The sequence below is a fragment of the Microtus pennsylvanicus genome, chromosome 5, assembly GCF_037038515.1.
Source record: "Microtus pennsylvanicus isolate mMicPen1 chromosome 5, mMicPen1.hap1, whole genome shotgun sequence".
In the NCBI taxonomy this organism is placed as follows: Eukaryota; Metazoa; Chordata; class Mammalia; order Rodentia; family Cricetidae; genus Microtus; species Microtus pennsylvanicus.
Window position 1 is genome coordinate 93,917,036 of NC_134583.1, and position 143,785 is coordinate 94,060,820.

Here is a 143,785-nt window from a genome sequence, read left to right on the forward strand (position 1 = left end):
GACAGGCTCCAAAGCTATAGAGAAACCCTGTCTCGAAAAAAACAAACAAAAAAAAGTACATTTTATGAACATCTAAATTCCTAAATTCAGACTTCCGGGTATGGTGGCACACACCTCTGAATCCTAGCCGTTGGACATGGAGGGAGGAGGATAGCTCCAGTACATTCTTAACAACATGAGAGCCCGGCAAATAAGTAAATAATGAAGCACACAACTTGTCCTCACTCTTCCTTACCCACTGGAACCGTCTGGAGCCTTGTGTGGTTTCCGGTGCACCTATCATAGCCGGAGTCCACTACCCTTTCAAACTGCTCTGGTTCCTTGTTCCTTCAGGAAAGGAGCTGAGTGGCCAAACGGGGGGCCTTTAAAGCAGAAAACCTAAAGAGCTCGAGGGCTATGGGTGTCGTTCTAGAGTGCCACTGAGTATATCAAGGCTGTGGGTGTCTGTCGTTCTAGAGTGCCACTGAGTATATCAAGGCTGTGGGTGTCTGTCGTTCTAGAGTGCCACTGAGTATATCAAGGCTGTGGGTGTCTGTCGTTCTAGAGTGCCACTGAGTATATCAAAACCTGGGGTTTGATCCCCGCACCATGGTCAATTACTCAGATTCTTCCGTAGATAACCCGGAGAAGCCTCTGAGCTTGACCAGGTGATTTTCAAGGTTACTAAAAAACAAGTTCATTTTAGGAGATGGCTAGGAATGTTCTCAGCCATTCATTCACTCACCCTCATTCTCGGTACGTTTACCCCAGTCTGTTATCTAACCGATTGGGAATACAAATAGCAAAAAAGAGATTAGGTAAACAGCCAATTGCAATCAAGTTTGGCCAGTGGTACGAGGCACTGTAGCCTGTAGGGAGTTGGGAGAAAGTGAATTGAGGCCTGTCAGAGAAGGCTTCTAGAACCAGAAGAACTTGAGCCGTGAGTTGCAAAGTTAAGTAGGCATTAGGGAAAGGGTTGTGTAAATGTGTTGCATAGACAAAGAGGAAGAGCAAGAGCAAGGTCCAAACAAGCACGCTGGCATTGGCTATATGCATTGTTAGTTTACGGTCAAGAAATTTACTAGCCTTGGGGGCTCTTTGCTCAGTTCACTAGCTTCCATTCCTGAGAATTTTTTTTTCTAATAAGCTGTCTCTATTTCTTTACTTTGTCTAGCTTTTGTTTTGCTTTTATTTGTTTTTTCCAAAGTTTCTTTGTTTAACAGCACTAGCTGTACCAGAACTCCACTTGGTAGACCCGACTGGCCTCAAACTCGCTGTGATCTACCTGCCTCTGCCTTCTGAGTGCTGGAATTAAAGACCGTGCTATCACCTCCTGTTTGTTTGCTTTTTGAGAAAGGGTTTCCTTGTGTAGCCCTGACTACCCTGACCTCAAACTCACAGACGTCCTTCTGCTTCTGCTTCCTGAGTGCTGGGGCTAAAGGCATGTGCCACCACACCCTGCCTTCCAGGCCTAACTTTTTCCGTTTCCTCTCCTGGTATTCTCACCTAAATTGTACTGTTTTTCTCTTAAGCTCTAGTGAAATTGTCCTCAAGTTTAAAAAAAGAAAAAAAAAAAAAGAAAAAAGAATACTAAACAAGGCGCTGGAGGTTATGCCCTCCTAGCCCAAAATGCTTCATGCCCTGTTAGAAGAAGCCTTGGCTTTTTTTTTTTTTTTTTTTTTTTTTTGGTTTTTGTTCCAGGCAGGGTTTCTCTGTAGACCAGGCTGGTCTCGAACTCACAGAGATCCTCCTGCCTCCCGAGTGCTGGGATTGAAGGCATGCACCACCCGGCAATTTTGTTTGTTAACTAATGAAAAGCAGGATATTGAGTTTCAGGTAGAAACCCATTTATGACTAAGACCAGTTAAGAGGCTGGAGAGGAATTCTAAGTGGGTGCACAGCCTGTGGAATGGCGGGTGACTAGAGAGCCAAGGGGGAAAGGGTTTGCAGTTCCCTGACCTGGGAAAGTTAGATGAAAGATCAGGTGTCCTGGCTAGTCAACTTGACCTAAACTAGGGACATCTGAAAGGAGGGAACCTCAGTTGAGAAAATGCCTCCATTTGGTCCTGTTGTAAGGCATTTTCTTAATTAGTGATTGATAGGGTAGGGCCAAGCCCATGGTGGGTGGTGCCATCCTGGGCTGGTGGTCCTGGGTTCTATAAGAAAGCAGTTTGACCAAGTCATGAGGAGCAAGCCAGTAAGCAGTACTCCTTCATTGGCTCATGCCTCCAAGTTCCTTCCCTGTTTGAGTTCCTGTCCAGCTTCCTTCAGTGGTGGAGTACAGTGTTGAAGTATAAGCCAGATAAACCTTTTCCTCCTCAACTTGCTTTAGTCATGATGTCTCATCCCAAAGAGAGAAACCCCAGCTGAGACAGATGCTAATATGAATTTCAGGACTAGAGAAATGGCTCCGTGCTTATGAGTCTGCACTGCTCTTGCAGAGGACTTGAATTCTATCCCTAGCTCATCCCTGCCTAGACTCCAGTTCAGTGAATATGATGCTCTCTGACCTCTAGAGGCACCTGTCCCAGCATAGACACACCCACACTGCGCTATAAACATGTATACATAAAAAAAATAATAATTTGTGTCATTGCAACTCACACCTTTAGTCTTAGCACTAGGAAGGCAAACATAGGAAGATCAGAAATTCAAGGTCATTCTTGACTACGGGTGAGTTTAAAGCCAGCCGGGTCTATATGGAATGAGTTCCAGGCCAGTTTGAACTCCAAAATAAAATAAAAGAAAGAAAGTGGGACTGAAGAGGTGGCTTAGCAGTTAAGAACACTTGCAGCTCTTCCAGGGAACCGGGGTTCTGTTCCCAACACCTACATGACAGCTCATGGCTGCCTGAAACTCCAGTTCCGGCGGATCTGGCACCTCCATACAGACATACATAGAGGCAAAGCACCAATACACAGAAGAGAAAAATTTGAAAAAAAGGAAAGGACTTTGAAAGAGAAACAACTCATTTGGGGGTATGCTTTGTTGGAGGTACCTGTGGAGATATCAAAAAACATTTTTTTTTTTGAGATAAGGTCTACTGTGGCCTAGACTAGCCTCCAATTTTCTACATAGCCCTGGTTACCTTCACCACATAGTTAAGGATAACCTTGAGTTCCTGATCTTTCCTCCTCCACCTTCCAAATGCTAGGATTACAGACAGGCATGTACCCTGGTGACCTGGTTGGAGAAATGATTTTAAATATGGTTCTTCTATGTAATCTAAGAACTGAGAAAGGGAGACTAAAAAAAAAACCCACAGATTAAATCATTTGGCCAATTCTAAAAACAAACATATAGATTTACAGCACACGATATTCTGCAGAGATTTGGATTCACCTGAGAAATTGGGTTAGGCTAATATAGATGTAATGATTGTATGATATAATTAGTGTCATTATATCTAAAATATGACTACGAAGAAATTGGTTTACTCTGAATGCCAGATAATCACTTGGCCAGTGATTTAAGTCACTTTTGGTCTTGCATACGTCAAGTCTATACGGCCGGCAGAGGGTGGCTCTCCATTGCCGCACACCTAATTACCATAAGCCAGGCCTGTTTAAGAACGCAGTCCTGGAGGTGAGGAATCACACCATAGAGCTGGATTCTTTTTTTTTTTTTTTTTTTTTTTGGTTTTTTTCGAGACAGAATTTCTCTGTGGCTTTGGAGCCTGTCCTGGAACTAGCTCTGTAGACCAGGCTGGTCTCGAACTCACAGAGATCCGCCTGCCTCTGCCTCCCGAGTGCTGGGATTAAAGGCGAGCGCCACCACCACCCGGCTAGAGCTGGATTCTTTGTTTAGGGTCTCATGAGATGGAAAGAAGCCGTGTTGAGCTCTTCTCTGGAGGCGTGTCACGGAAGATCCTTCCAGACTGGCATCCTTGCTAGCATCCTTGAGTTTCTTGTTGTAGCAAAGAACCATCCTCCTTGTTGACTGTCAGCTAGGAGCCAGTCTCATCCCAGGGCCTATCTGCATTCCTTACCAGGTGGACTCCAGCTTCAAGCCAGGGAACTTTACACGCTTCTTGCTTGTTTTACTTGAGTCTCTTCCATGTGTGGCTGAACGACCCTGTTGGGCAGACTCCCTGTTGCTATGGCAGATACCCTGTTGCTACGACAAACACCAGAGAGAACCAGTAAGGCAGAGAAGGGTTTCTTTTACTCCATGATTTCAGTCCATGGGTCACTGGTTCCTTGGCTTTGGGCCAGATGCAAGCCAGACCATCATTGCTAAAGGAATACAATGGAACTAGGTAACCAGGAAAACAGGAAGGACCAGGGCTAAGAAATGCCCCTAATCCCCTACCCCAAGAGATCCATTTCTTCCACCTAGGCACAACTTCCATAACTTCCACTACCTAACGACCCGTTTCAATATTGAATCTTTCAATTGCTTAAACCAGTGGTTAGGTCAAAGTCCCCACAATCTCATCCCTTCTAGAAACAACCTCATGGACTTCCTCAGAAGGGTGCTTACTAACCCTGTAGGCATCTTTCAATGGAAGCAATCTGACCATCAAGATAAGCATCCCAGAGCCCTCTATGACTAATAGGCAATTGCATATTTTACAGTCAGATGTGCTGTGTAGGCTAACGTAACCATAACAGGCAAACCCTATCGTATTAACGGTCCCATTGGTTATATAGTTTGTTTTGCTGGTGGTGTGGTATTTGGAGGGTTGGTTAGGTGGGCATTATTTCAGGATTTTCCCATCACAACTACCTAGAAAAATCAAAATAGAGATGTTTAAACAAGACTGCTGGGTCTGTAAAAACCTTGACAACATCTAGTTGAGGCGTGGCAGCCCCAGAACTCAGATGTGCTCTTCTCTCCCCCTTTTTTCTCTCACAAGGGAGGCAAACTTCTTTTTAGTGTATATATAGAAGGTTGTTTTTTGTTTTGTTTTGTTTTTTTTAATTGATATTTATTGAGCTCTACAGTTTTCTCTGCTCCCCTCCCTGCCTTTCCCCTGCAACCTTCAACCCTCCCCCAAGGTCCCCATGCTCCCAATTGACTCAGGAGATCTTGTCTTTTTCTACTTCCCATGTAGATTAGATCTGTGTCAGTCTCTCTTAGTGTCCGCATTGCTGTCTAAGTTCTCTGGGATTGTGGTTTGTAGGCTGGCTTTCTTTGCTTTATGTTTAAAAACCATCTATGAGTGAGTACATGTGATAATTGTTTTCTAGCTCCATCCATTTTCCTGCAAAATTCAAGCTGTTGTTATTTTTTTCTGCTATGTAGTACTCCATTGTGTAAATGTACCACATTTTCCTTATCCATTGTTCGATCGAGGGGCATTTAGGTTGTTTCCAGGTTCTGGCTATGACAAACAAAGCTGCTATGAACATAGTTGAGCACATGTCCTTGTGGCATAATTGAGTATCCTTTGGATATATGCACAAAAGTGGTATTACTGGGTCTTGAGGAAGGTTGTTTCCTAATTTGCTGAGAAATCACCACACTGACATCCAAAGGGATTGTACCTGCTTGCATTCCCACCAGCAATGCAGGTGTGGTCCCTTTTCCCCACAATCTTTCTAGCATAAGTTGCCATCAGTGTTTTTGATCTTGGTCATTCTTACAAGTGTAAGATGGAATCTCAGAGTTGTTTTGATTTACATTTCTCTGATGACTAAGGATGTTGAACATTTCCTTAAGTGTCTTTCAGTCATTTTAAATTCCTCTGTTGAGAGTTCTCTGTTTAGGTCTGTACTCCATTTTTTTTTTTTGGATTATGTGATCTTTTGGTGTCCAATTTCTTGAGTTCTTGGTATATTTTGAAGATCAAACCTCTGTCTGATGTGAGGTTTGTAGGCTGGCTTTCTTTGCTTTATGTTTAAAAACCACCTATAAGTGAGTACATGTGATAATTGTTTTTCTGTGTCTGGGTTACCTCACTCAAAATAATGTTTTCTAGCTCCATCCATTTTCCTGAAAAATTCAATATGTCTTGTTGACCATGTTCTTTGCTTTACAGAAGCTTTTCAGTTTCGGGAGGTCCCATTTATTAATTGTTTCTCTGTGTCTGTGCTGCTGTGGTTCTATTTAGGAAGTTGTTCCCTGTGCCAATGCGTTCAAGTGTACTTCCCACTTTCTCTTCTATAAGCTTCAGTGTGGTTGGCTTTATGTTGAGGTCTTTGATCCATTTGGATTTGAGTTTTGTGCATGGTGATAGATATGGGTCTATTTTCATTCTTATACATGTTGATATCCAGTTATGCCAGCACCATTTGTTAAATATGCTTTCTTTTTTCCATTTGATATTTTTTGCTTCTTTATCAAAGATCAGGTGTTAGAAGATTATATGGATTGATATCCGGGTCTTCTATTCGGTTCCATTGGTCCTCCTGTCTGTTCTTATGTCAATACCAGGCTGTTTTCAGTACTGTAGCTCTGTAGTAGAGTTTGAAGTCAGGGATTGTGATGCCTCCAGAAGTTCTTTTGTTGTACAGGATTGTTTTGGCTATCCCGAGTTTTCCATATGAAGTTTAGTACCGTTCTTTCGAGGTCTTTGAAGAATTTTGCTGGGATTTTGATGGGCATTGTGTCGAATCTGTTTCTCTCACTCTCTTGAAAAAGGCAATCTAGGTAGGTGGTGGTGGCAAATGTCCTTAATCCCAGCACTCGGGAGGCAGAGGCAGGCAGATCTCTGTGAGTTCAAAGCCATCCTGGTCTACAGAGAAAGTTTCAGGACAGGTTCCAAAGATACACAGAGAAACCCTATCTTGGAAAAAAGAAAAAAGGCAATCTGGAATCCCTCTCTAATTTGTCTTTGCAAACCCTAAACCAAGGTAATCTTTTCTTTTGAAGTTACAATAAACCCATGTTCCCTTTCTTATGATGAATTTATTATGAAACCCTGGATTATCTAACTAGCCTTATGGTACTTTTAAATTAAAAGCATACTAGGAAAGTACAGCTATGAAATGTGTGTCAGGTGGGATAGAACCAGCCTATCAGGGATATATTTAATCCATAGCTGATTCTTAGAGTTTGAAAGGGGTCAGAGCCAAGTCAATTTCTCAAGTATCTATAACTGCTATTGAGGTAACAGGCAAAGTCTATATCATGTGAAGAGTTTGCAAATGTTGAGGGTGTGTGTGTGTGATCACTAGGAATCACACTCAGGGCAGCTCACATTCTCGGCCTTGCCTTCTTTTCCCAGTATTTTGTAACTATTTCTGACATTCAAATTGATGGCATCTATAAAAACAAAGCAAAAACTCTACAAGAGAAATTGTTAATCACCCTGATCGAGAATAAGACCACTACTACAATTTATTTTTTTATTTTTTTATTTATTTAGTATACAATGTTCTGTCTGTATGCCTACAGGCCAGAAGAGGGCGCCAGACCTCATTACAGATGGTTGTGAGCCACCATGTGGTTGTTGGGAATTGAACTCAGGACCTTTGGAAGAGCAGGCAATGCTCTTAACCACTGAGCCATCTCTCCAGCCCCCCCCCCCTTTTTTTTTTTAAATATTTATTTATTTATTATGCTTACAATATTCTGTCTGTGTGTATGTCTGCAGGCCAGAAGAGGGCACCAGACCTCATTGCAGATGGTTGTGAGCCACCATGTGGTTGCTGGGAATTGAACTCAGGACCTCTGGAAGAGCAGGCAATGCTCTTAACCACTGAGCCATCTCTCCAGCCCCCACTACTACAATTTAAAGCCAAATTTGAAGCAAGTTTTATTTAAATACTGGCCAAGTGAGTGGACTCTGGTCAGGTTCATACACAGGTTCCTGGGAAATGGCTCAGAATCACAGTTGACAGCGGTTTAAGAAGGAAAACCCATAATTCACCGTATTTTTCATCAGGGGTAAGCATACATTCTGATGTACCTGTAGGCTACATCCAATCAATGGCAAGCGTACCTCTGCTGTGTAATCTGCCTGAGAACTTCCTGCCCACGTGTGTTCAAGCACATCTGATGCAGATGGCTCCCACAACCTTGTTAAGGGGAGTGAAAACACGTGGTTTGCTATCTCCCCTACACAACAGCCTCCAGCATTTCAGGAACTCTCTGTCCTCGGGTAAGGGGCTTGCAGACCAGAGGCATTTTTGTTTCATGGCTCTCTTAGGCATCGTAATTAAAACTTAAAATAAACTAAATTAAAATAAAATAAGGTCACATCTTGACCTTTGCTTCCTTCAAAATACCAGTATATGTGTATATAATCATTGCAATGTTGTTCTACATCATCACATCTGGGGCAGGGGTGATCTACTGAGCTGGTGTCGTGCCCATCCGGTCAATGCTGTGCCTTAATAAAGCACACAATTGTAACTACCATGAATTTCAAACTCAAAAATTCATGAGCTGAATTGGGGCTGTAGCTCAGTGTTAGAGCACCACCTAGCATGCATGAAGCTCTAGTTCAATCCTCATTAAAGCATTCTTTGTATTTAACTAAAAAAAAAAAAAAAATCATTCAGCAGGCGGATCTCTGAGTTCGAGGTGAGCCTGGTACCAAGAGTGAGCTTGAGGACAGCCAGGGCTCCACAGAGAAATCCTGTCTCAAAACAAGAACAATCACTAGTAGTTTTAATACAGAGAAGCAAATTGCAGGATAATTTAAAAAAAAAAAAAAAAACTCACTTGAGCTGTAATCCTTCCCAGGTAGTCCTTGCGTCATCGCCTTTGTGAGGCTTGTGAATACCCAGCCTTTAGCTGAACTTACCTGCTTTATGACTATGAAGAAGTATTTTCTCATAATTATACAAGTTAAAAGGTCCTCTCAGCTGTGGCCGAAATAGCTCAGTTGGGAGAGCGTTAGACTGAAGATCTAAAGGTCCCTGGTTCGATCCCGGGTTTCGGCAGTGATTTTATACGGCTTCACCTAGACTACGACTCACGTTTAGCAGATCTTTGTATGTAGTTAACTGAGCTGTCTCTTACTCTAATATGTGTTCCTGTGTTCGTTTTTGTATAGTGTAGAGTTAGTGTGCCCTGACTTGTACTCAGCTAAGTCTCCTCCATGAAGAGTGTAGCACACGGCGTTTGTCCAGCTGGGATAACAATAACCAAAACCCGCAAGCAGATGGTGGATCGAGTACGGGGGAATGAAGGGATCCTTTTCCGGTTCAGGTCACACTAGCGTTTTCAGGCCAAATACAGCACACGTAAATAAATGTGAATTTCAGAGACATAACCCTTTAGAATAATCGTTGTCCCAAATTTTGCACAGAAAATACAAATGTCGTCGTTTCCGTGGAATTCCTGTGTAACTGAATGCAATATATTTTCTTCTGCTACATTGAAAACCTCTATTATACAGCTTCCTGTCCTCCGACTTCACCTTGTACCCAGACCTCAAGCACTCAAGATGAACTGAGTTTAAGAGGGAGAACCAGCTGAGCCTCACTGCGTCACAGCTTTTACAAGTATATCTGCATCTTTGACCTGATTGGGTCACAAAGCCACCCCCACCTCCGCTTCATTTCCCTCTCCACAGACTCCATTCCTGCCCAGGCCTCTAGAGGCTGGCACAGTTCTGAACTGCGGTGGGAAACAAGAGTTTCTGAAGGCTTTGGAATGGATTTTAATACCAAACCAATGAGTCAGCCGCTGGAGAAGGCAACGGAGCAAAGCTCAGAGGAGTCAATAGAGCTTTCTATGTGGACAGGTGCCAGGCTGAGCCAGGCGCGGACACCACTGAGATCCAAGCCTCACATTCTAAGGAGATACACTATGGTAAAACCACCACCACCAACAACAACAGCAAAACCAGCAACTTTCTGCACACCGACTCTTGCTCTTTTGTTAATTGCCAAGAGGCTAGATGATGTGGGGCTTCATCCAGCACGTCAGTAGATTCTTGAGAGGAAGGGTGTGCTTTGGTCAGAGACTTGAAACTCCAGGAATGACCAACCAAACACTAGAACAAACCAAAATGATCATCTAATAAACTGCACAGTTCAAGCTTGGAAGGATGGGTGTCACGTGGGCTATGAGTAGTTTTAGGTGCCGAATTGGAAAACAGTGCTGGGTTATTGGTTTATTTGGTTAAACACCAATCTAGATGACGTTATTGTGGTGTGAGTGCGTGTGTGCGTGTGTGCGTGCATGCGTGTGCAGGTAAAGGTGCTTGTGTACATGTGTATGAGTGTGCAGGTAAAGGTGCTTGTGTGTGCGTGCATGCGTGTGCAGGTAAAGGTGCTTGTGTGCGTGTGTGTGCGTGTGCAGGTAAAGGTGCTTGTGGTCAAACCTCAGGATCTGAATTCATTCCCCAGGATCCCCTTGATGGGAGGACAAAACTGATCCCTGAAAATAGTTCTCTGGCTTTCCCACAAGCACTGTGGGATGTGGGTTTGCCCACCCCCCATACATAAATAAATGTAATTTAAAAAAGATGCTGTAAGTAATATGCAAATCAGACGACTTTGAGCAAGGCCAACTAGTCTCCATATTGTAGTTTGCTCCGTGCAGTCATTTGAAACCCTTAAGAGCAAAAGTGAACTTCTAATGAGAAAGATCCCTGCCTGCCTGAATCTCTGGCTGGCTGCCCATTGTGTTCATTTGGAATCGAGACTGCTTCGTCACATCAAAGCTCTCACAGATACTAAGTCTGTCACCCTGCCCTATAGATTTTCTTTTTCTTTTTCATTTTTTGGTTTTTCGAGTCAGGGTTTCCTCTGTAGCTTTGGAACCTGCCCTGGAAGTAGCACTTGTAGACCAGGCTGGCCTCGAACTCACAGAGATCCGCCTGCCTCTGCCTCCCAAGTGCGCCACCACTGCCTAGCATTTTTTTTTTAATTTTTGGGAATAGAGTATATACATGCAATGAAATATAATCGTATCTATCCCCGCTTATTCCTTCCAACTCCATTCATAGCCCTCCAGCGTACCCATCTCAACTTCTCACTTCTTTCTTTTTTTCTTTGTGTCTTTTTCTTTTCCCCTTAGTCTGGTGGGTTACGTGGATGGGTGTGGGAAACCTCCCAGTGGTCACATTCTCAGTGAAGTTCGATTCTCTCTCCTCCAGCAACTATCCACCGCCAATAACTCCAGTACGGTGTGGGGCCTGGAAATCATCTATCTATCTGTGAAGGGATTTGGGCTGGCTTGATTTTGTGCAGGCCTTGAGTAGGTAGCCACAGCTGTAGCACATTCCTGAATCTGATAGCCAGGTCAGGTTTAAAGACAGCCACACCCCGCCTCCTCGTCCTGTGGCGCTAACATTCTTTCTGACTCCTGTTTTGCAAGGTTCCCTAAGCGTTTGTGATGGTGGGGCTGATGTAGACGTCCTGTTTAGCTGAGCAGTCGCAGTCTCTTATTCCCAGCTCTGTGACCAGTTGCACATCTCGCCATCGACCGCTGTCCACTGCAAAAGACGCCTCCCTGCCCAAGGTTGAGCAGAGCCCAGGTCTGTCAGCACCAGGAGTTAGGGCGACTGAAGAAGTTTGGGCCCCGACAGGTTTTGAACCTGTACTTGTATTACGTTCTAAAAAATATCTGTCTCTTTTATTTTCATCTCTGTCTCTAACTGTAGCCATTCAGTTTTGTTTCTCCGGAGCAACCTGACAGCTTGCTTCAGCATCTTTTATACACAGGTAAGAGGGAGGCTGGGCTCTTTAGTAAAAATGGGAATCATACACTTTTGCCCTGTCCAAGTTTCAGTCGTGCCTCCCCTGCCCCCGCGGGAGGGAGGACACCTGTGAGAAGCACCTGGGACCCAAGCAAGAAGGGTAGAGAGGACAGCTGAGTCACCTCACTCAACTCGCAAGGCATAGTTCAGATGCCTTTATCCACCCACTCTACCGGATGATGCTTTGCCAGCTGGGTACAGGGGGCACCCCAGAGAAGATGGCACTCCAGGGTGTGCTAGGGAGGAGACCACACCATGCCCAAGCTTGCCACTTTGGCGCAAAGTCTGAGTCCTAGAAAGTTAAGAAGACAATACAACGGAAAACTTTCTACCTTTTCTTTAATCGCATGTTAGCAGGACACCCGTGCACAAATGGTTTTCCCCCTCCCCTCTATCTTGAAGGACAAAGATTAGTCAACTAAAGACGATTTTAAATTCTTACCAGCTTGCAGATGGCACCAGAGGAATCTACACAACAGACTTTCTTAACTACCTTTATCTACTGTTAATTTCCTATGTATTTGCTTTCTCACAATGTGTTGCTCTGGAGACATAAGGTCCTTTTCCTTTATCTTGTCACTCATCCGAAAATATTTCATTATTATTTTTTCTTGTTGAAGGTGCTATACAAACTGGAACTTTGAGCCACTTGAAGAATCACCCATCCCGAGTCTGTATATCTCTCGTGTCTCTGAAATGCACGTGTTTATACACTTGCTTATTTTTTTCTTGCTTTTTCCTTTTGTTCAAAGAACGTCATCTGAGAACGCACAAAACAGGGATAATTCTTCCTCCTTTCCAGGTGCTTGGGGATAAGGAAAGAACCGAAAGGGAGGTGCAAGGGAAGAGCACCTACCAGCAAAGGCCTAGAGGGCCGAAGGGTTGTGGCAGGGTCTGCTGTAAAAATAAAATATTGTGGTATCAGAGAAGATGGGGGTGGGCGCAGAGTACCGAGGGTTGGAGTTGCGCGTGCGCAAGGCTGGCCCTGGGCGGGGGCGGGGGTTAGATTGGGAGGGTTTACTCCGACTCGTGGCGCGGCTTTTTTCGGCTATTGTGTTTTGTGGTTGTATTTTTTGAGTTGGGGCACTCGGGATGGGGAATTGAAAGTCGTGTGTTGGATGAAAGGGCAGTCTGACAGCAGTAACCATTGGTTTCAGCCTGTTTTTTTCTGGGTTTAGGGGAACAAACACGTAGTGTGGCAATTGTTAGCGGGCGGCTTTTGTTCCCGCCACATACTTTTGCAGAACTCGGGGTTCACGGCTAAAGGAACAAGGCTCTAAATGAAAGGGGGCATGTTTAAGAAATCTGTATTCAGATGGTAAGCAACTGCATCATTACATTTTATAATCCATTTTGCTTCCCTCTCACTCTCACGTGATCTGTGCCCGACTATTGTGTTAAACACACAAAAAAGTCAATTTTATGTAAGAGTACGTTCCAGAGAAGTGGTAAGAGTCTTCAAATACTGAACCAGGATGACATCTCGTGGGCCCGGATAGCTCAGTCGGTGGAGCATCAGACTTTTAATCTGAGGGTCCAGGGTTCAAGTCCCTGTTCGGGCGCTACTGCTTTCTTTTAGAAAATCACTAGGCTTACTCATTTTAGGGTATCAGACATCATGTCATTAAAAAAAAAAAAAATGCAAAAATCCTGGCGAGCACACCACGAGCCTCGTGGCTACTTGGGAAGGAACAAGAAAGTTTCGGAGACACAGACACTGTCCCTCGGCCCCACGGGTGGCTGTCTCGGGTTTGCCTACATCGTCCCAGCCTGCTTTTAGGAAAAGAAGCATCTCTGGAAACTGAAACCCCACCTAGAACAACTTTCCTCTTCACACCAGCTCAAACGTCCCCTGCCCCGAAGTGTGCCCATGCTTACCGCGAGATGTTGAAATCGAGGTAGAGTTGTTTGTTAGTGGAAGGAAGAAAGGGGTCATCGTAATGGAGAGTGCATTTCTGGGCTGGGACAGATCCGAAAAGCCAGCGCACACCTACGATAAATTCATACACTCTCATTCACATTCTTGCAGGATTTTTAAGAAATTGACTGGTAAACACAAAAAGTTTGGGTGCAAGTTCCCCAAGGTGAAGCAATTTTCCCTGGGAGGAGAAACCATCCTTTGCTTAACAAATATTGAGTCTCCCTTGGTTCAGGTGGTACACGGAATGAAGTCGACCTCCTCCTCTCTGGATGGGAGTTAAGTAAGCCTCCCCCGAAAAGCCTAGAATGTCCCGGTGAGCTAGGAAGTGCAAAGATGGAGGTGGAAATGCACCACATTTTTATTCATTCTTCTGTCGAGGGGCTTTAAGGTTGTTTCCAGGTTCTGGCTATGACAAACAAAGCTGCTATGAACATAGTTGAGCACATGTCCTTGTGGCACGATTGGGCATCCTTTGGATATATACCCAAAAGGGGTATTACTGGGTCTTGAGGAAGGTTGTTTTCTAATTTGCTGAGAAATCGCCACACTGACATCCAAAAGGGCTGTACCAGCTCACATTCCCACCAGCAAAGAAGGCGTGGTCCCTTTTCCCTACAACCTCTCCAGCATAAGTTGTCATCAGTGTTTTTGATCTTGGTCATTCTTACAGGTGTAAAATGAAATCTCAGAGTTGTTTTGATTTGCATTTCTCTGATGACTAAGGAAGTTGAGCATTTCCTTAAGTGTCTTTCAGCCATTTTAGAATCCTCTGTTACACAATGGAGTATTACACAGCAGAAAAAACGACAGCTTGAATTTTGCAGGAAAATGGATGGAGCTAGAAAACATTATTTTGAGTGAGGTAACCCAGACACAGAAAGACAATTATCACATGTACTCACTCCTAGGTGGTTTTTAAACATAAAGCAAAGAAAACCAGCCTACAAATCACAATCCCAGAGAACTTAGACAATAATGAGGACCCTAAGAGAGATTTATATAGATCTAATCTACATGGGAAGTAGAAAAAGACAAGATCTCCTGAGTATTGGGCCATGGGGATTTTGGGGAAGGGTTGAAGGGGAGAGAGGAGAGGCAGGGAGGGGAGCAGAGAAAAATGTAGAGCTCAATAAAAAAAATAATAATTAAAAAAAAGATGGAGGTGGAGCTCAAGTGAGAGGCAAGGTCTTCACCCTCACAGGGATGCTTCCCGCAGGGTCCACACCGACCTCACAACGACCTCCTCTTCCTCACTAAAAGAAGCCTTCTCAGAAGTAAAGGAGTAATTAGCCCGGCTTCCATCTCATAAGCCCGTGATCAAACGAGATCGGAATGCACTCAAGGCTTAGAGTCTAAAGGCAAGCAGGTGTATGTGGTAATTACTAAGAGCTTTTAATCTAGTGATGAAATAATAATAATAATAATAATAATAACATATGTTGAAACGGGTAAGGGATAGTTTCAAAGAAACATGTACACAGTATACCTAAAATCATAGGCCCATAGCAGCGAGGTTATGTGTTAAATGAACAGCAGTGGCCACTCATTCAAAGAAGAGGGGCCAGCAGGGTGGATTCTGGGGAAGGGAAGGGCATTCATGGTCTTCAGTTGTGTATCCACCCAGGCGCCCACTAAACTATGAAGGATTCTTAAACATCACACAGATGGCCTTGGTTAAAGTCAGTAGGTCTCAAAAACCGAAACCCAACCAAAACACACACAACAGACATGAATGTGGGCACGAGCCTAATTAATAGGAGGGCTGCCAGGGAGGCTAGACAGGCTAAGGGGTTACAGTAATCAGAACGCAGTTCATATATGTATGAAGTTGTGTAACTTGCACATACGTATAAGTTGCAATATCCAACAAAAACTATACAAAGTCATCATCGCCGAACGTGGATCTCGTGGCTGAGAAGGCACCCAGAGAAACAGCAGGTGCCTGCAGCAAATACCCAGATTCCTTTGCCTCAGGGACACCCTTGGAAAGTGCAAACTAGTCCACGCTGGGCAACTGGAACTCTTCGTTCTTCGTTCCCATTATTTTCAGGCTGGGCTGGTGCAGGGCACCGCTTCCTTCTTACCCCTTCTGCTGTCCGCTTTCAGCTATGGTTTGCATGCGCCCTTCTCCAAAAGGCGACACACTAAACACTGAAGTTGTCTCGACCCTGACCTTTCAGAACTCGGGCTGATCTGGATGATTGAGGACAAATTGGTTACTCCGTTAAGAGTTATGATCGCGTAGACTTGCCGGAAGACGTGAGAGTTGAATGGGAACTTCAGGCCTTGCCATACACACCAGGTACTCCCTATCTTTTTGGGACCCTGACTAGGACTAGAGAAACCTTGTGAACTAAATGAGACGGTAACCGGGGACGCGGCAGAACAAGCCTTGGTAGGAATTAATTTTCTCGTTGTTCGCAAAACGAAAGACTAGAAACCATACGCCTCTAAAAGTGAAGGTAAAGATTCAAAACTTAGAGGTAAAGTCAACCTAAATTTTTTGTTTTTTTCCTTTAAATTTCCCTTGGACTGGGTGAAAAGCCCTTATACCTCCGCTGAAATAGCTCAGTTGGGAGAGCGTTAGACTGAAGATCTAAAGGTCCCTGGTTCGATCCCGGGTTTCAGCAAGAGTGTCTTTTTGTCTCTGGAGTCTGGCGTTTCTTCCCAATTCCAGTTCAAACAGTCAGTGTTAGTGTTGTGAAGACAAAGATCATCTCTGGGAATGTGAGACACAAACAAGCAAAGAGACTGTGGTTTCTTTTTAGTCGTTAGAAGATGTGGTTCTGGCAGTAATAGACTGCTCAAGACCTTTTACGGTGGAAGTCAATGGACGGTTTGCCCTGGGGAAGCGGCCTTGTCAAAGTCTACTTCCCCTTCTCAGGTTCCAATGACAAACCAAAAATTGATTACATCATAGTTCATCCCGGGAAACCCATGAGCTTATTAGGGTTATTTACAGATCACGGAGAGGGGTTATGGGCAGGAGCGTGGGTGACCCCAAAGAAGCCACCAGTTTGAATCCCACCTGGATGATGGCTTCCCTATGGCTGGGTATGTGGAGTCCCCTTCACCAATCCCCTCCAGCTGTATATTCTAGTTCCTCTCTGAGGCTACGCTTAAAATTGCACATGACCAGTGGGGAAGAGCGACTGGGAACTCAGGTGTAGATGCCACGACCCCTCCCCGGGCCCCTCTTCTAGCAGAACAGCTGTGATAGTCTTTCGCAAGTGGGTAAAGCTGAATTCACGGAGATGGCGGTTTGGCTCCGAAAATAGCTTGAACATGTGTCTGCCGTACCAACTGTTGTTCGTCTTGGTCTGTCCCCAAACCGCCACCCCATATTGTCTCTTTGCTAAGCTTGCAGGTTTCAGTGACAGACTTGACAGTCTTGAAAGCATTTGCCTCCACAGCCAAGTGTCCTAAGTCAGGGCCCATCAGAGAGCACTGGGAATCTGGCTAAGAAAGTGTTCTATACATTATGTTTCTCTATCAGAAATGCAGTTTTAGTACTTCGCTTTCCAAGCTTCGCCTTTCATAAGAGGTATCAGAACTCATTCTTCGTGATGGTAGGGTAGATGTGAGATGTTTCTGGTTATATACTTATGGATATCTTGAACACAAAAATTGTCCACAATGTCATCTAACAGTCACTTTTAAAGCAAGAGGCAAGCAAATGAGGTCTGATCTCAATTTTTTAAACCATTCTTCAGAGTTGTAGGTAGGTAGTAGTAGCAGGTAGGTCCTTGCCTTGAAGGACTCTTGTTTAGCTATACTGGAACATGAGTATCTAAAACAAGTTCCGCCCGAACAGGGACTTGAACCCTGGACCCTCAGATTAAAAGTCTGATGCTCTACCGACTGAGCTATCCGGGCTCTTGGCAAGAATATTCTTTCTAGAATATCCACAGTCAAAATTAGGCCAAGAGTCCAAATTCTTTGCAAATAGTTGAAAATCCTTAGTCTTTTGCGGCGAGCAAGCTTGTGATGAAATCAAGTCTTTCTTCCTTTCTCTCATCACATGTACAGTTTGAAGACTAAAATTACTAAGAAACCCTCGTGCGCGCGCCTCCGAAAAACACTTCCCGGGAGTTTTGGACCCTCTGGTCTGGTCTCCGGAGCTGGTGGAGACATTTCTAATTCCAGTCTTGTTTTCTGAGGCGTCCTAAAGTGCCTTGTGGGAGCAGCAGGGATGCATGATTTGAGGTTCGGTTTGTATTTGATATTTATTGAGCATATGCTGAGTTCCAGTATCTCTGCTAATTCGGGTCTGCTAAGACCCAGGCTCGGTCGGTGCATTGTGGGGTTGGACTGACCGCAACTCGAAGCCCCCAGACCCGCTTTGAGGGACTTTTGCTCGTATTGGATAAATCACAATAGAATTTGGTAGTTCTCTCATACAAACGTATGGGATCCTAAGATCAGTTGAGAAGGCTAACACCTTGCACCCTGTGGGGGGGGGGAGACGCTGCATGGTTGGGGGTCAGCCTCCCCGGAATTACGAGGCTCGGACACGTTGCCGTCTAACCTCTGGACCGACCTCCATGTCTGGCTGGGAGAGCTTGCTTCACGAAGGCGGGAGTAAAGCAGAGTGAACCAGAGCGGGACTCTCTTGGTGACATCAAGGGTTACTGTGTAGCACAGACTTGCTACAGTAACCCGAACTGCAACCTACCAAACTCTCCCACCAACTCTCGAATCTCCTGCGGTTTGCGAAAGTCTGGCTGAGCTAGCAGACATCCCCCAGGGCTGGTTGGTTAGCTCCGGAAGGGCTAGGGGAGACCCTGCCGCTGTGCCCACCGCAGCCTTCCCGGGTCTGGCTTCCGTTCCAGCTAGGTTCTGTTCTGAGGACCTGAGGACGGAAACTACCCGAATGACTAACTGCCGAGCTGTCCTTGAGTGAATGGAGCGAGGGAAGACTTCAGTGGGGAAGCGGCGGAATTGGCCTCGGAAACTCAACGTACAAGAAATTCTATTTCTCTTACAGTGCTCACCACACACCAAACCCTCCTGTTTATTTTTCTGCTGTTTCCCTCTTCTGTCAGACCTTGCTTTTTATTTTTTCCTTTTAAAATATTTTACTTATAAGTTTTATTTTTAAACTCTCTCGATCCCTGCATCTAGCCATTAGAAAAGAATCCGGTGTGTAGCTGGGTCTGGAGAGTTGGCTGTTGAATAAAGTGACTGTTTTTCTGGGACAATTTGTACTTTCGTTCTACGTCTCAGTTCCAACGTCGTAGTTGTTGGCAAAAAAAAGGAAAATCACATCTACCAGAAGTGGGGTTCGAACCCACGCGGATATAAATCCATTGGATCTTAAGTCCAACGCCTTAACCACTCGGCCATTCTGGTATCTGAACGCCTGGAGTTTCCTTTGGAAGCAACTGGGACAATATTGCGAGCCTTAAACATTTCTAAAAAGCCCCAAAGTTATTTTTTTACATTGAAAAAAAGTCCCCAGGGAGGGAGATTGGTGACTGTGATTACACCTCGCTCATTTCTTTATCTCCTCAGACTCAGGGAGTGTGATGAGCGAGGTGAAATGAACGAGGTGTAATACGAGAGAACGCTTTGGTAGCAGCAGCAGCAAGATTCCTGACGATCCCCAGTGAGTGGACACAGGAAACGACTGCGCTAAATTCCTTTTTTTATTTTGATGGGTGCGGCCGCCAGGCAGGACATTTTAAAGATCAAGGATACTGTTTCATTTTGTTCTTCCTTACTAAAATAAAAGCGACTCTGGTGGGACTCGAACCCACAACCTTTGAATGCCTCCATTTAGTCTAGAAGTCCAATGCGCTATCCATTGCGCCACAGAGCCAGGTGTGTCTACGCCTCGGTACTGCCTACATCAGAGTCGGATCGGCGGCTCGGAGCGGCACTCTCTCCTCCAACAGTAGGGTGCGCGGCGGGGAGAGAGCAGAGCTTCGGCGCTAGAAAATCCGCCGCCCTGAAGCTTCTCCGCTGGGGATACACAAACATTGTGATTCATAGTTCCGTTTCCAGTATCTCTTTGTCTAGTTAGTCTATCTGGCTCTCTGCTCCGTCACGCGGTTCCATAGTGTAGTGGTTATCACGTCTGCTTTACACGCAGAAGGTCCTGGGTTCGAGCCCCAGTGGAACCATGTGGTTTGTCCTGTGAGATATTTTTTTCCGCAGGAACGATTTTTTTTTCAGTCAGCTTGGCTTGTTGAATTTTGCTTGTGACGCATCTGAACGGTGTTTGTGGGGCTCCTGCTTAACGCTTCCCCTTTTTCTACACGTGCTGAAAACTCTGAGTTCCGTTTGAAACTTTTCTCTTCAAGAGTTGTTTCAATTTTTTAGTTTTTAACCACGCTGATTTAAAGTACAATGTTTTCATTATCCAATCTCTGAACGGCTTTGCCAGCACGTGGTTCCATAGTGTAGCGGTTATCACGTCTGCTTTACACGCAGAAGGTCCTGGGTTCGAGCCCCAGTGGAACCAGTGTCCTTTCTTTTTTTTTTTTTTATGTTTTCTTATTAATGTTGGGGTTTTAATCTCATTCTCTTCCGTGAATACTGCTCCCAGTAGGTTTCCTCCACCACCCGGAGCCTGTGACACTGTCCCCTCGTGTTCTCTTTTGGGAACTGCAAGTGCTGGATAGCTTCTCCAGTGCCACTGCGCCTGAGCGCCCTCGGCCCCCCCCACCCCTCCTACCCCCACCCTTCCAATAGTGGGTTCTGCGTGTCTGACTCTCCTTGGGCCACTCCAAAATGTTGCTTCTAGCGCAATACGCCCAGCCGCTTGGCGTGTTGAGGCGATGTTCCTGCAGTCCTCTCGCCGGCCGACTCACTGTGTCACACTACAGCTTCCACGACGAGATTTTTCTTTTTTTTTTTCCTCTTAAAACTATTTTTTTTTTTTTCGGAGGTGGTGTTGATGGTTGCCAAGGCAGAGGGCAGATACAAGGAAACGGGGAAACGAATGGGCTCGAGATGCATAATGTGAAAACCACAAAGAATAAATAAAAAGAAAGTTTAAAAAAAGTTGCTTTCATTGCGTGGTGGAGCACGCCTACAATCCGTGCTCTAAAGACGTTAAAAAGTTGCTACCATAAGTGCCGACTAACTGCAGGTCCGCTGGCTTCAAACTGAACGTCCTGATATAAAAGTTCTTATTGAGAAGTCAACATCAGGCACAAGGGAAACAATTCAAAATTCTCCCTCTCATTTTTAATTGTTTGAAGTTTCTTTTGTTATCTCCTAGAAGTATCCAATTGCAGTTCTGCACAAGTGCGTCTGGTGCACCTGGTAGCAGACATTACCTTTAAAATTAAAAGCCTTTAAACGACGACTTTGACGTTGTAAAACCCTTTCATGTCTGTATCGGCAGAGACTATCAGAAGTATAGTGCAAAGGCAAATGGCAATTCTGGGAAATGTGTTCCCAAAATTTGTCCTAGCCTGGGACTGGGGTTGGCGTGGGGAGGGTCGTCGTGGTACAGCGCAGGCAGGGTGTCGCCAGCCTCTAACGCTGTCACGTTATTGGGCTGAAGGCAGCCCAATTCTTGGGTTCTTCCTGCTCCCTCTTCTGAGCTGTTCCCTGAACCTGGGGGTTGCGGGGCGAGGTTTGTGATCCATCAAGAAGGCTCAGAGTCACTTACCTCAGTCCTTGGCTGGTCAACGTCCCTTGGACTAGGGCCTTGGGCAGAGCTCATAACAGTGTCTCTGCCTACCTGTTGTGTGCCTGTTTGCCGACAAAACAAGAGGATTTGGTTAAGCGACAGTCTCCACATAGTCAGCACGGGGTTTAAAGTGTTGTATTTTGGCAGGCACACTTGGCACAGTTTGAGGACAGTACTGGGTCTTTCCCTCATAGACATTTTTGGGAGCTGCTAACTGCTGAACATCTTGGCTTGGTGGGCTGATTTCTTTGACCTCTCTTTTCTCTGGGTCCTTACCCTGTCTTTCTTTCCTTTTTTGTGGAAATTTAGTTAAAATATAACATCACTTCCCCTTCTGTTTTCTTCCTCCACCCTCTCCCATGTCTTTGCCCTCTTATTCTCTCTGGAATTGATGGCTTCTTTTTCTGCAACTGTTATTGTTAACACACACACACACAGATAAATTTACCACGTAAATATATAGATACAACCTGCTGAGTGTGTTTAGTGTTGCTTAAATGTATATCATTTCAGGGGTGACCACTTGGTATTGAATAAACAAATGGGGGCGATTATTTCTCCCTTTCTCGCCGGTTTTTAGTTGCCTGTAGTTTTTTGTCTAGGGATGGGTGGGACCTCGTAGTTGTTTGAATGTAATTGGCCCCCATAATCTCATAGAGAGTGGTACATTAATGACGTTGTTGGAGTAGATATGGCCTTGTTGGTGGAAGTGTGTCACTGTGGGGACAGGTTTTGAGATGTTACATATGCTCAAGCATATGTTCACTGTCTCAGACTACTTCCTGTTATCTGTGTATCAAGATGTATCTCTTTCTCCACTCTCAGCTCCTTCTTTAGCACCACGTCTACCTGTATGCCACCGTGTTCCACCACGATGATAACAAACTAAGCCTCTGAAGCTGTAAGTCACCCAACTGAATGGTTTTCTTTATAAGAGTTGCCATGGTTGTGGTATCTCTTCACAGCAGTAGAGACCCTGACTCAGAACAGACCCCAAGAGATTCCTGCTACCTGGGGCTAGCTAGCTCATGAATCTCAGAGGAGAGTCCACTGCTATCACTTTACCAGACCCAACTGCACATGTCCTAAGCCACACTCATCCTTACAGCCACAGATACTCTCAGTTCCTAACCCTCATCCAAGATGCTTGGCTCTAAAGCAAACCAAGACCTTCACAGAAAACCACAACTGGTCAAAATGCAGTGATTAATGGGGGGAGTCCAGTCACAGTGGCTTTATCTACAACACAACTCCTGCACCTGAAGGTCAAAGAACTTCAAAAAAAAAGAAGACAGAAAACTGGTAAGAGCAATAGAGACAGTTTAAGTCTGCTGTAAGATTGCGTTTCCTAGAAATGGTAGGAAAGTTGTGGTATCTCAACATATGGCGGCCTACCCAATAACTCAACAATGGCAATGTCAGTCAACACTATATCTTAAGTGTGTCTTGGTACCTCTGTTACCTTTTTTTTTTTTATAAGGGTCCCAATTATAATCAATCAAAGTCCATTCTAGTGGCCACATTGTAACTTGGACACCTTTCTAAAGACCCTCTTTTCTAACAAATTCATAATTTGGGGACCAGGGGCTGAGATTTCAATGTAAGATTTTGGGGTGGACATACTTCTAATCATAGCATAAACTGTCCAAAATGAGCCACTGTTGCTTTTACCTTCTTGAAAAATTCTATAGCTTGGATACAAAAAAACTGATCCCTTTCTCTTCATTCCCATCACCCAGACCATGGCCAGAGCTGGAAACTCTTCTGTAAGCAGCAGATTCATTGCATTTACATCTCTATCCTTGAAGACTTCTGATGCCTTGTCCTGGGACTCCAGCAGGGCCCCCATCACTGGTCTTGCCCTACTTGATGAACAACCAGAGCAACTTCTCAAAATGTAGACATCACACAGCCCTTCATCTCCCAACCCCGGAAAGCACTCGGACACTTGGTCCCTACGGCCACCAGGTTCCTTGCTTTGTTTCCTCTTTTTCCTGGCTGGAGTTTGAATATGGCCCTAAAGTCTGTGTATTGAAAAATTGGTTGCCAAGGTAAAAGCCCTGGGACTATGGAGCTTACTGAGGATGTTTAAGCCATGAGCAACTGACCTGTATGGATGGAGTAAAGTTGATTAGGAAGCGGTTTGAAGCAGAAGTTCAATGTCTTGCTCCGACTGAGCATATCAATGCTGTCAGCCCTGGTACCAGATGGGTGGGACTCCTGGATCTTGGACATCACAGCCTGCACAGTCATAAGCCCAATGCATTTCTGTTCACTATAAATTACCCAAGGCTGAGGTATTCCATCACAATAGCATAGAATGGACTGTGATGATTGATGCAGCTTGTTGGGATTTAGAATCACCATGGAAACAGTTGTACAAGGGAATTTCTAGAGGAGGATAATTCAGGGAAAGGACACACCCAAAATGTGGGAGGCATCATTCCATGGCTGGGGTCTTGAACTGAATGAAAGGAGAAAGTGAGCTAAGTACCCATGATTCTCGGCACCCTCACTGAAGATGCCATGTGGCCGCTTTCCCCAAACTCCTGCCACCAAACCTTCCTGCCACATGGACTATCCTCTTGAACTGTGAGCCAAAAGAAACTGTTCCTTCCTTAAGTTGTGTTTGTCAAGTATTTTGTCCCAGCAAAAAGTAGTGAATACCTAGGCTAAGGTCCCTGGTGCTATAATTATCAGTAAGTTAGTTGGTCCTCCTCCTCTTTTTTTTTTTTTAAAAGATCTTTTCCAACTTCATTTTTAAAAAAGATTTATTTTCATTTTAAGTTTTTCGTGTGTGTGTGTGTGTTGTGCATGCACATGTGTGTGCACGTTCCCACAAGGTCAGAAGAGAGTGTATGATCTATTAGAGTTGGAGTTATGGCTGCTATAATCTGAATTCCAGTCCTTATAATAGAGCATAAGTATTTTTTTTAACTGCTGAGCCATCTCTACACCCCCACTGTCATTATTAAAAAAAATAATTTATTGCACCAGGCACGGTGGGCATACACCTTTAATCCCAGCACTTAGGTGCCAGAGATAGAAGGATCATTTTGAGTTCAAGGCCAGCCTGGACCCAAAGCAAGTTCCAGGACTACCAGGATCATTACACAGAGAAGCCCTGTCTTGAGAAACCAAAGCCAAAACCAAAAAAAATTAATTTATGCTTATTTCATGTGTATGAATGTTTGACGACATCTGTCTATGATATGTATGTGTATCGCATGCATTCCTGGTGCCTGTGGAGGTCAGCAGAGGTCACTGGATCATCTGAAACTGGAATTCCGGATGGTTGCGGGCCACCATGTGGGTTCTGGGAACTGTCTTTGGCAGTGGCTCACCACTGATCCATCTCTTTAGTGCTTCCTCCACCCCCATTGTCACTCTTTTTTAAAATGCATAATTTATTTTTATTTTACGTTTGTTGTTGGTAACTGTGCCATGTTGAGCTGCCGTATGTTGGGGATCATCCTCTACCAGGGTAAGGGCACGGGGATTCAGACATATGACTAAAGAATATGAAGATGTGCATGAAAATAATCAAACAGAAACCATATAAGAGTGCAGGGAGTGGGAGGTTCCAGTGAATACTGAAAACGCCCTTGTTTATTTTTCCATGTGCTTTTATACCCAATTCAAAAGGGGGAAGAAGGTAACAAAAGATTTCTTTAACTTGATACAAAGGACAACTCAGTTAATCGCTTTAACACTTGGAGACATCAAGTCATTAGAATTCTGTTGTTTACGCAGTGAAGCCAGCCTAGACCAAGTATCCTGGAGGCAGCCCCTCCCCAGGTAACCTCATATTACAAAAGAAGGAGCAGACCATCTGTCAGAGTGGAGTGGATCTTCCCTTATGTGCCATCTTAATGTCAAAAGAACCAAGCAACCACATCCTGAGTGGATGGATGTACAACAACCCTTGTCAACCATTTTGAGCAACCTCCAAACTCTCTGACCATCAGGCAAGGTGGCAATAGGCTCACATTTTTGGGCCTCCACAGTTTGTTGGTATTTGGCCTACATGTGTATCTGTGTGAGGGTGTTAGAAGCCCTGGCACTGGAGTTACAGACAGGTGTGAGCAGCCATGTGGGCACTGAGAATTAATTGAACCTAGTTTCTCTGGGAGAGCAGCCAGTGAGAGTCTTTAACTGGTGGAGCTCTCTCTCCAGCCCCCAATGTTATTCTTAAAGGTCATCACCCACTCAAGACAGGGTGGCTTTGACTTCTCCTGAATGTTTTCCTGACTTCCATCCCCGGGTCACTAAGCTGGGTCACACCTTCCTTCCAGCTCTCATTCTGTTTTGTGTTGTCAGGGCTCGAGGTCCATGGGAGCAGTGGCTTAGACAAACCTGACTGAAGTTCAGACAAAGAGACAGCCTAACAGTTTCCGGGCCCCAGTCAGTAAGAGGCCCACCACTCACATACTTCAATCAAATGTGTTCTTAGGCAAATACTTCTAAGTAGTGTTATTTTAAAAGTTTGATATTCTTATGAAGTAACTTTAATTCAAGTTCCTTTGTAATTCAATTGTATTCATCAAACAAAGAAAGAGTCTTTTTGAATCTCGTCTTTGAAGGTTTTCCAACAAAGCACAAATTTATTCATGTGAGAATTCCTTACCAGAGACTTCTATGTTTAAACTTCAAGAAAGCAAGAGAGAAAGATGAAAATGTTGGGTCCAGGGGGGTTGTGCAAAGATGGGGACAGACCACCAAATTCTAATAAACCAGAAGCAAACTTTATTTCAGAAACCGGAATCCAGAAAAAAAATACATAAAAAATCTCCATGAGGCATGAAAAGCTTATCAGCTAGCTGAGACCACAGCCAAAGATGGATTTGTAAGGCTGTGTCCAAGGCCGGTTTCTGAACCCACCTTTTTATAGTAGGGGCACCAAAGATTAGGTCTGAACAAAGGAATTTTTATAATCTTGAGGTAAAACTCAGACACAGATTGCCTTACTTTGCAATCTCCATTAACAGAGTTTTTCAGTTAAACTAGTGTTTGTATTTAATCTATTGTCTTCCTTGGTACTTCCAGGTGGTGTTTACTAAGCCCTGTGCTCTCCCCTTTGATGCTGCCAGTTTCACATAGCAGGGATAATGCATAACCCAGAGGTCATGTATCTATTTCCTAAAAGTTGACTCAGCTCATATCTGTAGGCTAGCCTCAGTTTGCAGAGAGATGCTCTGGCCTTGTAAATAGAGCTATGGGTTGTAAAGCGAAATAACCCACTGTTAATAGTTAATCCTCAAGCTGCTAATAAAGCTGCTGACAGTCTGTTCTCATTCTCCTAGGCTTACAACTTTATTTCTTTATTTCTACATTCCTATTTCTGGAATCTACATTTTTATTTTCTTATTCTTCGACCCTTCAGTAAAACTGGAAGCTACCAGGCATTAGGAAAATCTTGGATATTGGTCTGGCAAAAAGTTGTTAAATAGTACACAAAAATATGATCTATATATTAAAAAAAACTTTACTTTGTGTACATGAAAAATGTTAAGTCTCTTGTCCCTTTGAGGACTCCATGAAAAGAGAAGAAAGGGAAGGAAAACAAAGATTCAACAACAACCTAAGGGGTAGCCAGGGCCCTCAGAGACTGAAGAGTCTGAAAAGACCCTCTTGTCCCTTAGACCCTTCAGGGTGAGCATAAAGTGGTAGTTTGAATGAGAATGGGCTGTTGGTGGAGCTTTCTTTGAGCTACCATCTCACAAACAATGGCATGAAGACTTTTATTATTAGTTATAAAAGCTTGTCCTGCAGCTTCAGCTTGTCCTACTAGCTCTATAACTTAAATTAACCAATTTATATTAATCTAATTTTGCTTTGTGCTTTTTACCTCTTTTCTATCTTGCACCTCCTATTTCCTCTCTATGTCCTCTGACATCTTTCCTGAGCCTAGATTTTGAAGGACTGTCCTATGTTGTCTTGGCAAAGTTCAGCAGTTGTCTTCTTTTGTGTCCTGCTTGTCCAGTTCAGACAGCATTCTGCCAGTAGTTGAGAGAAGGGCAGTTTCTAGGTCCAGTGGCTAACCTTGTCACAAATGAAATCAAACTCCATATGGAAGTTCTTTGATGCCCATCATCCTTTTATGAAGCAGAGTGGTGCTGCCAGGAGCAGATGTATCTCATTGTCATAAAAAAGTCTTTTGTTATTAAAACATTTTAAACACCATATTCTGTAGGTTTCTGAAGTGTTTGAAGACAACCTATCTAAAATATATCTCTGTTTGACTTTGAAAAGATACCTAATGTGACTGTAACTTTGATTTTTATAGATGACTATTAACCTGTATTTCTTTATTATCCTAAATGGCTTTCAAGGATTAAAACTTTTTTTGTAACTTTCTTCTGTTTTTATTTATTTGTTTCTTAAAACATTTTTTTCCCTCATTTTACATACCAATCCCAGTTCCCTCTCCCTCCCTTCCTCTGACTCTCCCCATCTTCTTCTCACCCAACCCTATCCACTTCTAAGAGAGGGAAAGGCTTCCCATAGAGAGTCAGCAAAGTCTGACACATCACTTTGAGGCAGTACCTAGGCCCTTCCCACTATATCTAGGCTGAGCAAGGTGTCCCTCCAAAAGGAATGGGCTCCAAAAAGCCAGTTCAAGCACTAGGGATAAAGCCTGATTCCACTCCAGTGGTCCCACAGACTGTACCAGCCATACATACAACTGTCCCCTACATTCAGAGAGTCTGGTTTGGTTCTATGCAGGTTCTCCCTCTATCAGTCTGGAGTCAGTGAGCTCCCACTAGCTCAGGTCAGGTGTTTCTGTGGGTGTCCCCATCATGGTCTTGACCTCTTTGCTCATATTATCACTCATCCCTCTGTTTGACTGGACTCTTGGAGCTTGGCCCAGTGCTTAGCTGAGGATCTATGTATCTGCTGAATGAAATTTCTATGATGACAATTAAAGTCATCAATCTGATTACAGCAGAAGGCAAGTTCAGGCACCTTCTCCACTATTGTTTAGAGCCTTAGCTGGGGTCATCTTTGTGGATTTCTGGAAATTTCTCTAGTGCCATATTTTTATTAGCCCCACAATGGTTTCCTCAATCGAGATATCTCTTTCCTTGCTCTCCTTCTCAAGGATTAAAACTTGACATCACATTTTAAATGAGCTGTGATAGGCACAGTACCTTAAACAAGAATGGAAACATATATAGTATAACAAAAAATAACCTTAAATTTGTATCAGTATACAAAAATCCATACCAATGTAAAATTTTTGACACTAGTGCTTGTTCAAAAACAAACTCAGCAATCCGCTCTTTTCCCCATCATTTCTATGCATTATCCCCCTTTTTCCTTCAGAAAGAGACCCTTGAATCTAATCTCCCTTGTTTAGCTTTCTCCATGACCATGATCAGTAACAATTTGTAACCAATCCCCTAAATGATGACAAACATTAATAACCCACCAATAGACCACAATCACCCATCTCTCCTCTTGGAAATGTGGGCACTGTGTTCTCTGGACTTCTTCCTTTTGCCTGTGGGTGACAGCATCTTTATGGAACCTGAGAACACTGAGATAATGGTCAAGTCATGGGAAAACTAGCCATAACATTTGTTGCCCACATTTTATATCTGAGCATCCTGGCCTGCCGTCAGCAACACTCCTATAAAGTCACTTCATTAGTTACTTGTTTTGTTGCTGTAGCAAACACCTGACGAAAGTAGTTTATGGAAGGAAAAGTTTGTCTTGGTTCACAGTTCAAGGGTCCGTCATGGTAGGGGCATCAGGGTGGCAGGAGTGCCAAGCTGTTGGCTCCATTTCCAATGAATGTTGGTGCTTAGCACTCTTTCTCCATTTATTCGTTCTGGGATCCCAGTTCACAGAATGCTGACGTCCACAGTTAGGGTGATTCTTTCCATGCATCTAGAAACTCCTTCACAGACATCCCAGAGGTTTGCCCACTAGGTGACTCCAGACTACGCAACGCTGACAATTTTTACTCCTCTCAGTCATCTCAGTCAGAATGCCCTGACCTTGAATGTCCCCTCCCAGTAACTGTGCCCATGAATATTCTCCCTCAATTCTGCTCCTTGGCCACAGTCTCCTATCTGTGTTTACTTGGTTCAGAGTTTCCCTGTCTGCTCCGCTGCAGCAATGATCACATTAGTCTTCATAGTTGTTAGTAAAGTTTTCCAGCATCTGGTCTGTGTGTGAGGAGGGTGGTGAGGGAGAAAGTGTTCACTGCAAAGATGGCACGGGGAAAGTTGTTGAAGTGATGGGACCAGTCTATGTTTTGATGATATAATCTTTTAGAATTTATTGAGTTCTATACATATCAAAGGGTAAATTTTATTGTATATAAATTGTACCTCTGTAGACACTGACATCAAAGGCATCATTTACCCCTGCTAAAAAAACTGTAACCTTGAGCATTATCTATTTTTACATTTTTTTTTGACACAGGGTTTCTCTGTGTAGCTTTGGAGCTTGTCCTGGAACTCACTCTGTAGACCAAGCTGGCTCAAACTCACAGAGATCTGCCTGCTTCTGCCTCCCCAGTGCTGGGTTTAAAGGCAAGCACCACTGCCCAGCATAATTTTGTATTCCTTTTGATATACAATTTATCAAGAGAAGTCATACCTGAGCCAAAAGCTCAGAGGTAGGGTGGTGAGCAGGACAAGCATCAAAACTGTTTCAGTGAATGAAGTCATAATTGTCGATGGCTCACTTCACATGTGGCGTCTTCTTTCTCCTCTCTACCCCTTCCACGTCCCATTTTGAGTGGGTATATTAACTGCTTTCTGCCACAAGACACCATGGCCAAAGCAATGTATAAAAGAAAGGCTTGAATTTGAGTCTATGGTGGTGGAGCAAGGGCATGATGGCAGGAACAGTTGAGAACTCACATCTTGATCCTCAAGCAGGAGGGAGGGAGGGAGGGAGAAAGAGAGAGAGAGAGAGAGAGAGAGAGAGAGAGAGAGAGAGAGAGAGAGAGAGAGAGAGAGAGAACACTGAAAAAGGAGCACATTTTTTGAAACCTCAAATTCCACCCCCAGTACCACAGCTCCTCCAGGGCCACATCTCCTAATCCTTCCCAAAGAATTCCACTAACTGGGAATCAAGTATTGAAACATATAAACCTATAGGGACCATTCTCATTTAAACCATAGCAATAGGGGAGGGGCTTGAGAGACCCCCACCCCTCCCTGAGAACCCTTTGGCAGTTAATAGCTACCTAGAGAGGGCGTGTAATTTTCTTCAGGGGTGTAGCCAATGGTTATTTACCCATGCACCAGTATATAAATAACCCCCTACCCATGTTCATGCAAACAACACTAATTGAATTGAGGGGGAGAGAGAAGAAGAGAGAGGGAGGGGAGGAGATATCCAAGTAAGAAGAGAATGTTCTGTGAAGAAGTGGTTAGTGGGATGGGGTAAGAGATAATAATGGGTGCATCTATGATAAAGATATGTTATATTCATGTATGAAATTGCCAAAGAATAGTAATTGTGGTGGTTTGAATGAGATGTCTTCCCAAATTCTTGGGCCTTTAGCTGCCTGGTCCCCAGGGGTGACAGTGTTTGGGGAGGTTTAGGAGGCATGGCCTTGCTGGAGAAATACATCAGTAGAAGTAAACTTTGGAGTCTCACCATCCTCAGTTTGCTCTGCCTGATTCCTGGTTGTGGCCTGAGATGTGAGCTCTTGGCTGTTCCAGCCAAGATGCCTGGTGGCTGCCTCGCTTCTCAACTCTAATTCCTCAGGGACCATAAGACTAAAATAAACTCTTTCTTCTTTAAATTGTCTTGGCTGTGGTATTTTTGTCACAGTGGTTGAAAAGCAACTAATTTAATAATTAAAAAATAACGCAAAACTCATGTTCTTAAATGTCTCTCAAAAGGACTTGGAGGGGTTGGGGAGATGGCTCAGTGATTAAGTACACATTTTTTTCCCCCTGAGACAGGGTCTCTCTCTGAATAGCCCTGGCTGTCCTGGAACTAGCTCTGTAGACCTTGAACTCACAGAGATCTGCCTCCCTCTCTGTCTCTTGATTGCTGAGAGCAAAGGCTACCATGCCTGCTGCACTTACTGCTCTTGTAGAGTCTGAGTTCAACTCCCAGTACCCACAGGGTGACTCATAGCTATAGAACGAATAATAAAAACCCAGAGACAGGTATTGGGGTTCAAGCTGAAGATCAGAAAAGCAAAGCAGACAAGTCACTAAAGAGCTCTTACCTCTATGGAATCTACAGACTGAAAGAGAGCAAGTTCCTGTTTCATCCCACCTTATATTCCTCTCTCCTACTAACTTACTGGTTTTAAAGGTGTGCACCACCACTGCCTGGCCTCTATAGCTAACTAGTGTGACTGCTGGGTTTAAAGGTGTGTGCCACCACTGCCAGTCCTGCATGGCTTATTAGTGTGGCTAGTCTTGCACTCTGATCTTCAACTTGAATTCTAGTATCTGTCTCTGGGATTTTATTATTTGTGCTACACATAACTATCTCCAGTTCCAGGGGATCTGATGCCCTGACCTCCAAAGGCAACAAACACAGCAACATGCTACACATATACATGTGGTCAGAATACTCATATAAATAAAATTAATCCATCTAAAAACAAAACCAATTAGCTACATAGCTGACAGATAATGTTGCTTGAATTGTTTTTGTGTGTGTGTTTTGAAACAAGGTATCACTATGTAGTCTTGGTGAGCCTCAAATTCACTATGTAGACTAGGCTGGCCTGGAATTCATTAGAGATCCAGTTGCTTCTGCCCTTTGAGTGCTTGCTGAGATTGAAGGCAAGAACCAGCATGCCTGGCATTAGAATTAAAGCTTGTTCTCTCTCTCTTTACATGAAGGAGAAGGAGCTAAAGACACAGCGAGCAACACAGACAATAGGCTGCTCTGGCGATGTGGACAGTGGATCAAGAGTCAGCAAGGGTTCTGTGCTGCTGTGTAGGGGTTGGGAATTGAACCCAGGCCCTACGGCAGAGCAGCAGGGCCTCCAGAGAGGAGGGTTTTAAAGCTGGTCTTCTCTCTTGTGCACAGGTACCTCAGGCACACTCAGGAGATGTGGGCAGGGTGGGATTCTTTTCTTCCTGGAAGACTGGTCAGAATTGAATGGCTGTAAAGTGATGAACCTTATGGGCACCAGACACCTCACAGTGTGCGCTCTCTGGTCAGGTGAGGGCAACTGAGTGCCTTTCGTGGATGGCACCGCAACAGAGAAGAGTTCTTTTTCTTCTTTCCTTCTCTTTCCTTTTTCTCTTCAGTTCTCTTACCCAGCCTCCCCCCTCCCCCTTTTATGAGTTTATTTTAGATTCCACACCTGTGTCTGAGGTAGCAGGGATAATAAAATCTGTACCATCTCTGAGTCAGTTATCTCAGTTCTAGCTATGCCTCTGATGAAATCTGAATTCTTATTTGTCTTTTGAAGAGGAAGTTTGGAAGCTTTCTTAGGAAAATGGAGAGGAATCTTCCAAAGGAAAACTAGTTCCACATGAGAAGTGGTTGCATTTTATTAACTTTACTCCGGGACCATGAGAGGTCATTTTTACTCATTGTTGCCTGGACAATACATTGTGTAACCACAATTCAGAGTCAAGAGATGGGCTGCAGATAACCTCTGTGGCAGAGTACTTGTCTAGTATGTGTGAGGTCATGGGTCTGCTGGAAAAGAGTATTCTTGATCACACACACACACACACACACACGCACGCACGCACGCACGCACGCACGCACACGCACGCACGCATGCGCACGCACGCACGCACGCGCGCGCGCACACACACACACACACACGCACACACGCACGCACGCACGCACGCACACACGAAGTGACAGTAACCCAGCAAGGCGATTTCTTTTTTGTAAAATGCATGCACCATAACCCTTAGCTGCAGTGAGCCACTTCTCCAGCCCTTAGTTTGCCATAAGCAAACAGAGCAAGCAGTCACACTGGGGTGGGGAATTCAGTTGGTCTTTATGCTAATGATGGTGGCTGTGTCTCATCTCATTGGTGGAAATGTGACTTCGTAATCTGATGTGATTGGCTAATTCATGATCAGCTTAAGGGGAAGGATGTGATAGGAAAGTCTCAGGGATGGTGTGAGAACAGACAGATACACAGGGGTTTCTCAGATGGGGAGGTTTACAGAATATTGGCCCTTGGTGGGTTAGCCACTTCTGATATGGAAGAAAAAATCTCACAAGTTCAATCCTTAGCATTACAAAAAAAAAAATCAATCAATCAAAAAACAGTAACCCTGAAACAACTCCCCAGCCCCCAATAAGACCTAACTTTCTCTTGGATTCCACCTTCTTAACAGTAAAATGAGGTGTCTGAGTCTTATAAGCATTTGAGTTCCTAAGAGTTGACATCTAATTTTATTGTTAATATGTGCATGTGTATGTCTGGTTCTGTCAGAATCGGAATTGTGAGTGTTGTGAGCTACCTGATATGAGTACCAGGACTTGAACTCAGATCCTCTGCAGGAACAGCAAGGCTTTCAACTGCTGAGCCAGCTCTCCAGCTCAAGAATGGACAAGAATTATGTCTAAGGCTCTATGTTGTCATCAATCTCACCTAGAGAGACAACTGTCTCTATCTAGCTTTTGAGGATTCCACTGTAATCGGAGGCCACTTGTTTGTTCCTGGCTGCTCAGCCCTGAAATAACCACACAGAAACTATATTATTTGCAATACTGTTTGGCCAATAGCTTAAGCGTATTTCTGGCTAACTCTTATATCTTAACCCATTTCTATTATTTTATATTTTACCAGAGGTTTGTGGCCTACCAGCAAGGTTCTGCCTGGCTGCTAGCCTCTTTCTCCTCTGGTGGCTCCATGACTTCTCCGACTCCACCTACTCTCTGTCTCTACATCTTTTCTAGCCTGGCTATATTCCGTTAAGCCATTGGCTGAAAGCAGCTTTTTTTTTCCTCATTAACCAATAAAAGCAGCACATATACAGGAGGCCTTCCCACACCACTCCACTGTACAATAAAGATAAACACTAGTCTCACCATGGTCTATTGATTGGGGTCTTCTGTCTTTGAGTTCTGATTTTTCTAATTGGAGACTTACAGCATCTATTCCTTTTCAGAACGTCGGAGCCTTTTCCTGAGTCTTCTCATGGCTGACTTCATTTCCTGGTTCCTCAGGGTGTAGATCATTGGGTTTAGGACAGGGATGATGACAGTGAAGGTGATGGACACAGCTCTGTCCATGGGGAGGGCAGTGAATGGCCGGGCATAGACGTAGATGCAGGGCACAAAGTGCAGGGTGACCACAGTGATGTGGGAGGTGCAGGTGGAGATGGCTTTCCTCCTGCCCTCTCCTGTATGTGACCTCAGCATTGTCAAGATGACCGTGTAGGACACCAGCAGAAAGACAAACCAGAGGGTAGAGATCAAACCATTGTTAGAAATCATTAAGACCTCAAGGGTGAAGGTGTTGGTGCAGGCGAGCTTGAGAACCTGGGGGACATCACAGTAGAAACCATCAACAACATTGGGTCCACAGAAGGGGAGTGGGAGCAAGAGAGAAATCTGCACAATGGAGTGGACAAAGCCCCCCACCCAAGAGGCCACGATGAGAGCTGTGCACCGCCCCTTACTCATGATGGTCACATAGTGCAGGGGCTTGGAGATGGCCATGTAACGATCAAATGCCATCACAGAGAGAGAGAAAATGTCTGCCCCACCAAGCAGGTGGAAGAAAAACATCTGAGTGAAGCAGCCATTGAAGGAGATGGTCTTCCTTCTTGAGAGAAGGTCCACTAGGACCTTTGGAGCAGTGATGGAGGAGAAACAGATGTCTAAGACGGAGAGGTTGCGGAGCAGGAAGTACATAGGGGTGTGGAGGCGGGACTCCCAGGTCACAGAGACCATGATGAGGAGGTTGCCCAGCACAGTTGCTGTGTACACCAAGAACAAGAAAAGAAACAAGACCAAACTCAGATCTTGGGACTGGGTCAGTCCTTCAAAAACAAATTCTTTCACCCTGCTGTAATTCCTCTGTTCCATTGGCTCATGTTTCCTCTACTTCTGTTACCTGGGGAGGAAATAATTTTGTTACAGAGAAGCACATCATCAGAAAACAAAAGGAATGTGGACTGTGCTTTGAGTGTTATTTTGTTATAAAAATTTATTACATTTACTGGGTGTGTGTATGTGTGTGTCATGGCACACCACAGACCACTCCTGGAGGTCAGAGGACCTCCTATGTAAGTCAATTCTCTTCTTCCACTGTGTAGGTCCTGGGTATTACATTATCAAGTTTAGTAGTAAGTGCTATACTTACTGAGCCACCTTGCCGGCCCTGGGTTTGGTTCTCTTCATTGTTCATGTGCTTTTATACTCCCTCTACTTCATCCTTCCCGAGGCTGCTCTCTGACCCCGCTCTAACCACGGAACACTCTGGATTTTACTGGACTGCTTCCCATCAGCACTGAGCTATTTTGCTAGTTTTCCTGCTTTCGTCTCCTTTAAGGCTGAGGCCATGCAAATCTCACTCCCTAGTTTCACCCCTAATTATTTGCTAATCTATCAACAACTCAGAAAATCTCATTGCTTGCAGACATTTTTAGTTTATAAAATGGTCAGGTATTTTCTTCAGCATAAATGCTTTACAAGACCTATTGACACTGGACTACACGCACCATTTAGATAGTGCATAAGAAGGTCTTTTTTTTTTTCCATGTAAGTTTAAACTGTGATCGAGAATAAACAGCTTGGGACACACGAGCTTTGATGTGCACCTCGAGGACTGAAGGAGTAACGTGGAGCAATGGCCCAATGTTTAAAGGCACAGGGACTCTGGAGTCTTAGTGTCTCATCAGTGGAATTTGTGCACTAGTGACCACAGGGAGGTAAGGTGTTTATAGCCCATAAGCAACATTAAAAGAACTTGGCCTTGGGGCTTTACTATTGAATTGTTTTCAATGTGTTGTCCTCAGTTTCCCAGGGAGAAGGCAAGGCAGTATTCTGCCCAAGACTTACCAGCACTTAGCCTTTAATTGGTCATAAACTCAACCCGCCAGGGTTTGTTCCTGACAGTGAACTTGAGGCTGATTGGTATTAGTTAAAAAAAAAAAAACCCAAACCCGCTGAGATCAAGAATTTCATTACAGTTCATGAATGAAACGTATGAAACGGTGTGCTGATTTCTAGCTGTTTAATCATTTCTCAGTCATGCAGTGTTTCTAGATTTCTCTATCTGAAAACAGAGGAAATAAAAATAAAGGTTAAGTGCAGCCAAGTGTGATGATTCATTATATTGAATGTTTTTTGGTGGCTGCTGTAGGCTGAATTCAGGCATAAAGACATCCTACCGCTGAGCCCATCTCTTCAGTACCGTCTAGATATATCAATAGGACAATTATCATGAAACATTGCAAATATCACAGAAATGTTGGTATGAGGAGAGGCAACCGACATGCATGACTAAATAAACAAAGAGAATGGTTTAATCCAGATGGGCCAGGTGAAGAGACCATGAAAATGTGTCTCTAGTCAAGGGGTCCTTGTTCTGGAATCACACTTTTACTTCAGGTCTTTGTACATGGTCAGGGGCTGTTAGCATTGAAATAAGAGTCTTCTTTCTGACTGGCCTTGACTGGGTCTCAGCAGCAACCATATTCACTGAGGAGAATTTCTGAGACTCTGAAATCCCTCCTGGGAATATTCCTCAGGCCCAGAGGTTTCTGGCCCACTGATTTCTTCTCATAAGAATTAACTTCCTGCTTCTGGCCTTAAGTATTCCAATTCTTGGTGCCCAGAGACAGACATTGAGAACAAGTAAAAAAATTTAAAACACAAGGGTGTTTTTCTCACTCTCATCTATGATATGATAACTGTGATAGAAAATATCTAGCTATGGGGTACCGCTTAAACATCCTTGGAAAAGTCTATTCAACCAGGTATCACGAGGCTGTTGAAAAGATCCAGGCTGCTCTACAAATGAGGGTAGAGGAAGGCTTCATGACACACTAGTTGAAAGAAACAGGTTGCATAAAACTAAATATAATAGAATTTATTTATAGGATGAGTTAGTTGTTTATAAAAATCCTCAAGGCTGAGGGGTCTCTGGGGGCCCTCTTGTGCGGGCCCCAGTCTGTCCTCTTGGACCTCACTCCCTTCCTTCTGCTTTCCATCACTAACCAAGCCTCTGGGGCCGGGCCTTCCAGGGGAGAGAGAGCCTCCATCCCTCTGGGGCACTCTCCCAGCCACAGGCCCTCCTTGAGATGTAGAGGGCAGAGTGGGCCCTGGGGCCCCTACATCACTGTCTTTCGTTGTAAGTGAATGGGATTTTAATGATGCCCATACCACACCATTACTGTGTGATGGTGTCAGAGACCAGCTTTGACATAAATACCACTTACCAGGGTGGAGGATGGGGATTTGAAGAGTAGTAAAGGCACAAAGATGCAAGTGAAAATAATAAAACAGAAAACAGGATAGCACTGGGAGGGAGTTCCAGTGAGTTCTAAAATTGTTTGGTTTAATTTCTATTTGCTTAAAATACTCCTGATCCCAAAAGGTAGGAGTAAGATAAAAAAGTGCATTAACATGATACAAGGAAATGAGCATACCAATTGAAGGTTGCAGGCTACATTTCTAGGTAAACATTTTGTTGTTAGAACAAGAAAAGTAGCATTTACACAATAGATCAAAACATTCTGTAGGCAAACCACTCTCTGGGTGGAATCCATCCTTATCTCCCTAAGAGAGTAGGAACTTTGTTGAATCCTTAGACTTTTGTTTGAGGTAGAAACAGATTTACTTCTCTATTCCTGAAATACAAGATGCTGTGTTGTGGCAATAAGCAATTTAATTGAAGAAAAAAAAATCCTCAAAACTGATGACAAATGAATCTTTGCTAAATTAGTACTGAAGGCGGTTTCCATATTGTGTATCCATGGACATATCCCCTTTGCTCGATTATCTAACAATTACCTATGCAACAGTATTGTTTGAATATATACGCATAGATACATAAACACTACCAGAAAAAGAAGTGAAAGAAAAACTAAAAGAATATTTTCTACTGTCCTTTCAAGAAAAAGCTACTGGTTAAGGATTAAGTCTGACACAATCACGTGTGTTTATTCGGGGCCGGAGAGATGGCTCAGGGGTGAAGAGGGCACACGGTGGCTCACAACCATCTGTAGTGAGCTCTGGTGCCCTCTTCAGGCCTGCAGGCGTACAGTGACATTGTCTACATAATAAATAAATAAATCTTTAAAACGTGTGTTTATCAAGAGACTCTAGTATTACAGAGTGATCTCAGGGCTTCAGCATGCTAGGCAAGAACTCTACCGCTGAGCTAAGCTCCCAGGGCCTCTCTAGCTCTCTCCCTATATTTATTCTTATGCAGTATCTAAAGCATCACAGAGTTATACATAAAAATAATAACAGCAAAACAAAACCAACAAAACAAAACCCCAGCTATGTCTGATGCACCTGTTACCATTCAAGGCAGTGCAGACACCTGAGTTCTCTGGGGATGTTGGTGTCTCAGGGCTATAATGACTGCCTCTGGGGCAGTGGTGACATCCAGACCCAGATGTTGCCGAGGACTATGTTGTTGGGGTTCGTGCCCCTACCATGGCTGGGTCCTAAGTTGTCACTAAAGGTCACATAGAGGCCTAGTGTTAGGGTTACAACCTGAGGCCCTTGGTGGTGTCTAGTGAACCATTTCCACCTGAGTAGGCATTTATTTTATCGGGAGTCAGGATGTTCTCCGGGCCCAAGCTGCTGCCGATGGCCATGTCTGTGTGAATGTCTGTGGCCTGTGTCACCTCAGGAGGCCTTCGGAACCATGCGAGATGAAATCGGAGGGCCATGCTGAGCTGGCCCCACCCTTCGCTGGTCCTGGGAAAGCTGACCTTGCCTCTTGTTGACCCCCACCCCTTATCACAGGCTAGGGGGAACAGACCCTAGGGACCTGACTCCACCACTTCTCCTGAGGTGGGTGGCCCCAGGGCTCTGGACTGACCAGCTTGGCTGCCATCCTGGCCCACAGCTGGGCCTTGGGTTGACCCATCCTAGCATCTACCCCATCTAGGACCTACTAGAGCTGTTGAAGAGACTGGTCCTGTAGACTGATACCTGAAAGATTCCAAGACACATGGCAGTCCCAGGATATCCCAGAGGAGTTCTGGTGAGGACCCAGTGATGGCGGTGTGCCAGAAACCAGAGACTTGAGCCAGACCAGTGACTCATTGCAATGAACTGATGGGACAAAGTGAAGCCCCCCAATGCCACCAGGACGAATGAAGAGATGGTGGAGAGGCAGGAAAGAAGGAGAAGCAAAGAGATTTTTCTGTTTTTTTTTTTTTTGGCTTTTGTTTGCTTGCATGATTGCTTACTTTGATTTATTTCCTTTTGTGTGTGTGTGTGGTGCTGTGCGGCAGGATGGGGGGAGGATTTCTGGGGATCAGAAGGTGAGTAGAATTGGGGTGCATGTTGAGAAACTCTCAAAGAGTCAATAAAGAAGTTAAATATTTAAAAAAAACTAGCTTATTTTTATGATTTCTATTATATCTCTTATTCTTCACTTGGTCAGACTTATAAGCTGGTACTGAAGAGATCAATACAGAAATAGTATGACAGAAATATAAGGTCTTATGAAAGACAATTCTGAGACTAGAATCAAAGTCACAGTGAGAGCATCTTACAGGGTGGAGGGACCTGTGAGTTCCCATTGACAGCCAGAGCCACCCAAAGGCAAGAGAGGGAGCGCTGACCAAGCCCGAATCTTCTTGCAGATGAGGAACTGGTGGTTAGGAGTGGGGGGGATGTGCTTGGTTCCTTCTCCCCACCACAAAGTTAACCATCTTGTGAATTTCCATTATTTGGAATTCCATTAAAGTTTGATGGGAAGTCTTCAGACTGGAACCCTCCCTGTGACCTCTGTGCTGGGTGTTTGGGGGCAGTTCAGGTGGCTGAATTGGAACAGGGAAGGATTGCAAATAAGAGACCTTAGCTGCGCCTTGGGCTCCGTCTGCGGAAGGTCAGTGGTTTGGGAAGCAGACAAAACGTGGACGGTGGGGCTCGTGTAGTTGTGCGCGTGAAAGAGAACTAGAGGAGAAATGTAAAAAAATGCTCTCTTGCCGGGCAGTGGTGGTACACGCCTTCAATCCCAGCACTTGGGAGACAGAGGCAGGTGGATCTCTGAATTTGAGGCCTGCCTGGTCTATGGAGCTAGTTCCAGGACAGCCAGGGCTATGCAGAGAAACCCTGTCTAGAAACTGCACCCCCCCCAACCAAACCTCTCTCTTTGCTTTGTTTTCTGTCTTCAAAAATGTAACAGGACCAACAGCTGGATGTTCTGTAAAGAAACCAGCCTTGAAAGTGATCAAATCACCAGCCCACTGACAAGTACCAAGCTGATAGCCTTCCATGTTCAATGACAGGAACAAGAAGTGGAGACCAGTAGAGTCAACCAGAACTTCCGGAGATGTATGTACCACATTGGAGCAGAATAAACAAACTGGGTAGAAGAAGTTTTCCTTTTTTTTTTTTTGGCAAGATAAACTTGAAATCCCAAGTACTTTGTTACCAATACACCTGAGAAAATGCACTCTAATGAAGTAGGCTTTTGAGTGTTACGGTTCCTAACTTGAGGAAAACCCCCAACTCCATCATCCACATCTTCTAACACGTTGAGCTTTCCTGTGTCCAAGCGAACAATAGATTATTCCTCTCTGCACTGTCCTGGAGTTTAGAATTAACAACTACCACCCCACACCTTCTGACATGCATCACCGACATGCAAACCCTTTCTAGATAATCCACAGCAATATTTTAAAGTTGGTTGTGTACAGACGCATGTCCCCAGATACATGATCAGACACACAAACATACTCTTTAAGGTCTTGACTTCATATTGACACCCCATTAAAGACCCTCAAACTCTGATTCCCACCTGAGAAGTAGAGGTGGCTGTATAAACTGACCTTAGACCTTGGTAATTTGTCTTGGATTTCTTCTCCTTAAGGAAGACATGCACCTGAGGGTTAGTATCTTCTCTCTTTAAAGCGCCAAGAATCTCTTCTGCATGACTCTACCATGCTTCTCTGTAGCATGCCTGTCCTGCATGCCACTCCCTCTGCCCCAGGACCGATAGAAGAATCACCAAAGACAGTATTGTTGGGCACGATTATTGAAGTTCAGCGGCCAGACTTTTTCTTTGGGGAGAAAATTCTGTTGGGAGTTATTATAAAGAGCTACTTCAGAAGATGTGTACAAACAAGTAGTTTGGCTTGGAGACTCGCCTCATGTAGGCAGGGGAGGGCACGAATCCTCATAGATCCTGTACCCAGAGCCCAGGTTATCTTTGCTTAATAGGCTCAGAGGGAGTCGAACTTAGAAAAAATGAACACAATTTCTTATTTGGATATTTCATCATGTCTATTTTTTCTTCTTGATCTATTACATATTCAGAGATCCCATAGAGACTGGAAAACACATTTCCCTTTGTTCTTAGTTTCCATGTTAACTATTATTTATTTATATTTTTCCTGTGTGTGTCTGAGAGAAAGGCATGTGTTATGTTCCAACCTATATGCATGTGTGTTTTGGTGCATGTGCCCATGCTAATGGGTATGGAGGCCGGAGGTTGCAACTGGGTGCCTTCTCTTCCCTTGATTGCTCTCCACCTTACTTTTTGAGACCGTGTCCCTTACTTGATAGATTGCTCATGTCCAAGTTGAGACTCCCGAGGCTGACACGATCTTCAAGTCCAGGAACTAAACACTTCCCTGTGTGATGCAGACACTCTCCATCACCTCCACTCCTTTTCCTTTGTAAATATTCCTGATTAAAATGCTTTCAGAGTGCTTTCTTATTTTGCAAGGATTTATCATATTTTCTTTTAGAACTTGTGAGCTCTTTGGTATCAGGAGTGAAGATCAAAGAATACATAACCAAATAAGCCAAAGGACAACTGAATAGAGGTGGGCTAGGAGACCAGTTCATTAAAGTACGTCTCTAGTTGAGGGTTCTTTTGAGGAAGCCAGAAGAAACCTGAAGAGTATCTGGGCGACCGTCATTTTAGGAGAGGGTTTTCTCCCTGACACACTAATGAGGAAGTGTGACGGAAAGCAGATGTCATAAACAGACTGTGGCACAGGAAGTTCATGGGGATGTGAGAGCTTCATGGTGATGGTTCTGAGTTTTCCTGTGATAGTTGTCTCCTACACCAGAAGCAAGACCGATAAGATCTAGCTCAGCTCTTGGGGTTGAGTAATTTCCAGGAAGTTAAATTCTTTCACTGTGATGTAATTTCCCAGATCCATTGGACCACATATTCCTTTCCAAGTGCATCTCTAAAAGACAAATAGTACAATGACTATATACCATTGTCTAAATTCTATTTCCTTTCAGTGGCATGTTGGCTTGGAATTATGGAGGGAAAATGATTCTTCTTCTCCTCTGCCTTCTCCTTCTCAGGGTTTCTTTTCTCTGTGTAGCCCTGGCTATCCTCAAATGTGCTGGCCTTGAATTTAGAGATCTGCCTTGCCTCTGTCTACCAAGCTCTGGGGTTAAAGGTGTGCACCACTATACCTGGCAAACATTCTTTTTGAAATGTGTGCTCTGTGATTGCATGCATTTTGGATGCAGCTTTTACCTGAAAGATTACCAGAATTTTGACTCAGTCATTAATCAGGTAGATTCTGTTACTAATGCAATACAACGTAAGAGACATGAACTCTTTACAAGAGGGGGTATCCAAATACCAGTTCAACTTCATATTAGCTTGGAGTCATAGATTAAAATTACAACAGAGGATCATTACACACACACACACACACACCCCAGAAAGATTAGAATGAAAAAGAGGAAAGGAAATGATGAAAAAAATTTTAATAGTAAAGCAAATGAAAAATATCAAGAGAAGGTAGAGGTTTGGGATTGCTGGAATCCTTATACAGTGTAAGTGGCGTGTGAGATTGGTATAGCCACTTTACTGCTTGATTATTTTATTTTTCTGTGGTGTATCTTTCATCAGCTTCAGGGTATGTCTTTTAAAAGATATATTTATTTTACTTTTCGTGTGTACATAAAGATAGAAATGTATATTTAATTCACTTTTCATTTGTTTACATATATGCATATGTATCACATGCATGTTCGGTGCCCATGGAGGTCAGAAGAAGACATCAAATCCCTTGGGACTAGAATTGCTAATGCTTGTGAACCACCATGTGATTGCTGGGAACTGAACTTGGGTCATTGGCAAGAGCAACGAGAATAGCTAATCACTCAGCTATCTCTGCAGCCCATTAGGATGTCTCTTTGAACTTCATAAATGGCAAGAAAGCCTATTGCCGTGTTTTAATAATAGAGATCTGGGAATTTTCAGATGATACAGATTTTTGAATTCAGTATAATTTCCAACTCTTTCTATTCTGTGTTTTTCTTCAGTAAGGTGGAAGAATAATAAAGGAGAGCGACAGGTCAGTGTGTATGTGTGTGTCGGGGGGAAAGCTTGTTAGGTAGATAAATAGAGATGTTATAATGGTGACATTTGCTTATTACTAAGGATTAATCATGTGGCAACCATTATGCTTCATACATACAATCTCATTTGAACCTTCAGACTCTATGAGATGGGTATTATAATTTCTTTCATGTAGATATGCAGTGAATGGCCTTTGGAGAGAAGACATAGCTTGCTCAAGATCTCAGAACTGGCAGGTGGCAGATAAATGACTGGTGTCTATGGCAACGCTTCCAGCTGCCCGACTTTAGTACATTCTCAGACAGCAACACCAACCAGTCTATATGGCCTTTCCTTAAATACCAACAGATTCGAAACCAGACAGGCATGGGTTTTATCTTCTCTTTCTCTCTCCCTCCTGACCTCCTTCTCTCTCCTATCTTTATTCCTTTCCACCCAGCAAGTAGCAGAGAATATGAGTAGAGACATCAACCCGAGATTGACCTTGTGAGTCCACAACTGTAGAGTCACTTGGATGCTGGGGATGGGTTGGTCCCTGTATGGAGTTCTCAAGGGGCTGGTCCTGTTTTAACTTAACACAGGAATGTCAGCCTGGAGAGTCTTATTCTGTATTAAAATAAACACCTTTAGGTCACGATGAAAACTCTTGTAAAGCTTCGTTCATGACAGGAATCCAGGAGGGTCATCATTGGGATCTGGGATGTCCTCATAAGTCCACGTCCACAAAGACTTTAACTAACCAGAAGCAAATTTCTCAACCTGTGTTAAGTCAGCCACACCCATAGATGTGAACCTCAGAGGCACTAAGCATGAGACCCTTCTAGAACAGGAATACGCTTTGTATAGCATACCCAACAATATAAGAACTTATAATCATGTGAGCAAAACAATGAGTTGGCTCTCAAAGGTATTTCTGTGCCTAGCTTGATTAAAGACCTTGAAAAAATAACTTTTTGTCTCTGGATTGTCTCCACCTTTTTCTTTTTATTGCTTAATGTTTTGAGATATGTTCACATAGAGCTCAGGTTGACTTCAAACCTGGTCTTGAGTTCTTGCTCCTCTGCCTCCACCTTCCAAGTCCTGGAGTTACAGGCAAAGCTAACTCCTTGTCTTTTGCAAAAAGAGTTGAGCTTAATGTCATAATTGTGTTGGTTGATAGAATGTAACCTTGGTCTGTGATTAAAAGCATATTCATCAGGGGATGGAGAGATGGCTCAGTGCTGAAGAACACTTGCTTGTTCTTGCAGGGAACCCTGGTTTGGTTTTTCATACTCACATAGCAGCTCATAACAATCTGTAAGTCTAGTTCTAGGGGATCCGATACCCTCTTCTAGCCTCCACAGGCATCATGCATGAACACAGTGCACATATATACATCCTGACAAACCTTCATATAAATAATAATAAAACAAATAATTCTTAAAAAAAAGAAGAAAATTGGCCAAGCCTGGTGTCTTATACCTTTAATCCCAGCACTTGGGAAGCAGAAACATGTTCAAGGTCAGCCAGAGGTACAGGGACTCTTGTCTCAAAACCAACCAGCTAAACAACAGACAAATTAATCAACCCAATTCTGTAAAAGTATTTACAGAATTTATTTTGTGCCATATAGAAATTTGGGTCATAAGTTACTATTAGTATAAGCAGAAAATCAAATGGGTTCCTAGAAAGTATAGTTGGTTAATTGACAGTTATTTGAGCATATAAAAATAATAAAAAGAGCTCTAGGTGACAAGAGTTTAGGTTTCTTTTTCTATTACTTTTCAAGAGGTATGAGCTTTCTCTTTAGTCTCCTCATGGCCGACTTCATCTCCTGGTTCCTCAGAGTGTAGATCAAGGGGTTGAGCAGAGGGGAGATGACCGTGAAGGTGACAGAGATGGCTTTGTCTGTGGGGAGGGCAGTGAATGGCCGGGCATAGACATAGATGCAGGGCACAAAGTGCAGGGTGACCACAGTGATGTGGGAGGTGCAGGTGGAGATGGCTTTCCTCCTGTCTTCCCCTGCCTGAGACCTCAACATTGTCAGAATGACCATGTAGGACACCAGCAGGAAGATAAACCACAGGGTAGTGACCAGGCCATTGTTGGAGATCATCAGGAGCTCAAGGACAAAAGTGTCAGTGCAGGCGAGTTTGAGAACCTGTGGGACATCGCAGTAGAAAGTATCAAGAACATTGGGTCCACAGAAGGGGAGTGGGAGCAAGAGAGAAATCTGCACAATGGAGTGGACAAAGCCCCCCACCCAGGAAGCCGTGATGAGAGCTGTGCAGCGCCTACTGCTCATGATGGTCACATAGTGCAGGGGCTTGGAGATGGCCATGTAACGATCAAATGCCATCACAGACAGAGAGAAAATGTCTGCCCCACCAAGCAGGTGGAAGAAAAACATCTGTGTCATGCACTTTGCATAGGAAATGGTCTTTCTCTTTGAGAGAAGGTCCACCAAGACCTTAGGAGCTGTGATGGAGGAGAAGCAGATGTCCAGGACGGCAAGGTTACGGAGCAGGAAGTACATGGGCGTGTGGAGATGGGGCTCAAAGGTCACAGTGATCATGATGAGGAGGTTCCCCAGCAGCGTTGTCATGTACACAAAACACAAAACAAGGAATAAGACCAGGCTCAGGTGTGGGGACTGAGTAAGACCCAGAAATATAAATTCCTTTACTCTGGTGTCATTTCTCAACTCCATTGAATCACGATTTTCCTTTTTTGTACATCTTGGAAGAAATGAGAATATTATTTTAGCAAGTGTTACCTTTTCCCTACTAAATTAGATTCTTAGAGGCAAATATCAGAATCAAATGATCACAAGGTGTTGTCCCATGAATTGCCACTTCAGGGTTATTGTAATTTTCACTTTACTATGTCTTGAATGAATGATATTTTATTACCCAAGCATGCATTTAATTATTTTCATCTGTAAATCACAAATGATCTTAGAATGTGTATGAAAACAAGGTTCTCATTAAATAAGCGGTAAGTATTCAAGGCAAATAGAGGTGGATGATGAGCAATCAGATATAGATTATTGGTAGTATAAGTGATACAGAGTAAATTTGTGTGTGTGTAATAAAGCGGTGACTGTTTTGTACAATTAGAACATCTTACATTTCGTAAGGATTTTTCTAGATTTGATACTACAATTAAATAAAAGCTCTAAAGACCTCTATTTGCCAAACAATACCCCTTGAGTTGAATTAGTCACAAATTTTATTCTATAACAAATTAGAGAAACATTAAGGTCATCATTCTCTTCTATTGCCTCTTCCTTAGAAACAACTCATTTACATCCTTACTTTCAATTAGCTTAGATGGCAGAGTAGCTCCTCAACTATTATGGAATGACAACGTTATTCTGAGTTCTCTTATTCATTATTTTAGCTTCTTCCTTATAATCAGTTCTTTTCTTGATCTGTCATTGCTGCACAGTGTTGCGTGTATTTGAGATGTATCTCTTGTTAAGCTTTGATCTACGTGTATTGCTATGTCATGATCACAAGAGTTAAGACAGTGAACATACCTAGCATGCCAAAAGAGATTTTGGTGATCTTCCTATAGTTAGTCACTGTCTCGTATGTTGTATAGCCAAGCACTGGGCTCTGTTGTTATACAATAGTTTGTATTGTCTAGAATTTTCTGTAAATTGAATATAATATTTGTTCCCAATTTCTTCTGACTTCTTTCACTCATGAAACTCACTCATAATTTGTATATGCTGCTGGGTTTTTTTTTTCATTTTTACCATGCAGAGACAACACAGTGTATTTAAGGATTTACTTGATGAACATTTCTGGCTAGTTTTTATTGACTGTTATACATCAGCTGCTATGGGCTGTGTAGCCTTAGGCAAATATACTTCCAGTTGTCTTAGGGAAGTAACTAGAAATAGAATGGCTGTAATTCTTAAAGTCCATGAGTAGGAAATCAACCAACCCGATTTAAAAAGTAGGACAAATGTGGAGAGAGTGGCGGTGCACGCCTTTAATCCTAGCACTTGGAAAAAGTGGCAGAGGCAGGCGTATCCCAGTGAGTTTGAGACATAGGATGTTACAAGCTTCTTGGGGCTACACAGTCAGAACCTGTTTTAAGAAAGAGTGAGTTAAAACTACAGTGGGAATGAAGTCATGGTGCAAATAAAAACAGCTCACATCCATGAGAGTAGCTAAGGTAGAGACAGACAGCTCACATCCATGAGAGTAGCTAAGGTAGAGACAGACAGCTCACATCCATGAGAGCAGCTAAGGTGGAGAAGGCAGACATCACACATCCGTGACAGCAGCTAAGGTGGAGACAGCTCACATCCGTGAGAGCAGCTAAGGTGGAGACAGACAGCTCACATCCGCGAGAGCAGCTAAGGTGGAGACAGACATCACACATCCGTGAGAGCAGCTAAGATGGAGAGACATCACACATCCGTGAGAGCAGCTAAGGTGGACAGACAGCTCACATCCGCGAGAGCAGCTAAGGTAGAGACAGACAGCTCACATCCGTGAGAGCAGCTAAGGTGGACAGACAGCTCACATCCGCGAGAGCAGCTAAGATGGAGAGACATCACACATCCGTGAGAGCAGCTAAGGTGGACAGACAGCTCACATCCGCGAGAGCAGCTAAGGTAGAGACAGACAGCTCACATCCGTGAGAGCAGCTAAGGTGGACAGACAGCTCACATCCGTGAGAGTAGCTAAGGTAGAGACAGACAGCTCACATCCATGAGAGTAGCTAAGGTGGAGACAGACAGCTCACATCCATGAGAGTAGCTAAGGTAGAGACAGACAGCTCACATCCACGAGAGTAGCTAAGGTGGAGACAGACAGCTCACATCCATGAGAGTAGCTAAGGTAGAGACAGACAGCTCACATCTGTGAGAGCAGCTAAGGTGGAGACAGACAGCTCACATCCGCGAGAGCAGCTAAGGTGGAGAGACATCACACATCCGTGAGAGCAGCTAAGGTGGAGACAGACATCACACATCCGTGAGAGCAGCTAAGATGGAGAAGACCGACATCACACATCCGTGAGAGCAGCTAAGGTGGAGACAGACAGCTCACATCCACGAGAGCAGCTAAGGTGGAGATAGACAGCTCACATCCGCGAGAGCAGCTAAGGTGGAGACAGCTCACATCCACGAGAGCAGCTAAGGTGGAGACAGCTCACATCCGCGAGAGCAGCTAAGGTGGAGACAGACAGCTCACATCCGTGAGAGCAGCTAAGGTGGAGACAGCTCACATCCATGAGAGCAGCTAAGGTGGAGACAGACAGCTCACATCCGTGAGAGCAGCTAAGGTGGAGACAGCTCACATCCGTGAGAGCAGCTAAGGTGGAGAGACTGACATGTTAAGAGGGACTGTAACAGTGGTGGGGATGTGAAGTGGTCAAACTTCTTTTGAAAACAGTTGGGTAGTTTCTTGAAATATAAAATATATGCTCACCTTATAGCTGTGTTGTTTTTTTTTTAAAGTTCCTTCCGTTTTCATTTGAAGAAATCTTGAAATGGTCCTTAATTTCTTTCTTCTGAACTTACCTCCATTTTCTTTAGCAGAGCTCACATAAACCTTGGAGACTGTTTGGCTCAGAACGCCGGGAAGGCCACTGAGTTCAGTAGCCTCTCCTTTTATTGATGTGACAAAGAGCAGACTCCAAGAATGACATTTTCTTGGCTCTTCCTCACTAATTTACTGTGTTCCATCGTATTTGCTGACTTCTAAATCCCAGAACAGAAGTGAGGGTTATCAGAGGGATTATAGTGGATGTGACCTTGGAAAACTTCTGCTGATGGTGAGGTTGTTTCAGTGGGAGCAATTAAGATGCTACTCTGCAATGGATGCTTTGGCGTCTAAAAGTGTGAGTTCCCTGTCCTAACTCAGATAGAAAAGGGGTTTAATTAGGTACACAAAGTTTGGGAGAAGGCCTTTTAAACTTCATATTTCAGCAGCTTTTATTCACAAGGTATCCATGTTGGGAAGAGGTTGAAGCAGGCTGAAGTAGTATGGGTACTTGTAGCAAGCTTTCTTGTTGGATTACCTTTGGACCATCAACCCACAAATAATGACCCAGAGACTTATCATTAATTATGAAAGCTTGACCTTTAGTGCTGTGGAACAAATCTTTTGTATACTGAAGATTGGCCATTGTGATTTGTTTAATGAATGTAATTGGAGACTGCTTATTTGTGTCCTGGTTGCCCAGATCTGAATAATCACACAGAAACTATATTAATTACAACACTGCTTGGCCAATAGCTTAGGTGTATTCCTACCTAGCTCTTATATCTTAAATTAACCCATTTCTATTAATCTGTGTATCACCATGAGGCTATGGTTTACTGGAAAGGTTCTGGCAATGATGTCTGTCTCCTTCAGCAGCTACATAGCATCTCTTTGACTCTGCCTACTCTCTCTTTATTTCTGATCTGATTTCCTGCTTGACTTTACTCTGCTAATCCATTGGCTGATACAGCTTCTTTATTAATCAATGGTAATAAAACATATTCACAGCATACAGAGGGAAATCCCATATCAAATAAAGAAGTTGATTGGCCAATAGCTGAACAGGATAAGGTTAGGTGGGAGAGCTAAACTGAGAATGATGGGAAAAAGAAGGGTGTAGTCAGAGGAGGCTTGAGTAGATGCAGGGAGAAGCGAGATGAGCATGTTGTACTAAGAAAAGGTAACAAGTCACGTGGAAGAGCGTAGATAAGAAATATGGGTTAACTTAAGTTGTAAGAGAACTAGTTAGTAATAGGCCTGAGCTATTGGTTGAGCATTTATAATTAATACTGAACCTCTGTGTGTTTATTTTAGAACCAGTAGTCCTGACAAAAACTCTGCCTGTACTGTAGCTTAAGCTTGTCTCGATAACTTAATATCTTAAATTAACCCGCATTTTTAATTCTATGTTCTGCCATGTGGCATTACCTCTCTTCTATCTTGCACCTCCTGTCTCCTCTCAATGTCTGGCTAGTGACTCTGCCTTTCTTCTTCCCAGAGTCTTCTCTGTTTCCAGAAGACCCACCTAACTTCTTCCTGTCTAGCTATTGGCCATACAGCTCTTTATTAAACCAATCAGAAGGTGCCTTGATGAAGATACATCTTCACAGTATAAACAAATATTCCACAACAGGGACTACTTAGACTAAGAAAAATTAATAAAGCCTGGTAACAAATGTGAGTTCATTTGATAGCTATCTTGACTGTTTGGTCACCTAAATTTTTTAGACAGTGGCTCTGCATCTGGTCTGGAACTCACAGAGTTCTGCCTGCCTCTTTCTTCTGAGTGATGGGATTAAAGGTGTGCACCACTATGCTTGGCAGGATCTGTATTTCTAAGGCCCTTTACCGTAATTACTGGCAATAATTGCTTTCCTTGCAGGTCAAGCTCAGAGCTGCGGTGGCTTCTCCTTCCTTTGACTCCAGCTAGCCTCGAGGCAGCATGGCTCAGTTTCCTTCTTTGGCTGGAGATCTTCCCGAGTTTGGCTCAGCTTCCAAAACCAGCTGTTGCTTCTCAGTTGCAACCAGAATTGAATCCAGTGATGCAGCAGTGTTTCAGGTCCCCAGATGGAGTCCTTACCTTCGCGGGAATAGTTGTTGAAAAAGGGTTTAGGTTCAGGACTAACACAGTCACAAGAACACAGGGATTTACTTTACACCTGCATGGCTTATTAAAGGTATCTCTTTCAAGATGACAAATCTTTCAATCCAATTTAAATTGAATAAACAAATACAAGAGGTTCCTACTAATGGTAGTTGGGCAAGACATTGATTTTCAGTATTGTGCAAGTCTCCAGCATCACCTTCTTCCCATTGTTGAAAGCCTTAGGGATAGAAATGAAATGCTTTGAGAAACATCGCCATGCAAAAATAAGTCCTGTATTCATTGAGCTTTCCAGTGTGCCAGGTACTTTGAAAAGAAAGACTTAAATTTTGAGTACATTTACTGCAGAGTTGCAAGAAAATTCTTGTATATTTCACCATTAATGTCACCATGATTTTTTCATCAGGACCCATGGATAACATACTGAAAAATTACTATTAAGTAAGGTCCATCCATTATTTAGGTTTCTTTAGTTTTTTTTTTTCCTCAGGATTACATTCAGGATACCGGATTACATTTAGTGTCCATGTCTTTTTTAGCTCTATGGGGCTCCGACAATTTCGCAGACTTCTTTTGGTAAACAGCATCAAAGAGTGCTAGTCAGGGATTCTGTAGAATGTCTCTAAGTCTGAGTTAGTGCTGTGATTATTTTCTCATAGTTAGACGGAAGTGATGAGTCTTGGGAGAAGGAATATAGGGTCACTCTTATCCAATCATATCAAAGGGCACACCCTGTGACCGTAGACTGCCGATGATGCTTTAAACTCCAGATCAAGGTAATGTTTTTCAGACTTCTCCAGGTCTTTTCTTTCAGTGAATATCTTTTTTTAATTAAAAATTTTTTTCCAGCAGACTATTTTTTTATTACTTTATAAATAATACCAATCAAAATTTCCACTTTCTCCCCTCCTCCCACTTCCCTCTTGCTTCCCCATTCATCCTCCCCCACCCCTCCAGGCCTAAGAGAGGGCAGGGTATCCTGCCCTGTGGGAAGTCCAAGGCCCTCCCCCCTCACTCCAGGCTTAGGAAGGTATGCATCAAAATAGAATAGGATCCCAAAAGGGCAGTACATGTAGTAGAGACAAATCCCAGTGCCATTATCATTGACTTCTCAGTCAGCCCCCATTGTCAGCCACATTCAGAGGGTCCAGTTTGATCCCATGCTCATTCAGTCCCAGTCCAGCTGGATTTGGTGAGCTCTCATTAGATCAGGCACACTGTCTCAGTGGATGGACCAACCCCACGCGGTCCTGACTTCCTTGCTCATATTCTTCCTCCTTCTGCTCTTCAACTGGACCTTGGGAGCTCAGTCCAGTGCTCCGATGTTGGTCTCTGTCTCTATCTTCATCCATCACTGGACAAAGATTCTATGGTGATGTTTAAGATAGTCATCACTCTGACTATGGGACAAGGCCAGTTCAGGCACTCTCTCCTCTACTGACCAGGGTCCTAGATGGGGACATCCTGTGGACACCTGGGAACCCCTCTAGAGCCAAGTCTCTTGGCAACCCCAAAATGGCTCCCTCAATTAAGATATCTTCTTCCCTGCTCCCATATCTGTCCTTCCTCCATCTCAACCATCCCACTTCCCCAAGCTCTCCCCAACCCTCCCCTTCTTCCTTCTCTCTCCCCATCCCACCCCCACCCCCATGCTCCTAACTTTTGCCTGGTGATCTTGTCTGCTTCCAATTTCCAGGAGGATCTATATATGTTTTTCTTTGGGTTCACCTTATTACTTAGCTTCTCTAGAATCGCAAAATATAGGCTCAATGTCCTTTGTTTATGGCTAGAATCCACTAATGAGTGAGTACATATGATATTCATATTTTTGGGTCTGGGTTATCTCACTCAGGATAGTGTTTTCTACTTCAGTGCATATCTTTTTGTCTACAATATCCTTTTGTCTACATCAGGAGGAGATTATCCCTATCAACTCTCACCTCTGGAATTGGGAGTTAGACCATACATCTTTGAGGGTGGAGAATCTTTGCAAACTATTTAAAATTCTGCACATGAGCACCCTGAATTTGCTTATATATTCAAATGTCTATATCTGCATGAACTCAAGTATATTTTTTTTCTGCTTTGAGTAATAATTTAGCAGTGTCATATATATTTTGTTTCTTGGGTTGTTTCTACTTTGGCCATTGGGAACCCTTTAAAGAGGCCACTTGGTCCCTTAGACATACCTCAGTTTTTTTAAAAAAATGTTTATTTATTTATTTATTATGTATACAATATTCTGTGTGCTGTGTGTATGCCTGCAGGCCAGAAGAGGGTGCCAGACCCCATTACAGATGGCTGTGAGGCACCATGTGGTTGCTGGGAATTGAACTCAGGACCTTTGGAAGAGCAGGCAATGCTTTTAACCTCTGAGCCATCTCTCCAGCCCCCCATACCTCAGGTTTTGTTTGTGAGCACTTCCTTGAATTTTGGCAAGATGCTCCAGATATATATTTTATGTATCTGCTTTAGTATTACTGTTAGTTATTCTTCAAGGAAAATTTCTTCCTTCCTTCGTTTCTGCCTTCATTCCTTCCTTCGTTTCTTCATTCATTTGTTCGTTCATTTGTTCCTTCCTTTTCTTCCTCTTCCTCCCCTCACTGCAATGGTGCCGTAGGGAACAGAGAGAGTCAATGGGCCATTTATGTTCTGGTGATATGATGCTGATATCAATATCAATATCTGTTAGGGGTCAAGATGGCTAACACTGGATATTGGGAGCTATGAGTTAGCACAAATGGCTGACACCAGATGGCTGGGAAACCCCAAAACGAAACAGTGATGTCTATAAGTATTTCTGGCAGAATGCCACTTTTGTGTGGATTTTATATAAAGATGCTCTTAAAGCCAAAGGCGAATTCATCCACCTTGGGCTTTGTAAGCCTGCCTATGTGTTTGTGGGTCTGTTTGCCTATCTCTTCTGGGCCTATGAACAGCTCTTTAAAATCCCAAGTGTCCTGGAATGTGCCTTCTGGAGGTTGCCTGTCAGCTCCCCTGTGTGCTGGCCTTGCCTGTATTGAATAAATCGTGACTCCTTGAATTCTCTTCAACCTCCCGGCTTCCTGTGATCTGCCTCCTTTATTTGCATTGGAATGTGGCCTCACATGTGCTTTTTTGGCAATTCAGAAATATAAATAACAGTAGTGGCAACATATCCATAGCGAAATCATAACAGAAAACAACAACACTGTATGATTGTGGCTTCTAGGCATACCGCTTGATAATAAATGTAAAATTTAAATTTTATTATTGTATCTTTTCCCCCCATATGAACCTAGGAAGCTCCAGGAAGCTCAAGGGATGGTAATGTCCAATTCCTGTAGGGAAATGCCTTTCTAATGCCCTAAGGCAATTTCATCTACTCAGGGGACTCCTGCTGGGTGATGCGAGCACTGCAAGCAACTGTCAGATCTGAAGGAAACATGTAGGGGAAATGCAGAAGCTCTTGGTGGGCTGATGAGTGGATAACTATGTTCATAGGGTTCACCCATACTGGGTGCATCAACAAACCCAACTAACCTGACCTTCAATTGTTTTTCAAATATCTTGCCTTGTCCACCATTACTATCTTACATTGGATCTTCATTATTTATTTCATGGGTTGATTGAAGAAGCATTTTAGTTGATCTCTTTGTTTTTTTCCCTCTTCAATCTGTTCATAGAGAGGTAGCGCCTTTTTTTTTGTTTTGTTTTATTATTACTTAAAAAATACTAATCCTCATGAGGTAGTGCCTTCTATTCTTTCAAAATATGCACCATTATTTTGGTTTTTGAAACTTTTCAAATACTTTCCATTTTATTCAACGTGAATGTCAAGAGCTTTTCAGTGGTCTATCCTGTAGGTTGTAAGCACTTGGTCACACTCTCCCATTATCTTTCTGACCTCAACTAGCACATCTCCTCTTGTTCCTCTAAGCCGGATCAGCGGCCTCTTTGCCATTCCTGTATCCTCTCGAGGCCTGTCATCACACCAGAGTCGTGGCTTGACTGATGTGTGTACTGCAATTTGTACCTTGAACTTTCCTAGACCCAACAATTTTAAAAACTAGTATCTATCTTCAGAAAAATGAAAAGATTCACAGCATACTAAATATATAATATGTAAATACCATAAGTAAATAAAACTAAGATTGGTACATTGAATACAGCTGTCCACTTTCCCTTATATTTCTTAACCCATAAAGAAAGTCTGAAATACTTTCATAGATATCTGCTAATTTTTGGAAGTTATGCAGTCAGAAAATAAAATAAAAGTAAATAGTTTATATTTATTTTTAAAGTCAGTATCTCATGTGGCCCAAGTTGGACTTGGATTCTTTAAATAGCCAAGGCTGGTTTTGGACTTCTGGTCTTCTTCTCTGGAGGGTTGGGTCAGAGTCTCTCTCTGTAGCCTTGTCTGGCCTGGGACTCTCTATGAGGACAAGGCTGGCCTCAAACTCAAAGATCTATTTGCCTTTGCCTCCCAAGTGTTGGTACTAACGCTTGTGCCTTAAAAGTTCAGTGGGGAAGCAAGTGGAAGGCACAAGCAGTAGTAGCAGCCTTATTGTAGTTTTGATGATGTTGTTTCAATGGGATTCATTAAAGTGTTATCAAAACAGTCATGTGCGCACATTGATATATTTTTTCTTGTGTTTGGAATTCTTTAGAGGCAATAGAAGAATCTATTTGACTTGTACCTTCTACACACTGGACCCCTATGTGATATTCTGGTCCCTTAGTCCCAGCTCTATAATGAGAGTTCGGCAGAGGATCACTGTTGAGCAAGAAAGTGGAAATCAACTGGCTACTTCCCCTGGTGGTAATGGAGTTTCAGTGGGAATTATTAAATTGTTGCTAAAATATACATCTACATGTAAACACACAGAAAATTTATAATTATTAATTGTTTCTCTCAATGTCCTTGCTAGTGGGGTTATATTTAGGAAGTGGTCTCCTGTGCCAATGCGTTCAAGTGGACTCCCCACTTTCTCTTCTATAAGGTTTAGTGTGGCTGGCTTTATGTTGAGGTCTTTGATCCATTTGGACTTGAGTTTTGTGCCTGGTGATGGATATGGATCTATTTTCATTATTCTACATTTGATATCTGGTTATGCCAGCACCATTTGTTAAATATGCTTTCTTTTTTCCATTTGGTATTTTTTGTTTCTCCTTCAAAAATCAGGTGTTCAAAGGTGTGTGGATTAATATCAGGGTCTTCTGTTCAGTTTCATTGGTACTCCTGTCTATTTTTATACCAATACCAGGCTGTTTTCAGTACTTTAGCTCTGTAGAAGAGTTTGAAGTTAGGGATTGTGATGCCTCCAGAAGTTCTTTTATTGTACAGGATTGTTTTGACTATCCTGGATTTTTTGCTTTTCCATATGAAGTTGAGTACTGTTCTTTTGAGGTCTGTGAAGAATTTTGCTGGGATTTTGATATAACCCATGATTCTTATCTATGTTTAGCCAAGTGATTGGTACCTTTTCTCAGTAAGGCATTTTCATCTTTCTTCCTCTGCATCTGCCTGGTGACTGCATCTCGGCCTTTCCTCTTTCCAGAATTTTCCTAGGCTGATTGCCCTACCTATACCTCCTGCCTGGCTACTGGCTAAAAAGTGTTGTATTAAACCAATAGGAATGACAAATCTTTGCAGTGTACAAGAGCGTTATCCCACAGCAAGAATTGGATAAATTACTAAGCTTTGCATTTCTAAACCTTTACACTGCCCAACATAAACCTACTGGGTACTAGGTGTGAAGTCATAGTTGTTATGGTTTTTATAATCTGTAATATACATTGGGATCATTGTATTATATGAAGGATAGTAAGTTTTTCTTCTGAATGCTTTTCTTCCCACAGAGAAGAAAATGTCAACAGTGCCAGTTCAGCAGCCTTCAGTATGGTCACTTCATTGATGGCCTCTGGTGGTTACAATTTAGCACATTGTATCTAGTACACAATGTTTTAATACACTGGCCCTTAGCTGTATTTGCAATTTGTAGGGTTTGTAAACATCTTCTCCGCTTCTAACCCCAAGTTAAGAAATGTGCAGAAATCAGCAACAAGCAATATAGTCATTGCTATGGTAATGAAGGAAGTCAAGTGATTACCACTTGTTTACAAGTGAAATTTATGCACAATTAACACGAAACAGAATGGAGACTCCTAGCCAGGTTACCAACTGCTACACTGCCATTACTACTTCTTCTTTCCAAAAGGGCCTTACATATTCTTCTAATTCTGCCTCATCTTTGGTTCACAAACTTCCCCAACAAAATCTCCACCCCTTGGATCAAAATGTTCTTTGTGATTGGTTAGCAAACTGATGACAGAATTCTTGTAACACTTTGTGGAGTTTATAGACATCTCATCTACCTTTCAAGGTAGAGAAAGTACGTGTTGTATATCTCTTTAAAATTATATTTAGGAGCTTGTCATAGTGGTGCAAACCTTTAATCCCATCACTTGGAGGTAGAGGAAGATTGATCTCTGTGAATTCAAGGCCAACCTACCTGGTCAACATGGTGAGTTAGTTATAGGAGAGCAGAGCTACATAGAGAGACCCTGTGTCAAACAAACAAACATACTTAGGGGTGGAGGAAATGGCTCAGCATTTAAGAGCATTTACTATTCTTCTAGTGGAGCCACATTTGGTTCCCAGTACCCACATCAGGTGGTTTTCAATGGCCTGGAACTCTAGTCCAATGCCTCTGGCCTTCAGGCACCCATTGTCACATACATACAATTAAAAATGAATATGAAAATTATATTTACTTCCTGTATTTGTATATGTATGCATGCGCATATGTTGGGAGCAGTGAGACCCCCAGATCCTGAATTTCTTGTAATCCCCTGATCTGAGTGCCTACAACTGCTCTGAGACCTTCAGGAGTTCCTGATGGCAGGAGAGTGATTTCTGGTGGGTTTGGCTGGGGCGTGGCTATCGCTATATAATCTGCCCCTGAACACAATAAAGGGGGCATTCTTGGGGAATTCAAGGATGACCTGTGTCGCTGTCTCTGTGTGTGTCTGTATTTTAACCTCCAGCCCCCTTGCCGGAAGCTCGCGAACTGCGCATAGAGCGCAGACAAGGGGGCGCCGTGAGCGGCAATTGGAGGTCCCCACGGAGATATCGGCACGCATTTGCATATATGTGTGTATATGGACATGCAAGTGTCTTGTCATCTGTGTGGACGTCAGAACAACTCACAGACGTGTGTGCACCTCTTCTTCATGGGAGTCCCAGCAATGAAGCACAGGTTGTCAGGATAGGTGGTAAGTGCCTTTTCTTGCTGAGATGTCTTACCAGTCCCTTGCATATCTTTTAAAAAACAAACTTTAGCTTTATGATAATTTGTCTTGTGTGTATTTTTATTCCTTACGGATATATAATCTTTTTCAATAGAAAAACCGTATCTTATTCTCTTTGTCTTGACTGGCATGATGATTAAAGAAGCGTTTTTCAAATAAATGAATAAGCCCTTTTAATCATCAGGCAAGGATTTAACTTAGGAAACGGTACTTAAGAGTTCATGTGAAGAAGTATTTATTTTATAAGTGTAGTGCAGCTTAGCATCTTTGTGTTTAGAGTACATCACCGATCCATGTTTACTGACCCATTAATGCTTACAAATTTCACTTTGGACTGTGGAAATAGCTTTGCAATCAAATGTTTGCCCAACATGAGCAAAATTCTGGGGTCATCCTCAGCTCAATATTCACATAAATGAAAGAAAATTTAAGATTTTACTCATTTTTATTTTATATGTATTGGTGTTTTGACTGCATGTATGTCACTGCACCACATGTATGCAGTGCCCAAATGAGATAGATTCTCCTGAAACTGGAACTACAGATGGTCGTGATCTGCTCTTTGGGTGCTGGAATCAAACTGGGTCTTCTGCAAGGGCAGCAAGTGCTCTTGAGACAGCTTCCCAGGCCCTGGATGAGTGTTGGTATTTAATTTTCTTCTCAGTTTTCCATATAGTCTACATATTAGCACACCATATGAAGTATGCCTTGAACTCAGAGAGATCCACATGCCTCTGCCCCGTAAGTGTTGAGTTTAAAGGCGTGAACTTCTAATTCCAGCTCTGTAGTATAATTTTTGAGGTCAGACATTGTTATATTCTTCCAGCATTGTTCTTCCTGGTTATTATTGTATTAGCTCTTCAGAGTCCTTTGTGCATTCATATGAAGAATAGTTAATAGGGAATAAACTTTCAGACAAAGGAAAATAGTCTTAAAACATGGACACCAAACCAGAAAGGAAGCAGTAATTTTGAATGTTTACATCAGGTTAAAAGATTTGTCATGAGACTCATGTCAAAACACAATAATTATCTACTTTTCTGATCTGTTAACATGAGTCTTATATGAAACAATGATATTTAGGGATACATATACAAGCTTGAGATATTAATCTTCACATTAAAGTTTGTAGGATTTAGACATATTTGTGACTAAAGAGAGTTGAATTTGTTTTAAATTAACTTTAATAAGAAGAATTCAACTAATAACTGGAGACAAGAAATGCATTCGTGTAAATAAAGGATAACAGTTTTCAAATATTGATGTAATGGCTCAAAAGATATTATTTTGAATACAGGAATAATATCTTTGATCTTTTTTTGAACACATTTTCTGTCCAATTATTTCTAATATGAAAAGCTTTTTATATTTTGGTAAGAATGATTGATTTAAGATTCATCCACTCATCAGATTTGTAGGAGCACACTACAACTACAGGAAGAATTTTGCTGAGATTTCTTGAACTTACTTGCACACCTGAAGCCTTTATGCCTGTTGCATTGATTTTCATTGTTTTTCCTCTGCTGTGATAAAATCCATGGCCAAGAGGGTTTGTTTTGGTTGGTGGTTCCAGAGAGATAAGAACCCATCATGGTGGGGAGGCACAGCAGCAAGCAGCAAGCCAGAGAGATGATATTTTCAACGGAGACAGGATGCAGAGAAAGTGAACTGGAAGTGGGATGAGGCTAGCAACTCTCAAACCTTATGCCCAGCGGTGTATTTCCTCCACTAAAGTCTTACCACCTCTCCAACTACCACCACCAACTGGGGATCGGGTGCTCAGACACATAAGCCTATGGGGGACATTTCTCCCTTAATCACCACACCTATTAATTAGCAGTTTCTCAACTTATGTTTCCACCTTGTCTTGGTATCCACGCTTCTAACTTTTATTTGTATGAGTTTAAATCTCATATAAATAGAATTATGAAGCAGTTGTCATGTTGTGATTGGCTCATTTTGTGAGTGCATCACCCTCACAATGAAATCATATTGCTGCCCATTTTTTCCTTTTACAGAATAAGTGCTATTTCATTATATGTGTTTTCCACATTTTTGTCATGTAGTCATTTTGATGGGCATCTGAGTTGTTTCCTCGTCTCAGCTACTGTCATGAGTGCTGTCAAGAAGCCTGGGTACCAATGTCTCTTCCTGAACATGATGTCAAAGATTCCTTTTCGTTTGTTTTTTTGAGACAGGGGTTCTCTGTGTAACAGCCCTAGCTGTCCTGCAGCTTGCTTGGTAGACTAGGCTGGTGTCAAACCCACCGAGACTCACCTGCGTCTGTCTCCCAAGGGCTGGAATTAAAGGTATGTGTCAACACACGTGGTTAATTCCAATTATTTATAATAAATACTATTAAGTGGGGTATCTATGTCATATGGCAACATTGGGAACAGGCAAAAGCATTTTGTCCTAAGTGCTGACATTTGACTTCAGACTCCATTTTACCTGCAGGGTGAAACAAAGTTCAGGTTCCCAAGCCCTAGGGGACCTGGCAACCGTCCAGCAGGCGACACATCCCTCCCTAAACCATGGAAATAGTTGTTTTACACCTGTAGTTCTCGAGAAACATCATGACTGTTTCTAATAACAGAAGGATCAGAAGAATCTGATTGGTTGGAATGAAAGGCTTGCATTGTATGTTGGTTGACAATGATGGAACACTTAAGGAAAAGCCCCATTTTTTAAAATTCTGATGGGTGAAAATTGTAACTGTAACTTGGCAACAAATGTTTGTGATTTTTGTGCTTAAATACTTGCTTAAACTGGCTTTCAGTTTGAAGTTCAGCTCCCGAGTCTGTTCAGTTTTCTCCCCTTGTCTCCTTCTTTTGTGCCGTCTGTATTAAATCTTGCTTTGTGGTAACCTCTTGTGTTTCCTTAGGTTGATTTGGAGCCTTTGGACCACAACAGTAACTTTATTTTTAGTTTTTTGAATAGATTTTTATACTTTACTTTTCTTCTTTGAGACAAGTTTTCTCTGTGTAATAGCTCTGGCTGTCCTGGTACTCACTTAGTAGTTCAGGTTGGCCCCAAACTCACAGAGATCTGCCTACCTATGTCTCTGCCTCCCGAGTGCTGGGATTAAAGGTGTGCACCACCACTTCCTGGGTATATACTCTGTTTCAACAGTGGCTGCATCATTTTACTTTTTCTAACATTGTGTTAGGTGTTTATACCTCTTTGCATCTTTGACAAGAGTATTGTCTTTAGTTTTTTAAAATATAAATGCATTTATTTATTTTATATACTTGGTATTTTGTCTTCATGTATTTATATATGTGTACCATGTATGTGCTATGCCTGAAGCAGTCAGAAGAGAGTGTTGGATCCCCTGGAACTGAAGTTAACAAAAGGTTGAATCACCAAGTGGATGCTAGGAACTGAACCAGGGTCCTCTGAAGAGCAGCCAATGTTTTTAACTGCCAAGTCATCTCTCCAGTACTGTCTTTTGTTTTGTTTATTTATTTATTATTATTTTTGTATCTTTGTTTTTGATAGTAGCTATCTTAACATGGTTGAGGTCCTGTATTGTGGTTTTGATTTACAAAATCCTTAAAGATTTATGGCACTGAGCATCTTCTTATATACCTGTTGGCTATTTGTATGTCTTCTGAGAGAAATTTTCATTCATGTTCTTAGGTCATTTTTAGATTAAATATTTAGTTTTTAAGATGTTCAGTATTGAGTTGTGTGAATTCTATGCATGTTTTAGAGATTAACCTTTTTTCTGATGTATAATTTTCAAACATAGTATCTTATTTTGTGCCATTTTTCACTCTGTTGTTTCATTTGCTATACATAAGCCTTTTGGCTTGATGCTGCCTTTTAACCTATTTTTGCTTTGTGGCTCATGTATTTGGTGTCATCCCTTAATTCAATTTACTAGAGCAAGATCCAGAATATTTCCTTTTATGTTTCTTGTAGGTATTTTATAATTTGGATCTAATGTTTAAGTCTTAAATCAATTTTAAGGATTTTTTAAAAAATTATTTTACCTATGTGCGTGTATGTGTGTGTGGACATGTATGTCTGTATACATATATGTAGAGGTACCCACAGATGCCAGAAGAAAACCTTAGATCCCTTTCAACCAGAGCTAAAGGCTGTTGTAAGTCACTGAACATGGGTGCTGGGAACTGAACTGTGGTCCTCTTGAAGAACTAGTGCTCTTAACCTTTGAGGCATCTTTCCAGCCCTCAGTCTTTAATCCATTTTGAATTAAATCCCCCCCCCCCACAAAGTATGTGTATGTGCACAGGCTTATGAACATGTGTATGCATGGAGAGGCCAGAAGTCAACTATTATTCCTCTGGATCTTTCATCTCGATTTTTGAGATTAAAGTCTCTTATTGGGATCTGAGATGAACAATTAGCTAGGCTGGTTTGCTATGACCCTTGGGATCCTCCTGGCTTTATTGTCCAAGTGATGGGATCCCAAAGGCATAACACTCTGCCAGGTATTGGTACTGGTAATCTAATTCAGGTTCTACATTTTACTAATTGAAATATATCGCCAGCTCCAAGCTGCTCATTTATAAATTAGTATCCACTGTAAACAGTACTAGATGTCATAAAGACATTTTCATATAAGTATATAATATACTTTGACCATGGTCCTCTCTCATACTTCGTACCCTCCTCTTCCTCGTGTTAATTTTCTTTTTCACTCTTTTCTGGGGGTGTTGAGACAGCGTTTGACCCAGGTAAGTTTTGAACTCTCTTTGTAACAGAGGATGAGCTTGCTCTCCTGATTCTCCTGTCTCCACCTCTCAAGAACTAGGATTATAGGCATGAACCATATAGTTGTGTAGTTCTAGGGATCAAGCTTCCTATTTCTCAGACAGGGATTCTTCCAACTAAGTTACATTCCTAAATCATGAGTTTCTTTTGTGTTATGGTGTAAAATAAAATACAAAATCTGTCACAATATGTTTGAAGAACTGTCAGATAGAAGTGAACTCTAGAGAGGAGAAACAAAAGGACCAGGAGAAGGATGTGAGTCATAGATAGACTTTAGCCTGAGATGCAGTTTAACAACTTGAGTTGTCTTGTAAGGGATGGTCCATCTTACAAGGTAGTGATGACTCTTACTGAGAGTCAGAGCAGATCCTGATGACTGTCCAGAAGGAGAAATGCTTTTTGATTTATACTATGTGTATGAGTGTTTTGCCTGTATGCATGTATGTGTACCACATGTGTTCAGTGCCTGAGGAGGTCAGAAGAGGGCATCATCTTTCTTAGAACCATAGTTAGGGATGGCAATGAACAACTATGTGGGTGCTGGGAACTGATCACAGGTCCTCTGCAAGAACAAGAGGTGTTCTTATCCACTGAGCCATCTCTTCATCTCCAGGAAGAAGGAGAAGGAGAAGGAAGAGGAGCAGGAGGAGGAGTAAGAGGAGGAGGAGGAGACGACGGCGACGATAACGACAGAATTTTTCTCAAAAATTGTAAGATTCAGTAATGTTCACCTTCATCATTCCCATTATTTTCACTTATTATATTAAGCAACTTTCCCCTTTTCTCACTTTTTCACTGTTGAAAATCTCTTTAAAAGTCCTGAGCCCTGTTGTGAGTTTTCATTTTCATTAACAACAACAAAATACTAAAGAAAAGTTCTCCTACATGTTCCTACTATTATTATTAATTATTATTGCTTTCATTCAGTAGCTGGTTGTAGAATAAGCAAACAGGAGCCCACAGAGATTGGGAGACTTATCTGCATTTACATATGGTCCTTTTGGCAAAGCAAGCCCGAATTATACAAACATCATTCATAGAGAGTTTAGCCTTTAGATTTGTAGATACTGTGTTCTCATCTTAGATATAACATTTTTAGCTACTTATATTTTTTCCCTCTGAAAAATTAGCATGGTATACATGAGTTAATCCATACAAAGTGCCTGGTATGTAATAGCTGCCCTATGAATGTTGCTTTGCCTTTCTCCATTCATGTCCAGGGCATAATATTGCTTTATGTGATATAGCTTTGTTTTCAGAAAGACAGAAGCATAAATTTTCTCTGGAAGTCAAATCAGACCATGTGTCTCCAAGTGATGAGGACATTTCTGAATTATGCGTGTCATTCCACCATCATTCTATTATTATAATCAGTTGTTTTATTTGTCTTGAGGCAGGATTTTCCCATGTAGCTTCGTCGGCTTCCAACTTGCAATCCTTCTGCTCTTGCCTCTTGAGTAGCAGAATCACAGATTGCACCATGTATTATGTCTGGAACCTTTATAATTAGTAATAGAATTCCATTTCATTTTCAGAAGTGCCTTGATTGAAATAAGTCACAAGATCACCCCCCCCTTCCTAGAACTTTCTCAAGGCCTTCTTTAGAGCGTCTTTCAGTTCCTTGTTCCTCATACTGTAGATCAAAGGGTTTAAAATGGGTGTGATAAAAGTGTAGACCACAGACACCATTCGGCCCATCTCAGGAGAGTAGCTGGAACTGGGAGACAAATATATAAAACTGGTGCAGCCATACTGCAGGAGGACCACTATGATGTGGGAAGAGCAGGTAGAGAAGGCTCGATGTCGCCCTTCAGCAGACCGGATCTGTAAAATGGTTGTGATGATGAAGACATAGGAGATGGAGACCAGAGACAGGGGGATGCTCAGGACGATGAAGCTGATGATATACAGGGCGGTCCTGTGAACGTGTGTGTCTGCACAAGCCAGGCGCATGACTGCAGGCATGTCACAGTAGAAGTGATAGATCTCGTTGTTGTGGCAGAATGGAAGATTGAAGATTAAAATAGTTAGTGTCAGTGACAGAAGGGATCCCAGGACCAGCGACCCCACCACCATCTCCACACACAAGGGCCAGCTCATGATAAGTGTGTATCTCAGGGGGTAGCATATTGCGACAAACCGGTCGTACGCCATGACTGCAAGCAGGACATTGTCAGCTCCACCCAAGAAGACAAAGAAAAACATCTGGGTGCCACAACCAGTAATGGAAACAGGAGTTTTGCCCATTGAGAGAAGGTTTGCCAAGGCCAGAGGTGCAATGGCTGATGTGTAGAAGATTTCCAGAACTGCCAAGTTAGCCAGGAAAAAATACATGGGGGTGTGGAGCGAGTGGTTAGTATGGACAACCACAGCGATTGTGGCGTTTCCACTGAGGCTGGTCAGGTACATCACTAAAAAGGCCACAAAAATGACCATCTGCACCCCAGGGTCAGGTGAGAATGGACGGAAGAAGAATTGGATATTAGCAGTTTTATTTATTGTTTCCATGGGGAAGTGTACAAGGCCTACCTCAAAAAAAATGGCGGGAGTCTCAAGGTGTTCCTCACTGTGTATGATGCCCTGCTTCAACCTCCATTCACTGCTAGAGTTCCTTCCAAGGCACCTCAGCAACATACATAGTTTATTCCACAGAAGTCCATGGAACCGATGACCTAAACATTTGCCATCTCCTCGTCTCTCTTTTCTTCCTCTCCAGTAACAAAGACTGAGAAATCCTCAGTCCTGGGAGCTTTGATGACATCTGAGTGCAGTGTGAACCACAGTTCCTGTTGTAGAGGAGTTTCCCAAAGTATGCACTGAGCAAATCAATGAATAAGACCAATTTAAACTTCAAAGCTGCAAAAACGGAGAAACAGAATATAGATTCTATGAAACTTAGAATAAAAATTGTTATGGCTGTAAAGGCAAATATGTGTCATCATTTAGAGAGAATTATATACTACTGGTATTTTATGATACTGTATCATAAACTCTTGTGTATTTCAAAACCTAGAGTCTTTATTGTTTCATTTTATTTTTGTTTTTGAGAAAGGGTGTTCCATAGCCCAGGCTGACATCAAACCCACTGTGGAGCTAAATCTGATCTGGACTTCTGTCCTTCTGCCTCCACCTTCTGAATGCTGGAATGCTGGTGTGGGCCACCATGCCTCGTTTTATGGGATCTTGGTGTTTTGTACCTGCTAGGCAAGAACAAAGTTGAATCCCAGCCCTGAGTCTGCCTTGTTTTTCTTAACATGATGTTCGCTAGTTCCGTGAAATGTTCTGCAAATGTGACTGCCTTTTTAATGCTTACATTCCAACCTTCACATACATCTGACAATCATTAAAGTCTTTCTTGGACCTCACTCTTCTAGTCCAATTCCACGGTGACACTGAAATAGCCTTGTTTATACCACGTGGTTTACTCTAATCTGGGTCTTGGACTCAACTTCATACACTTCCATTTTCAATATTCTCTCTTCTTAGTCTAAAGCTCATCCACTTTTCAAATTCTAGGATCTGTTCTTCCATGAAATTACCATAGGGTATTGTAGTTCAAAATTCCCCTTCTAAATTATTGATGACATTATGGTTGAAGTGGCATCATACTGCCTTTTCTTGTATCATTATGTCCTGTACCATACACACACACTCACAAACACACACACACACACACACATTATATATATACATAATTAGATACAGGACATATAATACATAGAATAATAATTATGTATTATATTTTCTATATATGTATATTGATTTTTCATGACAGGGTTTCTCTGTGTAGTACTGGTTGTCCTAGAATTCACTCTGTAGACCAGGGTGGCCTTGAACTCAGAGATTTTCCTGCCTTGACCTCTTTAATGTTAGGGTTATAGACTTGGGCCACTGCCACCCAGCTCCTAATTATATCTTTTGGTTTTCCCAAATCAGGGCTGGTGTTCTGAGGTTAGTAGCTCATAACGGAACATGCTTTATTATGAATTTGTTTACTAACCCATATCACTATTTCAGTAGGCATGCATAGTCAGCACCAAGCCCATCTAACAGGTGAAGACACACAGGGGAAGCCAGTGACGCAGGAAAGCATGACCTCACTTTTCTTCATTCTGTCTGTTTCCTATGCTTGCTTTTCCTGACACTCTGGGTTTCCTTACTCTTTCTCTTGACTTCCCAGTCCCCTTTGTCCTGCTGGTGCTCATCTGCCAGGTGGCTGACCTTCATTGCTCAACTTAACTCTAAATTAAAAAAAAGAAAGTCAGGGACAGATGAAGGTGGGAGAGGCAGGCAGTAAATAAGGTGGAAATGAAGTGAGGCATGGCCCAGCACTTGAGCACGTGTGGTCCCTCATTTCACTGGCTCACTCCCTTCTCAAGAACACATTTCTCTGTCAATAAACTGTCCTTATGTCTATTTCCAGATAAATAAGTAGGAATAAAAAATAAAAGGTGTCAGACATTCCAGAACAATAACATGGGAAGACCATGGTTTAATCAATTTGGTTATGCAGCATTTCTTAGGTTGTATTGTACGGCCTCACTCTTCACCTGCTAAGTCTCTTTGCTGAGTGGTTGAGTACAGTTCAGCCTTAGGAAGAACTCTAGGTGGTCACTGTGGGAAAATACAGCTAAGATAGAGCTAAGGACTAAACATTAGGTTACAGTGCCTTCAGACTCAAGATACTGCTATAATCTAGACTGCAGCTCATCCAGTAAGGGCTGCGCACAACGCAGCAGAAAGAACCTTTGTTCTTCATCTCTAATGATCAGGAGGAAATTATTTGTCTAGAGGCTATGTTGTTTTGGGGTATAGGGATATGGGGTGTGGTTTAATTTGTCTTTCATGAGCGACAGAATGGGAATGAAGAAAACCCTCCTCTGTGAGCTAGGACCTGATTGCTTGTGCAGTGCTCCAAGGATTTTCATTAGGTACCTAGGGTTTGAAACACCTGCCTCCTGTTGCCAAGATTCTAGTTCAAAGATCAGAACGATATCTTGAAATTAAAGCAAATCTATACACAATGAACTACTCAGTTCATTGGGACTCTAGTGATGAGAGGTCTCAGTGGTGCCCTCTGTCACGTTCTCTCAGGCCTTCTTAGGCCCAGGAAGTCCCATTTTAGACATAAATGTTCCTAATTTTAAGGCACTTAATTTCAGTGACTACATATCTTCCATTTCTTCATAAAGCGTAGAGAAAAGGAGAAAAAATCATTGAAAAATGCTGCATAACCCAGGGCACTTCCCTAAACCAAACAGAACCCCAAGCATCATAATGGTGGCACGGCACCCATGTTATTTTTATGTAAATGCTTCACGTTCATCATTTCCCCGCCTGCCTGGTAATGTGGAAAACAGATATGGAAGCAGAATTAATATATATCAAGAGCTTTTGTCATTGCAACAAAGAGGCTAACTAGATGCAGCCTTTGTAACATGATCCAGAATGTTCTGACACGGCTTTCTAACCGTATGATGGCAAATTATTGAGCCAAAGCTTGGGCCTCGTGAAAGCATATAGCTCTAAACAGTGCTGACTGCATCTTCACATCAGCCTTGGGGTGACACTGACCACACATCTTTCCTGACTTGGAATGTTCTAGGATCTAAATGGGACAAAGCTGTGTTCCTGGAAAACTGAAGTTTCAGGACATTTTAAAAATAGTTTTTAATTTGAAAAATTGGGGGCAATAATTTTTATATCAAAACAAACATTGGTTTGTTTGTGTGAGTTTGAGAGAATAAAAACCATAAGATTTCAAGTAAATGATTTTTTTCCCTTTGTGGCTGATCTCTAAGTTCTCAGGAGTGTAAACTGTCTTGTTGCTGATTAGGGGACAGGAATGCAAAGGTATTTGATGTGTTGATTTAGAGCATTGATTAACTATCACCTAGTGCAGGACACAATTCCCCAAAGTTTCCAAGTCTGGAATCTACACGTGTATAGCTCCCCTCTTACCATTTTTTTTTTTTAAAGAAAACAACTAATGTAGCAGGTAATATTTTCTGAGACAGGTACAACTCAGAAAAACTCTCAAAAAGCCTCTCCTTTATAAAAAGAAGATAGTTTATTTTTACTTCTTGAGATTGTTCACAGCATGAACCAAGAAGAATAGCTTACAAGTTCTTTGCCTTTGGCTGTTTTACCCTGTACATTGGCGAGTGGCTTTAGAAACTTAGATGCCTATAGAGGGAGAATTCTGTAGGCTACCTAGTCTCTTTCTTTGAGGGAGAGAGTGTTTGATTTGTTCATGATTGATAATGGATCAGTTTAAAAATTAGTCAAAGGAGGGGAGCAGAGAAAAACGTAGAGCTCAATAAAAATCAATAAAAAGAAGAAAGTGAAAAAAAAATTAGTCACAAGATACTAAAGGGTCTCAAAGATGATGGAATGCCATCTCTTCTATAGGACAACACCATTTACTAATACCTTTGCATAATCCCACCTTGTTAGTTTCCATCACTTTGACATGTAGACAGTATTTAATCATAGGGAGGAAAGGGTATATTGAAAGAAACTTTATTTTGCTAAAATCTTCAAAGAAAATCTTTGTGGCTTTAGGTAAAAGAAAATTGCCTTCTTGATTATATAATGCAATTCCAGTTATATGTGTGTAATACATATGTATGCTCCTATACATTATATAAATTTGGCAGTGTCTGAAGCAGGCTTTGATGGAATTGTATGGGATGTGTTAGAATCCCATCTTTCTCACTTAACTAGTTTTGTATCTTGTAAGTCAGTTTACCTGATTTCCTCAGACTAGCATCTCACTCCTTCACTAGAAGGTTATTGTTAGGAGCAAATTAAACAACATCTATGAGAAAAATAATCTAAAATGTCTATTAGATGCTCCAAAAAAGTGGGTAGATTCATGGATTCATTCACTGTCTGTCCTGGGGATGAAAATATTTCTGAATGGAGCCTGCTTGGGCGCTGGGACCTAACCCGAAGCAGAGGGCAAAGGGGAGCTCGGTAGTTCCTTTGTCTCCATAGCCTGCCTGCAGCAAGCAGGGTGGGCCCTTTGTTTGCGAGCTAACCAAGCAGCACGGAGTTTCGATCTGGGCACCCGGTGAAACATCATTGTGGTGAGTGAGTGCTACGGCACCCTGGAACAGCCCGCCTACACTTCCTGGTCATCCTACAGGGGCTAGACTGCCCAATACCCCCTCTCTCTTCCTATCCCATCCAGCTTACATCCACATCCCCCCACCCCCTGTCTCCCTCCCTCCCTCCCTTCTTTGGCGGCATAGCACCTCCCTGCTCAGCCTGCTTGGGCGCTGGGACCTAACCCTAAGTGGAGGGCAAAGGGGAAGGCGGTAGCTCCTTTGTCTCCATAGCCTGCCTGCAGCAAGCAGGGTGGGCCCTTTGTTTGCGAACTAACCAAGCAGCAAGGAGATCCGATCTGGACACCAGGAGAAACATCACTGGGGAGTGACATCACTGGGAAGGTACATCAGTGGGCAAGAAGACCTGATCCTGTAAAAGAAGATCCATAGGAGAATATTGGGAGGAAGAGATGGGGAGACGCCAATGCAAGAATTCACCCAACAATCTGAAAAACAACATGAAACCACCAGAAGCCAGCGACCTCACAACAGGAGGACATGAACACCTTAATCAAGAAGAAGTAGAAAAAACTGACTTCATGAAAGTGATTGGCACCCTTAAACAGCATATAAAAAACGCCCTTATAGAAATGGATGAGAAGTATAACAGAAAGTTTGAGGAATTGAGTAAATCAGTGAATGATACCCTAGGAAACCAAGGAAAAACAATCAAGCAGATAATGGAAACAGTTCATGACTTGAAAACTGAAATGGAGGCAAAGAAGAAAACACAAACAGAGGGCCGGCTGGACATGGAAAATCTAGGTAAACGAATAGAGACTACAGAAACAAGCATAACCAGCAGAATACAAGAGATAGAAGAAAGAATCTCAGATTCTGAGGATAACATAGAGAAAATAAACGCACTGATCAAAGAAAACAGCATGTCCAACAAACTCTCATCACAAAACATTCAGGAAATATGGGACACAATAAAAAGACCAAACCTAAGAATAATTGGAGTAGAAGAAGGAGAAGAAGTGCAGCTCAACGGTCCAGAAAATATACTGAATAAAATTATAGAAGAAAACTTTCCCAACTTGAAGAAGGATGTACCTATGAAGGTTCAAGAAGCATACAGAACACCAAATAGGCTGGATCAAAAAAAAAAAAAACATCCCCTCGCCATATAATAATCAAAACACAAAATATACAGAATAAAGAAAGAATATTAAGAGCCGCAAAGGAAAAAGGCCAAGTTACTTACAAAGGTAAACCTATCAGACTTACACCTGACTTCTCTATGGAAACCATGAAAGCCAGAAGGTCCTGATAGATGTACTGCAAAAACTAAGAGACCATGGATGCAAGCCCAGACTACTATACCCAGCCAAGCTTTCATTCACTATAAATGGAGAAAACAAAATTTTCCAGGATAAAAACAAATTTAAGCAATACGTAGCCACAAATCCAGCCTTACAGAAAATAATAGAAGGAAAATCACTAACCAAGGAGTCCAACAATGACCACAATAACTCAGACATCTAGAGACCCTTCACCAGCGCAAATCAAAGAAGGGAAACACACAAACCCTACTACTAAAAAAGTGACTGGAGTTAACAACCACTGGTCATTAATATCACTTAATGTCAATGGGCTCAACTCACCTATAAAAAGGCACAGGCTAAGAGATTGGATACGAAAACAGGATCCAACATTCTGCTGTCTACAAGAAACACACCTCAACCACAAAGACAGGCACCTACTCAGAGTAAAGGGTTGGGAAAAGGCTTATCAAGCAAATGGACCTAAGAAACAAGCAGGTGTGGCCATACTAATTTCTAACAAAGTTGACTTCAAACTTAAATCAATCAGAAGAGATGGAGAGGGACATTTTATACTCATAACAGGAACAATTCATCAGGAAGAAGCCTCAATCCTGAGTATCTATGCCCCTAATATAAAAGCACCCACGTACGTAAAAGAAACATTGCTAAAATTCAAGGCAGCCATCAAACCACACACACTAATAGTAGGAGACTTCAACACTCCTCTCTCACCAATGGACAGGTCAATCAGACAGAAACCTAACAGAGAAATTAGGGAATTAATAGAGGTAATGAAGCAAATGGACTTAACAGACATCTATAGATTATTCCACCCAATGAGGAAAGAATATACCTTCTTCTCTGCAGCTCATGGAACCTTCTCGAAAATTGACCACATACTCGGTAACAAAGCTAACTTACACAGTTACAAAAAAATATTACTAACCACCTGTGTTTTATCAGATCACCATGGATTAAAGTTAGAATTCAACAACAATCCTACCCCCAGAAAGCCTACAAACTCATGGAAACTGAACAGTCAACTACTGAACCATACCTGGATTAAGGAAGAAATAAAGAAAGAAATTAAAGTCTTCCTTGAATTCAATGAAAATAAAGAAACAACATACTCGAGCTTATGGGACACTATGAAAGCAGTCCTAAGAGGAAAGTTCATAGCACTAAGTGCCCACTTAAAGAAAACAGAGAAAGCACATATAGGAGACTTAACAGCCCACCTGAAAGCTCTAGAAAAAAAAGAAGCAGACTCACCTAGGAGGAGTAGAAGACTGGAAATAATCAAACTGAGGGCTGAAATCAACAAAATAGAAACACAGAAAACAATCCAAAGAATCAATGAATCAAAAAGCTGGTTCCTGGAGAAAATCAACAAGATTGACAAATCCCTATCCAAACTAGTCAAACGGCAGAGAGAAAATTTGCAAATTAATAAGATCAGAAATGAAAAGGGGGACATAACCACAAACACAGAGGAAATTCAGAGAGTCATTAGATCTTACTACAAAAGCCTGTATGCCACAAAACTGGAAAATGTAAAAGAAATGGACACTTTTTTAGATAAATACCATTTACCAAAATTAAACCAGGACCAGGTGAACAATCTAAACAGACCAGTCAGTCGCGAAGAATTAGAAGCTGTTATCAAAAAACTCCCTACCAAAAAAAGCCCAGGGCCAGATGGTTTCAATGCGGAATTCTACCAGAACTTCCAAGAAGACCTAATACCTATACTCCTCAATGTATTCCACAATATAGAAACAGAAGGGTCATTACTAAATTCCTTTTATGAAGCTACAGTTACTCTGATACCAAAACCACACAAAGACTCAACCAGGAAAGAGAATTACAGGCCAATCTCACTCATGAATATCGACGCAAAAATCCTCAACAAAATACTGGCAAACTGAATCCAAGAACACATCCGAAAAATTATCCATTATGATCAAGTAGGCTTCATTCCTGAGATGCAGGGCTGGTTCAACATACGCAAATCTATCAATGTAATCCAGCATATAAATAAACTGAAAGAAAAAAACCATATGATCATTTCATTAGATGCTGAAAAAGCATTTGACAAAATTCAACATCCATTTATGTTAAAAGTCTTGGAGAGATTAGGGATACAAGGGTCATACCTAAATATAATAAAAGCTATATACAGCAAGCTGACAGCTAACATCAAATTAAACAGAGAGAAACTCAAAGCCATCCCGCTTAACTCAGGAACACGACAAGGCTGTCCATTTTCGCCATACCTCTTCAATATAGTGCTGGAAGTTCTAGCAATAGCAATAAGACAACATAATGGGATCAAGGGGATTCGAATTGGAAAGGAAGAAGTTAAACTTTCGTTATTTGCAGATGATATGATAGTGTACATAAGCGACCCCCGAAACTTTACCAAAGAACTTTTACAGCTGATAAACAGCTTTAGTAATGTGGCAGGATACAAGATCAACTCCAAAAAATCAGTCGCCCTCTTATACACAAAGGATATGGAAGCAGAGAGGGAAATCAGAGAAGCTTCTCCATTCACGATAGCCACAAACAGCATAAAATATCTTGGGGTAAATCTAACCAAGGAAGTGAAAGATCTATTTGACAAGAACTTTAAGGCATTGAAGAAAGAAATTGAAGAGGATACCAAAAAATGGATGGACATCCCTTGCTCTTGGATTGGGAAGATCAACATAGTAAAAATGGCAATTCTACCAAAGGCAATTTATAGATTCAATGCAATCCCCATCAAGATCCCATCAAAATTCTTCACAGATCTTGAGAGGACATTAATCAACTTTATATGGAAAAACAAAAAACCCAGGATAGCCAAAACAATCCTATACAATAAAGGATCTTCTGGAGGCATTACCATCCCTGACTTCAAACTCTATTACAGAGCTACAGTAATGAAAACAGGGTGTACTGGCATAAAAACAGAGACGTCGACCAATGGAATCATATAGAAGACCCGGATTTTATCCCACAAACCTATGAATACCTCATTTTCGATAAAGGAGCTAAAAGTATACAATGGAAGAAAGAAAGCATCTTCAACAAATGGTGCTGGCACAACTGGATGTCAACCTGTAGAAGAATGAAAATAGACCCATATCTATCACCGTGCACAAAACTCAAGTCCAAATGGATTAAAGACCTCAATATCAGCCCGAAAACACTGAACCTGATAGAAGAGAAAGTGGGAAATACCCTACAACAGATGGGCACAGGTGATCGCTTCTTAGGTATAACCCCAGAAGCACAGACATTAAGGGCAACATTGAATAAATGGGACCTACTTAAACTGAGAAGCTTCTGTAAAGCAAAGGACACTGTCACTAAGACACAAAGGCAACCTACTGACTGGGAGAAGATCTTCACCAACCCCGCAACAGACAAAGGTCTGATCTCCAAAATATATAGAGAACTCAAGAAACTAGACTTTAAAATGCTAATTAACCCAATTAAAAAATGGGGCACTGAACTGAACAGAGAATTCTCAACAGAAGAAGTTCAAATGGCCAAAAGACACTTAAGGTCGTGCTCAATTTCCTTAGCAATCAGGGAAATGCAAATCAAAACAACTTTGAGATATCATCTTACACCTGTCGGAATGGCTAAACTCAAAAACACCAAGGATAGCCTTTGCTGGAGAGGCTGTGGAGGAAGGGGTACCCTCATCCATTGCTGGTGGGAATGCAATCTTGTGCAACCACTGTGGAAGTCAGTGTTTCGGTTTCTCAGGAAATTCGGGATCAACCTACCCCTGGACCCAGCAATACCACTCTTGGGAATATACCCAAGAGATGCTCTATCATATGACAAAAGCATTTGTTCAACTATGTTCATAGCAGTATTATTTGTAATAGCCAGAACCTGGAAACAACCTAGATTCCCTTCAATGGAAGAATGGATGAAGAAAGTATGGAATATATACACACTAGAGTACTACGCTGCGGTAAAAAACAACAACTTCTCGAATTTTGCATGCAAATGGATGGAAATAGAAAACACTATCCTGAGTGAGGTATCCCAGACCCCAAAAGATGAACATGGGATGTACTCACTCATAATTGGTTTCTAGCCATAAATAGGGGTCACGGAGTCTACAATAGGTGAACCTAAAGAAGCTAAGTAAGAAGGTGAACCCAAGGAAAAACATATAGTTATCCTCTTGGCTAAGGGAAGTAGACAAAATTGCCGGGGAGAAAATTGGAATTTGGGGGTGGGGTGGGATGGGGGTAAGGGGAGATGGGGAGAGAAAAGGTAGAAGGGAAGGAGGGGGGGACTTGGGGAAACAGGAGGATCGGGATAAAGGAATGTTGGATAGGAGAGCACGGAACCACAATTCTTAGTTAAGGGAGCCACTTTAGGGTGGGCAAGAGACTTGACCCTAGAGGGGCTCCCAGGTGCCCAAGCTGAGGTCCCCAGTTAGTTCCTTGGGCAGCTGAGGATAGGGAACCTGAAATGACCCTATCCTAGAGCAATGCTGACGAATATCTTGCATATCATCATAGAACCTTCATCTGGTGATGGATGGAGATAGAGACAGAGACCCACACTGGAGCACTGGACTGAGCTCCCAAGGTCCCAATGAGGAGCAGAAGGAGGGAGAACAAGAGCAAAGAAGTCGGGACCACGAGGGGTGCACCCACCCACTGAGACAGTGGAGCTGATCTACTGGGAGCTCACCAAGGCCAGCTGGACTGTTACCGAAAAAGCATGGGATAAAACTGGACTCTCTGAACATGGCGAACAATGAAGGCTGATGAGACGCCAAGGACAATGGCACTGGGTTTTGATCCTACTTAATGTGCTGGCTTGGTGGGAGCCTAGCCAGTTTGGATGTTCACCTTCCTAGATATGGACGGAGGGGGGAGGACCTAGGACTTACCACAGGGCAGGGAACCCTGACTGCTCTTTGGACTGGAGAGGGAGGGGTGAGGAGTGGGGGGAAGGGGAGAGGGGTGGGAGGAGGGGGAGAAGAGTGGGAGTGGGAGGAGGGGGAGGGAAATGGGAGGCTGGGAGGAGGTGGAAATTTGTTTTTTTTTTATTCTCCTTTTATCAATAAAAAAAAAAGAAAAAATTTCTGAATGGATAGAATATGTGGCAACCTATCTTAGATTTTCTGGAAGAGGTTTTATGGCTCACTTGGTTTCATTTCCAGTTTTGTACATCACCTTTTACTGTTAAAAAGACACTAGCTTATGTAAAAGTGTGTGGGGGGGTAATGGTGCTGTATGGGCACATCTGTGCACTCTGCCTCATTCCCATGAGACAGAGTTTCCCACCAGACCTGGAGCCCACTACTTGAGTTCTGCTAAAACTCGGTAAGTACCAGTCATCTTGTTTCTGTTCCACCATGGTGTGGTCACATCCAGTTGTTCACATGGATGCTAAGGATTTTACCTCAGATCTTAATGCCTTTTCCCCAGCACCATCTTAAAATATTTTGACTTTAAGCTCACCTGCATGACTGGACTGACCTAAATTTAGAGATTAGCATAATTCTGGATTTACCCAAGGATGGGAATAAAGCATAAGTTTAGGGATTCTGACGGTGAGAAGAGCAGAGATGGAGGAACAGCATCATAACCATCACAGCCAGGGCAAAAGCTCTGATGCACTACAGCACGTGGTAGCTTCTGGATTCACTGGCAGCTGCTGTCAGGGAAGAGCTGTTGGTGTCTAGTTCATAGCACGAGAGGACAGGAGGTTGGGAAAATGGAGATAGAAGAGAATTGGACTTCTCTGCTATTCATTAGTTTCTTCAATTGTTCTTTTGTTTTATAATGGATGATCTTGTTGGCAAAGGATCAAAGCAACTTTGATTCAGTGAAAATCCCTCTATCTCGCTGGCCTTAGTTTTTGTTAAACAAAAATACTGGATCCCTCTCAAATAATAGCAGCAACAGCAGCAGCAGCAGCAGCAGCAGCAGTAACATTACAGGTTTCAATGTTAGTTGCATTCAAACAAAAACTATTATATCCTTATAAGAAATATTTTTTTGATACTAAATCTAGTTATGATGCCTTGACTGGCCTGAAATTGTAGAGTAAGCTGAAATGCTGGTATTAGAGTTGTGGGTCACTGCCACCAGGCTTCATCTGTGACATTCTTAAATAACAGTTATGCATGATTTGCTTGTTTATTTCTTGTTAGTAGCATCTAGAATGGAAGGAGAGCCAAAGCTGGACCTTTTACTGATCGCATATTTCTGAAGTTCAACAATGGCAATACCCAGGCAATTTGATGTGGTTGACATATGTCTACAAGTGAACTATGAAGTCATCCCATAAAACATGTGACTTTATTGTTCATGTATGTTTAACTTTTAAATTATTATTATTTTATGTGTATGAGTGTTTTGCCTGCATGTACACATGTGAACCATGTGAGTGCCCATATGAGGGCAAAAGATGAAATCAGATCCCCTGGAACTGGGTTACAGATGTGAGAACAATGTGGGTTGGGTGCTGGGAACTGAACCTGGGTCCTCTGGAAAGCAGCCAATGCTCTTAATTGCGGAGCCATCTCTTCAGCCCCTCATAGTTTTTGAATGAATAAACTGAGGTTTAAAAGTTTAACTAACTTGTCCACTTAGTAAATTACAGGGCATTAACACTTAGATCAACTTAGAATTAAGTCTGTCATCATAAGTCATAGGTGCAGAGTAAGCGACAGCTGTCCTAGAGAGGGAAAGGCCTGTAATTCTGTTTTCTGATTTTTTTAACTGATAAAGGATGCCACTGTAAAGTGCTGCACCACAAGCATCCCATCACAGAATTATGTTGAGCTTCAGGCTAGAGAGTTGGCTCAATGCTTAAGAGTACGTGTGGCACCCATATGACAGCTCAGTCATTGAGCCAACTCTCTACCTGAAAATCAACATAATTTGTGATGTCCTAGAAAATTCAGTGTGCTTTACTGGCCTCTGTGGGCACTGAAAAGGTACACCGTGTACATGCATACATGCAGGCAAAACACCCACACACAAAAAAATAATAAAAATGAATTTTTAGAAATCATGCTGATTTTGAACCTTTATTTCTTTCCCAAACTTCCCCTTTCATCACCTACTTATTTAATATTTATTTATTTATTTTTGGTTTTTCGAGACAGGGTTTCTCTGTGGTTTTGGAGCCTGTCCTGGAACTAGCTCTTGTAGACCAGGCTGGTCTCGAATTCACAGAGATCCGCCTGCCTCTGCCTCCCGAGTGCTGGGATTAAAGACGTGCGCCACCACTGCCCGGCTTTTAATATTTATTTTCATGAATAATTTTGGGGAATCTCTCTCTTCCTCTCCCCCCACACCGCCATGTGTGTGTGTTTTTGGGGAGGGAGTGATGTTTCCAGGGAAATTCACACACATACACACATAAACACACACACACACACACACACACACACACACACACACACACACGCGCGCGCGCGCGCGCGCTCCCAGAGAGGGAGGGAAGAGGATGGGATGGGAGCAAGGATGAAGGGGTTGGGGATCAGAGTTCAGCCCGCTTGTGCCTCCTGAGTGCTAGAATCAAAGGCGCGCATCAAAGGTGTGCACCCAACACCTAAGTTTACTTTAACAAATATTATTGAATCTTTATCTTATCTTTTTCTTTTTTGAAACTTTATCTTTCTTATACAAGGCCTGGCTCTAGTTTCTGGGGAAGGAAGAGTTGAAAACAAGGAAGCTCAACATTGACTGCCAAAGTCACACCAGGCATATCCGGCTGGGGTCGCTCTAGAAGGACAATGTGCTATGGTTGCCAGGCGCTTTCCTCTCTTTGAAGCAATGCCTTTTAGCAAAATGTGTGCCATCACAATTACTTTTAATGCATAAAGAGGAGTCATGTGAACGAAACTTCTGATTATTTCTTCTCTAATGAAATTAAATATTTTCTATTCTCTACAACTGAGAAATTAAAATTGTGCCTATTTTTAAATAAGAGAGAACTCCTTGAACATATTCATGTCTCTGTCTCAAGGCTGATTTAGTGCTGAGCATATATTATCTGACGTAGGATGGTGACCTCTTACTCTTCGGGAACAGATGTTTCTCTCTGCCTGGCATCAGTTTGACAAGCATTAGGCCACAGTTCTTGAGTTCCTGAAAGGCTTCCAGGCATCAAATGCTGCTTCTGAGTAGGAACTACACAATGGCCTGCTTTGCAAAGCTCCACACTCAACCTCTCCCTGGCCAATGGCTGCCCAAGCCTTGGCCTGATGACAGGCACAGGAGTTTTCTAATATAAAAATCTGAGCTAAGGGATATGAGTCTTACCTTTTGATGAACTTCTTTGGACTTCTTTCTATATATTGTGAATTTACAAGAATCCTTGGCAAAATTCTGAGAACTCAAGGTCTGTGCCTCAAGGCTTTTGGGTCCTTGCAAAATCTCCAGGCTGCAGTGGTGACCACTTCTAGATCCCTGTTGTTAATTGACAGCATGATGGGAAATCATCTGAAAATCAGACCTGATTCCCCCCTCATTAGCTCTTCTAGGTGTACATTCCACCCTATCCTTTTCTTTGTTCACAGTTACAAATGATTCTTTACTTATGACATCTTTGCACCTTCGAACTTACCCTTGAAATTGTACCAGTTTTCAGATTTGAAAATATTATTAACCAGCAATCATAACTTGGCTAACAAGCCATGTTGGCCCCCTGAGATGACTGAGGTCAGCTTGGGAAGCATAAATTAGCAAGATGAAAAATCACCATACCCAAGAGTTAAGTTACATCAGGGCTATTCCACTGGTACAGCTTCCCTAAGGACTGTGTTTTAGTTCACTTGTTCATGTTTTCAGTGATGAGGTCAGTTGGGGGCAACATAAATTACTGTTTCCACTTAGCTTACCTGAAAAATCATTAGCTTGTTTGCTTATTGTTTTTAAAGGTTTAAATTGGATACACAAATTTTCAAAACAAGGTTTGAGGCAATTAAAAGAGTTGTTAAAAGACCGGCCAGGTCTGATGTTGGGGACATGCTGGCTCAGCTGGCAAAGTGTTTGGGTCTTGATTCCTAGCACCCAGGTAAAAAGTTGAGATAAAACACTTGTAATCCAAGCACTAAAGGCAGAGGCAGGAGAATCTCTGTTGCTGGCCAGCCAGTCTAGCTAAATTGGAAACTTTAATGTTGTCTCAGAAAATAAGGCCTCTGGAAAACTCTCTCTCTCTCTCTCTCTCTCTCTCTCTCTCTCTCTCTCTCTCTCTCTCTCTCTCTCTCACACACACACACACACACACACACACACACGCATACACATACCAAAAGGTCTGGATTCAGATGTTTTTTAATTAACTCATGGCTCAGCTACCCATGAGTTGTATGCTTTTGAGTAAGTGACTTATTCTTTTAAATCCTCAGTTTCCTAATTTGCAAATTAAGAGCAATACTACTTCCCTCCCTTCAAGGGCTTGTTCTGGAGACAGACTAAGATAACACATGCACAATGCTAATCACAAGACATAGCACACTATTAGCTCTATTACAATTGCTATGCTGTTCAGAGCTAACACTGTAGAATTCCTATGGCGCAGAGAATGTTGAGAATCGCTTATGGAATCTAATCCCATTTCCAATATGGCTATTCATCTACACTATTCTGGGCAGAAATTAAGTAACCCAGTCATCCACTAATGGGAAATGAAATAAGAGGAGAAGGAAGGAAGACTTAAAGATATTTCTAGAGAATTATCATCAGATACAGAAAAAATCCTTGAGGGAAACTTGATGATAACCATGAGATCTAACACACAACTTCACTTCCTTAGTGTGTGTGTGTATATGTGTGTGTATGTATGTATGTACAAACACATGCTAAGATGGTCCCCGATTTACAATGGTTCAAATCATGATTTTTCAACTTAAGATAGCACAAAAATCTAAATACAAATTGAACTGAAATTTGAAATTTTAAGGTTCATCTCTTCTCAATCAAGCAGTTTATAGCATGATAGTCTTGAGGGGCAGAACAGCAGCAAGAAGTCACAGACTCCAGCCAACTCCGTGATTTCAGAGGAAAGCAGTTGATTCTGTAATCCATCCGTAAGGTACCGAATCCAATAAATTGTATGGACAGCCAGTGCTTCACTATATAATGGCTTTTATGATAAGTGACTTTTGTCAAATTATAGGCTAAAGGAAGTATTCTGAGTGTGTTTAAGGGGACTAAGTTGTGACGTGCAGCAGGCTAGATACATTGAATGTATTATGACAGGATATTTTCAACATGTGTTAGGCTTATTAGGATAATATCACTGTAAGTTGGAGGACATCTGTTATGCCATGAATATATCAACTCCTTTATATCTTTTCCTTCTTCCATATTTTAACTCCTTCCTGTTTCTTGACCTCTACTTCTGCATCCACCAAGTACTTATCACAAGCTGTCTGACTTCAGGATGCCTGGCTTTCATTTTATCATTGTTGTGATCTCATCTGTAAGCAACAACTCCTAGTAGATAAGATATGAGGCCTGTTTAATCAAACCTCTTAAACTTCAGGGCACAGGTATCTTTTAGATTATGGATTCGCTACTTGATAATTGCATGCAGCAGATGTAATCACTTTTCCCACTTACTAAACATTTTGGCTTTCCCAAAGTATCTGACCCACTCACATTTTCCTTTTTGTGACATGTTTATATAAATTTATAGGTGAGAGAGAGAGAGAGAGAGAGAGAGAGAGAGAGAAATTAGGAAGATACCAGTTAGTCACCAGATTTACTTTTTCTGAGATGGTATCTCAGAGTTGTTTTGATTTGTGTTTCTCTGATGTCTAAGGATGTTGAACATTTGCTTAAATGTCTTTTTGCCATTTGACATTCTTCTGTGGAGAATTTTCTGTATAGATCTGTACCCCATTTTTAAATTGGATTATTTGGTAGTTTGATGTCTAGTTTCTTGAGTTCTTTGTATATTTTGCAGATCAACCCTCTTTCAGACGTGGGGTCAGCGAAGATCTTTTTTATTTCTGTAGGCTGGTGTTTTGTCTTATTGACTGTGTCCTTTGCTTTACACAAGTATCTCAGTTTCAGGAGGTTCCATTTATTAATTGTCAATCTCAGTGTCTGTGCTACTGGGGTTATATTTAGGAATTGGTCTCCTGTGTCAATGCATTCAAAGCTGCTTCCCACTTTCTCTTTTATGAGGTTCAGTGATGGAGGAAGGTCATTGGTTAATTATAATAAAGAAATTGCTTGGCCCTCATAGGTTAAAACATAGGTGGGTTGAGTAAACAGAACAGAATGCTGGGAGGAAGAGGAAGTGAGCTCAGAGGCCATGCTCCCCTCTCCTGGGCAGACGCCATGAAGCAAGCTGCCAGGTCAGACATGCTGAATCTTTTCCGGTAAGACTGATGCTACAGATTATTAGAGATGGGTTGATCGGGATATGAGCATTAGCCTGTAAGGGCTAGAGTTAATGGGCCAAGCAGTGTTTAAAAGAATACAGTTTGTGTGTTGTTATTTCTGGTGTAAAGCTAGCCAGGCGGGACGAAAAGCAGACCCGCAGCTCCTTCAATAGTTCAGTGTTGTTGGCTTTATTCTGAGGTCTTCCATCCATTTGTACTTTAGTTTTGTGCATGGTGATATATGTGGATCTATTTTCAGTCTTCTACATGTTGACATCCAGTTATAAGAGCACCATTTGTTGAAGATGTTTTCTTTTATCCATTTTATATCTTTGGCTTCTTTGTCAAAAATCAGGCACTTATAGGTTTGTGGGTTAATATCAGTGTCTTCAATTCTATTCAGTTGGTTCACCTGTCTATGTTTATGCCAATTCCAAGCTACTATCTTTACTGTAGCTCTATAATAGAGTTTGAAGTCAGGGATGGTGATGCTTCCAGATGTTCTTTTATTGTATAGTGTTGTTTTTGCTCTCTTGGCCTTTCATTTTTCCATATGAAATTTAGTATTGTTGTTTTGAGGTCTGTGAAGAATTGTGTTGAGATTTTTATGTGCATTGCATTGATTCTGTAGATAGTTTTGGATAAAATTGTTATTTTTATTATATTGATCCTACCTATGCAAGATCATTGGTGATATTTTCATTTTCTGATATCTTCTCAATTTCATTCTTCAGACTTTGTCGTAGAGGTATTTCACTTGTTTTATTAGAGTTATCCCAAGATATTTCATGTTGTTTGTGGCTATTGTGAAGTCTGATGTTTCTTTGGTTTCTTTTTCAGCCCTTTTATCATTTGTATATAGGAGAGATACTGATTTTTTGAGTTAATCTCATATCCTGCCACATTACTGAAGGTATTTATCAGCTGTAGGAGTTCCCCCTGGCAGCATTTTTGGAGTCACTTATATATACTGTCATATCATCAGCAAATAGCAAAAGTTTGATTTCTTCCTTTACAGTTTATACTGTCTTGATTTCCTTTTGTTGTATTATTGCTCTAGCTAGGACTTCAAGTACTATATTGAAACAGTCACTAAAAAAATCCCCACCAAAAAAAAAGTCCAAGGCCTGATGGTTTCAGTGCAGAATTCTACCAGAAGTTCAAAGAAGAACTAATACCAATACTCTGCAAATTGTCCCACATCATAGAAGCAGAAGGAACACTGCCAAACTCTTTTTATGAGGCTACAGTCACCCTGACACCCAAATCATACAAAGAAGCAATAAGAAAGAGAATTACAGACCAATCTTCCTCATGAACATTGATACAAAAATACTCAACAAAATACTGAGAAATGAATCCAAGAACACATCATAAAAATAATTTACCATGATCAAGTAGACTTCATCCTAGAAGTGCAGAGATGGGTCACCATATAAAATTTATCAATGTTATCTATCATATAAATAAACTAAGAGAAAAAACAACATTACCATCTCATTAGAAGCTAAAAAAGACTGACAAAACCCAACATCCCTTCATGATAAACGTCTTGGAGGGATCAGAGATACAAGGAACATTTCTAAACATAATAAAGGAAATATACAGTAAGCCAAGAACAAAATCAAACTAGATGGAAAGAAACTCAAAGCAATTCCACTAAAATCAGGAACAAGACAAAGCTGTTCATTCTCTCCATATCTATTAAATATAGTATCCTAGCAGATATCTCAACACCAGAAGTGCTGGGTCATTTTTGTGTTAAGTTGTGTTACCCATCATGGGGTCCCACTCACCTTGATGATTGCTTTGCCCTGGTACCAGTTGCCCAATGTTGGGTGACAGTTGTTAGGCCTTCTTAGCCTTCTTATTCCCTAGGGAAAAGTGAGTATGCTACCCATCAGTTCTGTAGCCCCATGATGCAGGACAATCAGATGCAAAAGGGAGTCAAGTGAAAGCAGGAACTCAGTTTATTACTGTGAGTGTCAGCTTATATAGGTTAAGTGATATGGTGTGATGGAGGATACCTCTAGCCAATAAGAGACAGCCAAGCCCTCCCTCTGGCTAGAGGGGCCTCTACCTAGTTTTTACTGTTTCATTCTTACTGAGTTCCCTCAAACTTGAGCCAGGCTTTTCTCTGTCCTAAATGCCTTGAGGTACAGGCCCTGAGATAATTTTGGTTCATCATCTATCCATTTGCATGCAGATTTCAAAATGTCATTGCTTTTTACTGCTGAGTAGTACTCCATTGAGTAAATGTACTATATTTTCTTTATTCATTATTCTGTTGAGGGTTATCTAGGTTGTTTCCAGGTTCTGGCTATTAAAAATAATGCTGCTATGAACATAGTTGAAAAAATGTATTTGTAATATGATTGAGCATCCTTTGGGCATATGCCCAAGAGTGGTATTACTAAGTCCTGAGGTAGGTTGATTCCCAATTTTCTGAGAAACAGCTATACTGATTTCCAGAGTGGTTGTACAAGTTTGCATTCCCACCAGCAATGAAGGCATTATTCCCTTTACTCCACATCCTCTCCAGCATAAACTATCATTGATGTTTTTGATCTTGGTCATTCTAACTGGTGTAAGATTGTATCTCAGAGTTGTTTTGATTTGCATTTTCCTGATGGCTAAGGATGTTGAACATTTAGTTAAGTGTCTCTCATCCATTTTGGATTCTTCTGTTGACAATTCTCTGTTTAGATCTGTACTCCATTTTTGAAAATTGGATTATTTGGAATTTTGATGTCCAATTTCTTGAGTTCTTTATATATTTTGGAGATCAGTCCTATCTCTGATGTGGGGTTGGTGAAGATCTTTTCCCATTAAGTAGGCTGCCTTTTTGCCTTATTGACTGTGTCCTTTACTTTACAGAAGCTTCTCAGTTTTAGAAGGTCCCATTTATTTATTGTTCTCAGTGTCTGTGCTACTGGTGTTATATTTACGAAGTAGTCCTCTGTGCCCATGAATTGAAGGCCACTTCTTAATTTCTCTTCTCTCAGGTTTAGTGTGGTTGGATTTATATTGAGGTCTTTAATTCATTTTACTTGAGTTTTGTGTGTGATGATAGATATGGATATATTTTCTTTCTTCTACAGGTCGACATCCAGTTATACCATCACCATTTGTTGAAGATGCTTTCTCTTTTCCATTGTATAATTTTAACATCTTTGTAAAAAATCAGGTGTTCATATGTGTGTGCTTTAATATCCAGGTCTTTGATCCGATTCCATTGGTCAACCTATTTGTTTTCATGTCAATACCAAGCTGTTTTCATTACTTTAGCTTTATAATAGAACTTGATGTTAGGGATGGTGATGCCTCCAGAAATTCCTTTATTGTACAGGATTGTTTTAGCTAACCTGTTGTTTCTTTTTTTCCATATGAAGTTGATTATTGTTCTTTCAAGATCTGTGAAGGTGTTGGGATTTTGATGGGGATTGCATTGAATCAATAGATTGCTTTTGGTAGGATTGTCATTTTTATTATATTGATCCTACCTATTCAAGAACATGGGAGATCTTTCCATTTTCTGGTATTTTCTTCAATTTCTTTCTTCAAAGACTTTAAGTTCTTGTCGAACGGGTATTTCACTTCTTCAGCTAGTGTTACCCTAAGATATTTTGTGTTATTTGTGAAGGGTGATGTCTCTCTGATTTCTTTCTCAGTTGTTTTTATCGTTTGTATATAGGAGGGCTACTTTTTTTTTTTGAGTTGATCTTGTATCCTGACACAGTAGTGAAGGTATTTATCAGCTGTAGAAGTTCTCTAGTAGAAGTTTTTTGGGGTCACTTATGCATACTATCATATCATATGCTAATAAAGAAAGTGTAACTTCTTCCTTTCCAATTTGAACCCCCTTGATCTCCTTTGTTGTCTTATTGCTTTAGCCAGAACTTCAAAAACTATGTTGAATAAAGAGAGTGGGTACCCCTGTCTTGTTCCTGATTTCAGTGGGATCGATTTGAGTTTCCATTTAATTTGGTCTTGGCTGTTTGTTTGTCATACATTGTTTTTATTATGTTTAGATATGTTCCTTGTATCCCTGATCTCCTCAAGAAGACCTTTGTCATAAAAGGGTGTTGGATTTTATCAAAAGCTTTTTCAGCATGTAATGAGCGGATCATACGGTTTTTTTTCTTTAAGTTTATTTACATGGTGGATTACATGGATAGATTTTCATATGTTGAACCATCTCTGCATCTCTGGGATGAAGCTGACTTGATCGTGGTGGATGATTTTTTATGTGTTCTTGGATTTGTTTGTCAGTGTTTTATTATTTTTGCATCTATGTTATGAGTGAGATTGGTCTGTAATTCTCTTTTTTGGTTGAGTCTTTTTGTGGTTTTGGTATCAGGGTAATTTTAGCTTCATAAAAAAGTTTGGCAATGTTCCTTCTGTTTCAATTATGTGGAACACTTCGAGGAGTATAGGTATTAGCTCTTCTTTGAAGTTCTAATAGAATTCTGCACTGAAACCACCCACCGCTGGTATTCCCTTGGTTTGGAGGCTTTTGATGACTGCTTATATTTCTTTGCAGGTTATATGTCTATTTTAATTGTTAATTTGGTGTTGATTTAATTTTGGTATGTGGTATCTATCTAGAAAATTGTTCATTTCTTTTACATTTTCCTATTTTGAGGAGTACAGGTTTTGGTAGTATGATCTAATGATTCTCTGGATTTCTTCAGTGTATGTTGCTATGTCCTCCTTTTTATTTTTTATTTTTTATTTTGATTTTTCGAGATAGGGTTTCTTTGTAGCTTTTTGGTTCCTGTCCTGGAACTAGCTCTTGTAGACCAGGCTGGCCTCAAACTTACAGAGATCCACCTGCCTCTGCCTCCTTAGTGCTGGGTTTAAAGGCGTGCGCCACCACCGCCCAGCTTATTTTTTATTTGTTAATTTGGATGTTCTCTCTCTGTTTTTTGATTAGTTTGGATAAGGGTTTGTCTATCTTGTTGATTTTTTCAAAGAATCACCTCTTTGTTTCATTGATTCCTTGTATTGTTTTCTTTATTTCTATTTTATTGATTTCAGCCCTCAATTTGATTAATTTTTTTCTTCTACCCTTCCTTGATTAGTCCGCTTCTTTTTGTTCTGTTAAGTCACTAGTGTGAGATTTCCCCACTTTCTTCATATAGGCACTTAGTGCTATAAACTTTTCTCTTAGCATTGCTTTCATGCTGTTCAATAGGTTTGTGTACACCGTGCCTTCATTCTCGTTGAATTCTAGGAAGTCTTTAATTTCTTTCTTTATTTCTTCCTTGACTCAGAGGTGGTTCAATTGAGCACTGTTCAATTTCCATTGCTGTAGTTCTGTAATTAGTGTTGTTGTTAAATTCTAACTTTAAACCATGGTTATCCAATAAGATGCAGGGGGTTATTTTTTTTGTATATATTGAAGTTTGCTTTGTTACCAAGTATGTGGTCAATTAGAGAATGTTCAATGAGGTGCTGAGGAGGAGGTATATTCTTTTATTTTAAAATTGTTTTTATTGAGCTATATATTTTTCCTTCTCTCTCCTCTTTTACCTTTTCTCATGTTCCACATGCTCCCAATTAACTCAGGAGATCTTGTCTTTTTCTACTTCCCATGTACACTAGATCCATGCATGTCTCTTTTGCTGTGCAGGTTCTCTGGGATTGTGAATTGTAGGTTTTTTTTGTTTGCTTTATGTCTAAAAACCACTTTTGAATGAGTGCATATGATATTTGTCTTTCTTGGTCTGGGTTACCTCACTCAATAAGATGTTTTCTAGATCCATTCATTTGCCCACAAATTTCAAGATGCCATTAATTTTTTTTCTGCTGTGTAGTACTCCATTGTATAAATGTACCATATTTTCCTTATCCATTATTTGGTTGAAGGGCATTTAGGTTGTTCCCAGCTTCTGGCTATGACAAGCAAATGCTGCTTTTTAGTTTGCTGAATGAATTCTTGCAATGGCACCTACCCATCTCTTCCTCTAATAGGTGCCAGCAGTGTCTTTCCTTCTTGGTCCAGTCCTTGCAGTGACTGTCTGTGTCTTTGGGAACTGTTCTAGGTCTGCTCTGTGATGTTGCTGTCTGTGTTTCAGGGAGCCACCGAGGTCTCTCTTGTCTGGCTCTTTTGGTCTCTTCTCTTTGTTTGCTCCCTTGGTCCTCTGTGTGCAGTCACAGCCTGTGCTTCAGAGTTCATCTCTTGGTCCCCTCTTGTGCAGTTACAGCTTGTGTTTCAGAGTTCCTCTGAGGTTGCGTGGGTGGGGGGTGGTGGTGGTGCAGGTGATAGGAGGGTTTTGGTGGTAGAGTGAAACTTGTAGCTTGCAGGGTCTGATTGGTCAGGTGAGGGTGTTGAAGCAGCTTACCTGTAGGAACCTTGCCTGTTGACTGGCTAGGGAAGCTAAGGCTAGTGGGGGAGGGGTCTAGGGTTTTGCCCTGGTATGGATGGCCTAGAGAGTGGGGTGCCCTGCTGAGTGAGTGCTTACTCACCTCTTGGTCCTCTCTTTGAATTTGCAGCCTGTGTTTCAGACTTCCTCTGAGGTAGCAGGGGATAGGTGTGTTTTGGGGCAGAGTGGGACTTGTAGTGTGAAGGGTCTGATGGATGGAGTCGTCAGTTCTGATTCTTAAAAATGCAAGTGTTTATAGTTATACATTCCCTTATAGAACTGCTTTTAATGCTTCCTAGAGGTTTTGTTGCATTGTGTTTTCATTTTCTTTTATTTTTAGGGAAATTTTAATTTCTTTCTTATTTGACTCATTTATTATTCAGAAATATATTGTTTAATCTGCATGCATTTTAGACTTACTAGAGATTCATTTGCTGTTGATTTTTAAATTTTATGGTATTGTGGTCAGATCAGATACATGGTGTTACTTAAATTTTTGTGAATTGCTAATTTTTATTTTGTGTCTCAGGATGTGATATATTTTGGAAAACCTTCCATGACCTGCAGAATAGTGTGTGCACTCTTTGACTGAGTAGAACATATAGTCTTTGATGTTTGATTGCAATACAGGGTAGACATCTGCCTACATATGATTCAAGCTTGGAACAATAAGTATTGAGAAGCCTTAACTTGCTTTGGGCTGTAACTGGGTTCTAACAGAGTTTTGCATCTGTCTTTTGATTGTAACACCATAAAGACGCACAGGGATACTCAGGAAGGGAGAACTGCAGCACACCCTGATGATCAATTCTGGTTCTCTTGGTTTCAGTGAAGAAATGTCTGTTCAAAAACTGAAGTTCATACACTAAAATTCCATGAAATTTTGATTTTAGTGTGTCTAAATAAAGCTTCATTGGCACACAAACACATAGTTAGATTTAAGCAACTGAAACTATATTGGTGTTTTGGCACACATCTGCAGTTTTAGCACTTGGTAGCAAGTACAAGAGGTTTACTGTGTCTGGGGATACCCTGGGTTACATAGTGAGTGTTGAGCTAGACTAACCAACATAATGAGATCCTATGTGAAAACATAAAACCAAAGGAAAAAATGAATGCTCAAGAGTTTAATTGACTTTGGAATCATATTCAACGTTTGTTTATATCCTTCAATCCCACAGATTTTAGCAAGATTTACTCACAGTCTCAGTGGTTTAGGCATGGATTCCAAACAGTGAAAATGTAAATGAGAATTAGACAGATCAACTTGATAATTTCTTTTGGTGTCTTAATATATCAGAACAAGACAAACAAGAAGGCATAATAGAAAATAGTTTATTTATATTAGAAACATTTAGGGTGGCAACAAGCAGAAGTTACTTCTCTATTCCATCAGAAGGTCCAAGTCTTTTCCTGAGTCTCCTCATGGCTGACTTCATCTCCTGGTTCCTCAGAGTGTAGATCAAGGGGTTGAGCAGAGGGGAGATGACCGTGAAGGTGACAGAGATGGCTTTGTCTGTGGGGAGGGCAGTGAATGGCCGGGCATAGACATAGATGCAGGGCACAAAGTGCAGGGTGACCACAGTGATGTGGGAGGTGCAGGTGGAGATGGCTTTCTTCCGTCCCTCTCCTGAATGAGACCTTAGCAATGATAATATGACCATGTAGGACACCAGGAGCAAGAAGAACCAGAGTGTGGTGAGCATCCCATTATTGGAAATCATCAGCAGCTCCAGAACAAAGATGTCTGTGCAGGCAAGTTTGATGACCTGGGGGACATCACAGTAGAAAGTGTCAAGAACATTGGGTCCACAGAAAGGAAGTGTCAGCAAGAGAGAAATCTGCACGATGGAGTGGGTAAAGCCTCCCACCCATGAGGCCACTATTAACCCCATGCAACAGCCTCTGCTCATGATGGTCACATAATGGAGGGGCTTAGAGATGGCCACGTATCGATCTAGAGCCATCACTGACAGAGAAATCACATCCACTCCTCCAATAAGGTGGAAGAAGAACATCTGAGTGAGGCAGCCATTGAAGGAGATGCTCTTCCTGTCTGAGAGAAGGTCCACCAGGACCTTGGGTGCAGTGATGGAGGAAAAGCAGATGTCAGCAACAGACAAATTCCTGAGCAAGAAGTACATGGGGGTGTGAAGGCGTGGCTCACAGGTCACGGTGACCATGATGAGAAGGTTCCCCAGCAGAGTTGTCACATACACCGTGAGAAGGAAAAGGAACAGCAGCACGCTGACTTCAGGACTCTGGGTCAGGCCAAGGAAAATAAGTTCTTTGACCCTGGTGTAGTTTTCCATCTCCATCAAAACACCCTCTTTCTTTGCTTTTTTTGTTTTAAGTGTCAGGCTTTTTATCTTGACATCCTAAGCTTCTAAGATGGAATTCGTGAGCTCCTTTTTATGGCCATAGCACCTGGAATAGATTGTTGTCCATAATCTAATATTGCAGTTAACTTGATAATCAAATTACCACAGAAAATCATTCAATATATTTTTCTACAGTGAGCAACATTGGAAAAGAAAATTCATTAGTAGTGTCACTTAGAATATTTATAATAGAAAAAATTTACCATGGTTTATTTTGATGCTTTTGATATCAAACTTCCAATGGTCCAAGTAAATCTCTCTTTAAAATACAATCAATTTGTTTTGCTTTAATGAAATCTTTGTAATTCTTTTTGTCAGTTATTTTACTTGAGGGGCAAAGATTCTGGCTTTCCTATGAAAAAGTGGAAGGACCACCATCAAGTTAACTTTTCTTAAAAGGTAATTTGTTTTTATTATTATCAGTTGTATTCTACATTGTACAGGGAGACTACTGGATATGCACATATGGAGATTCTGGAATTCCTCTGAACGATTATTTGTTTTTCACTAAGCGTGGGGTTTATGTGCTTTGTGACAGGCAGCGCTGAACCCTCTGCCGTGAGAAACTGGAGCGGTAGTCTCACCCCCTTCTCATTCTGTCATTAACTAAGTGAGCGATGGAACTCTGACTGTGAACTGTTTGCTGTCAACAACATCAGTGTCAGTATTGGTTTGAGCAAGCAGGGAAGAGGAGGAACCTCTGTGTGTGTGTGTGTGTGTGTGTGTGCGCGTGTGGGGTGTGTGTGTGTGTGTGTGTGTGTGTGTTTGTCTGGTGTGTGGGTATGCGTGTGTGCATGATAGTGGGGGGAGACCGATGTGAGATGATGTGGGACTGAAACAGGATGAAGCTTCCTGGGTCTGAACACAGGTTTCCAATTTTAGCCTCTGTCAAAAACATAGAAATCAAGCTGGGTATGGTGCTGCTTGACTTTAATCCCAGCATTTTTGGAGGCAGAGGCAGGCGGATCTATGTTAGTTTGAGGCTACAGAGTGAGTTCCAGGATAGCCAAAGATACACAGAGAAACCCTGTCTCAAAACAAACAAACAAACAAACAAAAAACAACCATCACCACTACCACCTCCATCACCACCACCACCACCACCACCAATAAAACACCACGGGAATCAACTAGAAACCTACTCTCCCCTCCTCTGTTTCTGCTTCCTTTCTCCAGTGGGCATCATCAGCAGACTCATTTGTAAGTTTTGGGAAGAAACAGTCATGATGACCTCAAGAGTCCATTTATCTCGAGCCTCAGTTGTCTGGTGAATGGTTCTTTTATGTGTTCTTGAAGAAGCAGCTTTCACTTAGTCACAGTTGAGGAAGACGAGATGAAAAGAGACTATACTTCCACCAAAGTGCAGCAGTTGCATGTTGGGACTCAGCTTTAAATGTACTTATATCTAGCTCCAAAGCCATTCTGTTTACTGGAGCAATCACTCTTTGAGCATTCAATAAGTAGGAGTTACTTCTTCATCTCAATTTTAGTGTAAAGATACTAGAAAAACATTTCCTGACTGGCTATTTAATTGAAAAGTCAAGGAGTTTCCAGATAAACTTGGGTACCTCATAGACACTCCACTTTCTCACACATCTGCAGCACCCCTAAGACTGTGCACCAAAACCTGATATTCAAAATATAGAAGTTGACTCCCCCAGATTAGTTTTGATTGTATTTTTGACACTGAGTTTATTAGGAATTTCAAAAGCACACACCTAATGGATATACCCTTTAGTCTTGTCTCACACAGTTTTTGGGTCCTTTCAGGAGAGTTGGCACTTGACTTATGCCAGCCATGTCACATAAAGTGCAGCCCAGGTCTTATTCTGGCCATGTTCAGTCTGATGGAAATACAAATATTTAAGGGCATCGACAGCCATGGGGTCCAACCATTGGTGCCCCAATGTCATAGAATCACAGTAGGGCTCTATTTTGGGCTGTTATAGGAAACTTAAAACTTTAGCAGTGGAGATAAAAATTTGTCACTGTCTGGATGAATGGCAATACCACAGGCAGAGAAATAATGCCATTAACTGGTAAAATGTCACAGCTCCACAGAAAGCACCAAGAAAAGCAGTGCAGTGGATTGGTGGGCATGGAGAGTGTGGCGTGAAAGGAGACCTTTATTAGCCACATTTTTCCTTGCCTCATTACATCATCAATAAATATTTCATTATTGAATCCCATGGCTCTTAGGTGCTGTCACCTCAGTGAATGATTGATCTAAGCATACTATCTCTTGGGTATGCTTTTTTTGAAAGGAAGATTGTATAAGCTGGAGGAGATGCAATCAGAATGGAGACACATTGTTCTTTTTTTCCCAATTCAACACATGTATCTTTACATTCTTGTATTACAAAGTTATTTGAGAAAATCTGAAGAATTGCATTTATTGGAAAACACTTTTTGCATTGATTTTAGCATGTAGCAGCTACACATCAAACAATCGAAAAGCTCTCAACACTTGTCTAGTGCCTTGTCTCAGAACCCGGCTACCTTATGAATTCTTTTTTCCACACTAAGTCCCCTTCCGGTACTTGACACCTACCTTTGTCAGTGAGAAGATTGTCTTTGGTCTGAAATACATAATATTCCTGGAAAGTATTTAAAGTTAAACACAATGACAACATCTCTATTTCAATATGCATGCAACCCTAGCCAGCAGCTGAGTATCTTTACCTATTGCCTTTACCTTAGAAACTCAGATAAAATGATTTGATATTAGATCCGGGGTGCAGCAACTGTTGATATTAATCTTTGAAAGATGTGTCTGAAGGTAAAGCCCTTTGCATGATTGAATATCTTAGTGTTCTTGCTCCATTTGCCTTGACAGCAAACTCAAAGAGTCACATCTTCAAGGTTCTTCTGCTGTGTTCCTGTCTTATACTCAAGTCCCTCAGCCTCAGGCTTAATGTAAGCCTGGCAAAGGGAATATCATTGGACAAGAAAGCAGATGTAACTGACTACAGCTTTGACCACACAATTTTAAAGGGGTCATTAAAATGAAATCAAAACACATAGGTACACATATTCATGCATACCGACTTATGTTGGCTGGTGTTCAAAGGCTTTAGAGGCAATACAAGAAATCTCTTTGGTTTTTATCTTTAACATTTGCACTGGGCTCCTGTGTCATGTCCTGGTCCCTTAGTCTCAGGCTTATTATGAGAGCTAAGTATAGTTGAGCAAGCAAGTGGAAACCAACTGGCTAGTTCCACCGCTGCTGGCAGAGTTTCAGTGGGGATTATTAAATTGTTGTAATGCATGTGTAAACACCCATGTGTAAACAGAGACAATCATGGAAAAAGGCAATTATTCAAGCTACCAAGGCAGAAATTTATTCTAAAAATTAAAATTTATTCTGCCTACCAAGGCAAAAATTTATTCTAAAACTTAAGAAGCTCTTTGTTAAAACATTCCAGTTCATATGTCTAAAATAGTTCAGTGTCAACCCTGTCTTTAGAAGTATGAAATATTGTATATTTGAATGGCCATATTTCTTTTTTAAAATCATTTTTATGTGCATTGGTTTTTTGCTTGCATGTACATCTGTGTGAGGGTGCCTGACCCACTGGAACCGGAGTTATAGATGAGCTACATGAGCTACCACATGGGTGCTGGGAATTGAACCTGGGTGTTCTGGAAGAGCATCTATTGCTCTTAACCACTGAGCCATCTCTCTAGCCCCTAATTGCCCATATTTCTTTCATGGATACAGTCAACAAGTTAGAAAAACATGATAAGACCTCAAGCACTTTCATACCATTTAATTTTGTTATCAAGCAGAGAATAATATGACTCTTGAGTCTGGATGTCCACCTCTTCCGGGTGCCATTGAGGAGACTTAGAAAGGCATGCCTACCAACTCTTTCCCGTCATCATGCCATATAAACCAGCACTTTGGGGAGACCTAGACAGAACTAAGTTTGCAAGTGGCAACACAGACAGCAACTGTCCACACAATAGCACCTGCTTTGTATTAATGTACGGCTCCTCACAATTGGGTGGTAAGATACAGGGCCCTGGAACACAGTTGAGATGTGAATCTTTGGTTGTTCTTCCAAAGGCTGTGAAGTCAGCTTTCCCAGAGGGATCAAGGGTAAATAAATCCTTAGCCCTGCTTTTCCTGTTTCTGCTATCATGCGGCAACATAAATGAAAAGCAGCAGATACAAAGAGAAGATAAGGACCAATACAGGGTAGAGAAAAGTGTGACCTTGCAAAAAAGCATATTTTAGATAATCACTATTCCCACAAAGTATAGAAGACTTTTATTTACTTGTCTTATTGTTGTGTCAAAATCCCTAACAAAAGTAACTTGAAGAAGGAAGGATATTGTTGGAAAGTCATGGAAGTAAGGAATAAGCAAAAAATGTAAAATCTGGGGCTGGATAATAATAATAATAAATATAATAATAATAATAGCAGCAAACAATAGCATTATTCCTGGACCTACATTTGATTCCCAGAACCCACACAGAGGCTCATGACCATCTGTAACTTCAGCCCCTGAGGATCCAATGGCGTCTTCTCGCTTCTGTGGGCACACACATACAGATGTTGCACAGATGTAACAGGTAGGCAAACACTCATATACATTAAATAAATAAATACACAAACAAAATAAATTTCTGGGGCTACAGAGATGACTCAGTGTTTAAGAGCACATCTTAACTAATCTGGAGGATTTGAGTTCAATTCCTAGCATCCACATTAGTTAGCTCAGAACTACCTGAAAATGCAAGCTGCTGGGGATCTGACTCCTGTGGTTTCTGCAAGCACCTGCACTTATGGACACACACACACACACACACACACTATATGTATATAAAATTCAAAACAATAAAAATGGAATATTCATCTAGAGGATAATTGTTTTTTGGCCTTGGGTGACTAAGATTGACTTTTAATACATATAACTGATAATGAGAATATTGGTGGTCCATTGTCATGGGTATTTTACCTATTTTTTTATGGTGGTTGTAGCTATTCTGGTTTTATATTATCATATTACCTTTTAAAAATAATTTATTTTCTTTTATTTTATGTGCATTGGTGTTTTGCCTGCTTATATGTCTCTGTGAGGATGCCAGATCCCCTGGAATTGGAGTTACAGACAGTTATAAACTGTCATGTGGGTGCTGGGAATTGAACCCTGGTCTTCTGGAAGAACAGTCAGTGCTCTTAACTGCTGAGCCATCTCTCCAGCCCCATCATATCATCTTTTTAAACTTAAATTTTGTCTTACTTTATTTACTTGAGACAGGGTCTGATTATGTAGCCCTGACTGCCGTGGAATGTGCTATGTAATTCCGCTGGCCTGGAGCTCATAGAGATCTGACCGCTTCTCCCTCCAGAGCATGTGATTAAAAATGCACATCATTGTGTCTGACTGTTCTTGTTTTTTTCATTAAGAATAGTATTTGATAATTTAATAATGCACATAACATTACATTTATGAGAATCCATTCCCTCTTATCTCCCTTCCACCTTAGTCAACTACACTATAAATTCCATTTTCCACATTTGTGCCTTTTGTTTCGTGACCTATTAAGTTTAACCTGGGTCATTTGCATGATCGTCAGTGTCAAGTATCTATCAGAGCCTGGTGGACTCACCAGGGTGCACATAAACAAAGACAGTGACTTCCTCTCCTTCTACCACCCATGAGACTCAATAGTTTCCTAGGGAGGGGTAATGTTCCATGATTCCCCACCACACCCACCCCAGTTTATGACTGGCTGTTGGCAGGACCAATAATGTTCTAGACTAGTGCAAGGAATAGCAGTTGCTGCCATTGCCTTATGATTGAAATTGTTGTGCCTTACCTAGAAGGCAGCATTTTTTTCAGCTTTTCTTCCCCTCATTTGCTTTTATCTTCTTTCTGCTCCCTCCCTCTTCTGTGATGCTCCCTTAACTTTAAAGGGTGGTATAAATGACCCATTTAAAGCTGAGACTTCACCTGCCACTCATTCTCAGCACCTTGAGAAGCCATGAATCTCTGCTCCTTACTGCTCTCTGGAAATAGATTCTTCTCTGATCATGATTAGATGAGCAGTTGTCTATGGATATAAACAAAAATATTTAGAAGGGAGTTTAACATGTCAAATCAGCAAAGCATTAGTAGTATTTCTACTCCCAGGGCCTATGATTACCTACACTTGGGTTTTGACCAGGTTTGCAATACCATGTAGGAATTCCTCCTTGTTCAAACCAGGAGAGGTTAATTACTTTGGCAACAGCCTCGCCACTATTGTATGAGCGGGCACGTCTTGATTGGCAAGCTAGTGTTTTAGGTTGCGGGCTTCAATGTTGTATAAGACTGTTAAGTTTGCTCCTCTAGAAGCATCCACATCACTTTCTTGTATCATTGCAGGGAATGATCTTGTAGTTCAATTCCAGATTGATTTCACTGTGTCCTACGATCTTGGTGCATGCTGTATGCAGCAAAAGGATCATACCATGTAGTCATGGTGGGTAAACAAGGGGAATGTTAATGTCCTGTGTTGTTTTGGGAGCCTCTGAAGCTGTCCTAGCTTAACTCAAGGGGAGATACTCTGCAGCTGGAACTGGGATATTCACTTCGTCACTCATGGCTTCTGGAATTGGCAGTATTTACCCATGTAGGGTCCCTCTGTTCAAACTTAAAATGTGTTTTGAAAATTAGGTTATAGACTTACAGGTATCATTATATTCTCTTGTATATTTAGTTTGGTTTCTATCCACCTTACCTTTTCCTTCATCCATCTTATCTTCTTCCCTGTTGAAAGGAGGCCGCTTGTTGGTTCCTGACTGCTCAGACCTGAAATAATCACACAGAAACTATATTATTTAAATCACTGCTTGGCCCATTAACTCTAGCTTCTTATTGGCTAACTCTTACAATTTAACCCATTTCTAGTAATCTGTGTTTCACCATGAGGCTGTGGCTTACCAGCTAAAGTTCTGGTGTCTGTCTCCAGTGGGGCTACATGGCTTCTCCCTGACTCTGCCTTCTTCCTCCCAGCATTCAGTTTAGTTTTCACCACCTACCTCTATTCCCTGCACAGGCCCAAGACAGTTTATTAACAAATGGTATTCACAGAATACAGGGAGGATCCCACATCACTTCCCTATTTAAGCCTCATTAGCCCAGGATGCCCCTTCTAATTTCATTTCTACCATATATCTTTCTTTAGGATGCTTTCTCTCCATTTCCTCAAACTGGATCTTTTGTGGTCTGTAGAAACATTTCAAATTAAACACGAAGATAAATTAAAATACACATATAAAAGAGTAAGAGAATGTAATCTTTGTCTCTCTGGGTCTGGGTTATTTCACTAAGTGTCACATTTTCCAGTCATCTCCATTTCTCTGAACATTACATTATTTCTTCATGGTTGGATAAAATTCCAGGGTGTAAATGTGCCACATTTTTATTATCTGTTCATCATTTAGTGGGCATCTAGGTTGAGTCCATTTCCTAGCTAGAGGGAAGTAAAGAACATGGATGTGCAGGTGTCTCTATTGTAGGGCAGAGAGTATGTGTCTGGGAGTGGTACAGCTGGGTCAGATGGCAGATCTATGTCTAGCTTTTTGATGGATCTCCACACTGATTTCCAGAGTGATGGTACCAGTTTACACTTCTACCAGCAGTTAGTAAGGACTTCCCTACTTTGTTTCAGTAGTTGTCACTTGATATCTTTTTTCTTTTCGTTTTTTAAAAAACTTCTTATTGATTCTTTATGAATTTCACATCATGCACCCCAATCCCACCCATCTCCCCGTTCCTCTGTATCTGCCCTCCACCCAACTCCCCCAACAAACAAATGAAATCTCGCTATGGTACTTGCAGTGTGTCACACAGTACACTCCTTTGCCCATATAGCTTTCCTTGCAAATGTTCATTGCAAAGAGTCATTGGTCTGGTTCAAGACCTCTGGTTTCTGCTACACTATCAATATTGGATCCTTTCTGGGACTCTCCTTTTGATATCCTGTTGATGCCCTGTGTCATGGAGATCCTGCAGTTTTGGTTCTTCAGGGCTGGCCCCTTCACATGCTCTAGCAATTCTTAGATGGGGTAGATGGTAGCTGACTTGGTCAGCCTGCCTGTGCCAGCTCCACTCGGGCCAGCTCTCCTGCTTTGCCCGGGTCAAAGGCAGAGCCAGCACTTGAGTGCTGCAGCGGGCGAGGGGTGGGACCATCTCTCCCACTTTCAGGCAACCTCCGATCTATGTATAGCTAGTAAGGTTTCTTTCCCATCATGTACGCGGCCTCTTCACTCAGTTGCCATTTCTTTTGCTTTACAAAAGTTTTTTTTAATGTAAAAAATTTCAATGTATTAAGTGCTTTTTGTATTTCTTAAGTAACCAGAGTCTTATTAGAAAGTCTTTGCCCCTTTATTTCTGTTTTATTAATTTCAGTGCTCAGTTTGAGTATTTCCTGCTATCTGGAAAGGGCATTTCATGGTCAGGTGAAGGCCTGGCACAAGGGAATCTCCCAGGAATCTACAAGAAAGATTCCAGCTTAGACTCCTAGCAATAGCAGATATGTAGCCTGAACTGGCAATCTCTTGTGACCAGACTGGTCCCTAGCCGACAGTCATCAGAGAGGAGTCATCTAGCAACTGATGGTAACAGTTGCAGTTCCCACAGCCAAACAGTTTGGGGAATCATGCAGAAGAGGAGGAGAAAGGATTGTAGGAGCCAGAAGGGTAAAGGACACAAGAAAACTCACAGAATCAGCTGACCTGGGCCCATCTGAGTTCACAGAGACTGAACCGAAAACCAGGAAGCCTGCATGGGACTAACCTAGGCCCTCTGCATATATATTACAGCTGTGTAGCATGGTCCTCTTGTGGGACTTCTAACAGGGAAAGCAGGACTATCTCAGACTCTTTTGCTGGCTAGTGGGACCCTACTCCTCATACGGGGTTGCCTTGCCCATCCTTAATACCAGGGGAGGTGCTTAGTCTTACTACAACTTGGTGTGCCATGCTTTGCTGATATCCATGGGAGTCTTACCCTTTGCCAAACAGAAATGGAGGAATGGATTGGGGATGGGAACAGAGAGAGAACTGGGGGAGGGACTGGGAGGAGAGAAGGGAGGACAAACTGCGGCCAAATAAATAGTAAATAAAGCTGTTTAAAAGTAAAGAAAGTCTTTACCTATGCCTCTATCTTCTTTTTTAAAACCTAGAAGCATTTTTATCTAGAAGTTTCATTAATTTTTTGGTAGGGAAAGATCTTATGTATAACCTACTTTATTTAATTGATAATATTTAATTCTTTCTTTTGTTTTTGTTGGAAATATAATTCATCTGTTTATTTATTTTACATCCCAGTCACAGTTTTTCCTCCCTCCTCTCCTCCTAGTCCCAGCCCCTCAACTTCCCTATGCCCCCCCCCATTCATTCCTCCTACATTTCTGTTCAGGAAGGGGCAGTCCTCCCACGGATATCAATAAAACATGGCATATCAAGTTGTAGTAAGGATAAGCACCTCCCCATGCGAGACGAGGCAAGGTGACCCAATATGAATAGTGGGGTCCCAAAACCTGGTAAAAGAGCCGAAGACAGTTCATGCTCCCACCTTTAGGAATCCCACAAGAAGATTAAGCGACACAGCTGTAACATCTATGCAGAGGGCCTAGGTCAGTCCCAAGCAGGCTCCCTGATTGTTGGTTCAGACTCTGTGAGCTCCTATGAGCCTAGTTTATTAGAGTCTGAGGGTGGAAATATAATTCTTTGTTGATTGATATTTCCTGTTAGCAATCTGATTGTTTTCATTTTGTATTCTAATCAATTTCTGATGAGAATTCAGCTCTTAAAGTGATTGAATATCCCAAGTCATTTCTACTTGGGTATTTTCAGTATTGCCTTTTGGACAGTTTTATTAAGTGTAGTTTTGTTTGTTTGTTATTTAGTTTGCATAACTTCTTGAAGATATATCTATATCTATATAAAGTTGGGAATTTCAGTCCATTGCTTATTTAAATATCCTTTTTTTCTTTCTCCTGTTAACTTTTTGTTACTTTTTTTGACTCTTGTTTTGCATAGGTTGCTTTGCTTCACGGTATCTCACACTGTCTATGACTCTCCTCATTTCTCTTTACTCATCTCTTTGTTTCTCAGATTGTACAATTCATGATTTATTATTGTGACATACAGCAAGTACTAAATAATAGTTGACTGAAGCAAAGCTCCGAAAGCTCAATCACCAGCTATGTCTCCAGGATGATCTACAGAGGCTTTCATCTCTGGTTTAGTACTTTACTTCACTGAATCTTTGAGTTTTATGCTCATATCTATTTGATTCTTTACAGGGTTAATGCTATTTCACTTTGGAATCATTGCTATCTTCTCAATGAGCTTCAGTCACGTTCTCAGGTTTGTACAGCTGAGAAGACGTGATGCTGCATGTATATCTGAGTGGTTCTGTGGCATTCTCCCTGACCAGCTCTGGGCCAACGAAAAAGCTGCACATCTTTAATCTAATAAACTAAGGCAATAAAGTAAGATCATTCTGGAACCTGCATGGTTAGGCTCTTCAGAGATATTATGGGGGTGTGCCTGTCAACTTCAGACTATATAATTTCAATGGGCTTACTTTCAAGTTTCTTGACTTTTCTTCTTTCTGCTTAGCCTTGCGATTGAATCCTCACAGGGAACACCTCATTTCAGTCTTCTGTTTTGATGTATTTTGTATTTGTATGATTCATCAGTTGTGGAAAATTCTTAGCTATTATCTCCTAAAACAGTATTTCTTCATCTTCTCATTTTCTTCAGAAACTCTCCTTATGCTTAGCATTTATTAGACTCATTCACTTCCTCCTCCATGTTCATTCAGCACCTTCCTGTGGGTTCTATCTCTGTCTATGTGTGATCCCTTTCGGTCCTCAGTTCATCAGAGCTTTCATTTCTAGATGCCTATTTTGTCCTTTTCACGCCTGTCTTCGCCGTTACTGTTCTACTGGTTCACATGCGTCCTAGTTCGCTTTTTGTTGCTGTGATAAAAACACTCTGACCAAAGGCAGCTTGGGGAGGAAAGGGCTGATTTGGTTTCTGTGTCTCAGTCACAGTCCATGGTTGAGGGAAGGCCGGGCGGGAATTGAAGGTAGGAACCTGGAGATGGACTGAAGCAGAGACCATGGAGGGTTGCTGGCTTGTCCTTCATGGTTTGCTCAGTTTGTCTTTCTAAACAACTCTGGTCCATCTGCTCAGATGTTGCAGGGCCACAGTGGGCTGGGCACGCCCACATCCATCATTGATTGTCAGTCCTCAGCAAGCATTGTCTCAGCCAGCATCTTCTCTTTCCAGATGATTCTAGCTTGTGTCAAGCTGATGAAAAGTAATCATAACGGCATTTTACAAAAATTCTTTAATTTTTCCCTCTAAAATTTATGTTTATGTTATTTAATTCATTATTCTAGTGCTTAAAGTCTTTGGTAGTAAAATTTATTCTGACCTGAACAGCAGTGTTTGATATTAGTTAATATGAATCCTTGCATAGTGTGCATATATACTGTCTTATCTGATGGGAGTACTCTCAGTATCTTCCTGTGGAAATAATGAAGTATTGGCTTTTCAGCTGCTTCCCATGGGGAAACAATGCAATGTCAATATATACAGTGTTAATGTATTTCTAAGTATAAGAAATACTAAGTTCCAAAGCCTGCTTCTGATAAATTAAATATTATTTATTTAATATTTATAATTAATAATATTTAACATATTAAATATTAAACCGGGGATGTGATCCTGTATTATTAACAGTCATGATAATCACTATTATTAACTATTAGATGCATTTCACTGAATTTTTTACCCCAGTCTTCCCTGATACAATGATACAGAAGGAAGGAGGAAATGCATTTTGCCCTTCTGTATATAACTACACTGAGTTCAGGCATCCAGGGCTTTTCGTATTTGCTAACAGTATAGGCTGATTGGAACTTAGAATGTTTCTACAAACACTACAAATACTATTTGACTGCATTGTAATTATACTATTGTGTGCATGGATTTTAGCAATGTTTTTATTTTAATTCTAATTATTGATTAAGACACATGAAACCTGATTGAATGTAAAATCACAGCACTTTCTGACCCAGTCATTTCTATTTCATTGGTTTCCATGAATATGTGTCTGTTCTATCAAGTTAAGTTGGGTAGTGGTGGTGCGTGCCTTTAAGTCCAGCACTCGGAGGCAGAGACAGGTATATCTCTGAGTTCTGAGTTGGAGACAGGAAGATTTCAGGGTATTTGAGGCTAGTTGGGCTACATAAAGAGTTCTGGAGCAAACAGGACTGCTGAATTAAACTTGTCTTAGGAAAAAAAAAACAAAATCCAAAGCAAAACCTTAAAGTGTTATTGTAGTGTGCAATGATCTTTTCTATGTATCTGTTTCTCCATAATTCACAGATTCCATTGAGATTTAATTGGTGATTCTATGAGACCATACTTGGCACACTGAAAATATACAGAAGAATTAGAACTGTTAGTTTGAGGTCTTTTGGATTGTTGAAGGCCACTGTGAGAAGAGAAATGATAAGTATAAAGAATAAATTTTATTTTACATACAAATGTTTTCAAATATGGTGACAGGAAGGAGCTATTGGTCTTCTCTATTAGAAGGTCCAAGTCTTTTCCTAAGTCTCCTCATGGCTGACTTCATCTCCTGGTTCCTCAGAGTGTAGATCAAAGGGTTGAGCAAAGGGGAGATGACTGTGAAGGTGACAGAGATGGCTTTATCTGTAGGGAGGGCAGTGAACGGCCGGGCATAGACATAGATGCAGGGCACAAAGTGCAGGGTGACCACAGTGATGTGGGAGGTGCAGGTGGAGATGGCTTTCTTCCGTCCCTCTCCTGAATGAGACCGAAGCATCATCAGAATGACTGTGTATGATATCACCAACAACATAAACCACAGAGTAGCAACCAGGCCATTGTTGGAAATCATCAGCAGCTCCAGAACAAAGATGTCTGTGCAGGCAAGTTTGATGACCTGGGGGACATCACAGTAGAAAGTGTCAAGAACATTGGGTCCACAGAATGGAAGTGTCAGCAAAAGAGAAATCTGCGCGATGGAGTGGATAAAGCCTCCCACCCATGAGGCCACTATTAACCCAATGCAACGGCCTCTGCTCATGATGGTCACATAATGGAGGGGCTTAGAGATGGCCACGTATCGATCTAGAGCCATCACTGACAGAGAAAACACATCCACTCCTCCAATAAGGTGGAAGAAGAACATCTGAGTGAGGCAGCCATTGAAGGAGATGCTCTTCCTGTCTGAGAGAAGGTCCACCAGGACCTTGGGTGCAGTGATGGAGGAAAAGCAGATGTCGGCAACAGACAAATTCCTAAGCAAGAAGTACATGGGGGTGTGAAGGCGCGGTTCACAGGTCACGGTGACCATGATGAGAAGGTTCCCCAGCAGAGTTGTCACATACACCATGAGAAGGAAAAGGAACAGCAGCACGCTGACTTCAGGACTCTGGGTCAGACCAAGGAAAATAAGTTCTTTGACCCTGGTGTAGTTTTCCATCTCCATTAAATCAGTGTCTTTCTGAACTGTTTTATTTCAAGCCTCTGCGTGTTTATCTTGCTTTAGTAAGATTCTAGGATGAAATTGAGTTCTGCTTTTTCATAGTGCTTAAAGTGATCAAGTCTTCTGCATTTTAAATATTGTAATCAGTTTCATAATCAAATGAAATTACCATCCACAAAAGAGTTATTATTTCCCTACAGAACAATGTTAGGAAAGAAAATATATTAAGTATTGACACCTAAGCATCATCTTCTAAAAAGAAAACATTACTGAGGTACAGTTTAATGCTTTATCAGGGGTTCTCTGCTTTAATAAATTTTATTCATGTTTCTTGGTCAGTTATCTTACTATGGTGGTTGCAAGTTGACTTTTTAAGAACATAGTGCCATATTCAGGTTCCTGTGTTTGTTCCCATTGTGTTGACACTGTTATTAATTTTCTACATTATACAGATCACATTTGGACAAAGGACATGTGGAAGTTTTGGATATCTGAAACACAATTTTTTTCCCTAAAAGGAGAGCCATACTTATAGAGAGGGAGGTAGTTTGAACACTGTATTAGGACAGTGTAGCACTGAATTTACTCCTTCATATTCTGCCACTGATTAGCTGGGTGGTGGGGGTTCTGAATTATCTACTGTGGATTCTATGGACAATACTGATCTGAGCAATCAGGGAAAAGGAGGAAGCTGGGTCAAGGGGGACTCACATGGAAGGCCAGAGGATTAAAGAAGGATGTAGCTTCCTGTGACTTATTGTGGGTTCCCAATTTCAGCCTTTGCCAAAGGAAAGGCACCGACTGCAGATCTGTTTCCCTCTCCTGTTGTGGTCCTCATTCTCCTCTCCTGTCTAAATCATCATCATCATATCCATTTGTAGATTGCTGAGGAAGAGCCACTGTGGAGTTAGGGTTTTTGGACAATCTTCTCATCTCAAAGTTGGAGGTATCCTGTGAAGGGCTCACTTGTGTATTCCTATGAAGAAGGGGATTTTAATTATTTCTAGTAGTTGAAGAAAGGTGAACTATTTCCCCCAAACTCAATGCACTGCTACATTGTTAAAGTACAATTCAGTATGATTATGTTTGTTTCCAAAGCCATTTGTACAACAGCAATTGTACAAAAATTTAGCATGATTGTGTTATTTCTTCAAGTCAATTTTAGAGTTAAAGACAGTAGAAAAAAGTCTCAAATGAGTTACTTGTTTAAAGAATTGTAAAGTTTCCAGGTAAATCTGGAGTTAGCACAAAAACACCCTCATGTATTACAAATCTGTAGGAGGAGTTCCTGTAAGGCTGTAGAGCAGACCATGTTCAGAAAATGGAGCCAGACTCCCTTAAGTTAGATTCAGTTGCATTCCTCACACTGAATTGATTAGGAATTTCAGAGGTAAACATTTAGCCCTTTGGTTCTTTCTCACACATTTGTGGTGCTTACAGCACTGCGGGGGTTGGACTTACACTCACAATGCAGACACAAGTGCATCGAAGTTTTCCTCTGGAAAAATGTTCAGTCTGGTGGAAACACAGGTATTTAAGTCAATCCACAGCCATGGGAACCACAGCAGCGTTCTATCTAGGGCTGGTGTGGGAAGGGTTTCTAGAGGAGACAAAGATTGTCACAGTCTGGAAGAAAAACAAAGGTGGAAAACCAACAGCAGTCAGTGGTGAAGTACACAGCCACGCAGAGAACACAAAAAGCAGCGCAGTCCATCAGTGTGGGAGTGCACAGAGAAGGGACTTTTCTGGGAAGCAGACCATCCCTTCAGTCATCACCTCATTCAGACATATTTCATTCTCAGTTGCATTCCATGCTTCTTAGATATTGTTTGATAAACGAATGAGTGATTTAAGCCCATTACCTCCTATGTCTGTATTTCATGCAAGCTGGCTTGCATAATCAGGAGGATATAGAAACAGAATGGATGTGTATTGTCCCTCCCCTCCAACTTCAGGCTATATGGTTTTACATACTGTCTTACAGGGACATTTGAAAACATCTGGCTGAAGAATCTCATTTGACAGCAACTCCTTACATTGGTTTGAACATGCAGCAGCGACACAGTAAGCATTGAAAGACTCTCAACAAATTCTAAATGACTTATATATACGGCATCACAATTCTACATCCTTTTAAATACATTCGTACGACCAATACTTGACACCCACCTCTGTTGTGTTTGTCAGTGAGATGATCATCTTTGGCCTGAAATATGTGATATCCCTAGAAAATATTCAAAGTCAACCTTGTTAAACGTAGTCAATGACAGCATTTGGATTTCAACAACCCAACCTTACTGCTGGATAGCTAGCTACTAAACATCTTTACCTGTTATCTTTGATCCTAAAACTTCAAGTGGAAATCATATGCTATTTGGTGCAGCATTCAATAGCATTAATTTTTGAAAAAAAAATGTACTATTGAAGATTTCATTGTCCTTGCTCCATTTTCAGGAGAGGGATGGCAAACTCAAGGATTTGCCTATTTAAGGTTCTTGAACTTAGACAGTGTTTCTGTCTTATGCTCAAACCCCTTAACCTCAGGCTTAATGTAAGAATGACAAAGGGAATGTCATTGGGCAGGGAAGTAGCTGGAACTGGTTCTGGTTTTGATGATGTGGCTTCAATGGGACTCATTAAAATGCTATCAAAACTCGCATGCACATGCACACACACACATCGACACATTTTGGCTGGTGTCCGAATTCCTGAGAGGCCATAGAAGAGACTATTTGATTTGTATATTCAACATTTTGCCCTGGGATCATGTATTGTATCCTGATCCCTTAGTCTCAGGCCTATTATGAGAGTTAGAAAGAGGGTAACTGTCAGGCAAGGATGTGGAATTGAAGTGGCGAGTTTCACTGATGGTGATGAAATTTAAGTGGTAATTATTAAGTTGTTGTTGACAGATACACTGATATATAAAGAAACAGTGACCTGTTATGGAAAAAACCCACTACAATGTCTGTGTCCAGGTTGTCTAACGACAGGAGAGCAATCAAATCCATTCCCACATTTCCAGTTTATTCTGCTCTGATAAAGCATGCCAAAAACATTTCTAAAAACTTCTGGGCCCCTTTTCATCTTCCCAAAAGCATGAAAGATGTGCATTTGAATATGTATATCCTTGTAACATGAAAACAAGCTGTGAAGAACTTAGAAAGATTGGACCTCTAGTGGTCTCATAACTCTTCACATCAAGCAGAAAACAATAGAGGCTCCCGAACCTATTTGTTGCTATTTCTAGGGCCATGAACTCTGTTCCCTTACAGTGATCCAGGGTTAGACAAACATTCACTTTGACTTTTTAATTTCTTTTCCAGACATTTTTCTAGTGTAGTTAATGAAGAGCAACTGTTATGAAGAAAGGAGCAGGATCAATACAGGTAGAAGAGGCAAGGGTACCCTTGTCAAAATGATTAATGGTTTCACAAATGGAGCATAGTAAGACAGGAGAGGGGCCTTTGGGTCATGTAATACATCTTGTTGAAGAAGAATTTGAATAAACATGCCATTATATTTGTTATGTAAGAATAGCATTTGAAGATAAAAATAAAATTGGAACAAAGCCATGGCCACATAGTCGCCAGAACCATTTTCACCTGGGTGGCCATGCCTTCCTCCCAGACCCAAACTGCTGCCAAGGGCCATGTCTGGGTCTGTGGTCCAGCAGTAGCTGGGGTCTATGCTGATGTCTGTGACCAGTGTCCCCTCAGGAGGCCTTAGGAAGCATGTGAGATGAAATCAGAGGGCTATGCTGATCTGGCCCCACCCCTTCACCGCCCTGAGAAAACTGATGCTACCTGTCCCTGGCCACTAAAACCAGAGAATTGGCCCTTGCACTTGAAAGAGAGGGCCCCCACCTCTCACCAGAGGTGAAGATGAATCTTCCCTGAGGGCACGCATATAGGGGAGCTAACTTCACTCCTGCATTCGAGGTGGGTGGCTCCGGTGGTTCAATCTGACCCAACAGGGCCTTGGGTTGACCCACCCTAGAATCTACCCCATCAGGGTCCTGCTGAAGCTCGTGAAGGGACTGACTCTGTGGAGCAATACCCTCAAGATCTCCAAGACTCGGTGCAGCCACAGAATACGCCCAGAGGAACTCTAGTGAAGATCCAGTGAGCAAAACCACAGACCTTGAATCAGACAGGTTACTCATTGCAAAGAACATTCACCAGTCAAGCTCATGGGACAAAGAGGTATACTATATGACACACTGAAGCCTCCAATGCCATCAGCTTGGATGAAGAGGTGATGGAGAGTCAGAAAAGAAGGAGAAGCAGAGATTTTTCTGAGTGTGACTTTTGTTTTGTTTTCTTGAGTTTTTTTTTTTGTTCTTGCTTTTGTTTGCTTGCTTACTTTGCTTTGTTTTCTTTCGTGGGGGGCACAGCAGGGAGGAGGAGGGATATGGGGGGACCAGGAGGTGAACAGAATTGGGGTGCATACCGTAAAACTCCCAAAGATTCAATAAAGTTACAAAAAAACTGGAACAATAAATAAACAAATACGAAACAGGAACTACCATTCAACCAAATAGGAATCAGCAATTTTATAGGAACTCTGGAGTCTCTAGCCTATATTCAGCATGCAGAACACATACAATTTAGTGTTCATCCGATAGTGACATCACTGAAGCCTGGGGATATAGCTCATTTGGTAGAAGAATACTTCTCCAGCATCCATGATGCCCTGCGTTCAGTTTCAAATACTGCATACACTGGGTATTATGGTTCACACCTGTAATGCTAGCACTCCAGGGAGGAGACCAGGAGCTTACCGCCATCCTCCACAGCACTGCGAGACAGAGACTAGCCTGAGCTACAGGACGCCTAATCTGCTCAATATGTCGTTATTTCCTGTTTTCACACACCTGTAGGCACTAGGAATGAAATAGTTAGACAGACACATATCCCTTTAATCCTAGCACTTGGGAGGCAGAGGCAGGAGGATCTCTGTGAATTCAAGACCAGTCGGTTTTACATAGTGATAGGCAGGACTACATAGAGAGACCATCTCATAAAAAACAAAAAAAAAAAATAAATTGTGGAATTAACTTAGATGATAAGACATAAACAAAACAAACCAGAATTAAAAATAGAAAGCAACTTAGTAGTGACATATTCTTCCTTCTTAAAAAAACTTGCTTTTTATTTGTTCTTTGGGTCTTTCACATCATGCATCTCCATCCCATTCATTTCCTGTCACTTCGTATCTGCCCTCTGCCTTTGTAGCATGCCTCCCCCCCCAATATAATTTAAGAGAAAAAAGAAAAAAAAAGAAAAAAGGGGGGAAAGTCTCATTGTGGGGGCCTCGAAGCAGACCAACGAATGACTCTTTGCGATGAACACATGCGTTAGGAGCCATGCAGCCTAGTCTCCGCTACCTGTCTGATAGGGTTCCTTAGGGCAAAACACCTGTGGACATGGACTCTCACTTGGCATTATATTGCAGATTCTTTGGCCAGTTTTTAGTTTTACTTTGTCAGTCACACATGCAACAGCTGTAATTTTCCCCTGAAATTCTGTCCTTTCTCTAATATTTTCCCTAAGATTCACTGGTGGCTAATGTTTCTCAAATCTCTTATCTGGAATGACTAACTACAGCTCCTAATCCTGGGAACTTTTCTGACTCAATAGATACAGTTGGGTACATATGAGTAAACAACCCTTGGAACATTAACCACGCTCACAGTTCTGGAAAGGAGAGTAAGGCATGCGTACGCAGACCAGGAAAAAAGCCTCAGGAATGTGTGTAGTGCATTGATGTTGAGAGTAAGTTCCCTGTGCACCAAGCATATAGAAGCAATGATAGGATCTAGTATATTCTGATGGGAATAATGTAATATCAAATATGGGATGGAGAGATCCATCTTTACCATACACAGGCTTATGTTGATGAAAGAAGTATGGCATAGGGGGATGGGAAAAGAGTGCCTTATCAAAGTTTGCCTTTTACAGCGCCATTGAGACATGGAAACCTCTTGTACAAAAGGTAATTGTATAAAAACATATCTTGTAGACTTGAAAGGATTGTTTGGGGGTAGTTATATTTTGTTTGTAAGTCTAAAGATCAGAGTGCATAGTTAAGCCACTAGTTAGCCATAGAGGCTTGGCTGTGGTGGCACACACCTTTAATCCCAGCACTCGGAGACAGAGGCAGAAGGATCTCTGTGAGTTCAAGGCCACCCTTCTCTACATGAAACTGCTCCAGTCTAAAAGAGAAACAAAGTCTGGTGGTGGTGGCTCACCCCTTTAATTCCAGTACTTAGGAGTCACATGCCTTTAATCCCAGCACTAGGGAGGTGGAGACAGAAAGGGATACGGCTGGGCAGAAAGAGGAATACAAAGCTGGAGGAGACAGAAGTTCAGGTGCAGTCTGAGGATTGGCAGATGCAGTCTGAGGATTGCCCCTTTGATCTGAGCATTGATAAAGCGTTGGCTGGCTGCTCTGCTTCTCTGATATTCAGCATTAACCTGACTCTGACTCTGGGTTTTATTATTAATATCAATTAGAATTTGTGCAACATTTGGATTTGAATATAGTTGTCCTTAAAGCATTGTGCCCATGCCTATTACTGTTTAACTTTGTAATCACAAGGAGCTGCCAGCTCACATAAGTGCTGTAAGAGAAGGTGTGTCTGGCTTGGTATTTAGTTAAGTCTGCAAAAATGCTAAACTCTCTGTCTAGAATAAGGCTATGCAGGGGGTGGGAAAGCATAAAGGGGAACAATGAAGCCTTTCATTATGATTACAATGTATTTGGTGTAGGAGTTCCTTCTGTTTGTGTGTTCCTTTCATTGGTTAATGAATAATGAAACTGCCTTGGCCTAGTTGATGGTGCAGAACTTAGGTAGGCGGAGAAAACAGAATTGAATGCTGGGAGGAAGAAGGGAAAAGTGAGAGAAGCCATAGATCCTCCGCCTAAGATGGACACCGGTTAGAATCTCTGGTAAGCCATTGCTACATGGCGATACATAGATTAATGGAGATGGGTTAAACTAATATGTAAGAGTTAGCCAATAAGAAGTTAGAGCTAATGGCCAAGCAGTGTTTTAATTAATACAGTTTCTGTGTGGTTATTTTGGGTGTAAGCTAGCTGGGCGGCCGGGGCAAACAAGTGGCCCCACTCCTTGTAACATGTATTCCTTAAAATTTATTTCTTAAAGTCAAAAATAGGAGCCAATACTAAAACTGTTCATGTAAGCCTGGTAGAAAAAAATGCAGTTAAAATATAAATAAAGACAACTCAAGTTATTCAGGGCCACTTGAGCGCAATCTACTTGAGAGTCAGAATTGTCCCTGTGCCAAGACCCCTTCCCCACCTCAGAACCTGAGTCTGAGCTGAGGCTAGACCCCCACACACTTGCAAGTATTCTTTCTTTCTAAAGTATTTATTTTAAATTATGAATATGTGCACATGAGTGAGCGCAGGTGCCTATGGACCCTGGAACAGCATCATACTCATCTAGAGCTCAAGCTATAGGGATCTGTGAGCTTTCTAATGTTGGTGCTGAGAACAGAACTCAAGTCCTCTGCAAGAGTATCACTCATCCTTCACTGTGCCATCTTGTTAGCCCCAACACTAACTCTAAAAGGGGAGTGAAAGAGTGGCGAGCTTTACAAATATTTATTTACTTAATGACAGGTTGTGTGTGTGTGTGTGTGTGTGTGTGTGTGTATGTTTGTGTGCAAGTAAATATGAATGTTAGACCCCTTGGATTTCTCCCTCAACAACATAGGATGTGGAAAACAAACCCAGGTCTCTGCAGGTATAGCATGTGCTCTTTACCACTCAGCCATCTCTCCAGCTACGAGGATGAGGAATATTTGGAGGAGGGTGGTCACTCTGATGAAAATGGAATTAATATAGTGAAATTGTGGGGAGGCAGTCACAAAACAGTGAGGTAGACCCATTAGCTCATTAATAAAACAGTTTTCATTGGTTATATGGAAAGACATTGAGGAATATGTACAATGGAGATTGTTTTTATTGTCAACTTTAGGAATCAAATGGAGTACTTTGTACATCCTGGATAAATGCTATATGGCTGAGCTACACTCCTGTCCTAGAGTGTATTTTATGAGCCTCATTTAATTCTATTTAAGAACTGTAGAAGGAGCTGTGGGCCTCTTCCCACAGCCTGGCTTCAGACCGCCTGGCTAGCTTATGCCCCGAAATAACAACACACAAATTGTATTCATTTAAACACTGCCTGGCCCATTAGCTCTAGCTTCTTACTGGCTAATTCTTACATCTTGATTACCCATTTCTATTAAAGTGTGTAGTACCCCATGGTGCGCTTACCGGGAAGATTCTAGCCTACGTCCATCCTGGGTCGGAGCTTCATCGCATCTGCCCCAGAGAGGAGATCTATTGAGTCTGAGCTCACTTCCTCTTCCTCCCAGCATTCTGTTCTGTTTACTCCACCCACCTATGTTCTTAACCTATCAGGCCAAGCAGTTTCTTTATTAATTAACCAATGACCTTCCTCCACCAAAGAACAAGAAGCAAAGCATCACAGAAGGCAGGGAAGGAGCCCAGTTGCCCATCTAACAACCATGAGGCCCTGAGTTTAGGTTCTTAAATGCAGGTGTACTTTGCAAGTTCAGACTGTGCAATTTCAGTGACCATGTTTTCAAATTGTTTAATTCTTTCTTCTGCATGCTTAACTGTGCAATTGAGTTCTCACAGGGAATTTTTCATTTCAGCTCAGGTTTTGTATTCTGTTTTGATATATTTTGAATCCGGGCACCTGTGTAATTCATCAATTATGGACATTTCTCAATTGTTATCTCCTAATATGGTGTTTCTGCATTTTTACTATTTTCTTGAGAAATTCCTGTCATACTTAGCATCTATCACATTCGTCCACTTTCTTCTCCATGTCTCTTTTTTTAAAAATATTTATTTTATTTATTTATTATGTATACAATATTCTGTCTGTGTGTATGCCTGCAGGCCGGAAGAGGGCACCAGACCTCTTTATAGATGGTTGTGAGCCACCATGTGGTTGCCGGGAATTGAACTCAGGACCTCTGGAAGAGCAGGCAATGCTCTTAACCACTGAGCCATCTCTCCAGCCCCTTCTCCATGTCTCTTAATCACATCATTGATGTCTCTGTCCATGTGTGATCCCTTTTCAGTTTTCAGTTCATTATTATTTTCACTTTTAGATGTTTTGTTTTATTCTTTCTGCTTTCAGTATCACTTTAACCCAGACTTAAAAAAGCTATGCATAAGTTTTCACATTTATGTTATCTTTTATATCTTATTTTTCTAACACATAATTTCTTGCTAGTAAATCTTATATTTACCAGACTTGACTTTGTGGCACGATATTATCTGAGATAGCATGAATTCACATGTAGTCTTTGTATACATTTTTATTCATCTTGGGACTAGTCCCACATCTTCCTAAAGAAATATCAGTATGTTGGTTTCAGCTGCTCCGACAAAGAAACAATGCAACATGCAGTATTTATAGAGTATTATCTTCCAGCTCTCAAAAATAATAATTTCTAAAGCTTATCTGTCTTTGATGAATTAATATGGGTTGTGCATTATTATCAGTTATCAGTTATTGTGCATAGCCAAGTTCCAATGTTAAAAGAAAAAGAACTCAATTATATATCCACAATCAGTCATGGATCTATTCTACCTCAGAAAGTATGAGTCTTTTCTTGAGTCTCTTCATGGCTGTCTTCATCTCCTGGTTCCTCAGAGTGTAGATCATTGGGTTTAAGACAGGAACAATACTATTTAGGGTGACTGAGACAGCTCTGTCCATGGGGAGGGCCGTGAAAGGCCGGGCATAGACATAGATGCAGGGCACAAAGTGTAGGGTGACCACAGTGATGTGGGAGGTGCAGGTCGAGATGGCTTTTCTCTTCCCCTCCCCTGTGTGTGACCTTAGCATTGTCAAGATAACTGTGTAAGATACAAGGAGAAGAACAAACCATAGTGTAGTGATCATGCCATTGTTTGAGATCATCAGGAGTTCAAGATCGAAGGTGTCGGTGCAGGCAAGTTTGAGAACCTGTGGGACATCACAGTAGAAACCATCAATAATATTGGGTCCACAGAAGGGGAGTGGGAGCAATAGGTAAATCTGTACAATGGAGTGAACAAAGCCCCCCACCCATGAGGCCGTGATGAGGGCTGTGCACCGCCCCTTACTCATGATGGTCACATAGTGCAGGGGCTTGAAGATGGCCATGTAACGATCAAATGCCATCACAGAGAGAGAGAAAATGTCTGCCCCACCAAGCAGGTGGAAGAAAAAGATCTGAGTGAAGCAGCCATTGAAGGAAATGGTCTTTCTTCTTGAGAGAAGGTCTACTAGGACCTTTGGAACAGTGATGGAGGAAAAACAGATGTCTAAGACAGAGAGGTTGCGGAGCAGGAAGTACATAGGGGTGTGGAGACGGGACTCCCAGGTCACAGTGACCATGATGGTGACGTTCGCTAACACAGTTGTTATATAAACCATAGATAAAAAGAAAAATAAGAGTAAGCTCAGTTCTTGAGATTGGGTAAGGCCACAAAAAATAAATTCAGTCACCTTGGTGTGGTTTCTCAGTGCCATTGAACGACATTTCTTCCTCTGTATGCACCTATGGAGGAAATGCTAGTATTACTAAATCTTGTATGCACCTTTGGAGGAAATGCTAGGATTACTGAATCCTGTATCCACCTTTGGAGAAAATGCTAGGATTACTGAATCCTGCATGCACCTTTGGAGAAAATGCTAGGATTTCTGAATCAGTAAAGTTTACATCCTGGAGCGACAGAACATGCACAGATGTGTACTTTGTCACTGTTGAATGTTCTTGCTGTTGCCTGGAAAAATCACTCTGTTGTAATAGGAGTGGCGGGGTTGCGTCCCCAGCACCCCGGCCGCCTGGCTAGCTTATGCCCAAAATAATAACACACAAACTGTATTCATTTAAACACTGCCTAGCCCATTAGTTTCAGCCTCTTAACCCATTTCTAATAATCTATGTAGCACCACGAGGTGCGCTTACCAGGAAAGATTCAGCATGTCTGACCTGGTGGCTGGCTGCATCGCCATCTGCCTCAGAGAGCAGAGCTCTGGCATCCGCCTGGGGGGAGAGGGGAGCATGGCGTCTCTCTGAGCTCACTTACTCTTCCTCCCAGCATTCTGTTCTGTTTACTCCTCCCACCTATGTTTTAACCTATCAGGGCCAAGCAGTTTCTTTATTGCCTAACCAATGAAATCAACAGATTGATATATGACACTCCCACATCATCACTTGATTCTACTTGCCTAAGTTCTATTATTAGCACAAATTGTAGCTTAGACTAGATAATTTGTTTTCATGTTGTACATGGTGGGTGCTGGTAGATTTTGTTAAAACTTGCCTCCAGAATCTCTGAGAAAGAGAGCCTTATATAAGGGTACACAATCAGGTTCTGGGTTTCAGCTCTGTAAATCCAAATAGTCCCATCTTATTATATTTTGTTTCTATAGTTTACAAAGACACTGAGGGCTTGGTGAGATGGCTCAGTATGTAAAGGCACACTCTGCCAAGTCTAAGACCTGAGTTTGTTTCCCAGAACCTACATGCTCTTCTTTTTCTTCTTTCTCCTTCTCCTCCTCCTCCTCCTCCTCCTCCTCCTCCTCCTCCTCCTCCTCCTCCTCCTCCTCCTCCTCCTCCTCCTCCTCCTTTTTCTTCTTCCTCTTTATGCTTCCTCCTCCTCCCCCTCTTCTTCTTCTTCTTCTTCTTCTTCTTCTTCTTCTTCTTCTTCTTCTTCTTCTTCTTCTTCTTCTTCTTCTTCTTCTTCCTCCTCCTCCTCCTCCTCCTTCCACTTTCTTCTTGAGAAAGGGTTTCTCTGTAGCTTTGGAGCCAGGCTGGCCTTGAACCCACAGAGATCCACCTGCCTCTACCTTCAGAGTGCCTGGCTTGTATACTCTCATGTGTGCACTATTTGTCTGTCTGTCTGTCTGTCTGTCTATCTAAAAGCCACTGGAATAAATTGCCACTCTCCAATAGCATAGGGATCCACATGGAGAGATATTGTTTTAGAAACTGCGATATGTTTCAATACAATGTTTCTTAGCATTCTGAGGCTCAAGGGGGTAGATATTATTATCTTACTTTAGTGATATCAAATTGAGCACAATGAAAGAAAAAATCCCCACGGTCATATAGAAAGCCAATGACAGGGTAGAAATAAGACAAATTTCTCTTAGATCCTCATTCCTGGGTCTTTCTACTATCTCCCACCTCCTATCAATTTCAGGACATGCAGATCTAACAATAATTTATGTAGGGACCTCCTTACTGTCTTTTTTCAAGTACTTCCAAGGATGAATTTCATCATCCTTAAAAAGAAATTCCCATCACAATGGAATTGTGAATTCTTCACAGTGGAAATAGAATTCTTTCACTTCTTAAAGTGCTATGTCACACAAATGATACCCTTTAAGTTTTAAATTTCCAAAAAATCAGTTGCCCTCCTATACACAAAGGATAAGGAAGCAGAGAGGGAAATCAGAGAAGCATCATCTTTCACGATAACCACAAATAACATAAAATATCTTGGGGTAACTCTAACCAAGGAAGTGAAGGATCTATTTGACAAGAACTTTAAGTCCTTGAAGAAAGAAATTGAAGAGGATACCAGAAAATGGAAGGATCTCCCTTGCTCTTGGATTGGGAGGATCAACATAGTAAAAATGGCAATTCTACCAAGGGCAATCTATAGATTCAATGCAATCCCCATCAAAATCCCATCAAAATTCTTCACAGATCTTGAGAGGACATTAATCAACTTTATATGGAAAAACAAAAAACCCAGGATAGCCAAAACAATCTTATACAATAAAGGATCGTCTGGAGGCATTACCATCCCTGACTTCAAACTCTATTATAGAGCCTCAGTTTTGAAAACAGCTTGGTATTGACATAAAAACAGAGAAGTCGATCAATGGAATAGAGTAGAAGACCCAGATTTTATCCCACAAACCTATGAACACCTGATTTTCGATAAAGGAGCTAAAAGTATTCAATGGAAGAAAGAAAGCATCTTCAACAAATGGTGCTGGCAGAACTGGATGTCAACCTGTAGAAAACTGAAAATAGACCCATATCTATCACCGTGCACAAAACTCAAGTCCAAATGGATTAAAGACCTCAATATCAGGCTGAACACACTGAACCTGATAGAAGAGAAAGTGGGAAGTACTCTACAACACATGGGCACAGGAGACCACTTCCTACGCATATCCCCAGCAGCACAGACATTAAGGACAACATTGAATAAATGGGACCTCCTGAAACTGAGAAGCTTCTGTTAAATTTCATTTTATGAATTCCCACATTTAGGGGGTAAGTGATGTTTTAAACAACAACAATAAAAAGATGACAAAGAATGGCAGTAGTGATGAATTTATTAGTTAAAAAATACCTACGGTCCAGGCACACATACGTGAAAAAAGAGAGGGAAGTATAGGTTTAGCCAGGCCCTAAGCAGACAAGACTGTGAGCAAGGCAGACACACACCCTGTTCTCTGCCACTCCAGGGTCAGAGGAAACCTGACTGCTGTCTAGCTGCTAGGGTCACACATTAACCAAGCCCCATTCCCATGTTCAGAGAAGGAGAGACCCCTGCCATGTATTCTAAGTTAAGCATGCCCTGCTCCCCTATCTGGTTGTATAGCACAGGTCATATATTAAGTAGACCTGATCCCTCACATGCAGGATTTCCCCTTCCTGCAGAAACCTTTAAGGTCAGGGTTTGGAGAGATGTCTCAGAGATTAAGAGCATTTGCCATTCTTGCAGAGGACCCTAGTTCAGTTCCTAGTACCCATGCCAGACAACTCACAACTGCCTGTAGTCTCAGCTCCAGGAGATCTGATGTCCTCTTCTGGATCCTGCATTCATGTGAGCACAGACCACCTCAACATATACGTATAGTTTAAAAAAGAAATAAAAAATCTTAAAAAAGGCACCTTTAAGATCAGACACCTTGCTTTGTCTGGCAGGACGGGGAGCTTCTTACTCAGATCTCCACCACACTGCTCTGTTGCAGTGAGTGGATTTGTCTGAAGAACAACTCTCCCTCTTTCTCTAACCCTTGCTCCTTCCGCATCCCCACACTAACATTACCATGACAATGTAGACCAATGGTAAGGTGAATTACCTTCTTTGCCCTTCCAATGAAGAAATATTGAATAATGTCAATTCAACTTGGGATTTCTGGCTTTCACCCTGCCACAGGTGGACACAATGACAGCCATCACCTTTCCCTTAGTAGCATGTCCATCCTTTTATTAAGTTGTGGGTGGGGAGGAAAGTGTAGATTCAACTGAGGGGAATTTTACTTGGTTGTATTTTTCTCCAGGTCAGTCAGGACTAAGCAATCTGTTCTAGCTTAAAGATCAATTATAGAAAGGTATTATTTGCTATAGATATAAGTGACATGCAGAAAGTCACCTAGCAAATGACTTTCACTTTTAGTCTTTGATTTTCCATTCCTTAAAAACGTCCGAGGAACCTTATGATGGTGACTAAAGGCTAAACCTTTACTCGGAGGAGAAAGTTATATTTAGGTTTAGCATCTGAATTACTTTCCCGGCACCTTCATACAGATAGATAGTTCAGTGTCCAGCTGGGAAGTAAGATTAGGCAAGCTTTGGAAAGCAATGACTTTGAAAAATAATATAGATAAATAATTTGAGTCTCCTCTTTTGTCTCTCCAGTCATTGAACCTAGGCCCTCAGGTATTCAGGGCAATAAGTCTACCACTGATCTGAAAGCCCAGACCCTAAGATTCTATTTTGCTCATCTTTCTACCTTGACCTTAAAGATGTAAGATAGAGATGTTTTCCATGGATGCAAATTACAAGTATTTCTTTAATCATGTTATACTTGGCTTCTTGCTTGTATTAACTATAGGAAATAGTCAAGGGTTTAAGAGCAGGACATCACTGGCTTAGAATTCTGTCTTTTCCTCCTTGTTCTTACCTGGAATGAGTGTTTTAGGTTCCTCCTGTTTTCTTTGTAAGTTGGGAAAGCATAACACTTACTTCATGAAGCTCTGTAAAGAATAAATGTAGTGATGTTTGTAAAGTTCTCAGAACGTAATAAGCTCTCAATTAACCCGGCTCTTTCCTTTCTTCTGAAAGCATCACCTTCATAGCCCACTGAGGAGGGGTTCATAAAAAGAATTTTGCATTCACAAAATGTAAAATGCTTCAGTATAAAACTTCTGTTTGAGCCAATTTGTTCTTTTTGTTTGAACGAACTTGTGGGAACTGATCAAGTGGAAAAAGAAGCTTGGGTGCTAGATCTGTGTGCTTGGGAATATTGCTGTTTATGGTTCAGGTCAAGGAGACCCTCTGATATGGACACCGTTTCAAAAGAGAATTTAGGGCTCTAAAAGGACGCAATTATTTTGTAGTGAAAGATTTCATGATCCTCAAGGATCATCCTATGCCTAAATTGGAACAAAACCTGTTCTTTCTTTCTTTGCAATTTTTTTTTCTAGTAAAACCTTCCTTTTTAATTTTTTTTGGCTGTGCTGAGTCCATGTCTGTTGCTTTTTTTCCCTGAATGCATTCCTGACTTCTTAAAACTTAACACCATTTTTCTATTTACAGCTGCTAAACCTTCAACTATTTCTGCAGCATCTTAGCCACATTGTTCACGGTCCTTATTCTGTTCAGCCTATAGCATTCTACACTCCAACAGTTCAGTGTCCTTACCTAAATTCTTCAGTGTCCAACCTGAGTGCATATCATTAAGGCCTGGGCTGCTAAGCCTCAGTGCAGATGACGGAGGCAAACATGGTGTTTGCAGGTGAAGGTATTATGAAGATTAGCTATGGCCTGCTTTGATGCTATCTCTTTTTAGCCTTCACATGGGAAGGGCAGGATTTGGGAGTCACATTGCTGTGACTTTCTTCCTATCCCAAATTGTCCTTGCCATGGGCACTGTTTTATGAACCCCAAACTAATGAAAATTAGCAAAGGGAATTTGGATGTAAGCGTTGAAGTAGGATGGACATTGTTCTGAGTTCCATGGGCCCAGTGGGAGCTATTAGCAAGTTTCTAAGTAATTACTTGCAAATCACTTATATGCACGCAAGCTAAAGTGTCCACATATTTTGCTCTTCAAATTATTTATTATTGAGTTTCTTCTTTGATAATTTCGTGCCTGTGTATAATGAATTGTGATTACTCTCACATCCCCTCTTTTGTCCCCTTCCCACCCTTGTCAACTGCCCTTCCTTTCTACCATGTTTTTGTTTTGTTCTGTAACTCACTGAGTTTAACCAGAGCTATCTGTGTGGCCATGAGTATGGAACTGTGGGCTCACTGTTGGGTATGCAGCTGAAGACAATAAGTACCCCTCTCCAGAATCCATCACTATCCAGTAGTTAAGAAGGGAGGGGTAGGGTTCTCTATATTTTGCAACAAAGGTTTGTGGTGTCTTTAGAAATAGAATATTATCATTTTCTTCTGGTAGACCATAAAGAATAGTAAAAAATCTGTTCTAAATTTTTGGGCGTGGTGGTGGCAGTTCCCTGGGAAACAGCTTCTAAGGAGGTATACCACCTGGTATTGAAATTTTAAAATATAACCCAGCTTCCAGAAGCATCATTATCTAGGCATGAATGCTATTTCTTGTCTTCTTTTTTAAACTAACATATTTTTAATTGGCTTATGAGGTGGTACAATTCCATATGGCTGTCCTAGTTAAATTTTTCTTGCTGTTATAAAACACCCCAACCAAAAGCAAATTAACGGAAGAAAGGGTTTACTCTGCTAATGACTCCAGGTCACTGCCCATTGTTGGGGGAAGTTAAGACAGAACCTCTATAGCAGGCCTGCTTGTTATTTCCTACAACAGCATCTCCAATATAAGAATGTACTTCATAGCCACAGAAGTGTAGCAATAGCCATGGATATGTTGTTTGCTGGTTGCCAGGCTTATCTCCAGATAACTTTTTTATAGAGTTCAGGACAACCTGCCTAGGAAATGGTGTTGGCCACAATGGGCTGGACTCTCCTACATAAATTAATAATCAAGACCATCTCCAATAGACATGTATTCAGGCCAATTTGTTTTAGATAGCTTCTCAATCGAGATCCTCTCCCATAATATTTCTAACTTGTATCAAGATGACAGTTAAAGCTAATCAGGACAGCTATCTTTCAAAGTCTTCAAAAACTGGAATGCACAAAACTATGCATTCTCTTGTTCTCTGATTTTTTTTGAGAAATATTGGTCTAGGGAGTATCTAATGTTGTAGGACCACTCATTCCTCATGAGGACAAAGGGACAACTGATTTTGGGGGAAGCAAAACCATCTTAGTTGTTTCAATAATGTGTGGTTCTTCAATAAATATTGGTATGTGAAAAGATATATAATAAATCTTTGGTAAGATATTTCTTTGTGGGGCCATTAAGAAAAATATTTAATGAGGTTCATTAGTGGATAAGAATTTAAGAAAAGTCAAGAATATCATTGAGTCCTCAGTCTTAAACAAGATTTCAATAATGTTCACTTCAAGGCTCAGGGAACCCTAAAGAAAAGGTGACAGAATTTGAGGGCTGGAGGATGGGGGAAGAGTGCTGTGAATTGCTATTTTCTGGACACGACTTGGCTGTTACACCCATGAACCCACAGTTTTGTGATTATCTGCATAAAACCTGTTCAAGACAGGGCCTGTGACTATCTTATCTTAGAATATTGTTGCTGGGGTTTTGGAAGGTGTAAGTGGAGACTACGCTTTAGTTTCCCGGTTTCCCAGACCCGAATAATCACATAAAAACTATAATTGTAACACTGTTTGGCCAATGGCTTAGGTATATTCCTAGCTAGCTCTTATATCTTAAATTAATGTATTTCTATTAATCTATGTGTCACCACAAGGCTGTGACCTAACAGTAAGATTCTGGCGTCTTTCTCCTTCTGCAGCTACATGGTGACTGCCTGAGTTTTTCCTGCTTTCAGTTTAGTTTTCCTGCCAAGCTCTGTTCTGCCCGGTTGTAGGTCAAAGCAGCTTCTTTGTTAACCAATGGTAATAAAACATATTGACAGTATCCAGAGGGAAATCCCACATCAGAGAGGTCATATTCTCAGTGTTGTGACTACTAGTAAGTTTGTCTTGCTCAAATAAACATACATCTCCTACCTATACTCATATAAGAAACCATAATTAAACTCAGTAGGTCACAAAGAAGAGACGTGAAAATAGGAGACATTCTTGAGAAGAAGGAGTTTGTTAGAGTGGGAGAGGAGAAAGGATAATGTGTGTGATATTATCAGCACTGTATATATATAAATGAATTTACCATATATGTATATACAGTACTTTGATGTACACATGATATGTATGTATATGTAAAAAGTGGAAAGAATAAATAAAGGAAAGACTAAGAAGTACTGCCCTATGATCAAAACTCTTGGGTGCAAGTAGCTTCATCTTCTGGGAGTCAGGGAGGACCATACATGGGCATTATCTACTAGAACCTTTCTGACTGAATCTTACTCATTGTAATAATTTGGTACCTTGTAAGAAAAATAGTTCATATGTGCTTGAATTTCCTAAGCTTTCTTATCTTTTTAAAACTGAATTTTGAATGGTCGTCAGGAGACAGAAGGGTGGAATATGAGGCAAGCACAGAGGGAGAAAAGTTATCTTTACATATCCACAGTTGAAATCCTTCCTGTGGGTTAGGAATGAATTCTAACACATAGCCAATAGTAATTTGTAAATTACCATACACCAACATGTTTCTTTCTATCTTATATTGTTATTAAAATAGGCCTTAATGGTAGAAGATATTTCTTAGGTCATTTTTTTGTTTCGTTTTGTTTTTAATTGTGATGAACTGTCATGGATAGTCTACTAATATTTAGACAAAAGGTATAGTTTTATTTCATTTTTGAAAGTCCTTAGAAGGATTCTAAAAAGCCACCTCATACACCAGAAGGTCACACAGAAGTCCTTCAAATAGACCAAGTTACACAATTGTTTCCTACATGTAAAGGTTGTAGTTTAGTCCCATGTAGGCTCCCCAGCTATGGGATGCCTTGCTTAGCCTTGATGCAGGGGAGAGCTTGGCCCTGCCTCAACTTAATGTGTCAGGCCTTGTTGGCTCCCCATGGGGCCTTAGCCCTTCAAAGGAATGGATGGAGGATGGACTTGGGGAAGGTGGGAGGAATGGGAGGAGGGAGGGGGAATTGTTGTTGTTATGTAAAAGTAATAAAAAAATTAAAATTAAAAAGAACAACATAACAAAAATGATGATTAACCAAAGGTAGGTCCTTAATAGCAATGTATTTGCAAAGCAAAATAACTCCACATATAGAAAGGGGGTAATGTATTTTAAGCTAATATAAATCTCTTGTATCGAAAAAAGAAGTTTTAGAAGTGGATGGGGAGATGCCTTAGTCAGGAAGACACTTGCCTCCTAAGCATGAGGCCTTAAGTTTGTTCTTTAGAATTCATGTGAAAAAGCTGGATTAGATGGGAATGCAGACTTGTAATTCCAGTGCTGGGGAGATGATGATCCCTGTGGCTCACTGATCCACCAGCCACCAGCCTAGCAGAGTAGGTGTGCTCCCACCTAATGAGAAAAACATCAATACATCTCAGCAAATAAGGGGGATGGCTCCTGGGAATGACCCCATGGATTGTTCTCTCTCTCTCTCTCTCTCTCTCTCTCTCTCTCTCTCTCTCTCTCTCTCTCTCTCTCTCTCTCTCTTTCTCTCTCTCTCTCTCTCGCACAGTTTTTAGAAAAAACAGAGCAGATAGAGAGAGAAGGGAAGTTGAGGTTGACATGAGATAGCACCATGGATTTGCTAAGTGTTTGTCTACAAGCTGCATATGTAACTTCAAGATTAATTTCAGTGGACAAATCAGTTGAATGGAACAAAGAATAGGAAGTAGCTGGATTAGACATTTTTTTAGACAGGGTTTCTATATAATCCTGGCTGTTCTGGAAGTCACTCTGAAGACTGTAGACCAGACTGGTCTTGAACTCACAGTTTTACCTGCCTCTGCCTCCCAAGTGCTGGTGGTATCAAAGGCGTGAGCCACAATTGCCAGGCTTTAGACATAGATTTTTACACACCACACCACACACACACACACACACACACACACACACACACACACACACACACCAGGTTCACCATAATTTAAATAATTCCTTTTCTTTTCACTAATTGATGAAATACATTTATAATACTGAATTCACTATGTGACATCATTTTAAACAATTGACCAATGTGTACATGTATAATTGGGAATGCAAGGATAGATAGCTAACAGGGAACACTGAATTCACATTTGCAGTAATGCTGACTTTCATAACTACCATGCTCACACCATTAACCATACTTCATTCTCTGATCACTTTGTGGACAGTAGTGCTATTCTGCATCAGACAGGGTGAAGTGAGGGAACGGTTAGCCTGAGAGCAACAGATGACAGAATAGTAGCCCTTATGGGATTTCATTTCTCCTGGACTTATCCCCTGTGCACAAGTCAGATAATGTACATTGTGTGGTCTCATCTCTTCATTTTATTTTCATATTCCCTCTAATGGATTTGCATGTTTATATCATAGAAGGCATATGGTGACATCTATATCACAGAAGCTGTTATAGAACCAGCTTTCTCTTATTCTTAGACTAGCAGATGCAGAGAACTGAATTAGCTTTAGTCTTCTGGACTTCACCAGATGGCTCACCCCAGTTTATTGTTCTCAGAAGGGCCCAGCCTCCTCCGTAGTCTTTTCATGGCTGACTTCATCTCTTGGTTCCTGAGAGTGTAGATCATGGGGTTTAGCATGGGGGTGATGACAGTGTTATTGATAGATATGGCTGTGTCCATGGGCAGGGTAGTGAAGGGACGGCAATAGATGTATACACAGGGCACGAAATGCAGGGTCACCACCATGATGTGGGAGGTGCAGGTGGAGAGAGCTTTGTTTCGTCCCTCCCCAGAATGGGACCTGAGCATAACCAGAATGATGGTGTAGGAGCCCAGGAGCAGGAGGAACCAAAGCAGTGTCACCAGCCCATTGTTGGAGATCATGAGAAGTTCAAGAGCAAAGGTGTCAGTGCAGGCCAGCTTCACCACCTGGGGTACATCACAGTAAAAGGCATCCAGGGTGTTGGGGCCGCAGAAGGGGAGTGGAAGCATTAGAATTATCTGGACAACTGAGTGCAAGCCACCACCCACCCAGGAGGCCACCACCATGGCCACCCATACCTCTCTTCTCATAATGGTTACATAGTGCAGGGGTTTAGCAATTGCCAGGTATCTGTCATAGGCCATCACAGAGAGGAAGAAAATATCTGCCCCACCAGCAAAGTGGAAGAAAAAGATCTGTGTCAAACAACCATTATAGGAGATGGTTTTCCTTTCTGATAAAAGACACACCAGGAACTTAGGGACTGTGATAGATGAAAAAACAATATCTAGAATGGACTTATTCCTCAAGAGGAAGTACATAGGAGTGTGGAGACGGGACTCAGAGGTGATGGTAGCCACAATGAGGGTGTTTCCCAGCACAGTTGTTACATACACAAGAAAGAAGACCACGAACAAAAAGAACTCCAGTTCTCGGAAGCGAGTAAGTGCCAGGAAGACGAATTCCTTCACATTGGTGTGGTTCATCTGACCCATGGCTAGGATAAACTCCTGTCACATCTACCTAGGGAGAAGATATGGTAGGGTTTGGAGTTTGGTAACATGAGGTCAAAATGCCATTTATTACACATTGTTTTTGTTACTAGACTTCTTAAAGTTCTCAGACGATCATGACTAAACCAGTGTCTTCAAGTTTTGACCTAGAAATTCCTTGTCCTGATGGTCCTTGGTTTGCAGGGAGAATCGGCATAGTCTTAGCCTTTATTCTGGGTAGGGAGAGGTTCATGTGCTGTGGTCATTTATCTATGATGTGTTCTCTGCCGTGTGAGGATAACTTCTTCACACGGAGACCTTTTACACATTTCACGGAGGGCTTTCAAAACCCTGCAATTTCATCTTGATTTTCACCTTAAAGATTGTGGGAGCTTCAGGGTAATTATGATTTTCTTTGAAGCTTAGACAAGTGCATGGCTTGCTTACACCTTCACAATAATTGTCCTTGACCAGATTTTGGTTAGGCTTCTTTGAGCCCTCTTCCTATCCTTTCTTCCCAAACCCAGTACCAACAAACAACCTGCTAATTCTGTTGAATGAGATTCACCTACCCTTGGTGCCTGATCAAATTCTTCATTCCTCTTCTCTAATATCAAAATCCTTGCATCTGAGTGCTTGGCCTGTCTGTAGCAGGAATTCTTTTTAGCCAGTTTTCTGAAACTCATCCTGCTCCCCACATCCCCTTTCAGTCTTTTCTCTACTTTCCATTAATCTTCTCACTCCCATTGGCTCATTGCTGAAAATGCCCATCCATCCTTGATGTATCTGGAGTTGAGCTCAAACTTTCTTTCTCATTGCAATAGTTTTGTCTAAAGTCTGTCTTGGTATGTTTAATCAGTGTCCACTGATCCTCCTGTCCTTAATATTATCCAGAAAATCTGGACCATACCACTTTGCCAGATTGATGTCTGGGAATCATTTTGGCTTATCAGTGTCCTGATGGGTAGTTAAAGCTTACACCATTAGTTAAGTAGCCTACCTATTTAATTCTCATCTCCCAACCTTCAGGAAGGAAGAATCAGGCATTCAAAAGTGCTGCTCTTTAGCAAACTGGAAACCTGGATCTCACCAAGGAACCACAAAGCCCCTGGGAGGCTGAGGGGCAGTAGTGGCTGTTGAGGGATGTTTAGTGAACAGAACATTTACTGCTCAGAAGAACTGACCACTAGAGCTCTGACAGAATATTAGAGGTGGCTCAGCTCAGTGCTACTTACTACAGGAGTGAAAGAGAAAACTGTTTGCTTGGTCAGAATCAGACTATGGATTAGGAAAAGAGAGCTTTAGTCAGAGTTTTGGTGTGTATTCCGAAGACTTTATACTATTTCTATACGATGGAAAAATAGCTTTTGTTTCCAAAGCAGAAACTAGCCATTAGAGAATAGTATCAGTTTCAATAAGAATATCTACATTTCCTAAGCAAATTGTATCTCAGAAATTTTTAAGATAATTCAGACAGCAACATGACCAAATTTTACTTCAGGAGTAGAGGCAGACAGCTGGCATTTGTGGAATCAAGTGTGAAGAAGACAGCATAATAAAGTTGAGTATAAAGAGGAAAAAGTAAAACATTTTCCCTCAAAACAAAAGTGTACTAGAGGATTTCATAAACGATCATGTTTTTCCTTTAAAATTACCTCAAAATTGGGTCAAGTTAAACGTCTTTATTTGAGAAATTAGGATACATATAAAACTTAAAAATCCTTTGGGCATCTTAGATTCCTGATGTTCCTATCATAAAAAAATTCATTTCTACAGAAAAACAAATTGCTATTTTTGATTTTAAGTTACATACTTTTAGTTAAAACAGTTCTACAATCTTTCATTGGCAAATGTTTAAGGTATACAACTCCATTGGAATCTTACTTCAATGTGTCAGCACTCAGTAAGGTCCTCCTTGTAACCAATATTCTGACGTTATTTGTTTCTTTAATTCTCACGTAAGCCATACAGGTGATATAATCTTTTCTCTCTTATCAACAGTATCTACAAGGAAGGAAATCCACCTAATGACACCATTGAAGGCAGAGTCTGTGACTTCTGTAGACTTTAGTAATACCTTAGAAAAATCAGGACTTTGTTACTAAACACGTATCTGTGCTTTACTTTTCAAAATGTATGTGGGGTTTAATTAATTACCCTATTTTAAAAAACATGTGGCCATGCTATAGTCTCTTTTTTACATTTATTTTATTGCATCTTGTTACTGTTGCTATAAAGTCTGCCAGGTCTTCTGTAGATTGATGGCCAAAATATGGCTTACTAAGATAAAGACTTGTATTGGTACAGTGTAAGTCAGGCAGAGTAGGAGTCACATTTGTGAAGCAGGGTTGAGAGGAACAAGGCATTAACTAGGTGAGAAGCTACGTTTGGGAGATTGGAGCTGAGAAAGGGAGATTAGAAAGCCAGTGATGGATGGCATTGCCAGCCAGGCTTTCTGAAAGTATAGGAGAGAGGAGCCACATAAGCATCATGATCCTCTTAAGTTGTCTAGTGGGTTCTCATTAGTATTTTCAAATAATGAGACATAGAGCAATTGGTAAAGGATTTTCTTTGCATGCGTCTATAGTTTCTTTAAGACAAACTCCCAGAAATTGGCTTACAAAGTCACATGGCATATTAAGTTTCTAGTTTTGATTGAGCCTTCTTCTAAATGTGATTGAATGCTTGACATCTTTTTACATATGGATAGAATACAATACTTCCTTATTTCTCATAGAAGAAAACCATAGATGTTAAGTCTTCAAGCAGTGAAAACATTAGAATAAAATTAAAGTGAAGGTTTTAAAAATAGTTTTTAGAGGAGTTAGTGAGATGACTCAGTGGTTAAAAGCAGCTGGCTAGTTTTTCAGAGGACCTAGGCTTGATTCCCAGCAACGACATGATGGCTCCCAACAATTTGTGATTCGACTGTCAAGGGATTTGTTGTCTCCTTCTGGTCTCCACAGGCACCAAGGGCACCAAGACCTACAAGTGGTACAAAAACATACATGCAGGCAAAACACTAACAAATGTAAAAATAAATAAAACCAAATAAATACATAAAATTATATAAAATTTAAGTAGATGAAAATCGCACCAAAGACAATTAGGCTTTATTAAGTGACAGAATATAGCATCTATGGTTTCAAAATCATTATAAATATTAACAATTAAATAGAAATTAAAAATGAGAAGCTGTCAGTGACCCTTTCCAAAACCATACTATTAATCTTTGTTGTTTTTGAGACAAGGTCTCCTTTATGTATCTCTGACTGGCCTGAAACCCACTCTGTAAACAAGCTGTCCTCAAACTCCTAGAGATCTGCTTTCTTCTGCCTCCCAAGTGCGAAGATTAAAGGTGTGCACCACCATGCCTAGACTATTCTTAATATCTTTAATGAAGAACCCTTATTAATCAGGAGGACAAGACAGATACTTTATCAATGAATCACAGAGAATTGTGGTTAGCCTACATATGAAAAGATGGTTAATCATACTGTTAAGGAAAGAAATGTAAATTAAAATTGTAACTAGACACTATTTTTCAATATTTTTGAATATTGGCCAATGTTGAAAAGGCTTGTTATTTAGATATAAATATGTGAAAAAAATACCTTCAAATATGTTGAATACCAGGGACAAAATTTGGAGAAATGGTGTTTGGAAATGTGTATTAAAACTTAAAGTGTGCAAACATTATTAGTATGAAATTCTGCTTTAGGAATTTAGGCTAAAGGATGAATGAACCAAATACCTAGTATCATAAGGACAAAGAAGACTCTTCACAGAGCAGTGCAAATAGGAGAAATAAGAATTTAAGTTAATGCTTAGTGTAAGAAGTTGGCTCGGTAAGTGCTATATAATGTACAGTTAGAATTTGTCAACTTTCAGACTGATAGTGTAGAATTGTGTTAAGATTCCCTTGTAGTGATGGATTAAACACTCAGTATATTAGCTGATGTAATTTCGGTACAAAAAACCTACAAGTCAAGAAGTCTGAAAGGATGTAGAGCTCAATAGTTGTGACCATTATCTCTGAGAAGTTTTATTTAGGCACTTTTTCTAAATTAATTAACTAATCCAGTGGCTAATTTTTTATTATTATTATTTGGAGATATGATCACGGTAAGTAGCTCTGGCTGTTATTGAACTTGTGACCCCTGTCTTAGCCTCCCAAGCACTGAGATTTTAATGGTGTACCACTACACCTGATTCTGGGCAACTTTGGTTTAAGATGTGCATTGTCTTATGTCCCATTAAAAAAATCTAGTTAAAAAATTAAAATAGCTTGTGATTTTAAAATAAGTAACACATGTTTACCATTTGAAGTGAAGTATTTTCTCTAATGATCTGAACTCTGATATTGTATATTTTCCCTTTCTTTTCTGTAAAATTATTGTAAGAAATACAAATTACTGAAGAAAGGCTTGGTGAGGGTGGTCAGCTCGAGGTTTTCTTTTCATTTCTTAAAACTCTGTGAAGCACTGCCTTCGTGAAGAACCTGGGATCTGTCTATCCCGTTTCCTCAGAACTTCCCTAAACGCTATTGGCAGGTTGCATCTCTTTGAAGTACTAGCGTCCACCTGCGCGTGTGGTCAATCACTTTAGAAAGTCCTAGAGGCAGGCTCAAGGACAGGTCAGGATCAGGTGATGACTGTTCTATATAATCTCCTCAGGGCTGCATGATCAGTCTTAGAGGCGTCTGGCCCAAAGGACACAATTATTGCAGTCAGGTTCAAGTAGTTTACATTTCAACTCTACCCTTGAGCAACTTAGTCCTTATGAAGTTTGAAATATTACGCCACGGAATAAGAAACCTGGGGTTTTCTTCACAGTGGGTTTTGCCTATGGCAGTCCAACATCTTCTATATCTGTTTCTGCTTCTCCCTTAAAATGCAAAGCTCCTGAAGTAAAGACTTTCTTTCATATCTATTGAAACAGTAGCATCCTCCTAGGATACATCAGTTACTTAATAATTCTGTTGGACCAGCCTTCTGAGCAGATGGGTGTGAGTGTGTAACGTGTAGTGGGTCCCCAGCAGATGGGTGTGAGTGTGTAATGTGTAGTAGGTCCCCAGCAGATGGGCGTGAGTGTGTAATGTGTAGTAGGTTCCCAGCAGATGGGTGTGAGCGTGTAACGTGTAGTGGGTCCCCAGCAGATGGGTGTGAGTGTGTAATGTGTAGTAGGTCCCCAGCAGATGGGCGTGAGTGTGTAATGTGTAGTAGGTCCCCAGCAGATGGGTGTGAGCGTGTAACGTGTAGTGGGTCCCCAGCAGATGGGTGTGTAACGTGTAGGAGGTGCCCATCAGATGGGCATGAGCGTGTAACGTGTAGTAGGTGCCCATCAGATGGGTGTGAGTGTGTAACGTGTAGTAGGTCCCCAGCAGATGGGTGTGAGTGTGTAACGTGTAGTAGGTCCCCAGCAGATGGGCGTGAGTGTGTAACGTGTAGTAGGTCCCCAGCAGATGGGCGTGAGTGTGTAACGTGTAGTAGGTCCCCAGCAGATGGGCGTGAGTGTGTAACGTGTAGTAGGTCCCCAGCAGATGGGCGTGAGTGTGTAACGTGTAGTAGGTCCCCAGCAGATGGGCGTGAGTGTGTAACGTGTAGTAGGTCCCCAGCAGATGGGTGTGAGTGTGTAACGTGTAGTAGGTCCCCAGCAGATGGGCGTGAGTGTGTAACGTGTAGTAGGTGCCCATCAGATGGGTGTGAGTGTGTAACGTGTAGTAGGTCCCCAGCAGATGGGCGTGAGTGTGTAACGTGTAGTAGGTCCCCAGCAGATGGGCGTGAGTGTGTAACGTGTAGTAGGTCCCCAGCAGATGGGTGTGAGTGTGTAACGTGTAGTAGGTCCCCAGCAGATGGGCGTGAGTGTGTAACGTGTAGTAGGTGCCCATCAGATGGGTGTGAGTGTGTAACGTGTAGTAGGTCCCCAGCAGATGGGCGTGAGTGTGTAACGTGTAGTAGGTCCCCAGCAGATGGGCGCGAGTGTGTAACGTGTAGTGGTGTCTGTTCTCCTTTATGTTAGACCTTATACTACATCTTCTATTTCTTTGTGTTACTGTGAGAGTCAGTGAGCTGCCTGCCCGTGAGTATACAGCATGACTTATACAAATGTAGGTCACCAGTGTCACCACAATGCTGACATAGCTATGACTCAAGCTTCTCTTCCTGCTTGAAGCTATCTTTTAATCTTCCTTTTAGAAAAGGACTAGGGAGTTAATATCCTCTACCTTATAGATACTCAGTAGATGCTCATACAATGAGTTTGACATAAAAAAACCACCTTTCTGCTTAAATGTGTCTTCAGAAGTACAGTGTTTTATGCTAGAGATCTTATATTTTCCTTATGCATATCTTAGTTTTTAAGACAGGGTCTCACTATGTAGCTCTAGCTGGCATGAAACTATGCACAAGACTGTCCTACTGCATGCTGGAATTATAGATGTCTGCTATTACACCTAGCTAAAGAGTTTTAAACTTTTAGTTCAAAATGAGATCTATTTAAATTACTACTGTGTGTATTACTTTTTAGAGACTAAAGGCTATACGGTACATAGCTCACAAGTTTTATCAAATCTTTAGGGTGCTCTCACCTACCTTTGTGTTAGAAAGAAGAGCCCGAAAGTTTCTCCATTGTCAAGACTCTGCCTTTCTTCATTCAAACAGACGCACAAGCTGAAGTGTTCCCCTAAGCACCAAATTAGAAGTCTAATATAATAATCATCATAGGGATTTGTGTCAGATATTCGTAGTAAGTGTAATTTTCAAAGGGGGAAGGCTTGTGCTTGCCGATGCGATGGGAGTTATTAAGAAGTTACTAAGCAACACGTATGTGTGTGCTCGCTCCCTCTATCTCTCTGCCCTCCCCCCACCACAGCGAGAAGACAATGATGATGTTATGGAAACATAAGCCACTTCTCTGAGCTAGATCAGCAGTGGACTTTGTGCAAAGTCCTTCACACCCATGCACAGATATTTGAAACAGTTTTATATGACAGATATCACAGTTTGGTCATATTATTTTGATTTCCTTTAAAGGATAAGGTGGCGTTTGTTCTCAGTGTCAGACTGCTGAAGGAATAACATGGTTAAAATCTAGGCAACATTGACTCAACAGATGACAGACGTGGAGAGAGACAAGCAACTGCAATATCACTGGACCATCGGACTCAGGTTCACTAGGTTCTTGTATAGCTGAGACAGTAAGAAGCTGTATCCAAAGGCAATGCCCATTAGTGTTTGCTTAGAGAATGGCTCAGCAGTCAAAGGGGAATCCAACGAGAAGATCCTGTTTAATGGAGTAGATTTCCCCTTATAATTTATCTAACCTATGCATAACAGATCTCTTCAAATCCTGCCATCTGGTAGAAGCAACTGCCAGAAGCTCTGCACCTGTATCAGAGTTCTGCCCTTGTTTCTGGTGTGATGCTGAGCAGGTTGGGGTTCCTGATGCGATCTTGTTCTTCATTTTGCAGCCTACACATAATGTGATATAACCAAAGCATTGTAGCCCACACTGGATTAAATAACGTTTGTGTTATAATAGTTGTCACAGTTATTATAAAAATACCTTATTATAGTTTTTTGATATAGCATCTCACTATAGAACCCTGACTGACTTGGAACTCTTTATGGAGACCAGAGTAGCATCAGCTTACAGAGATCTGCCTGTTTTTGCCTCCCGAGTGTAGGGATAAAACAAGTGGACTACCATGCCCAGATAAAAGTTGTTTTTAAGAAGAAATTTCTTTCACCTTTGTTTTGATTGGTGAACTCAATAGGCAAGTGAGCATGAAAAACATCTGATGGGAAGGGCCTCATTTTCATTTTCTTTTTCTTTATTCTTCTTCTTTTATACAATACATCCTGACCACAAGTTTCTCCTCTCTCCACTCCTCCCAACACCCCCTTCTCCATAAGATCTGCTTCTCTTCTGTTTCTCTTTAGGAAAGAGCAGCCCTCCCAGGGACATCAGCCGAACATAGCATAACAATGTACAGCAAAACTAGGCACAAACTCTCATATCAAGGCTGGATGAGTCAACCTAGTAGGAGGAAAAGGGTCACAGAAGCAGGAAAAAGAGTCAGAGATCCCTCTTGCCCCCACTGTTAGGAGTCTCATAAGTGCACCAAACTAAACAAGCATATTTAGAAGACCTACTGCAGACCAACTCTGGCTCCATGACTGCTGCTTCAATTTCTGTGAGCCCCTAAGATCCCTGCTTAGTTGATTCTGTGGGCTGTGTTCTCCTGATATTCCTGACCCCTCTTGTTCCTACAGTTCTTCCTCCCCCTCTTCTGCTGGGTTCCCTGAACTCCTTCTAATGTTTGGCTGTAGGTCTCTGCATCTGTTCCCATCAGTTGCTGGATGAAGTTTCTCTGATGATGACTGGGCTAGGCTCTGGTCTGTGAGTATAACAGAATATCATTAGGGATCATTTCATTGACTCTTTTCTTATGCAGCCTCCGGTTCCCGGTCATTCAGGCAGTGCTGGGCATGAGCTTCCTCATGTGCTATGGGCCTCTAGTTAGACCAGCCATTGGTTGACTGCTCGCTCAAATTCTGCACCACCATTGACCCAGCATATCTTGCAGGCAGGACAGATTGTATGTCAAAGGTTTTGTGGCTGAGTGTTCCAATCCCACCTCAGGAAGCCTTGCCTGGTTACAAAAGATGGCCAGTCCAGACTTCCTATCCCCCATTATTAGTAGTCATTGCTCTGGTCACCCTTGTAGATTCCAGGGACGTTTCCACTGCACTAGGTTTTCACAGAGCCCCCTAAATGTTGCCCAATTCCAGTGGTCTCTCCCTGTACTTTCTCAGGCATCATTTTTTATAGTTCATTTTCAGACATGACCACTGAACATCTTTCTTGCCTAAGGGAGGAGAGGTGGGAGGTGGTGCCATGGGTTGTGTGCACCTCCAGCAGAGTGGAGGAGTCTGCTTCCACTCACAAGCTAGAAAGCACTTTCTTTTTCTCTATCACCTTCCACAGGGCATCTTTGACCTCTTTGTTCCTCATACTGTAGATGAGAGGGTTCAGCATGGGAATCACCAGAGAGTAGAAGACAGACACTACCTTGTCTCTGCTTAATGAATAGCTGGAGCTGGGCCGCAGATACACGAAAAGTGCTGTCCCAAACAGCATGGTCACAGCCATGAGGTGTGAGGCGCACGTGTGGAAGGCTTTCCACCGGCCTTCCACAGAGTGGATCTTCAAGACCGCAGACACTATGTAACTGTAGGAGACCAGGAGAATGATGAACGATGTCCCTCCAACCACGATCACAACACAGAAATTCACCACTTGGCTGAGGAGTGTGCTGGAGCAAGAAAGTGCCAGGATTGGTGGGAGGTCACAGAAGAAGTGGTTGATAACATTTGGCCCGCAATAGTGGAGCTGGAATATGGAACTGGCCTGAATAAAAGAACTCATGAAGCCACCAAAATATGCCCCAGCCACCATGCGCAGGCAGAGACCCTGGGGCATGATGGTGGTGTACAGCAGGGGATTAGAGATAGCAGCATATCTGTCATAGGCCATTGCTGTTAGTAGGAAGCATTCGGTTAGGCCCAAACCGACAAAGAAGAAGAACTGAGCCGCACATCCCCAGAACGAGATAGTCTTCTGCTCTAGAAAGAAATCAGAGAGCATCTTGGGAGCTACAGAGGACGAGTAGCAGATGTCAATGAAGGATAAGTTGCTGAGGAAGAAGTACATGGGTGTGTGCAAACGGGTATCACCTCTGATCAGAAAGATGAGCACGAGGTTCCAGGTCAAGGTCACAAGATAGATGCCCAGGAAAGTCAGAAAGAGGAAGATTTGGAGTTCTGGGTGGTCTGAGAAGCCCAAGAAGATGAACATGGTCACAGAGCTGTTCCAGGTGTTAGTTACAGTCATGTCTCCCACAGACCACAAGGACAAGAGGCAGACCTGGGTTAATAATGACATTACAGATGCCATGGACAAGTGGTTACACATGCATGAAGGGCTGGACATTACATGGGGCTAAAAACAAAAGGGGCAAGGAGATGACCCAGTCAATAAAGTGCCTGCCGTGCAAGCGTTAGGGTCTGAGTAAGATTTCAAGAACTCAGGTTAAAAAGCCAGTACAGAGGATTAGACAGCCAGCATCGCCTACTGGGCAAAATGCAAGCTCGTAATTGACCTAGCTCAGAAAACAAGGTAGATGGTGCCTGGAAAGTGACAAGGGAGATTGTCTTTTGGTCTCTACATGAATGTGCTCCTGTCCACATATGAGCATGCACACACACAAATGCACATAAAGATGCCCCTTCCCCATAATTGCATCATTGTTTTAAATATTTGAGCAGTAAACTGAGATGATTCTCAGCTGTGGACTCAGAATCCCAGGAAGCAGTTCTCATCTGCAACATTTACTCGTGTATCCCTTTGGTGAGATATCTAACATCTCTATCCTTAAACTAGGTTGCAGTAAGTACTTCATGGATTTGCTTTAAAAACAAATAAGGTGTCATGTATCAAATGCCAGCACATAGTAAGTGGCCAGTCAGTATGTGTGTTCCAGATGAGCCACTGTGTCCATGTCCCAGGGCTTTGTGGAAGATGACACAGAATGCCCTAGTTTTTGTATCTTTTGTCAAGGCGTTGGTATTGAGAAGAGGACTTTTGGTGAAGGATTAGTATCTTTCTTCTGGGACTCCATTAGTTCTTTTTTTAATTGATTTTTATTGAGCTCTACATTTTTCTCTGCTCCCCTCCCTGCCTCTCCCCTCCTATTCAACCCTCTCCCAAGGTCCCCATGCTCCCAATTTACTCAGGAGATCTTGTCTTTTTCTACTTCCCATGTAGATTATATCTATGTATGTCTCTCGTAGGGTCCGCATTGTTGTCTAGGTACTCTGGAATTGTGATTTGTGGGCTGGTTTTCTTTGCTTTATGTTTAAAAACCATCTATAAGTGAGTACATGTGTTAATTGTCTTTCTGTGTCTGGGTTACCTCACTCAAAATGGTGTTTTCTAGCTCTATCCATTTGCCTGTAAAATCCAAGATGTTGCTATTTTTTCTGCTGTGTAGTACTCCATTGTGTAAATGTTCATAGCAGCATTGTTTATCATAACCAGAACCTGGAAACAACTTAAATGCCCCTCGACTGAAGAATGGATAAGGACAATGTGGGACTCCATTAGTTCTTATGAGAATGGATTAGTTTGTGCAAAAGTGGGCTCATAAAAAATAGGTTAATTTTTGTTGTCCTCTTCTGTTCCACACATATATCTCTACCTTTCTGCTTTCTCCCATCATGCTTTGATTTAGCACGAAGCCCTCAGCAGATGTGGCTGCCTAATCATAACTTATAACCTCCAGAGCTGTGAGTTAACTAAATATCTTTTTGTTGTGTTACCCAATCTAGATACCTTGTCATAAGCAACAAAAAGACCAATATCACACAACATAGGGGTAATGAATACTATACCCTTTTATTTACACCACTGAAGCGGGAGAGCCTGAGAGGCTCAGGGATCTCACTAGTAAATAGAGTTAACTTTCAAGAACACAGCAAAATAAAGCACCCAACACAGAATGCTGTGTATAGAAAACACGCAGTCGAGTCCTTTCCTGAATTAGTTCTAGAAAACCTCTGGAGAAAACAGTATGATTTATAACCAAAATGGACTGGTTTGAACTTAGCATGTGTGGTTGTTATTGGAGGGAAACATGGAGACACAGACAAACCTCAGACAGACCGCAGAGTTGGCAACACTCTGAGTTTTCTCATCGACTGATCTTATTCTGCCCTTCATTCACTCCTTGTGCCGCACACTCCGCCACGCAGGTACCCGGACCTGTCTGCTTTTTCCCCTCATGCTGTGATGTATCATGACACCTTCACCACATATGGCTGCCTAATTATGGACTTAGAACCTCTAGAGCTGTGGGATAACCAAATATCTTTTTTCTATGTTACACAATCTTGTAACAGTCTTGTACAAGTCTCTAAAAACAGTCTTGCTGTTCCAACTCTTTTTTTTTTTCATCCAGTGTGAAAGTGATCGATGAAGCTGAAGTAGTCCTATTTAATACAAGGAGATTGTTCAAAAGGAGTCAAGACTTTAACCTAGCAATGCAGATTCAGATAGTAAAGTTCAAATAATTGGCCAAATAAAGGAATGAGTATGTGGGGGATTAGAGGTCGTTACAGTGTTTGGAGAATCTGCTACATAAAGTCTGTCTTAATTACATGCTGTCCATATTACTTCTTGGAGTATTTACTAATAATTGGGACTGTATTCAAGGGCTTAGACGTTCCTTCAGAAATTTCCATTTCCCTCATGTTATGCTTTTTCTTTGTGCATGTGTGTAAGCACACATGTGCCAATGCACACATGTATGTGTGTGCCATTGCATGTGTGGAAGTTAAAAGACAAATTGTGAACATCACTTGTCTTCTTCCATCTTGTAGGTTCCAGATATTGAACTCAGGTTCTTAGACTTGCAGGCAAGTGCCTTTACCCTCTGGCTCTGTATTTCCTCTCAATTATTTTCTTAACTGCAAAGGTTTAAATATGTTTTAGAGGTTTGTAAGAAGAAGAAAATTTAAAAAGAAAGTTGTCTGCAGTTCTTGAACCAGTTTCTATTTCCTCCCTCCCTCCCTCTCTCCCTCCCTCTCTTCCTCCCTTCCTCTCTCCCTCCTTATTCCTTCCTCCTTCCCTTTTCTCTCAGCACTGAAGCATTCAATGTAACAATGAAGATTATAGATACTCTCAAAAGACAGACTGTTATTCAAATGTGGAAAAACAGAAATAGAAAAAAAGCTGCTATGATCATTATAGGAGGCAGAAAATGTTTTGAATGGGGAAAACAGTAACAAAATTATTTTACTCTACCACCTTCTAACAACATGGTTCACTTAAGATATGGTACAGAATTAGGTCAAATACCTCTACACGCATCAGTTAATAGTGCACAGTGGCAGGGAGATTATTTACCTATTCAACTGATACAGTGGGTGCATAGGTTTCAGAGACACATGGCAGGATTTATTGGAAATCTTTAATTACTATGTACTATTTTGAGTTCCAGTTTTGAATTAGATAAGAGGGAGCTCAAATGCAAAAAAATAAAAGTTTTTTGGAAATACCCAATCAATTTGTTCTATTTTTTTTTTCAGATTTTATGCAAGCATACAAGTGATAGATTAGTTAACTTGGAAACAAAAAAATATACATCAGATATTTTGAAAAGCATAATTCTAAAATATAGATGAGTTACTATTGCCTCTAAAAGATATGAAAGGACTATAAACTGTGTTGTTCTAATTAAAAGAAACCCATAGACTACACAGTATATAATTCCAAATACATATTCTGAAAAAGGCAAAGCTTTGGAAACATGAACAAGATCAGTGATTGCTAATGCCCTAGGGAAGGGAAGGATGAAGAGGCCATGGACAATGCACTAGTGAGGAAGTCATCTGTATTACCCTGGAGTGGTGGATGCCTGTTATTATACGTCTTCTCTAATCTATGCCACGTCAGCAGAAACTCAGGGTATTAGTAAGCCGCACATTGTAAAGGGAACTGCAAGACTGTAGAATTCGTACTGTGTCTGACTTTAGGTGACATGTCAATGGAAGCCAATCAACTGTAACACTGCATGGAGGTGTTGGTCCTAGAAGAAGATGCAGAGGCTATGGAGGAAACCTCTGTATCGCCAAGTCATAGCTGCTGCCAACGTAAAACTACTCTAAGAAATAAATCAAGTTTCCTTAAAAAGAGTACAAAAAGAAAACTCAAAATTGTTTTAGTTGAATCCGAGGAAGGGTAGATAATGCTGAGTGGTAGAAAGAACAAAGCTACACTGCAAACCCTGGCTGCTCTCTGAGCTCCTAGGTCTCTAGGTGTTCGGTAAGTAAGATTAATGTAGTTATGAAGGCAGAGTGACCCACAGATGACCACACTTACCCTCTCCCTGGCACTGTCTTTCTCTGACGCCAGCCTTGAGTTGTCCTTCTTTTGAAAGAGTTTAACCAGACTTCATCCAAAATGCAGATAAGTTTGCAGAAGGAATTGAGGCTGACTTTCAAGGATCACAATATCTGCTTGGTATAAAAGAGTGCGGTTAGAGGGATGGAGGGGAAAGATACAGCAAGGATGGGAGAGCTCGAGATAGTTAAGAGGCTCCACTGGAAGCTGCTAATATATATGTTTGGGGTTTGGGTCGGTTTTGGAAGTGTTTAGAAACTGGTGTTGGGGATGAACATGGGAAGGGATTGCTTCTTCTCTCCTTGGAGACTGTTCATTACTTTTGCCCTAGAGGGTCTTTCTGAAAGAGAAAAGAATTCATTTTTCAAAGTTAAAAGCTTTGTAGTTAATTGCTCTCTGGGGTTGCATGTAGTAAAACTCATAAATGCTCCAAAGACAATGCTTATTAAATGTCATCTCTATGGCCAGGTCCTCCATCCCCTGAAGGGCAATCACTGTATCTTCTGGTACACGATAAAGAAGCTCTGGGTTGTAGCGGAACACAACAGCAGCATAAACATCTGGCCCAAGACAGCAAGATTGGCTACACATGAAGACTGAGCCCCTTCCACTCTGCTATGTTATATGTGTAGCTGGGTTGATGGGTGCTTATTGAGCTCCTACTATGTGCTAAGCCCTGTACCTCATATCTTTTGTGTTTTAATTCATGAATTTCCTCAAAATCTCCCTAAAGTTGAGAGGAGGAAACAAATTCAAATGGTTAGTAAGTTGCTAAAACATTATAACAAGCAAGCAATTGATCCTATTTATCTCTAGGTCATTCCATTGACTCAAAATCTCAGTGTAGTAATTAGTCAAAAATAACTCTGCAGGCCTTTCGATACTGTGCTTAGAAATTCCTCCTGTTGGAATGTTCGCACATCCATTTTCACTGTGGTTCAGCTCTCAATAGCTAGGAAATGGAACCAACTAAGATGTCCATTGATTGATGAACGGATAAAGAAAATGTGATTCATTTACTCAATGAAGGATTACTTAACAGTAAAGAAAAATAAAATTATGAAAATTTCAGGTAACTGGAAATGCTGTGTGTTCTGTCTGATAGGCAGATTCTACCTTGAAATTTGTTGTTTTGTATGTTTAACCTGCATTATATGTGAAAGCCATAAAACTAGAAGTGGGCCACTGGGGAAAAATGCCTTAAGAGTGGGGGAGTGCAGTAAAAGATGAGCAAAATGAAAGAGAAGAAATACTGAGCATGGAAAGGTTCAAGCGTGGAAAGGATGGAGCATTAGAAAATGAGGCATTGGTGAAAGGCTTGAGTATTAAAAAACAAATATAATAATTTTTAATATTCATAATTCAAAATTTGACTCTTTAAATGCCTTTAATTAAAACATTTGAGATAATATAATTACATATTTTCTCCCTTCCCTCTCCTCTCCCATATACACTCCTCCTTACTCTCTTTCAAATCTATGACCTTCTTGAAAACTACTTGTTATTACATGCATATTTGTATATACATACATATTCCTATGATATGGGATTCCCCTCTATATGCTGTGAATGCCAATGGTTAATAAAGAAACTCGCTTTGCCTGATAGGGTAGAGTAGAGCTAAATGGGGAAAACGAAACAATGCTGGGAGAAAGAAGGCAGAGTCAGGAAAAGCCATGTAGCCCTGCAAGAGACAGACACTGGAACTTTACCCAGTAAGCCACAGCCTCATGGTGATACACAGATTAATAGAAATGGGTTAAATTAAGATGTATGAGTTAGCCAATAAGAAGCTAGAGCTAATGGGTCAAGCAGTGATTTAAATAATATAGTTTCTGTGTGATTAGGGAAGTCTGGGTGGCCGGGAAATGAACAAGCAGCCTCCTCCTCCTCCATTCTTAAATATGGGCTTTTCAGTTTGTATAATATTACTTGTATGTGTTCAGGGATGACAAATTGGTATTAGATAATCAATTGTTGTGCTTTTCCCTGGGGAAGACTATTTCTCCCATTCTGAGCATTCCTTAGTTGCCTGTAGATCTTTGTGCAGGGGTGAGGCCTTTCGGTCTTTTTTTTTTGTCCACTTTGGTATATCTATTGGTGGTGTTCCTTTTCAGTCCATGTTTAGTCAGTCATGTGGGTGAAAATTTTCATAAGAATTTAATTTTTAAAAGGCCATTTTTAATGTAAATTCATATGTTTAAACTGTAGCTAATACAGCTGAGCTTGCTTTTTAAGACCCAACAATATAAGGCATTGAATGTAATGTATAGGAGTTTGGATTTTATTCTGAGGGAGGCAGAGAATAATTTCTTTTTCTGAGCGGATTGTTCTGTGCTGTACTCCACCAATGTTACTCTGGAAGTTTTTCTAAGATAAAGTATACATTGTTTGGGAGAAGAGCCATTTTAGAATAAAGACCACATAGAAAAGTAGTTATAGGAGTTACTACTAAAAATCTGACAAGAGGTAGTGAGCTTGAAGTAGGCTGGAGCAGGAATGGTGGGCGCAAGAGTCATCTGGAAGGTCTGTAAGGCGGTGGGTTGACATTGGAGATTCTCTTGATTCTGTTTCTATTCCATCGATGCTTGGCTTTTTAAGGTAACAAGTCACTGTCTTGCCATTATATTCAGTGAGCACTATCCCGAGACTTACTGTTTAACAGCCCTGTGCTAAAAACTGGCATACTATTTCTAACAGTCCCGTTTGCTTCTTTGGTGGTACAATTGTCTTTCCACTTCCCTTCGTCCATCTCTCTGGCCTTTTCTTTGCAAGTTCCTTTTCCTTTTCCAGGTTTTCTTTCTTTTCTTTTTCTTTTTTTTCTTCTTTTGTATCTTAGCTGAGAATATAACTCTGTGGTAAAGTGTCTGCCTAGAGTGTGCAGGCC

At 41.5% G+C, this 143,785-nt stretch overlaps 8 protein-coding genes and 8 non-coding genes across 16 annotated transcripts; 5 read left to right on the top strand and 11 right to left on the bottom strand.

The window, feature by feature from the left end:
* The first annotated feature begins 8,740 nt into the window (after window positions 1-8,740).
* Window positions 8,741-8,813, top strand: Trnaf-gaa (transfer RNA phenylalanine (anticodon GAA)). The gene has a single exon. It is a non-coding gene; the product is annotated as a tRNA-Phe (tRNA).
* Window positions 8,814-13,070: 4,257 nt separating this feature from the next.
* Trnak-uuu (transfer RNA lysine (anticodon UUU)) lies at window positions 13,071-13,143 on the top strand. The gene has a single exon. It is a non-coding gene; the product is annotated as a tRNA-Lys (tRNA).
* Window positions 13,144-16,059: 2,916 nt separating this feature from the next.
* On the top strand, window positions 16,060-16,132 carry Trnaf-gaa (transfer RNA phenylalanine (anticodon GAA)). Its single transcript has one exon. It is a non-coding gene; the product is annotated as a tRNA-Phe (tRNA).
* Window positions 16,133-17,305: 1,173 nt separating this feature from the next.
* On the bottom strand, window positions 17,306-17,378 carry Trnak-uuu (transfer RNA lysine (anticodon UUU)). The gene has a single exon. It is a non-coding gene; the product is annotated as a tRNA-Lys (tRNA).
* Window positions 17,379-18,771: 1,393 nt separating this feature from the next.
* On the bottom strand, window positions 18,772-18,854 carry Trnal-uaa (transfer RNA leucine (anticodon UAA)). The gene has a single exon. It is a non-coding gene; the product is annotated as a tRNA-Leu (tRNA).
* A 382-nt stretch (window positions 18,855-19,236) lies between these two features.
* Trnar-ucu (transfer RNA arginine (anticodon UCU)) lies at window positions 19,237-19,323 on the bottom strand. Its single transcript is given in 2 exon segments — window positions 19,237-19,272; window positions 19,287-19,323. It is a non-coding gene; the product is annotated as a tRNA-Arg (tRNA).
* Window positions 19,324-19,554: 231 nt separating this feature from the next.
* Trnav-uac (transfer RNA valine (anticodon UAC)) lies at window positions 19,555-19,627 on the top strand. The gene has a single exon. It is a non-coding gene; the product is annotated as a tRNA-Val (tRNA).
* A 268-nt stretch (window positions 19,628-19,895) lies between these two features.
* Trnav-uac (transfer RNA valine (anticodon UAC)) lies at window positions 19,896-19,968 on the top strand. The gene has a single exon. It is a non-coding gene; the product is annotated as a tRNA-Val (tRNA).
* A 14,244-nt stretch (window positions 19,969-34,212) lies between these two features.
* On the bottom strand, window positions 34,213-35,148 carry LOC142851091 (olfactory receptor 4D9-like). The gene has a single exon (XM_075975001.1). The coding sequence runs from the start codon at window positions 35,146-35,148 to the stop codon at window positions 34,213-34,215; it is 936 nt and encodes a 311-aa protein (XP_075831116.1).
* A 10,199-nt stretch (window positions 35,149-45,347) lies between these two features.
* LOC142851092 (olfactory receptor 4D11) lies at window positions 45,348-46,280 on the bottom strand. Its single transcript, XM_075975002.1, has one exon. The coding sequence runs from the start codon at window positions 46,278-46,280 to the stop codon at window positions 45,348-45,350; it is 933 nt and encodes a 310-aa protein (XP_075831117.1).
* Window positions 46,281-64,795: 18,515 nt separating this feature from the next.
* Window positions 64,796-65,725, bottom strand: LOC142851094 (olfactory receptor 10V1-like). The gene has a single exon (XM_075975003.1). It carries the CDS (start codon window positions 65,723-65,725, stop codon window positions 64,796-64,798), a length of 930 nt encoding a protein of 309 aa, XP_075831118.1.
* Window positions 65,726-90,718: 24,993 nt separating this feature from the next.
* On the bottom strand, window positions 90,719-91,660 carry LOC142851095 (olfactory receptor 4D10-like). Its single transcript, XM_075975004.1, has one exon. It carries the CDS (start codon window positions 91,658-91,660, stop codon window positions 90,719-90,721), a length of 942 nt encoding a protein of 313 aa, XP_075831119.1.
* Window positions 91,661-104,317: 12,657 nt separating this feature from the next.
* Window positions 104,318-105,259, bottom strand: LOC142851096 (olfactory receptor 4D9-like). The gene has a single exon (XM_075975005.1). The coding sequence runs from the start codon at window positions 105,257-105,259 to the stop codon at window positions 104,318-104,320; it is 942 nt and encodes a 313-aa protein (XP_075831120.1).
* Window positions 105,260-114,911: 9,652 nt separating this feature from the next.
* LOC142851097 (olfactory receptor 4D11-like) lies at window positions 114,912-115,847 on the bottom strand. Its single transcript, XM_075975007.1, has one exon. It carries the CDS (start codon window positions 115,845-115,847, stop codon window positions 114,912-114,914), a length of 936 nt encoding a protein of 311 aa, XP_075831122.1.
* A 10,144-nt stretch (window positions 115,848-125,991) lies between these two features.
* Or4d6 (olfactory receptor family 4 subfamily D member 6) lies at window positions 125,992-126,936 on the bottom strand. Its single transcript, XM_075975008.1, has one exon. It carries the CDS (start codon window positions 126,934-126,936, stop codon window positions 125,992-125,994), a length of 945 nt encoding a protein of 314 aa, XP_075831123.1.
* An 8,943-nt stretch (window positions 126,937-135,879) lies between these two features.
* On the bottom strand, window positions 135,880-136,830 carry Or5a1 (olfactory receptor family 5 subfamily A member 1). The gene has a single exon (XM_075975009.1). The coding sequence runs from the start codon at window positions 136,828-136,830 to the stop codon at window positions 135,880-135,882; it is 951 nt and encodes a 316-aa protein (XP_075831124.1).
* Between the last annotated feature and the right edge of the window lie 6,955 nt (window positions 136,831-143,785).

Bases quoted from the DNA above. Each gene is read 5' to 3' on its own strand.
- LOC142851097 (XM_075975007.1), bottom strand. From the start codon at position 115,847: ATGGCACTGAGAAACCACACCAAGGTGACTGAATTTATTTTTTGTGGC.
- LOC142851096 (XM_075975005.1), bottom strand. From the start codon at position 105,259: ATGGAGATGGAAAACTACACCAGGGTCAAAGAACTTATTTTCCTTGGT.
- LOC142851095 (XM_075975004.1), bottom strand. From the start codon at position 91,660: ATGGAGATGGAAAACTACACCAGGGTCAAAGAACTTATTTTCCTTGGC.
- LOC142851091 (XM_075975001.1), bottom strand. From the start codon at position 35,148: ATGGAACAGAGGAATTACAGCAGGGTGAAAGAATTTGTTTTTGAAGGA.
- Or4d6 (XM_075975008.1), bottom strand. From the start codon at position 126,936: ATGGGTCAGATGAACCACACCAATGTGAAGGAATTCGTCTTCCTGGCA.
- Or5a1 (XM_075975009.1), bottom strand. From the start codon at position 136,830: ATGACTGTAACTAACACCTGGAACAGCTCTGTGACCATGTTCATCTTC.
- LOC142851094 (XM_075975003.1), bottom strand. From the start codon at position 65,725: ATGGAAACAATAAATAAAACTGCTAATATCCAATTCTTCTTCCGTCCA.
- LOC142851092 (XM_075975002.1), bottom strand. From the start codon at position 46,280: ATGGAGTTGAGAAATGACACCAGAGTAAAGGAATTTATATTTCTGGGT.